A 141,040-nucleotide genomic window follows, 5' to 3' on the forward strand; every position below is an offset into this window, starting at 1 on the left:
GCCCAGGTAAGATAAAGCTGTGAATGGGGCCGGAATTGCCACCCCAGATACAGAATTTGAAGTTCAAATTCGGCCAACATCACTGCTTGCTAAAACACAAGAAACAGCACTCATGGGATAAAAATAACAAAATCTTTGAATCTTCAAAATTTAACATTCATTATATCCAGGTGTATTCATTTGCTATGATTTAACAAATTCCTGGGAATTCCCTGGTGGTCCAGTGGTTAGGACTCAGCACCTTCACTGCCAAGGGGGCAGGTTCGAACCCTGGTCAGGAAACTAAGATCCCTGTAAGCCTCGCAGCATGACCAAAAACAAACAAACAAAAAACAAATTCCCACAAACTTCGTGCCTTAAAAAACACACAGTTATTATCTCACAGTTCTCTAAGTCAGGAGTCTAAATTCGGTCAGCAGGGGCTGTGCTCCCGAAGGCTCTAAGGGGAGATCTGTTTTCTTCCCCTTTTCAGCTTCTAGGGGCTGCCTGAGTTCCTTGGTTCATGGCCAAGGTAAGTGAGGAATAACCCTTTGTCATATTAAATCACTGCAATTCTGGGATTGTTTGTTACCACAGCATAACCCAGCCTATTCTGACAGATACACCCTGATATGCATGTTAAATAGGTCATTCTGGATGCTGTTTGAAGAGAAGATTGAAAGGTGGCAGGACCTGTTAGGGGAATCTTACAGCCATTCAGGCAAGACCAGGGCAGAGGGAGTGTGGATCAAGAAAAGCGCACTGATTTGAGGGCTTTTTAGGAGGTAGGATGAGTGGGGTTGGGGGCTGGATTGCATGTGGGGTGCTTGGAGGAGGTCGATGACACCCAGGTCTCTAGCTCAAACACCATGAGGACATAGGAGAGGACCATTCACCACGAAAGGGAACACAGCAGACAGTACCGTGGGGGCTTAGATAAGGTAGCCAGCCGAATAATGGCCCCTTCAAAGATGCCTGCACCTTAATCCTCAGCCCCTGGACTATGTCAACTCACGTGGGAAAAGAGACCTTGCAGATGTGATGAAGGGCACAGACCACAGCTGGAGAGAGCAGCCTGCATCAGCTGGGTGGGCCCAGGCCAATCACAGGCACCTGAAAACCAGGGGACCTCTCTTAGCTGGGTCAGAAAGTTAAGATGATGGAAGAGGCCAACAGATGCAGCTTGAGAAGGGCCCCAGCCATCACTGCCAGCTTTGAAGATGGAGGAAGTGCCATGGGCCCAGTAGGGCAGTGGCCTCTACAAGCCGGAAAAGGCAAGAAATGGCTTCTCTCCTAAAGCCTCCAGAAAGAGATGCAGCCCTGCTGACACCTTGATTTTAACCCACTGAGGCCCTTGTGGGACTTCTGCCCTCCAGAGCTGTAAGATAATGAATGTGTGTTGTTTTAAGCCACCGAGTTTGTGGCAAGTTGTTACATCAGCCACAGAAAATGAACACAGAAGACGAGTTCACATTTGGACACGCTGAGCTTCAAGGGCGTGGGACCTCCGGTGAGGGATCAACTGTAGTTAAGTGAGGGATTTGTCAGTGCCCTGCTGACCCCTGGGGACACCTTGCGCCGCTTCTGTTACCTGTGGCATCTCTACAGCGCACTTCCCCTGGGCCACTGGAGCCAAAGTGCCTGGAAGTTATGGTCCCCTATGCAACAAATCATCACCAACGCCTGGCCAGTGCAGGGGGACAAAAGTCCAGCTCTGCGCCTCCAAACAGGACAAGCTCAGAGGCACGATTTACACGCCAGACCCCCAAGGATCAGGCCGCTGGTCCTCCCCTGGGGCTGCACCTTCTCGCCTTGCTTGGCGTCTTCTCCTGCCTGTCCTGCTGCCCCTACTCATCCCAGTGCCTCCTGGGAGCGCTTCCCTAATAAATCATCTTCACGTGTATCCTCACTGCTGGGGAGCCCCACGTAGGTCCAGGTACTTGAAAAGGAAGGTCAGGGACGCCACTCTGCAACACGGTCGCCACTAGGCACACGTGGCTGTTTACACTGACACGTAAATGACTTAACATTATATGAAACTAAAAATTCAGATTCTCAGCTGCAAGCTCTCAGTAGCCTCGCTGGCTGGTAGCTACGGTATCAGAGTAGAAAGAACGTTTTCATTGTCAAACAGTTCCATTGAGCAGTGTCGGTTTAGAACTTAGGAAAGATGTCAGGGCTGGGGGCGGGGAGGGGTGGTCATCGGGTCTGTAGATGGAGAAAGAAGCCGAAGAGACAGGTTGAGCTCCCAAATGCACACAGCGCAGCACTGGTTGTTCCTGGCCATTCTGGACGTGAAGTCCAGCCACAGCGCGCCTGTCTCTCTCTGTGAGCTTGGTACCCCTGCTTCTTGCCAAGATGAACTAGACCACTGGGTGCTCCATGGAAAACCGGGAGGAAAGACGTATCATTTCCCCCTTCGGCCTGTCAGTCACATCGTTAATATAGAGGCGGTGAACGAAGGCAACCTCTTTCTCGTTGCCTGTGAGCTGCTTGAATACGCATCCGCAAGCTGACAAGCAAGTGCTTTCCCGCTGCTCCCCGCTCATCTGCATCCTGCTAATGCTGTCAGTCGGCACCAAGTCACAGCTCCAGCTGATGGGTGACGAGGCCGCCTCGGGGATGACGGGCCACGAGCTGGAGTTGGCGTTTGTTGATCTGCAGTTAGAAGCATGGGGCTTGGGTCCAAGGCGACCTGGAGAGAAGTCAGTAGCTGCAATGCCGTGGGCTTATCACCTGATGCCTTTGAGACTCAGTTTCTCCTTCTCTGGCAGGGGCGGAGGTGGTTCTAGAAATCCCTACCTCCCTGGACCACTGCCGTGAGGACTAGATGAGATGATGCAGGAAGATGGTCTCACAGGACGTCGTACAACATAAGCCCTTAACAAACAGTAGTTGTGGTCAACATTGTTTAAATATGGAAGATGGTCCATGCGTGGCCTGTCCCCTCTCGACCCCCTGAAGTCAGAAATATAACAACACTACTTTGAATCAACAAGTTCAAATCTTCTAGGAGATTTTCCCCTAACCAAGAACTGATGTAAGAGGGAGGGCATGGGTTTAGTGTCACACAGACCAGGGGCCCCTGGGTGGGCCATCTCACCGGTGTTTCCCACTTTCTTTGGTAACAGTGACAATGCCTCCTCCGAATAGGGTGTGGGGATCAACGTGCAAATCACTGGGGAAGGGGAGGTGCTTCGTTAAAGGATTTCTCCAGTGCTTTCCTGCAAGCAAGAGTTCCCTACTGGAGAGGAGAGTTGGCCTTTTGGCGAACGTGCGTAAGGAACTCTCCTGGGGGACCCCATGGAGGGTCTAATTCAGCAGAGGTGAGATGTGGCAGAAAGCCCCTCAGCCCAGAGGAAGTGCTGGGCTTGTGTGAAGGCTGGATGTGTGTGCCAACACCAAGAACATGCAGGTCTGCTCCGTAGACTTCAGCGTGGAGAGAGTTGAGAGGTGAAGAGTCTTGTGGCTTTAAAGTATGTCCACAAGTTCTCCCTCCTTCAAGAGGTGGAGCTGCGTTCCTCTCCGTGGGGTGACAGCTGGATTTAGTGACTTGCTTCTAACAGCTGGAACATAGAGGAAGTTACCAGGGCATAAAAGTTACCAGCATCCTCCTTGCTCTTTCTCGGATGACTCAGTCTGGGATAAGATGCTGCCATGTCCTGAGGACACTGGAATAGTCCTACAAAGAGGTCCAGGTGGCAAGAACTGAGGCCTGTGCCCACCTCCGTTGTGTGAGCCAACCTGGAAGCAGGTACTGCGGCCCTGGTCAAGCCTTCAGATGGCACAGCCCCAGCCAGCATCCTGCGTGCAACCTCAGGAAGGACCCTGAACCAGACCTACCAGCTCAGGGTGACCATGGAAACTGTGAGATTAAAAAAATGGTCATTGTTTTAAGTCACTAAGTTTTGGGGAAATTCGTTGCATAGCATTAGATAACCAACACAGGCGTTCACTTGATTATTTGAATGAATGAATGAATGTTGGTTTTATTCTTACTTGGTAATGAGAGACAGGACAAAGAGTAATACAGTGATACTATTGGTTGCCTACAAATAACCATTGCCCCTTCCTTCTTTCCCCCCAAAATTTTAATTTTGTTCAGGTATCTGCCTTTCACAGGCACCTCTGTAACTGGGGAAAACCTGACTCCCTCCTAGAGGTAGTAATTGGCAGGTCCCTGATTAACCTACCTAAGCCAGTCATGGTAATCTCATCTCCCTTGCTAGGAGTTGGTTCAGTTTAGCCAGTCAGCTCATAGCAATGCCTAGGCAAATACTCCTGTTTAAATAAGGGGCATGAGATTTAAGTTAACCCAATGAGACCCAGGAAAAGGGAGGCTTATATGCCATAGGTTGTTATGAACAAGGAAGCCTGCTGCTGCTGGCAGCATCTTGTGATGTGAGGGAAGCCAGCCTGAGAACAAAGCAAACACATGGAGCAGGGCAGAGCCAAGAGACTTGCAGCACAATGGAAGCAGAGCCTTGATCACAACATGCCTGAAGCCCTCCCTCTGGACTTCCTATTATGTCAGATAATAAGTCTCAGTTTTTAAAGTCTTCTTTTTCAGAATTTCCATTTTTATGCACGTTGTTAACCTGTTTTTTTCCATCATTTAATGAAGATTTATTGAGCAACTACTCTGTGCAGGCATGGTGATATTCATCACTGAAGAAAACAGACTTAGGGCCTGACGTCAAGAACTTGTAGTCCATGGGGTCCTAGTTGACCTTCAACCTCTTCAGATATAATGGAGAGTGGGAGACCAGTGATGGTTATGAGGATGACCTAAGACCAGAAACACCCTTATTCATCTAACAAGCCCATACTGTGGTGGAGTTAGGGGCATAGACGTAGACAGCCCCTGAAAGCCCCAAAGGGAAGGATGACAGTGGAACTGTGAAGGCCCCAGATCCTAACATCTGTAAGATGAAGCTAATATTAGGATCGACCCCATAGGGATGTTTGGAGGATTAAATAAACAATTTAGTTGAAAGAGAGGGTGGAAAAGTGATCTGTAGAGCCTGAACGTGGGAAGTGGGCTTGGTCTCCCACCAAGATGTATAACAAAGGGGGTCCCTAAATGTAAGAGAGGGGTTCAGACTCCGGGTGGCCAAAAAATGACACATGCCTGCAGCCCAGGTGTCTGGGACAAAAGCTTGCACATTGAAACATACATGTGGCTCAGCCACCGAATGGCTAAAATGAAAAGGACAGACACTACCAAGTGTTGACAAGAACATGGGGTAACTGGAGCTCCATACAAGGGGTGAGGGTGCACGATGGCACGGCCACTTCGGAGAACTGCTTCGCAGGATCCACTGAAGCTAAGCCTTCACCTGCCAACAATTCCACTCCCGGGAACACGCCTGGGACAAATGCACCACAATGCACCAGAGATGTGTGTCAGGTACTCATAGCGGCACCATTTGTTAGAGGCGGAAATGACCCAAATGCCCATCAACAGCAGGGGGATAAATGAACCGTAATCTACTCATACGATGAAACACGGTAGAGCAGGGCTCCCAGCTTCGGCACCGCTGACATTTTGAGGTAGATCTTTCTTTATTACGGGGGCTGTCCTTTGTATTGTCCTCTACCCACTGGTTGCTAGTAGCGTGCTCTCCCCAGCTGTGATCATCAAAAATGTCTCCAGACATTGTCAAATGTCCCCTGGGGGCTAAATCACCTCCAGTTGAGAACCAGTGCTGTAGAACAATAAGAAGAAGAAGAAAGGAAGGATGGAAGGGAGGGAGGGAGGGAGGGAAGGAGGGAGGGAGGGAGGCGCAATCCCACGTGCAAACACAGGAACACATCTCCAAAACATTGTGTTGAGTAAAAGAAACTAGACACAAAAAAGTGCCCAGGGAGCATGCGGTCCCATGTACACAAAGTTCAAGAACAGGCAAAACTAACCAATGGTGATTCCATCAGAGCAGTGGTTATCTAGGGAGGGGTCGCTGCCAGATGGGCTTGAGGGAGTCTTCTGGGTTCTGGGAGAGGCTTATACAACGGACAGTCACGTACAATTTCATCAAGCTGTACAAATAAGAGTAATTAAGTTTACTCTAGGTTTGTTAGATCTCAGAAAGTACTTGAAAAATAGATGTGGCCACTCTAGCCATCTGTCTCCTAGGGCCCCCTCGTCATTCCCAAGCCCTCCCCCTGGCAGAGAACCCCGGCATCACCACCATCACTCCTTTCTCCAGCTCCTCCTCTCCCCCTTCCTCACTCCCGTCTCCCAGGGAGCCGCGCCCCCTACACACACACACACACACACACACACACACACACACAGCAGCTCAGGGCTCCCACCCGACAAGGGTGCCGCGGCAGGGGGTGGACCACATCTCGAGCTGCAATTCTCTCCCAGGAAGCCAACAAGCTCTGTAGAGCCCACCTTGGGCCTCCGGCTCCAGTCCGCCCTCCTGGGGGGGCGAGAGGAATTTCTCCCTCTTGTTTCACAGTCCCAGACCAACCCACAGCTGACCCCGACCCTGGTGGGATCCAGCAGCGTTGGAAGAGCCCCACGCTGTGGCCTAGGGGTTGGCAAGCAAAGCGGGCTCTCTGCGTTAACCGAAGTGCCCTCGCAGAGTCTGGGATCAAGGGCAGATGGCCCTGTAACAAGACTCGCCCACCCTGGAACGTGAGGGCGTCCAACTGCTTCACCGGACGCATGGAGCCGCAGGAAGATGCATATCCACAAGGAACCCAGCCTGGACAGAGGACCAAGAAGAGCCCTGGTTTACGCCCCCATCCTTCCAATTCAGCTGAGAGGCGTGGAGTCTGAGTCCGTACCAGTGTCTGTAGGAGGCACAGGGGATGCAAAATTAGTCACTTCTCCAAGGTAGGCATGCAAATAGCCAGTGAGCACATGAAAAGATGCTCCATGTCGTTAGTCATTAGGTTAATGCAAACCAAAACCACAGTGAGACACCACTGTACTCCCATAGGATGGCTGGAATCAGATAAACGGGCAAGAACAAATGTTGGTGAGGATGCGGAGAAACCAGAATTCATATGCTGCACTGGTGGGAATGTAAAATAATTCAACTGGCGTGAAAAACAGGGGTGGCGATTCCGCAAAAAGTGAAGCATAGAATCACCACAGGATCCAGTAACTCCACTCCTAAGGGTATACCCAAAAGAACTGAAACAGGGACTCAAATATAATGTGTACAGACGTTCACAACCACATTAGTCACGAGAGCCAAAAGGTGGAAACAACCTAAATGTCCATCGGGAGATGAATAGATAAGCAAAACGTGGTGTATCTATATGGTGGAATATTATTCAGCCTCAAAAAGTTATAAAGTACTGACCCAGGCTACAACATGGAAGACCCTCAAACACATTATACCAAGTCAAAGAAGCCAGCCACCAAAGACCACATATTGTATGATTCCACTGATGCGAGATGCCCAGAACTGGCAAATCCATAGTGACAGAAAGTAGATTGGTGGTCGCCAGGGGCTGGGGGAGGGGGGAGAGAGAAATGGGGAGGGAGTGTCTCATAGGCACGGCTTTCTTTTGGGGGTGATGAAAATGTTTTGCAACATGTTAGAGGTTGTGGTTGTACAACATTGTGAATGTATGAAACGCTGCTGAATTGTAGGATGAAAATGGTTCATTTTATATTATGTGAATGTTGCCTCTGTTTTTAAAAATCAATGAGATAATCCCTGTTCTGAGGAATCCCAGAGGAGGCCGACTATTTGGAAGGCAAGGACACATAAAAGCACATTGTTCTGATTATTTATTATTATTACATTATTCTGATTATGTATTATTATAATTTGAGTAAAAAATTACCCAAAATCCAGCGGCTTAAAACCATTTTACTTTGTTAACAATTTATGGGTCAGAAACTCAGACAGGACACAGCAGGGATTAGTTGTCTCTGCTCCACTATGTCCTGGGACTCAGCTGAGAAGACTCAAATAGCCAGAGCATCTTCTGGAGGCCTCTTTACTCCCATGTCCAGGCTGGAGTAATTCGCAGCCTGGGCTCAGAGAGGAGCCAGAGCACCTTCACTGGACCTCTCCACGTGGCTTGGGCTTCCTCAGAGCATGGCAGCCTCAGAGCCCAGGCAAACCAGGCAGAAGCACTATGGGCACTTCTAACCCACCATGTAGTCAGATAGCATCACTCCCACCATACTCTATTGGTCGAGGCAGTCACAAGGCCACCCGCCTTCAAGGGAGGGAACATAGACCTTACCTCTCAGTGGGAGGAATGTCAGAGCATTTAGTGATGTGTGTTGAAATCTCCATGCCCATCACTAGAGTGTTAGATAACTTATGCCCATCTATATAACGGAATACTATGCGCCTGTCAGAAAGAATGAGGCAGCTGTATGATGTACTGATAAGGAAGATCATTCGAGGTGCAGAGATAAGTGAAAATAAGCAAGGGGCAGAGCAGAGTACCAAGAAAAGAGGGATGTAGTTACAGTAACTGCTTCTACATGCACAGACTCTCTAGGAGGATGCATAGGAAATTAGTAATAGGCTTGCTTCTGGGGAAGGGAAATGGGGGCTGGGGGCATTGTCAGGAGATGGAGAGACACATCATTTTCACTTTCTATCATTTTGCACAATTTTTTTTTACTATGTGTCTGTATCATAGGTTCAAGGGAAATATTTATAAAAATTAAAAATAAAGGAATAAGTTAGATAAGCAGTGCCGTGGAAACACGCCAAGACATTGTTTTCAAATTTACTTGTTTTGCTTAATATGCATAGTACAATCACTTTAATAGACAAAACAAAATGATACATATACACACACTCACAATCACCCTCCTGAAGGTCAGGAAAGACACGCACCAAACTGTAAGGAGAGGTATAGGATTGGGTGAGGTAAGACTGCCGCATTTTACTCCTGATGCTTCTGGATTTTTTTTTTAATCTTTTATAATAAGAATGTTTGCAAAATACTTATGAAGATGTTTTAGGGAAAGTTTACAATTTTAAACAAGAGACATCACCATACAGGGATTTCCCTGGTAGCACAGGGGTTAAGACTGCACACTCCCAATGCAGGGGGCCTGGGCTCAGTCCCTGGTCAGGGAACTAGATCCCACATGCATGCCACAACTAAGAGTTCTCATGCTGCAACTAAGGAGCCCATGAGCCGTAGCTAAGGAGCCCACCTGCTGCAACTAAGACCAGGAACAACCAAATAAGTAAATAAATAAATAAATATCAAAAAAAGAGAGAGAGAGAGACATCACCATATGGCATGATGTGTGCTAAAAGGGGAGCCTGGGGCAGCAGAAGGATAGAGGAGGGCAGCTAAATGGAGCTGGCAGTCAGGGAAGTCTTCCTGGAAAAGGAGGCATCTGAATTCTCAGAGACTGTTGTCTCTCCCTGAGTCAATGGAGGAACGGTCCTAGAGGGAGCCCCTCTGCTTGGTCTCACCTGCTTCTCATCCAAGAGGACTAAGTCCCAGTAGGACCTGCCTCTCCTTCCTCCGTCCAATGCCATTGGGATTTGCTGGGCCAAGACCAAATGCCTATAGACATGGGAGCCCCTGCTTCTCTTTTCCCTCTTTTCCCTGCTCTTTATAATAATAATAAACTCAGATTAATTAATAATCACCACTTTGTGCCAGTTGTTGCTGAAACACTTTATTTGTCTTAACTTAAAGAGGAGTATTATTATGATCAGTGTTCCAATTTTACAGATAGGAAAATGGAGGCACAGAGAGGTTAAGTGACTTGCCAAGGTCACACAGCTGGAAAGTGGCAGAGCTGGGATTTTGAACCCTTGATGTCTGGCTCCTCAATCCAGACCCTTACCCTCTCACTGGGCTGCCTGGCCTTCTGGGTACTCACTCTGTCCCCCAGTGGTCCCCAAATCCCTCTTCCTCCCGTACGTTTCTCCCTCTCTCCTCTCGTCTCTTCCCACCTTTCCTCCCTCACGTCTGCTGCCAGGTTGGCCTTGAGGAAGGTCAGCTTCCTTCCACAGACACAGCGCATTTCAGCCAGCTTGGGTTCCTGAAGGCGACCCTCCTCCCAAACTCTTTCAAGTGTATTTATCTAATTAAAAATCTCTCAGCAGCCCAACGTGCCGGGAGATTTCATATTTAACCAACACACGTGGTCAACTCAACCTGTCCGGGCAGGGCAGGCCCATCCCAGGAGCATCACCCTGCCAGGCCTTGGGAGGCTGGGGACGCCCAGAGCAGCCATCCGACCCGCAGAGTCAGCGCCAGCCAGCTGCGTTTCTGGCCACTGAACCTGCCACTCAAAGCCCCCTTTTTAATTAACTCCAAATCTCAGGGGGCCGGAGCACGTGGGCAAACTTCTGTCTGACTTCACTGCAAAGCCCAAGCACATCCCAGTTTGCTTTCCAAGAATAGAAGTGGGAGATGGGGGAGGGAGGAGGCTGGGATCTAAAAATGAATTTGCAGCCCAGAGCAAAACAACCCAGCCGAGGAGAGGGGAGAGAAAGCAACACACATGCATGAGCCCAGCCCAGTGGGGGCTGTCTGCTGCCATCCCGGGTGTGAATCGCGGACCTGGCAGTCTGCCCAACTGTCTGGCAGGGACGGTGAGGGGGGGGGGTGGCGTGGCTCATGCCAGGAGCAGGCAGCTGGGGACGCCCATGGGAGTCTGGATGTTTTCTGGGCTCGTTGGTTTTCCCCAGTAGACAGAAGTGACTCACGGGCTTGCAGGCTGGGCTCGGGGGGTTCATGAGTGCCCCAGATGTCGGTCGCACGAGGTTTCAGGCATTCAGGAGCCAAATGCCTGAGGGGCAAGGAACGAGATTCCACCATCAGGGATACACTTACCCCCACCGGGCCCCACTTAGGAATTGATAGGGGTGGCATACTTACCTGCAAATTATAACAAAATCAATAACAACAACAAGAATAATAATAACAGCTTCTATTTATTGAGATTTCACTCTGCCCATCGCTGCTCCAAAACTTTGCCTGAAACATCTCATTTGAGCCTCACGACAACCATGTGGGGTATGAGCTATTCTTGCTCCCATTCTACTGATGAAGAAACTAAGGCCTGAGAGTTTGTCCCATGCCCAAGGTCACATGCTCAGGAAGGGATACCCTAGGATGGGAACCCAGGTGGGCCTCTTGCACGGCCCGGGCCCTTCACGTCTCAGCGGCAGCATCTCCCTGACAGCCCACCTGCCTCTGGTTGCCCACGGCCTATGGCAGTGCCGCCTAGGCACGGCCTGCATCCCTCAAGAGGCTCTAAGGGGTCCTCAGCATCAATTAACAAACTACACAGAAAGGGCTCTTGCCTTTCCATTCTCTTTCATCTTTTCCAGTGAGATCTGTCACAGAGAAAGTCTCTGTGGGGTACTAGCTTGTGGCTTGTCCTTAACACCCCCTAGCCCTTACTGGGCTCCCTTTGGGGCCAAGAGAGCAGGCTGGCACCACCTAGACGTTTATGACACTGATCTGTTCTCTTTGTGTTTATCTTTCCATCTTTATGGAGAGTGACCCAAATTTTCCTTTTAAGGTTGTGATACAAGAGTTCGCTTTTAAGATAAACTCAGTTTTAAAAGTCGAATGTTTTAGAGACAGGTACTGAAATATTTATGGATGAAATGACATGATGTCTAGGATTTGCTTCAAAATAATCTGGAGTGGGGGCAGACTCTGAGTCAAGGTATAGAAGAAACAAGATGGGCCATGAGCTGAAGTTTTTTGAAGCTAGCTAATGGGTAGTATATTGTAATAAGTATAATTCAAAATATGTTTATATATAATTTTATATAAAATTTATTTAAAATTTTAATATACCATCTAATATAGTATATTATAAATTATATATAATATATAAAAATATCAATTATATAATAAATAATTGTATAACTATATTCTATATTAATTATACATAATATATTATATTGCAATATAGTTTATATTTTATGTATTACATATTGTGGGTACCTTGTATTATTTTATTTAGGCTACTTTTGTATGTATTTAAAATTTTCCATAGATACAAATGTTTATCTAATTCTATATAAAAAATTCTATTAAAAAAACTTTTAAGTAAGTTGTTTTAAAGAAAAAGGTGAAGTAACAGTGTAAGCGGTACCCAGAGACGACAAAAACTATGACCAAAAAGAGCAAACAAGCAAGGCGTGCAGAACACTGGCACGCGACTTATTTTCAACATTTACAAGTTTATTTTCCTTCCCAGGAAATGGGGAGGGGGGTGTACTCCTCCCCCTCCCCCAGGACTTTCTTCCTCTGGCTGCAGGACGTGGGCCCCTGGTGAGGCCAGTGGTCTGATGTCATCCTTGCAGAGCTTGGGAGAAAGGGCAGGAAGGAAAGCACTGCCTTTTTATCTTTCCCCTCCAACGATATAAAAGTGCAATATTGCTAAAATGATCCCATCTGGAAATCCAAATGCATTAGGAGCAAACAGGCCTGGCTCGTGGAGGGGGGAGTGTTACAGGGCTCTGTGCTGAGGGCATCCGCAGGCCACGCTGCAGGCCCCACCCAGAGGACCTCGGCTCGGAGCCTGGGGGAGACAGGCCATCTGGTCTACCCAGAGCCCCGCCCCACGGAGACTGCAGCCCCTCGGTGGAGCCGAGCCAGACCCTGAGCGGAGCGGCTCTGGGCCCTGGGAGTCGGCCCAAAGGGACCTCACAGAGCAGAGACCATAAGCCCAACAGACAAAGGCAGGAGGGGCCTCAGAGTCCCCACCCAGAGTCCCAGATCTGCACCTTTCCCCCCTCGGGCCTCTCCCCCAAGCAGGGCTTCAACTGTAGCTTCAAACCCCAAACAACTACACAATGCCCCCCTTCTCATGGACATTCATGTATTCACGCATTAGTTCATTCAGTTATTTAACTAACACTTATTAAGCACCTACCGTCCACGGGGCGTGGGGCGTGTTCTAGAAGCTGAAAATGCAAGAGGGATATTGACACTTCCCAGGAGTCTTAACACCGCCAAGTCAGGAGAACACTTTCATCACATCCATTCTCAGATGGGGCCTCTGGGGCCCACACACAAGGTGGCAGGGCTGCAGACAAGGAAACAAAGACGCACAAGCAGCAGCCGTGGCTGACGTCCACTGAGCCCGCGCCGGGGCCGCTCCTCCCCACGCAGCGCCGGGAAGTGTGTGGTCAGCAGGTGCCCTCCTCACACTGAGCGGAGGGGTGGGAATGAGGCTGGCCCGAGGTCCCCCGGCTGCCACGTGGCCAGGCAGCGGTTCCATCGATGGCAGCGGTGGACCCCCGGCCACCGGGCCGCGCGCTCTGCATCGCCAACAGCCCCGCCAGACTCCTGTTGCGGTGACCACTCGGTGACCGAAGATACCGAGGCACAGGAAGAAATGAACCCTGGTCTGAAGTCGATGAGCACTTGCCTTGTTTCAGGAACCATGGGGGCCCCTTTGCCTGGATCTGCGTGGTCCGATGCTACAAGCCGTGTGAGATTTGAAACGTGGCTGGTCCAAAATGAGATGAACCATCAGTGTGAAATACTTGCTGGGTTTCCACTGGTTGATATGAAAAAGAAGTATAAAATATCTCAATGATAATTCTTTTATTTGCTAACATGTCAGAATGATAAGATTTTGGATATATCAGGTTATACATAATTTTAAGTATATCGTTAAAATTAATGTCACCTGTTTCTTTTTACTTTTCTAATGTGATTACTAGTAACTTTTAAATTACATATTTGTCTCAGGCCGTTGTATAGGTGGGGAGACTAAGGACACAGAGCGGGGAGCAGAGTCAGGGGAAAGAAATCCGCCCAGTCACACAGGCCCCCGGCTGGGGGAGGTTATTGCCGTCTTGAAATTCTTAAGAACATAGGAACGAGGGGTTGGGCGTTTGCATCTTGCACTCGTGCACACACAGAGGAAGGCCAGCTGCCCACACTGACCGCAACGCAAGTGTACAGCAGAGCCAGCTTCTAATGCAGCGGCCCAGGTGCTAACCCTCAGCACTCCAGTGCCGCCGTCTGGGTTTGGCGGCTGAGCGCAGCCCAATGGATGCAGCTCCATAGTGCAGCCATCCGAGAGGACGTGGCCTCTCGGACCCCAGAGCCCACACCCCCGCCCCCTTAACCATATTCTTGGTGTTTCCTTGACCAGATTCCTCTTCCTGAAAATCTCTCCCATGTCAGGTATGAATGTGCATGCATACCTCCCGGCCCTTGCTACTTATTTTTCCCAAACGGGCACACCTCCTCTCTGCCCCAGAAGGCCCAAGAAGGCTCCATCTAGCCCTCCAGCCAACTCCTCACTCATTCCTTGGGTAAAGAGAAGCAAAGAGACCTAATTGGGAGCAGTTTATGATAGGCGGGAATATTATCCAGGCACTTAAGAGGTTATTAACACCTTTTATGAACCTCATTGTTTAAAAGCCTGCCATGCTTAATCATTTTAGCACCATTAAATCAGTATTAACAACAACCCCACGACTTGTACTCCGAAATGTCACCATTTGATAGCACTCATGAAACGCAACGCCTTGGAAAATCTGAGCAGGACAGGTGAATGCTCAGCTTCCCTGCAAACATGTGTCCTCAGCTTGGTAGGCCCCAAACTAAAAGGGGGGGGGGCCCTGCTACCTGGGGTCTCAGGATCTGTCCCCTACCCAGCTGCTTCCCAGTCATTCCCCCTTCACTAGAGCAGGCCTGGGATCCTTCCAGGAGACCTTCCGAAAAAAATCACCCATGAGCCCCACTCAGAAGAACACCCTGGGAGGTAGGAGAGGGCCTGAGATCAAAAGGGTACGTGATTGGAATTGTGTAAACCCTATCACTTTTTTATTTTTTTCATGCTTGCCCAACGATATACACTTTTGTAAAGTAAAAAGTGTTTGCCCTTCTCCCCCGCACTCGAATCCCAGCTCTGCTACTCGAGAGCTGTGTGACCTTGGCCAAGTGACTTCACCTCTCTGTGCCTTCATTTTCTCATCTGTACAAAGGGCATCAGGATAGCACCTACCTCCTGGTCATGTTGTAAAATTAAGTGAGAGACCCTGTGGCTTCAGCACAGTGCTTAGTACCTAGTTAACGCTCAGTAAAGTACACGACCTCTTAAATTCCAGAGGTAACATTGTCAGCAGATTGGGGTGTACCCTTTCAGACTTTTGTGTACTTATAAAATACATCTGCATGCATATTTCTAGCATTTTTTTGTTTCATTGTTCTTTCACTATTCTTTACAGAACTGAAATCCTCCTATTTATGCTGTGGTACATCTCCACCCCTATTTAGGTATTTTTCTCATGTGACAGTAAGTCCTGGAGAGCCTTCCACCCTGATGTTTATTGATGTAGCAGTTTTTCTGAAAATGGTCAAATAGGAAATACTGTAGGCTTTGCAGGCCATCTGGTCTCCATGGCAACTACTCAACTCTGCCATTATAGCTTGAAAGTAGCCATAGAAAATATGTAAATAAATGGTGTGTTCCAATAAAACTTTATTTACAAAAACAAGCAGCGCACCATCCCTAGCCCTCAGGCTGCAGTTTGCAGAGCCCGACTCCAGCCCCGCCCTTGTGGATAGCTCCCCCGTATCCCCATGCAGTTGTACTGTTACGTACTCAGTTCCCTTTTGTAGGGCATTTAGGTCATTTCCAAGTTTGACTTTTCAAACGATGCTTCCAGGTCTCACACCCAGGTTCCTGGGCGTCTGTGGCAGGAGGATGCATGCCTCCCACTGGGATTGCTGGGTGATGCAGGAGGCGCCCCTTGAACGTTACCAAGGAGTATTTTAAATGCATGAAGCACACCCCTGGGCAAAGTGAAGGCTGAAAGCACATTGAGGGATCAATTGTTTCCACTCTTGTTTTCTGAACAAAAGCAGGGCTATTCTACAAACTTGACCTCTTCAAGGTCACTGACAAGGTGGTGGGGAGTAAGGTGATAGGGACCATATTTCATGAGTGGAAACTCAGCCTGGGCTGCAGGACACAGCCCCCTCCTGGAGCTCTCACTCCAATAACCGTGACCGACCTGTAACAATCCTACAAGGTAGGGACCAGTGTCGTCTGCACTGTTAGCTTAGAGGGCAGAGGTTCAGAGAGGGGATGGCAGAATACACTTGGTTTTGCCCCCAAATGTATTCGGATCTCTGTATAACTTATTTTAATTTTTTTTAAACTGGTTGCTAAAATGTACATATCAGGACATTTCCTATAAAAATCAGGATTTGGGCTTCTCTCGAGTATTCAGACAGGACTCGTTAAGGGCACAGACTCGGGCAGAGGACCATCTGTGTTGGAAGCCCAGCCCTGTGAACTTGGACAAGCCACTTATCTCCTTGTGCTTTGGTTTCCTCTGAGTTAAAACAATGATGCGAAGAGCACGTGTTCCCTCCCTCCTCTTGCTCCAGAACATGCCTCTCTAGTTTCTCAAACTCACCAAGGTCCTGTCCTTAACAGGCCGGACTGTTCCTTGCACCCCAGCCTCTTTCCAAAAAGAGCTCCTTCTCGTCTGGTCTTTCTGGCCTCAGCACAGAGGTCTCATCCCCAAGGAAGCCCTCCCAGACCTGCAAATCCAAAGCAGGTCCCTCCCCTCCTCCTGCTCCCTTCTCATCTCCCCAGGAGTGCCAGGATCTGCCATCACTTGGTGTCATTTGCTTGTTTGCTCCTTTGCTGTCTGTCTCCTCCCACCTCCATCACCCCCTCGATGAACGCTCATTCAGCCACTCAGCACTCAGCTCCCATAAAAAGGCAGAGTTGGAATCTGAACCCAGGCTCCTCTGACCACAGGGGTTCTTCCCTCTAACCCTCACGCCCCCCTCCAGCATCGTGATAAGAGATCCTCCACGGTGGACATCGAGGCTCCAGAACCACACCACTGCAGAGTCTGAGTCTCCCTCTCTGTCGTTCATCTTCCTCAGCTGTAAATGGGAACCGGTGCCCAGCTCCCGGGCTCGTCTGGGCATTAGGTGAGTCTGTAAGGGTTAGAACAGTGCCCTGTGTGGGGTATACACACAGCGTGAGCCATCACTATGTCATCATGATTCTCCACTTCTCAGCAGGTACCAAGGTCCCCAGAATCCCTTCCCAATAGCAAATCCAAGCTGTCCTGGCTTCCCCGAGGGGCCAGCCAACAGCAGTCCTAAGCACTTTCCAACTCATGCACCCCTCCCAGCAGCTCCAGGAGGTGCATTCAGTTCTAATTCCCATTTTAGAGATGAAGAGACAGAGGCAACGAGAGGTTAAGGAACGCGTCCCAGATAAAATGGTTGGTGAAGGGAAGAGCCCAGATTCGCCCTCATGCCCTTGATTCCAGGACCCACTGTTATAATTGTATACACACGAGGCACCGCCTCTTCGGAACACTCTTTCAGGTATCAGTTCCACTGATGGGAATTTATCCCAAGGCAAAAATCAGACAATTACACAGAGGACGGTGTGCAGGGGGGCTCTCTGCAGCATCACGTAATGATGCAACACTGTAACGAAAAACCAGAAACAACCTAAATGTCCATCCACTGGGGATTGCTCAAATCACAAATACTACACCCAAACCTGGGTGCTCTGCCACCATGAAAGGTGATGAGAAATCTATGTTCATTAGCATGGAAAGCTGTGACAGCTAAGTAGAAAAAAAGCAAGCCACTCAACAGCACTCGTAGTGCAAGTCTATTTTTGCTTCAATATATATTTAAATATATATATTAAATACATATATATCCCCATGTGTGCAAATATGCATAGAAATGAGATTGGAAGAAAATGCATCAAAATGTTAGAAGTAGTGTTTGTTTCTGGGCAGTAAGATTCTGGATTCTTTCCACTTTCTTTCTCCTTATAATTTTCTGTTTTCTCTATTTTTTGCCATGAGCATGTATTGCTTTTATAATTGGGGGCGGGTGGAGATGCAAAAACCGATTTAGCTCTTTTCATTTTGAAAAATGTACAACTTGCTTTCTGTACTTCAAGATAAATCGTGGGCACCTCTCTAGACCTACAGATAGAAATCAAAGCCTTCTCTATGATCGCTGCCCTTGTTCTAGAGTATGGAGGGATCACACTTATTCAACCAGTCCCCCAGTGACAGTCAAGGGTATGGGGTGTCACCCCTGTGATCACCTCACGGCACACGGCAAAGCTGATGGCGTGTCACTCCCACGCTTACATTATGCTGTAAGGACCGTCTTGTTGCCAGACTCCCTCTGGACGCTTGGCTTCCTCACGGTCTTTGAAGAAGCAAATGGCCGTGAGTCCCACAGCCACAAGGGAATCAATTCCACCAATAGCCTGAGGGAGTGTGGAAGCTGATTCTTTTCCAGCCTCACAACCTGATTTCAGGTGAGACCACAGCCCCAGTTAGTACCTTGATCTCAGCCAGGGGAGATCCTGAAGCCGAGGCCAGCTAAGCCATGCCTGGTGTCCTGACTCACAGCAACTGTGAGATGATGAATGTGGATTGTTTTTTTAAGTATAGTTGATTTACAATATTATATTAGTTTCAGGTATACAGCATTGTGATTCAGTATTTTTACAGATTATACTCCATTAAAAGTTATTACAAGCTAATGGCTGTCATTCCCTGTACTCTACAATATATCCTTGTTCGTTATCTATTTTATACATAACAGAGTGAATGTGGATTGTTTTACACTGTGAAGTTTATGGTGATTTGTTATGCAGTAATAGAGAACTAAAACATACTCGGTAATTCATTCACCCAACTCAGCTTTGCTAGATAGGGGTGTCTGATTTACGAAATAAAATACACGATGCCCAGTCAAGTTTGGATTTCAGTTGAACAATGAAGAATTTTTTAGTATAAGTATGTCCTCTGTAATATTTGGGGCATATTTATACTAATCAATTATCCATTGTTGAACGGAAATGCGAATTTACTGGATGTTCTTTCTTTTATTTGGTGCCCCTACCGCGGACATCATTGGTAGAGAGCTGGGCATACACCCGTACCTTCTGCTGGGAAGGCCTGCACAGCAAACCCAGGGACACCCTGCGAACAACCCTACAAGACCAGATAGGCGAAGACAAGGACCTAACCCCAAGTTCCTCTTTCGTAACCCCAGATGTTCAGCACCATATCTCTGTCCCTAAATCGAGGCGCCCTGCCCTGCATTTCGGCTCTCCTGGGTCAGAACACACCCAGGACCCACCTCCAGGACTCCTGGCCCCAACAGCGAGGGCTGGTCCCTTCACACGTGATGCTCTCCCGTCCAGTGGAGACAGCCCACCCTCCACATAGTGTGGCCCAGGGCCTGCAACTCTTGGCACCAAGCTACAAAGGTAAGTAAGATATAGTCTCATCCCTCAAGTGGGTCATGGCCTAAGAGGCAGAGAGAAAGAGAGGAAAAAAAGGAGGGAGGGAGGAGGAAGGGAGGGAGGGAGGGAGGGAGGGAGGAAAGAGATTCATACGTGCAAAACTGTCCGTAGATGCATTATTCATTATGGCCAAATACTGGAAACAGCTCCCGCGTGCCTCCACGGGAGAAGGGATAAACACACATCGGAGGGCTACTCAGCAACAGAAGGACAAACTGCCGACACAAGACAAGGACGACGTTTCAATCATAATGTCGAGTGAAGAAGCCAGATACACAGAAAAGAACATCTTGTATGATCCATTCACATGAAGCTCCAGAACCATCAGCTTAATCTATGTGTTAGAAACAGGCTGGGGGCGCCCTTTGATGGGAGGCTGGGACTCGAACGGGCACGGGGTTTCCGAGCTGCTGCTCTTGTCCTGCTTCTCCATCTGGATGTTAGTTGCAAGGGCGTGTCCACCATGAAAATTCACCCATCTGGTCACACAGGATTTGTGCACTTTTCTATATGTATATTATACGTCAGTAAATAATCTCATTGTAAAAAAGAGGTAGGTTGATCAGCAGGTGAATGGAGCTGGGGTCTATCCACACGATGGAATACTATGCAAAGATAAAAAGCAATGAACTATTGCTACACACTGCGACATGCCCAAATCTCAGGCTAATTATGTTGAGTGAAAAAAGCCAGACCCAAAAAAGCACATACTGTATGATTCCATTTATATAAAACTCTAGAAAATGCAAAGTAATCTATGGTGATAGAAGCAGATCAGTGGCTGCTTTGTGGGAGGGGGCGAGAGAGATGGCCAGGGGGCACAGGGAAACTTCTGGGTAGTGACAGAGATGTTCGGTATCATGATGGCGAGGATGGTTTCATGGGTGTGTCCCTAGGTCAGAACTGGTCAACTCGCACATTCCAAATACGTGTAGTTTATTGTTTGTCAACAATGCCTCAATAAAGCTATTGTTTAAAATAGAGGTAAAACCCTAGGATCTGCCAACAGATGGGACGTTGGGGGCAAGGGACAGAAGGGAGGTGCCAGAGGGATCCCAGACTCATGGATCAAGGAATGGGGGAGAGGTGGAGCGCCCCCCAGGACAGAGAGTTTTCTGCCCCCAAATGTCAATAGCGACAACTCTGAGAAATCCCAGTCTAGAGGTAGACCTCCAGGGGTTGAAATTCTGGATCTGCCGCTGTGGGGTGAGAAGAGGCAGCAGAGGGAGACCTAGGCCAGCTCACGCCTCCCTTGGGAAGCTCACAAACGAGGAACAGAGAGCACCAGCCCCCCCCACCCCAAAAGAATAGGCACATTGTCACATGCCCTGAACGCGTGTGTCTGACGGTCGAGTTTGTCAGGAGGGTGTGTAAAATGATACACAGGGGTCTAAAAATAAATAAATAACTGGAGAGGCCCGAATTAGCCGTCTGATGGTTTTAGCATGGAGATTTGGTACAGCTTGCTCCAAGCATCCTGGTTTCCCTGGATACGTTGGCCACGCATTAGCTGTCTCAGGCCAAAAATAAAAGAATTGCAAGAAAGAAGCCACGGGACATTGTCCCTGCCACCGCTGCTGTCAGGATCGCTCGTCATTTTAAAAACCAGACACCCCAGGCTCCTGGGACAGACGAGTGCCGCACTCTCTCTTCATCCTGACGGCAGGACAGTGCAGTGCCTGACGAGGTGGACCCTGGAGCCAGACTGGTCTGAATTCAAATCCTGACCCTAGGACAGCTTGTAAACGTATCATTTGACCTCCCCCAGCCCCTGAGAAGTTGCCTTCTCTGTTCAGCAAAAGGGAAGATGTTCCCACCTCATAAGGCGGTACGGGGCGTTGGCACAGAGTGAGGCCCTAAATCTAGAAGCCACTTTCATCACTTCCAGAACAGCCGGCACAGGCGGCCAGCATGCAGCACGCGGAGAGGGGGCACCATTAGACGTGCTCTTGGCCAGCCAAGGAGACGCATCCCTGAACCGGCATCCCCCACCCCTGTCCACCCTGGCTGGAGCCCAGGGAGATGGCCCTCAGACAGGCCTGCCCTGCCCCCTGCCCCAGGGCTCAGTCTCTCCCTGCGGAGCTGGCCCTGGTCTTGCCGCGGCGTTCTGATTCTCTACGCACGCTCTGCGCTGTATCGACAGCAAAAAAGAGGAGTCGTAATTAACGGCCAGCACCTAAAGCAGTGCTCTCGGCCCTGCCTGCCCATCAGAACCTTCTGGGAGCTCTTAAACATCCCTACGCCCAGGCCACTCCCTGGACCAGTCGGGATCTGAGGCTGGGCCCTGGGCCTCAGCGTTATTAAAGTTCCCCCAGTGTTCAGTGGAAGTTGAGACCCAATGTCCAGACCAGGGGTCGGCAGACTTTTTTCTTAAAGGGCCAGAGAGTAAATGTATTCGGTCGTGCAGGCCCTGAGGTTTGTCGCGACTACTTACCCCTGTCCTTGTAGCAGGAAAGCTGCCACGGATGACTCGTAAACGATGGGCATGTCTGGGTTCCAATAAAACTTTATCGACGGACACAGAGGCTTGAATTTCATTTTCATATGTCATAGAATATTTCTCTTTTTGTCTTTTAACCTTTTAAAAATGTAAATACCACTCTCAGTTCAAATACAGGCGGCAGGCTGGATTTGGCCACGGGCTGTGTAGTTTGCCGCCCCTGGTCTAGAGGAACCACAGTGAATTTTTAACTTGAGTTATTTCACTGAGCATCTACGCTGCGCCAGGCACTGAGCCAGACTCTGGGATACAGCGGGAAACACAACAAAGTCTCTTATTTACAAATCAGGGGCAAAGAGGGGACCACATTTTCACCTCTTAACACCCCCAGGAGGGGAGGCCCCGCAGCTGCCAATCAAAGCCTGAGTCTAGACCAGAACTCGGATTCTGTGAATTGACACTGGAAGCTGCCCTCCTCCTCCTCAGTGAGGGGCCCATGTGCCCCCTGACCCCTGTGCAGGGTGCCAGGAAGGGCCACACAGGAAATGCGGTCCACTCCTTCCCTCCAGGGGAGGGGAACCAGCACTGAATCTCAGCCTCACACCTCTATATCCCAGGGAATCATTTTTATTTTCCCATCCATTTTACAGATGAGCTAAATGAGCCCAGATAGGCGAAGCAATTTGCCCCAGGACCTTAGCCAGGCGGGTCCAGCTCTCAGGAAACCAGCCCCACAGAGGGGGTTGAGATAAGTGAAGATGTATCAGATAAGTGAAGTTTCAGATAAGCTGTGATGAGACCCAGGCACCCAGCAAGCTGCTCCCACCCCGGGGCTGGACTGACTACTTCAAACCGCCCCCCCCCACCCCATGGCTTCGCCAAGCCTGGCATTTCCCCAGAACCCACCATGGTGCTCTAAATAAGAATAAATACTTATTTATTTCCAGCATGGGGACATTTCACCAAGTTGTGCACGTATATCGATATTTTCTTAAGGGTTTTTGTTTGCTTTTTTTTTAAACTGGAAATGTAAGCTCTCTTCTTCCACATTTATCCCCGCAGTCTCCACCCCACAGGCGCTCCTTTAGGACAAACATACTTGCTTCTCCCCTCCCTCTGAGTTCCTCTTTGCTGGGTCAATTTCAGCATCTCTATACCTACCCTCAGGCACTGGGATCCTGAAATTGCACTAGCGTGAAGCCAGGAAATGGGATTTTTCCAAGCTCACCTCATCCCAGCTTCTCCATAACTTGCCAGGGTGGGTCCTTGCAATATCCCGTGCTCCTGATGAGGCCAAGAAAGGTGGGAAAGGTGTTTCTGGGCTAATGGGTGGCAGAGCCCTGTGGATCCACCCAGACCTGGGTACTTGGGTGGGGTGACCTGGAGAGGTGAGCTCCCCCATGGGCAGAACTCACGGGCTAGTATACTTTTTTAAAGGGCATGTGAGGAGACCACCATAGGTTAGTAAATTTTATCGTTTATTTATTTATTTGGGTGCAGGATCTTAGTTCCCCGACCAGGGATCAAACCCATACCCCTGCAATGGTAGTGCAGAGTCTTAACCATTGGACCGCCAGGGAAGTCCCTGGTTAGTAATTTTTAAATTGCCAGCAAAGAACATTTTGCAAGTTACTTTCTGCGATCAACATCATCTCACCGGAGAAAGAACTCGTGAATATAAACAAAATGGAAAGCAGACTTATCTCTGCAAAAAGTTCACACATCTCCCTGTTGGTCTCATTTCACAGTGGCCTGATGGAAATGTCATCCCGGACCAGAAGCAGTCCCTAGCCCTGAGAGGGACAGTCACGGGACAAATTCACTTCTCTGAGCCTCAGTTCTCTCGTCTGCAAAATGGAGATAAAAATAACCGCCGCCCAGGGCTGTTCAGCACACTGGCAGGCTTATCTCTAACAGCACCCTGCACCTTGCGCTGTGCTGCCCGCGGGAAACTGCTGGAAGGCTGTAGAAAGGAGCTGCAGGCGGCTCTTCACACAGGGCTCGGCTCAGAGCCAGGCTCGTCAGTGGCCGCTGCCCTGGCTGGGGCTGCAGCATCGTGGGCGTCACCATTACTGCTGGAGTCGTTGTTGCTGCCCTCGTCATCCTCCCCCCGAGCCCGGTCCTATCTTCTAATTCCAAATCTGAGTCCTTCCATTAATCAGATCCCGTGTCTATAAAACGGGGACCCTACGGAGGCCCACGTCGCAGGATTCTTGTAAGGATCTTGTGAAATAATTCAGGTAGAGACCTGAGAACGGTGCTTAGCACGTCGCAGGAACTCAGACTGAATTCACTGCCATTACTGCTGTGGCTGTTAAGCCAGCCCTCCCAACTGCAGACCCCATGCTCTCCACGACGCCATCTGCCCTTCTCTCTCGCTCCCTCCCGAGTCCATTTGACTAAAGATGTCAGGACCCACAGGCCTGAGTGCCAGGCTGTCCTTGGCCATGAACCCAGGAGCACTGAGGGGCCCTGCAGGCAGACGCAGTGTGGCTTCTATACTGACCAACTGAGACCTTCCCCAGAAGGAACCAGACCCTCCAGGAAAAGGAAGTCTGGGCCACTTGTCCTTGCAGAACCCAAAAAAGTCCCCCAAATGTCAAACCAAGAAAGCAGTTTGGCTGTTGTTGGTTGGCTCCTGAACTAACAGGTGAGGCTGGTCCCTGCCAGAGGGGCCCATGTGGTCCTGCTGACCTCAGATAGGTGTTTCCCATCCCCCCAATCAGGCTGCCTCGGTCGCCTTGAACCCTGATACCTCACAAAAGCAGCCAAAGCAAACGGCACCCTAAACGGGGCACCTGATGACCCACCCCACAGGAGAACGCAGCAGGCTCGGACATCTCCGAGGCCAGTTTGCCTCCTGGGGAGGCAGCCCGAGTTCATCTGACACACGTTCATTCAGCAGCTCTGCTGAGCTTTCTCTGTGCCAGGCAGGAAGCTGGGGTCACGCAGCAAACAAGCCAGACAGGCCCCTGTCTTCACAGCGCTTATAGTTTGTGAGGCAAAGACATGAACAGCAAACAAATACACACATTCGTACTCAGGGGTTCTTGCTAGGGGCCCAAGGGAAAGAAACAGGGTGATGGGGTAGGACACAGCAGGAGGCCGGGGGGAAGCTTCCAAGAGGAGGTGACACTTGAGCTGAGCCCTGAACGACAAGACGGAACTGGCCGTGAGAAGACCATTCTCAGCAGAGGGAACAGCAAGAGCAAAGGCCCTGGGCTGGGGTGGGTGGGGAGGTGTCATGTCTGAGGTCGTGCAGCTTTGGATACGGAGCAAGAAGCAGCGGGAGGAAACCAGGCAGGGCAGGTGACGGGGCAGGTCACGGGCAGCTTGAGTGCCACATGCAAGAATGTGAAAATACAAGAGGAAGCGTCCAAAGATTGCAGCTGCCCCTGCCAGGTGGCTCTCCTCAGCCAGAGCTCCTGAAGGCATGGCTGACAGAAGGCCTCATCTGTCTCAGAGATTCAACCTGAGGTGGGAGAAACGTGATCTTCTCATCCAGGGGCAGCACGTTTGGAATTGGATTGCTCTGTCAGGCTTTGGGTGAGGAGGAAAGGGGTAAGAGTTGAAATCTGGTCCAGAATGGGCATTTGTGGTTTTGCCTGTTTCCCTGACAACATCTGCCCTCAGAGGCATGAGCAGAGTGAGGGGACTCAGGTGTCCTTTCTGATCGCTGGACCACAGGCTGCATGAGGTCAGAGATTGCGCCTGTTCTGCTCCGAACCAAATCAGCAGAGGCCCGGACATGGATGAACAAATGAGAGAAGGAACAGGGAAATTCTGGTAGCTGTTTTGGCTGCACCTGAGTTCTTCGAAGCAAACTTACAGAGGCTTTCCTAGGGAGCAATCAACACGCCGTGGATCCGAGAACACCTTTTCCAGGAAAGGGAGCCCTGAATGAAACATGCCTATCCACTGCAACTTATGTTCCGCTTCAGAAACCGAGGACTGGACCTCCTGGAGAACAGGGTGGTACCGGGTTGAATGGCAGCCCCAAAATTCGTGTTCACCTGGAGTCTCAGAATGTGACCGTATTTGGAAATAAGGCGGTTTCAGATCTCATTAGCTACGATGAGGTCCTACTAGATTAGGGTGGGCCCTAAATCCAATGACTGGTGTCCTTATAAGAAGGACAGAAGAGATTGGCGTGGCATCTATAAACCAAGGATGCCAAGGGTTGCCGGCAGCCACCGGAAGCTGGAAGAGAGGCCCCTCAGAGCCCCTAGAAGGAACCAACACTACTGACACCCTGATTTTGGACTTCTGGCCTCCAAAACCATGAGAAAATAAATTTCGGTTGTTTGCAGCCCCCAAAAGACAAGGACCCTTTTGCATCTCCCTTACCATTGCCCACAGCTGCTGATTGGGGAGTCGTGTGGTCCAGACATTGGAAAAACAGCATTCCAGACCTTCCACATTCAGTTCCTGGGGCTGCCCAAACAAATTATCACAAACTTTGTAGCTTCAAACAACAGAAATTCTCACTCTCACAGTTCTGGAGGCCAGAAGTCTGCAATCAGTATCACAGGGCCGAAATCAAAGTGTCTCAGGGCCACGCTCCCTCCAGAGCCTCCGGGCGAATGCATTCCTGCCTCTTCCGGCTTCTGGTGGCCGTCGCTGTGCCATGGCTTGTGTCCGAATCACTCCGATCTCTGCCTCTGAGGTCACATGCCTTCTCTGTGTGTATCAACTCCCCCTCTGCCTCTTGTGATACCTGTGATTGCCTTGGGCCCACCTGAATAACCCTGGCTAATTGCCCCATCTCAAGATCTTTAATTCCATCACATCTGCAAAGAGTGGATGGTCAAGTGACATAATTTTCAACAAGGTGCATGGTTGGCTTTCCTAATCAAATGACCGTCCTGGAATCCCCCCCAGTCACATTCTAGAACAGATCTGTGAGAGGCCCTGCCTCGAAGGCCCAGAAAAGAAAGTGATTCCCAGGAGCTGGCAAAGGTCCACTCAGAATAAAGGTCACTTCCATTTTCCATCAGTAGACCCGACAGGCAGGCTGTGGTGATGTTCTCAGGCCAGGCTGGGAAAGTGGGGAGTGGGGAAAATGAGGCAAGCTAGGCCTGAGGTCCTCACCCCCAGGACACAGCACCTACTCAGCTCTCACCCCGTATGGTCTGATCTTTTGATTTATCAGGAACAGCCAGAAATGCAGATTTGTTAAGGTGAAATTTCCTCATTAAGTAAGCAACTAACTGTAAAAATTTGAAGTGCTCTGTAGATCAAGCAAGACACATCCAGTGGGTGGCCAGTTGCCAGTTGCACATCCAGTGGGTGGCCAGCTGCTGTTGACTGGGGTCTATCAGAACCCAGCCAGCGTTTAGGAAGGTCTTCTCTGGAGCAGTATGGGAGGAGGGTCCACAGCTGAGGCTCTGGGGACAGATGGACTCGGGTTCAAATCCATCCTTCACCAGCTGTGGAACCTCAGGCAAGCTACAACTTCCAAGCCTCAGTTTTCCTATCCGTAAAATGGGGTGATAAAATCAACCTGCCTGGGATTGGGATTGACATATACACACTACTATATATAAAATAGATAACTAATAAGGACCTACTGTATAGCACAGGAAACTCTACTCAATACTCTGTAATGGCCTATATGGGGAAAGAATCTAAAAAAAGAGTTGATATATGTATATGTACAACTGATTCACTTTGCCATACAGCAGAAACTAACACAACATTGTAAATCAACTATACTCCAATAAAAATTTTTTAAATTTAAAAAATAAAAATTAAAAAAAATAAAATCAACCTCCCTGGGAAGTTCACATTGAGATGCTCCAGGCCCCCAGCACAGGGCCTCCCATAGTGAATGTGCTATAAGGGCTGGGCGTTATTATTATTGTTATGTTTCTGAGATGCATTCTTTTGCGTATTTTAATCATTCATACATTTGGCTGCAACCTACAATCACTGTGTACATTTAACATCTGTTCTGCCCCCTCTTCTCCCTTCCAAAGATGTCCTTAAATAAATTGCGTGACTTTAAAAAGATCGGATACCTTCCCGCTCAAGGTGTGGAAATGAAGTGCACGATGATCACGTGGGAAGAGATCAAAGACTCGAGACCCAGGTGGGGAGGGAAGTGTCCAGGAGGAAGCCGGGGCTCTCCCTGCACTGCGGTCTGTCCTGTTCAGAGTTTCATCAGTCACTTACATGAAGTCCATGCTTGTGAAATTTGCAAGTGACCCCAAGGGGGAGGGGGAGCTCCAGGGCTGGTGTGTGAAAGTCCAGGGTTCAAGGTCTCGGCAGCGGTCAGGAAGGAATAGCAAGCGTGAGTCGCGACACTCGGCTTCCTTAGGTCAGTTCCGAAAGTCAAGAGTGACATCACCAGAATAGCTGCAATTAAAACAGTGGCAATGTTGAGTGTCGGTGAGGCTGCGAAAGACCAGCAAGGCTCACACGACTGCTGGCAGGAGTGCACACTGGTACCACCACCTCTGGAGACTTCGGCAATATCCACTAAAGCCAAACACAGGCCGACCTCTGACCCAAAGCCCCACTCCCGGCAGTGACCCCAGGATAATGAGTGCACATGCACGGTGAGCACGCCGAGACAGTTCCAGGATGCCCGCGGCAGCCCTGCCTGCAACGGCCAACAGCTGGAAACAACCAAAATGAACAGGAGGATCCACAGGAGAATCGTGGTGCATCACGACCGCTACAGAGCAACGAAAAGGAACAAACCACGATTATAGCGACGAGGATGAGCTCCCGGAGTTAATAGTGAGTGAAAAGGTCAGACACAAAACAGCACGTACTGTAGGATCCTGTTTATATAATGTTCAAGAACAGGAGAAGCAAATCCGCGGTGAAAGAAGGTAGAATGATGGCTACCTGCAACTGGGTGTGGTGGGTAGTAACCGGGAAGGGACTGGAGGGAACTTTCTAGACTGGTGGGTGGTGGTTACATAGGTGTATACAACGTAAAACGTCATCCAGCTATAGATTTTGGATCTGTGCACTTTACTCTAGATATATGTTCACAATGACAGACAAAAAGTCGACTGCAGAGAGCGCCAGCGGCTGTAGGGCAGGTGGCAGGGTAGGATCTGTGAACCAGGACTCCCGAGGAGGTGTAGACCATGCCAGCAGGTGCCTTTCCCTGGGCCCAGCTGGAAACCCTCCTCACTCCGTCCTGGTCCAGGCAGACCTCTTCCAGCAACGTGCGGATCTGGAGGACATTACAGGGCCAAAGACCACCCATGGGAGCAGGGCCCATCCATGGGGTGTGACATGGGCAGTCACGTGGGACTCTGCTCTCAGAAGGGGCTCTGAACTCTGCTGTCACCACCTTGACATTCTTACTAACTTTTGAACCAGGAGTCCTACATTTTTAGTTTGCACTGGGCTCCACAAATGATGCAGCCGGTCTTGAATGGGAAGCCGTGATGTGTAGCTGGGTCCTCAATTTCTGAAGGGCTATTCTATGGAAACAGAAGCACATTTCTGGTGGCAAGAGCATGAAGTTATGGAAGTTATAGAGCAACTGGACCTCAGCTTGATGTAAGGAAGAACTTCCTGCCGGTGACAGTGCCTCCCAAAGAAAGACCAGCAGCCCGTTTGATGAGCGCCTGCTGTGTGCCAAGCATCTTCCCTGCATCATCTGACTCTTCACAATAACCCTGAGAGGAGGGACTGTTGTTATCCCCATTCTGCGGAGGAGGAAATGGAAGCCAGTTTTTATGGTCGAGGATCACTCAGCTGGTTAGCAGTGAAGCTGGGATTTGAATCCAGGTGTAAATGAGTCAGAGTTGGCATCCACCAGCAGAGTTTTCAGATATTCCAGTGAGGGCTGCACAACATCAGGGGCCAGTGGACGGGCTTTCAGCTTTGGGAGGTGCAGGACTTCAGGGCTCAAGGTGAGATTCTGGGATTTTAAACTCAGACAGGAGGCAAGGTAAAGAATGCCAGAGCACTCACCTGAGTGCCAGCCCTGAGGAGGCTGGTCTTCAGGTGCCTGGCCCCACCTGGGGGCTTCCTTCATGGTTAAACCAGGGGACAGAGACACTCAGGTGCTGGCAGGGACACTTGAGTAAAGGTAGGCATGTGTGATACAACAGGGAGGGGGTGGAGACTGTGGCGACTTTTGCTAAAAAGTTTAGAAAAATTGTAAACATTAGGCAGGCAAAACCTAAAACACTTCCGCAGGCTGCCCACAGGTCACCAGTTAGTGGTTGCTGGTTTAGGCTGCCAGCCCCATGAGGGCAGGGATGGATCTGTCATGCCCATCAGTGTACTCCTGGCCCAGCCCAGCACAGGGCCTGGCACGCCCCAGTGGCAGCCCCTCTGTTCACCCCTCTTTGACCTCTGCTACCCAGCAGAGCTGGGCAATGTGGTGGGTGGCAGGACCCCAGCTCACCTGGCTGTGCCACACCGACCTGATTCCTCCCTTTTCTCTGGATTCCCAGGAGCACAGGGCTGATTTACGAGAATTTTCTTACAAAAGAAAAACAAGTACTGGATAAATATTGGGATAAGGCAGTGGTTAAGACCAAGGCCTCTTGAATCTAACCCCACCACCTCCTAGCTACAGGATCTTGTAAAAGTTACCTGGCCTCCCTCCGCCTCGGTTTCCACATCTGTGAAATGGGAATAATAATGGTACTTAACCTGCTTGTTGTAACTCTTAAGTTAGGGAAGACTTGAATCTTGTGACTATTAAGTTCGATATGTCATCTTGTGACTATTAAATGAGGTAATACATGGCAAGTGCCCAGACGCCTTGCACACAATAGGGCGTTTAATCAATACTAGCTATTGTTCTTTATTGCACAAACAGCTACCATTTATCAAACCTACTACCTGGCAAGCCCTGCGCTAAAAATCGGTCTTTGAAATAATTACCTCACAAGTACATGTTGAACACGAACTATGGGGCAGACCCTTCACAAGGCACACGGTATCCCCGTCACTTACTCCCCTGGGAAGCTCACATCTTGGCAGAGGAGCAGAGTTAGCGCTAGAGAGCAGAGCAGGGTGGAGGTAACGGTAAGACACTTGCTGGTCGTTACACACGAGCGTGGATTCTCAGGGTGCCTCCCGTGGGTTCTACCTTATCCCACCAGGCCCTTCTTGGCACACAGTAGAGGCTAGCAAACATCAGTCCGATGAACGAATGCCACTGGATACTCACAACACGCTATACGGTACCTGCTGATACAAACAGGTGCGGTGAGGCTGAGCACCTGGTCCAGGACGCAGGAGGCGTGGAGGATGGCACCGCCGCACACCCTCCAGGGCAGAGGACTCTCTCCCCAAAAGGCGCAGCCGCCGCCGCCGCCGCCCCGCCCTTCCGCCACCATGTGGATTTAAAACCCACGGTGCCGCCGGGCTCCTGCCCCTCTTCTGCCATTGGGCGAAGCCGCCCGCACTTGTGTCCAATCGAATGGCTGCTCCCAGAATGCGAACTTGGGATTGGCTCTTCCGCTGTGTCATTTTGGGCTGCTTCTGACGTCAGTGGTGTCTGGCACCCCCGCCTCTTCCGCGTCTTGACTGAAGTTAAAGGAGCCGCAGGGGGGAAGGCGCGCGAGTTGCTTCAGAGACACCTTTAAGTAGCCTTTAATTTTTGTTTTTTTTTAAATTAACGTTCATTGTAAAAGCTACAACAAACAGTAAAAGAGAAATATAAGTTTCATTTAATCCATTACACAAAAACTAACCACTGTTAACATTTTGGCAGTTATCATTTCATTTTTTTTTCTAATAATATAATTTTATTTGTACAAAATTCGGATCCGTTCTGAAGCCTATTTTAAAATTTACTTCATGAAGGACTTCTCTCTGTATCGTCAAATAATCTTTGAAAACATGTTTTTAAATAGTTGCATTATCTTTGACCTTCTTTATTCAACCAATCCCCTATATTTTTCTTAATTGCATTGAATTTTGCTTTTCCAAATGAAAATAAATATTCTTGTCCTTAAAAATCAGTTCTCTGATTATTTCCTTAAAATATGTTGTAGAAATGGAACCAGAGGGTGAGGACACTCATCCTTTAAGGCACATTGCAAAATTGTCTTGCATTCATTCATTCAGCAGGTACATACTGAGCAATTATACCTGCCCGTTGCTGCTAGGAGCTGTGGATACAGCAAAGAATGAGACATGTGTAGCCCACGCCTCTTTCAAAAATGCTGCTCCAGTTTCATCACCTCTGAAGCCAGCTCTGTGTTCCCAAACCCCTTATCTGAGCCCAGGGCTCTCTGTGCAGAGAGGAAGAGGTTGTATCTCCAGCTCCGGCACAGGGACCGCAGAGAGAAGGCATAGAGCATATGCTGGGTGCCACACCCCTGGGGGGACTGTTGGGGTACCATGATGCCCCATTCCTCTGGATTCCAACAGTTCCTGTCTGGCATTCTGGAGGCCCTGGGGACATCTGAGCATCTGTTCCTGGGACTAAACACTGGGGACATGCAGGGCACAGTCCAGCAAGAGACACTGAACAAAGCAACTCACAAATTTATTTAAAAATTACGGTTTGGGCTAACTTCTCCAAAGGAAAGGAGAGGATTTCTAGGGTTCATTTGTGTTTTGTATGGAACACGGAGCTCCTGCAGCACAGAGCATGCAGTAATAACAATAATGAACTTTTTGCAAGAGCTTCTTCCTAGCCAGCCCCTATGCTACCTGCCTTACAGGAGTATTCTTATTTAATCCTCCCAATAGCACTCTAAGTTCCTTGATGATCTCCATTTTAAAGATGATGAAACTGAGGCCTGGAGTCATTATGTAAGTTTCCCAATCAAGGCCATGCAGTTAGAAGTGGTGGCCTATACTTGTGTGAGGTTTTGGCATGCAGAATTCAGCGTTTGGGAAATGAATCACTGAATGATTGAGCCCCCAGAGGGTAAACTTTACAAAGGCAGAGGCTGGCTTGCCACGGCTGCAGTGTGGAACAGTCTGTGTGTGCCAGGTATGGTGCCCGTCGCTGGCCCAGCCCAGCCAGGCGGACGCAGCCCTCCCTGCACCCTCTGCGACTAGCCTGGCCTGTAACCTCATAGCCACCTCCTTCTTCACCAGCCCCCCTAATCCCAGCAGCAGAGTGCCACTGCCCAGCCTGGCACAAGTGCCTTTTATGCCACCAAGTATCACAGTTTTACATTATTACTCACTCCTGACAACAGTAAAATGTATCGTTCATGAGAACAGAGACACAGAACATTTCTGCCCCAGTATTTCTGGTCCATGAAATCAGCTTGAATGACAAATAGTTCTTTCTGGAAGTGTTTCAGACATGAGCTGAACATCTGGAATCTTCCAAACCCCTCTCAGGCTCAGCCTGTGGCAGGAAAGTCTGTATCCTAAGCTACTTAAGGTAACCAAAGAGCCTGCAGGGCCTGCGCCGGGAGTCAGGAGCAGGATGCTGGCTCAGCTTGGCCTTTCTCCAGCACCTTGACCTTGGCCAAGTCATGTCCCTGCCTGGGCCTCAGTTTACCCATCTGTCAGAAGACAGGATTTAGCTGAAATGCTTCCTTCCGTCCTTTCCTTCGGTCCACCCCTCATCTCCCTGCCTTGGTCTCAAAACCCCGTCTTCTCTGTAGAAACCACTTCCCTGATGGAAATGAGAAACTACACAGGAGAGAAGGAGGTGACTCCTCGGTGGCGTCTGTGACCAGTTTAGCAGGGCTCCTTTGCTTGTTGCTGGAGAGCTCAACCATGTGACACGTGTCCAGGAGCTGAGCTCCTGCGTCAGCACCTAAACACACACAACACAACCAGCAAAACACACAACACACACACCCCACACCCCCCCACAGCACGAGTGTGTCTCAGGATACAGCCCACACACGTGCAACACATATATGCACACATACACACACACACACACACACACACTCCTCGCATCTTTGTGGTTACGGCTTCTGGATCTGGTTCTGGTACGAGGCAAGCACTTGTTCTTGGTAGGCACTGCCCAGGTCTCTGGCTTCTGGACACTTAGAAGCTTGTCATTAGGTGGGCACAAGGAGACCGGAAGTGGAGCGAGTGAGCCAGCCAGGAAGACAGAACCGTCAGCCAGTCAGGAAGGTGGCCCCAAGTGTGACTTATCTGTTTACATGTGCAAGTGCCACTCATTTACTCCACGGAGGTTTGCCAAGTGCCCGCTGCATGCCAGGCCCTGCTCGGTGCACTCACCAGGGACGCGTGGGGGACAAGCCAGACTGTCCTGCCCCCGTGGGGTTACCACTCAAGTGGAGACAGACGGTGAACACGCAGACACGTGTCTGATGCTGCTGGTCACTGTGTCGAGGCCTTGAAACGCTCTCCCCACCCCACCCTATGAAATCCTGTTCCTGCCCCGCTGAGGGGCAGAGGACACGTGGCTTCCGCGAGGTGATGCCGCCTGCCAAGGTCATCTACGGGCAGCAGGCGCCCGGAGGTGCCTCTCCGAGTTTGGTCCTCACCCTCTCCCCTCCCTGCGGAGGTCAGCTACTCTTAGTCTTCGAAGGTGAGCTTTTACAGACGGAAATCACCAAGCAGCGGGGCAAATGGGGGAGCTGGGGAACCTCCATGGAGCCCAGGACCAGCGGGAAAGGCAAGGCGGACCCAGGCAGAGGTAGTGAGGATGGTGCAGGGGGGCAGAGACACCATTTGCGGAGGTCAAGCCCGCGGGCTCGGGGGCTCTGCATTCACATCCTGCACCGCCTCGTTCATGGGTTCCGGAGCCTCAGTGTCCCCATCTGTCCAATGGAAACGCTATTAGCTTGTACCTCACAGGGCTGACGTGGGGATCCAATGAGCTGAGCCCTGGCTCCTTATGGGATCCCGATGCATATGTGTTGAATGATTAAATGTACAAATATGAAGTGGCTAGAACAGGGCCTGGCACACAGGCAGTGTCCAATAAACATTAGCTCTTACTAGTGTTTAAAAAGCAAAACAAGACAAAAATAATAATAAAGACACAAAGTCCAAAGATGCTAACTTGGGCAGATCAACAGGCCCATGAAACCACCAGTAGCACTGCGGGGTGGAGGAGCCGGGGGAAAAAGTGACTCAGCCGGAAGGGGTTTCCAAAAGTGGTGAGTCGGGAGAAGAAGTGGTTAAACCACTTCAGGCCACCAGAGACTGTTTCTGAAAAGGCAGCTCTGTCCCGCAGGCCTGGGGATGGCATGAGGTGAGGGGGCAGGGCTGGACCTCAGAGGCCGGGGTCTGCTTTGTCCCCACTGGCCGCTGTCAAAGCAGGCCCCAGCGAGCACAGTCAGGACACGGCCAGCCATCCTCGACCACAACCAAAACCCACGCTGGTTTCCCTGGTCCCTGACTCGCTGCCGACGAGGGCCTGGAACCTGAGCGGGACCATCTGCAGGATTTGCAGGGCCCATGGTTCAAAAATTATTAATTATGAAGAATTTCAAGATGGTGACAATAGAACATCAAACCAAGCAAGGGGCCCTTCGGAGCCTGGGGCCTTGTCATCTGCCTGGGCTGCACACCCGTGAAGCCGGCCGGCAGTGCAGCCCAGACGGCAGGCCCTGGCAGGAGCAAGGCCTCCTTACGGGGCTGGACCGCAAGGTTTCTATCTAAAGATCCCCCTGTGGCAGATCCAACCCCTGCTCAGGGCAGACAGCCGCATGTGCTGTCTGGAGGCCCAGAAAGGCCTGTGCCAGCGGTCGTCTGGGGACACACACCCATTTCACAATCCCACGACCTGTAACCGGGTTGGGAAATGTATTCCAAGTCCCAGATTTCCTTTAGTTCCTCTTCCACCAAGGGCTCTGGCCTGGGCATGTGCTGCCCCCAGCCTGGGGCTCCCTCCCTGCCTGTCCCACCTCCCCAGAGAGGCCACCTGACCCCTTGGGCTCCAGCTGCATCCAGGCCGGGTCCCTTTGTTTCTTTCCAACTCTTGTCCCTCTGAAACCATCGCTTGGACTTACATGTTTACACATCTGTTGTCTGTCTCACCCGCAAGAATCCGAGCCCCAGGAGGGCCCTAGGAGGATGCTCAGTAAATACGAGTTGAATGAAACACCACCTCCTCGGAGTGGGCTGCCTTGATCAGCAACCCAACCTCTAGCTCATCATTACCGTGTCTGAAGTAACCCGTAGTTTAGCTACAGGTTTTCAGGCCTGTCTCTAGTCTCTCCTGACCCCCACGATGTCACAGGAGGGTGGGGAGTTTATTTTGGTTGCTGCCCTGTGTCTAGTACCCAGCACAGAGCCTGGCACTGAATAGAGGCACAACATTTACTGAGCGAAGGAAGGAAATGTCTTTCCCTGACTTTCGGTCTCCTTCCCACAGACTCAGGCTGGCCCAGCAGAGGTGGGCCGCCTCCCAGTACCCGCACTGCCAACAGAGTGAGCTCTCCCATCTCAGCCCACATCACCTCTTCCCGTGCCCAGCCTGACAGCGCGCTCTGTCCCCCATCACTGCGTTCCCAGCACCACATAGGGTCATGCCTGGCGCACATAGGGTTGCCAGATTTAGCAAATAAAACACAAGACATCAAGTTAAAATGAAATTTCAGGTAAGCAACACATAAATTTCCAGTATAAGTATGTCTCAAATACTGCACAAGATACACTTATACTAAAAACTGTTCATGGTTTATCTGACATTCACATTTATCTGGCAGCCCTAGGCACACGTGAAGCCTCCCATGAGTGTGTGTGTATGCTTCTTCCAAAGCATCTTTGTCCTTTCCTGCTACCCACTCAGCCAGGGGCCCTGTCATTGCGGGAAGGCTTTCCAGTTGTCAATATCCTCGTCTGCAAAAGAGAAAACAACATAAATGCCAGAGCCTCCCCACCTGGGGTTCCATGAGGATTAAATAGCATAACTGCTAACATATATTCAGCCCTCTTCTTATGCACTTCCAAGGCACTGCCCCCCTCACCCCCTCACAATCACCCCAGGCAAAGTCACCTTTACATCCCCACTTTGAAGAGGAGGAAACTGAGGTCAGAGAGGTGAAGATACTCAACAAGGTCACATGATTGTGTCCCACTCATCTTTGGAGATGCAGTTGCCACCACCATACTGAGACCCTGCATTAGGCCTCCAGGCAGAACTAACTTTGGAGCCAGGACGGAGACCACTAACTAGTCCCAGGTGTTACCATCAAAACAGTGGGGTCACATTGTAGGTGCTCATTAAATGTGACCAGTGCTGTCGTTCCAGACGGATGAACCAGAGGTCAATGTAGTGGGTTTGCTTTTTAATCCACTGAATTAACTGGTTATTTTTGCCTGCTGGCAGTTTAACCTGAATTGTGTAAAATGCTGCCTCATTTCCAAAACAATCAGCGGTGTGTGATTCTTGCTGCCAGACAGGCCAGATCAGCTGCAAGAGAATTCAGGAGCGCGGGGGCTGCCCCTGGCCTCACTGAATTCCTGACGCTCAGGGCTAGCTAGAGCTCAGTGAAAGTCTGTTGACTGAATGAATGAAGGAATGGCTGAAATGAGGGGCAAGGCTGGTGGTCTCCTTTGGGACATGAGTGGGATTCAAGGTCATCCCCAGGCCCTGATAACAATTTCAGGGACCCCCAAGGCATGTTCATGACTCTCCAGCTTTTCCTCCAAGCTGCTGAGGTCCAATTGCAGCCAGACCTCCCCTGTTCCTTCCTTGGACCTGCTGGTGAGACTGACCCCTCCTTAAGGTAGGGGCTGAGACTGTCCAGCCCATGGCAGGGGCGCCCTCCCCCGTAGGCCCTGAGTGCTTCCCCCCTTCCTGGCCCCTGGGCTTGGCTCCCTCACCAGTCAATCACTCCTGAGCTTGAACCCTCTAGAAAAAGTTCCTGGGCCTGCCCTCCTAAGAAAGCAAGAGGCATCACTGTGCCCCGTTGGGGAAGAGACCTCACCACTTCTTGGGCTGGCTTTCAGTGAGTTCTGCAAGATACAGCTCTGGTTCCAGTCTATTAAAAGGAAATGCCAATAACTTTTAAAACCTACCCCTCCCCAATGCAAAAGTAGTCTCTGCTCATTAGGAAAACTCCAGGCATTACAGGGATATGTGGATATTTAAAGAACTAAAAATATTTGGGCGGCGGACGGGGTGGGGAGCTGACCTGGGTTCAGCTTAGACTCCTCCATTGTGTGACCCTAAGCAAGTGACCCCCCCACCCCCGCCATCTTCCGTGTCTGTAAAATGGGGATAATAATATTCCTGCCCCTCAGAGTAGGTGTCAGATTGCGTTCATGTTGGTAAGTTTCTGGCGCACGGTAAATAAGTACTTGTTAAATAAATGGAGATTTCGGGCAGGGTCTAGGAGAGGACACACCGAATTGCTGAGAGGATGTGGAGATGGGCCAGGGAGGGGGCCTCTTACGTAATATTTTAATATCTTTTTAATTCCAGGAGAATGTGTTCTTGCAGCACTTCTGTAATTAAAACTTGAAATAAAAGTACACCCCCGCACTTCCTCCCCCGTCTTTAGAACTCCCGAGCCGTGCCCCTTCCCCGCCCCCCCCCCCCAGCCGGTGGCCCCTCGGGCAGCAGACGTTGGGTGTGGATTGCCCCGGGCCCCGCCGGCTGGGAAGTTGCGAGTCCCGGACACGTATTTACACGACAAGGGCTCCCGGGCGTTTCTCGGAGCTGTCCGGGGCGTGCCTACGCGAGTTCCAGTTTTCCCCAGTCTACCTCCTCTCGGTCGGGTTAAAGTGCGCGGGGGGCGCAGTGGGCTTGGGGCCTCCTGGGGCTGCAGATCTGGAGTCGGGGAGCTTACTGCAAAATCAGGTAATGGGTAACCTGGAGGGCTGCCCCCTTCCCTTAATTTCCCCTGCCCCGAGTCCCAGGGACATCGTGCTTCTCTGGGGGGGGGGGCAAGCTTCCCCCCCCCCCACAAAGCCTCGGTCGAGGACCCCGGGGGCCGGGTTGGGAGGAACGCACCCGCAATGGCTGGGACCCAATCCCGCTGCCCAGGGCCTGGTCTGCGCCGGGCAGAGCTTCCTAACTGACCCCCGTAGGGGAGGGGACGCTGTGCCCTTCCTCCGCCGCGCGGGTCCCGGGTCTACGCGGGCCGCCTTGCTCTGGCCCTTTAAGAGCCCGCCCCCTTCCCCGTCACCCCGCCCCGCGGCCCGGGGAAGGGGTGCGGGGGAACCTCGGCAGGGATTGGCGCAGCGCGCGCCCCCTCCCCGGCCCCCGCGCGGTGGGAACCGGCAGCCCCGTCTAGCGCTGACGTCAGACCGTCTGCCTGCCTCCGACCGCGGTCTCGGAGCGAAACCCGATCTCCTTGGACTTGAATGAGGAGGAGGCGGCGGCGGCGGCGGCGGAGGTGCTCGGCTGGGGGAAGCCAGCAGCGGAGGCTCAGCCCCGGCGGCAGCGCGCGCCCCGGCTGCCAGCCCATTTCCCGGACGCCACCCGCGGGCACTGCCGACGCCCCCGGGGCTGCGGAGGGGCAGCCGGGGGGCGCAGGGGAGCGCGGCCCCGAGCACTGAGTCCCGCGGCGCCCCGGGAACTTGGCGGCGCCCCGAGCCCGGCGAGCCGGGGCGCGCCTTCCCCGCCGCGCGCCTCCTGCATGCGGGGCCCGAGCGCCGGGCGCCGGCCGGACCCCCCCCCGGCCGCCCCCGAGCCCTCTGCGCCCCGCGCCGCGCCGCCGCGCCGTCCATGCACCGCTTGATGGGGGTCAACAGCACCGCCGCCGCCGCCGCCGCCGGGCAGCCCAATGTCTCCTGCACGTGCAACTGCAAACGCTCTTTGTTCCAGAGCATGGAGATCAGTGAGTGACCCCGCGCCCCCCTCCCCGGAGGCCCCGTCAGGCTCGGACCCCGAGTCGAGGCGCAAATGCGGGCGGGGGCCTGGGCCGTGCGCGCCCCCTCGGGCCGTGCGCCCCGCGCCCCGGCTGCGCCCGCCGCGCCCAGGGCGCGCCCTCCCGGCTCGCGGCAGCTGGCGGCCGGCCCGGCTTTGTCCCGCGGCGCTGCGAGCCTGGCACGGCCCCCGCTGCCCGTGCCCCGCCCGCCGGGACTCGGACCCGGGGCCGAGCTGCTCAGAGGGCGGCGGGGCGCCCGGCGCGGGAGGGCTGGGGCGGGTGGATCCGTGAAGTTTCCATTTTATTTCCCTGAAGGGCAGTCGCGATGGAGCAATTAGGCCGGCTCTTTATCAACTTTGGCTTGGGGGCAGGGGGGTGTCAGGCGTGTGAGACACTGTCTGGCCTGCGCGGTGCCTGGGGCTCCGGGTGTGTGTGGCTCTGTGACTCTCGGTCTGTGTGAGTGGGTTTCCGTACGTCTGTGGAGTGTGCGTGTCTGTGTGTCTCGGTCTAGGTCTCGGCGTCCCTCTCTGTATGTCTGTGTGTCTGGCTCGCGGGCTGCCCCGGGAATGTGTGCGCCCGAGTCTTCCTGGGTCTCTGGGTCTCTCTGTGTCCGGGTCTGGGTGCCCCTCTTGAGTGTGTGCATCTCCCTGGGGGTCTGGGGACCATTTGTGTCCAGGTGTCTGAATCCAGGGCTCAGCGCTGGCGGGTCTGGCGAACGTGGATCCTGAGTGTGTGTCATTGTGTGATTGTCTGTGTCCCCGACACACCTATAAATAGCCTCTGTCTGGACAGTTTGGCTCAGTCTGGCTGGGACGGTGGTTACAAATGAGTCAAAGTTTGGGGCTGTCTGTATTTGGGACTGCCTTGCTCTGAAAGGGGGAGGTGGACCAAGGGTGGGGAGGGGAGGGTTTGAAGCTTGGCGCTGACTCGCCCTGTGCTCGGAGAAGTTGAGACAAATAAGCCTGGACGTCCGTCACACGTAGCCCACCCAGGTGGACCTTGGGGTGGATGGGCATTTGACTGGCACCCCCCAGGGGACTGCCTTCTAGCCTATACCCCCTCCCCCCGCCCACCCTTTGGAGACCCCTTGTCTCTCTGAGCTTCAGTGTCCCCATGGTCTCCCCTAATCTCCCCAGGCGAGGGTGGCACACAGCCCTTCCCTGCTGGGGCCAGCCTTCTTCCATCTGGGACCAGGAGTCCAGAGACAGCCGCCACCGAGTGAGGGCAGTCACTGGGTGACTCATAAGCCAGTTTCCGCAGGCGGCTGCCACAGTTTTCGACCCCTGAGCCTGTACAGTGAGGCGCAAGAGGTAAAAATAACCCATGACCGGCCCTGCTGGGGCAGGCTGGCTGGCGTTGGTGGTGGGTCCTTCCATCTGCCGGTCCCCACTCCCTCCAGTCGTGGAATTGAAAGCCTTGGTCTCCCTCACCACCAACCCCCCCCCCCCCCCGCCCCCAGCTGCCTCTTGCCAGGCCAGCGAGATGCCAGGAGAACCTGCCCAGAGCCAGCGTTTGCGGAATTGAGTTGCATTAAACCAGATTGCTTCCCAAAGGCCCTTTGTGAACTCCGGAGGCTAATGAAATGCAGGAGGATATTATTAAAATATGTTCGCACATGTTTGGAGAGTCTCGCTGGTGCTAAGTGGATTGGTGCTCAAGTACTCTCTATGCCTTATTCTCCCCCTCCTGTAAAACTGCCTTAGGGAGCTCCCCGCACCCCACCCGGGTCCACATTGTCAGGTTGAACTTATCCATTATGAGGGCTGGGCATGGCCGGACGTTCTGCTCTTCCTCCTTTGTGTTCAGGACTTTTTTAAGAAATTCATTTTTATTTCTGTGCCTTCTTGGGCTAATCAGCCCTGACAATATTTTGACCGACACCAAGAGGCCGTTAAGTCCGATGCCTGTTTTGACCGGTGTGCTTCGGCATCTGAGTGGGGCCCTTGAGGTTATTAGTGCCTGGAACCCTGGCCTGCTCCAGCTGGCCCATTAGTCATCCTGCTCAGTGTATTTTTTACACACGGCCCTCTACTCCCTGGAAAAAAGCCCAGGGCAGGGAGGGAAGCGGTCTTTAAAGCGCAGGTATAATGTAACAGTTTGTGGCGAATGCTAATCAGATTTCCCAGAAACAGTCTGATGAGGACGCTTTAAAGGCCTGGAGTTTCTTTATACAAAAATAAGGACGGAAGGAGGGAAGGGAAAATGGAAGGAGGAAAAGAAACGGACAGTGGTCGCTGTGCATTTCTCATGATCTGAGCTGGGGGTTCAAGTAGAACGTTGAAGTTGGATTTGGAGTTGGGCTTCAGGGCAGTGTTCAGGGGGCTCCTCTTTTAGAAAAGAAGAGATTGCCCTTGGTAGGTCCGTTAAGCCCCCTGGGCCTCAGTTTCCTCATCTGAAAAACGAGACCATGATGGTTGAAATAAAAAACTCTACCGTCTTTCAAGATGAGACCTCGCTCTCTCCAAAGTCTGGCTGGAGGCATCAGTGCCGGAACTGGCTCCCTGCCCCTCGAATAGTGCTGGGTCCTTGGTGTGGTCTTCAGTGGCCCCAAATATCAGACCTGGGTGGACCCTTGGCAAACTCGGGGTTCACGCCCTCGATTTATAGATGAGGGGAAGTGGCAATGGAAAGCTTTGTCCCAGGTCCCCAAGCCATGCTAGACTCAGACCCAGGGTTATTTCTCATGGAACGCACACACCATCTTGAAAATGGACCAGGGGCCCCAGAGTAGGTCCACCTTGAACTTGGGGGCTGGAGGAAATCAGCAGCATTCTCCTTTGCACCCGGAAGAATGGGAACTGGGTTGGCCCTGAGGAAGCCAGATATCTGGGATGGTCTTGACTTTGATGAGACACTGCCAAGACTCTCCAGGGGCTCCCGTCTCTCCTGAGGGTCGAGGGGTGTGGGCTGCTGTCTGATGGGACTTTGCTGTTCTCAGAACTCACCCCACGGAAAAATACACCATTCTGGGAAAGAGCCAGGGTTCTTGGAATGGAAAACAACCAGCTCAAGTGACAGCCCACCGGAGATGACAGCCAGGGAGTTCGATGTGGCAACTTTTGAGGAAAGGATTCCTCTTGGCACACACATTTGCATTTTTCTTGGCATTCTGTGACCTCTTTTCAGTTCTGCTGCATCTCTTAGAAATTACCCCCTGTCTTTCTCCTCCAGCTTCTGCTTGAGACTTTTGGGGGCAGACAGATGCTAACTGTCTTTTCTGGACAGACCGAATTGTAGGGCCAGACAGCCGTTGGCCCTCGTGGCAGCATTTCTGGAGGGTCCTGGGAGATGCCCCTGCCCTGGCTGCGCCCTGCACCTCTGCAGACGGTGTCTATGGTGGTGGCTTTGTTTTTTAACACAACCGGAGCCATTGAGCCTCGGATTCCTCTTCTCCGACCTCTCCTCCGATTCCAAACAAATATCCCCAAGCACTAGAGACTCAGAAACTCATAGGAACCCAATTTTCTGGTGGTTTGTCTGGCACATGTGCTGTGCACGTGTAACACTGGAATCCAGGGTATGTCACCCTTGGCACTAGGACGCCTGGGCCAGATAAGTCCCTGTTGGGAGGGAAGGGAAGGTTGTCTTGCGTGTTGGCTATTCAGCAGCACCCCCGGCTCTACCCTCTAGGTGTCAGGAATAGGGTTGTACTCCCCCCAGCAAGTTGCAGCAACCAAAAATGTCTCCAGACTTTGCCAGATGCCCTCTGAGGGGCACATTGTCCCTGGCTGAGAACCACCGTTTTAATCAGTTACTGGTTTTTCCAAGGGGGCTGGAGGGGGCGGGAGGGCAGATCTCAGTGGAGAGAAGATGATCCTCTGTTCCTTTCCAAAATCAGTCCCTGTAAACGCCCAAGGTGGCACCTGCCACTCATCCACTTAGCCTTTATTGAGCGCCTCTTGTGTGCCACGCGCAGGGAGGATTGGGGCTCCTCCTTGATGAAATTTCCGGTTTTCGCCTTGGATTTGCATTTATTAGGAGGAAAGACTCGGGCACCCTTGAAAGCTGATATTTCAGGTTTCCCGTTAAACTATGGACGTCCAGCCGGCACCAGCTTTTACCCCTGTGGACCCTCTCAGCTGGGACTTTTAACCCACATGTTTTCTGACTGTCCGGGTTTTAGGTTGAGGTGTCGTAGGAGGCTGAGTTTTGACTGGATCTCAGGTCAGGCCGTTGGCCACAGCTTCCCAGGAAGTCTGGGTTAAGCCAGCTACACCACCCAGCACGTCCTGGGGTCAGGGGTGAGCTTAGTGTTTGTCAAGACACAGAAGAACTAATGGCTTTTGTGCACACACGCATACACAGGCACACACATGCGTGTGCACACACACCCATGCCAACACACACGCACACATATGGGCTCACACACTCAGCTGCTAACCCTTTCTGCCTTTCCGGCCAGCTTCTCTCGAGGATGGGAATGGTTACAGCTTCTTCTGGGCATGTGAGACAAATACAAAGGAAAAAAGTGCACACACACATACTTTCTCCCCTATAAGTTGTGCAAATGTATGCACTCTCCCTTTGAAAGAGAGGAAGGGAGATGGAGCTGTGCGTGAGGCTGCCTGGGAGAGGAGGCTGGCGGGGCGGGATGGGGGCGGCTGCTTACCTTCGGGACAGTGAGATGCACTTGAGCCCCAGTAACCCCAGAGCGGCCAGCTCAGCTGTGCCCAGGTGCCACCTCCACGTACCTGCCCCATCTCGTCTCAGGGTTTTTAAACGTCCATAGTTTGGTCAATTGTTAAAACATAAGAAAGTGTTGGAGAGGAGGGTACGGGTGGGGGGCCCCAAGCCAGAGGGCCCACGTGGACTTGTCTCCAGGTGTCATCACCCAGAGAGAAGTTGGCAGGCGGCTTGGCACCTGGGGTCCCGCGCAAAGAGAAAGAGCTCTGACACACTGAGTTTTGGAGACTGTACTCCTGCCAGCCTTGGGCTCTTGTATGGCGCACGTGCTGAGGAGGAGATCAAGGCCGAGGACACATTCTGTGCTTTTTAAAAGGTGGCACGTGCATGCCTGCGTGTGTGCGTGTGAGGATGCTTGGTTAGGGGTGGGGCTGGGTGCCATGGGTGCCACCTGCCCCCTCCTCTTTGTGTGCCTGAGTAGCAGAGAGGATGTACCCCACTGCTCCGGGCCTTCAGAGGCCTGCAGAGCACGGTTCAGGGTGGCAAACTCAGTGTCCTCTGTTCTGGAGGGGGGAGCTGCAGAGAACGGTGGACGGAAGTCCTGCCTAAAGGGACCACTGCCAGTGGGCTCACCGTTGTCACGTGGGCCCTGTGAGGCCAGATCTCTCAGTTTCAGGGACCTGGACAGCTAGATTTTGTTGTAAAACTCCTGGGATTTAAGTACTGACAATTCCTTCTTTTCTCACCTGCTCGCAGACCCTCTCTCCTGAGGGCTGAAGTGGGTTGAGAGCGTGACCCAGGGCCAGAGAGATGGAAGCTCTGCCCGCTCCCAGACTTGCTGGCTGTGTCACCTTTCACTGTCACTTGGCCCATCTGTAGGTCTAGGTGACAGCAGCTCCAGTGTGCTGGGGTGTCGGGAGGATTCAAAGATGATTTTCGGGGAGTGTGGTCATGGGAGCTGGCGGTGACAGTGGGGTGAACTAGGCCCAATGACCCGCTTGTCCTGTCCCCTAGCGGTCACACTCTGGCACTCTGCCTGTTGAGAAGGGCTTCAGAAGAGGGTTCCTCCAGCCTGGGGCTGGGGTGCCGGCACTGGTTGGGGATGTTGGAACGAACAGGCCCATGTGGGTACCATGACCTTGAAAGTGGAGGTAACTGAATATTTGTGTGGGTTTCCTTGTCCCTGGCTGGCAAACCTCCAGCATGTCCACCCTTGGCCCAGGAAGGCCCAGACATCTCTTAGGGTCCCCCGCTGGGTCACTGGAATCCAGAGCCTGCTTTGGAGGCAGAGACTGGGCTCTGGGGGTGGAGGGTATGCGGCCATGAAGAAGTCAGCACCACCCTGACACCAGATACCCCACTGGGTCCATTCCTAAGACGGTTGGGAGCACACAGCCCAGAAACTCCGAATGGTTTGAGGCTCTCACTTTGAAAATTCATTTCCATTTTTAACAAGTGAGGGTACAGGGGTGGAGAGTGAGCCATCAAAAACAGACCCTGATCTTTTTTCCCCCGGTGGGTTTCACTTCTCCACCTCTGAGCACCTGCGTCTTCGCTCCTGCCCTTCCACCTCCCCAGGTGGGCTGTACCCTCCATGAAGTCACGTCGACTTCACTTTCCTTTGGGTGGCACCACAGAACCAAACCCTGACATTGCAGGGTCTTGCCAGGGCCTTGTCAGGCACTGGTAGAGGTGTCTGTCACCAAGCCGGGAAAGGTCCCAGCATGGCTTGCCGAGAGGAGCAGGGGCTTCAGCACCCAGGGATGAGCTGAGAAAAGGTTTAGGGCATCCCCAGGCTTTCCAAGAGCCACAGAACAGCTTCTGTCTTCTGTTTCCAGGGTGACTGATGGGTTTTTGTTTCCACTCCCTTTTCTAGTTGGATATGAAGAGCTTATTATGTGCCAGGTACTAGTGACGCATTTTTCTCAATCTTCAAAACAACTCTGTGAGAGAGCTGTTGCTATCACCAATTTGTAGATGCAAAAACGGGATCAGAGAGGGTAAGACACTTGCTCTGGGTCACACAGCCAGGAACTGATGCTCTGTTGGGATTCAAACCTCAGCTTCCTGACCCCACAGCCCATGCTCCCGTGATTTCTTCCCCATGACACAACACCGACTCCCATTCATCAGGGAAAAGCACTAACAAATCTCAGAGCACACAGTTGGACAGCACACTGGCTGACTTTCATTGGAAAGGTCTCCCCCAAACATGTGTCCCGCATCAGGCTGTCTCTGTCTCTGGCTCCTTCCCGCACCCCCAAACCACCACCATCCGATCTTGTGGCAGGGGCTTGCTAAGTGGCCCAGGGCTGTTCCTGGAGGGACCATAGCTTAGCTTTCCTAGGATTTCCAGGCCGTCCGGGGTCTGAGCACTGCCAAACTTCTGGCCAGGGTGAGATGATGAAGATCTAGACTTTATGGGGGACCTACGTGGGGCAGAGCATCCCGTAGGTGCTGAGTAATTCAGCACTTCATCCTGCACCGAGGGTGCTGTTCCAAGTGCTGTTCTGGGCACTGCAGAACATCAGGGGACAACTACACAGATAAACCTACCTTCCGAGGGCCGCCGTTCTAGTCAGGACAGGGACAAGAAAATGAGTTCATTTTGGGGAGGAGGGCTGAGAGGAAACCGAAACAGGGGCAACCTCAAAGCCTCTTTCGGGGCGGGCCCCTGGGCTCCCTGACTGGTCATTGTGTTTGGGCTCGAAGAGCACCCCGTGGGTCTCCTTCCAGACCTGTCACGTGGTATTGAATATTGTGTAATGAGTTGTGTCATCTCTCTTCCCTCTGGTCGCTGAGAGGTTGGGGTCCATTTTGTTCATTATATCCAGGAGCCTGGTTGGTACCTTGTGTATGAGGGGAGAAGGGAGGGGGCAGGGCGGGCCAGCAGGCTCCTAGAAGATTCCAGGCAGGACAGGAGGTGGTCAGGATATAGACTTGGAAAACCATCCTTTTGGGGATCCCTCCTAAGCTTCCCTGCTTGCCCCTCTGCAAAACAGAGGGGAGATTAACACCTGCTTCATAGCTTGTCAAGACAATTGCCCAGCAATGAAAAGCACCTCGGCACAAAACATTTTGAATGCTCCAGGGACGTTTCCACTGTTTGGGGCAGGAAGCTGTGGCTCAGCCTCCTCCCCACCACCTCTCCCTCGGGGGCAGGTACCGAAACCCACGCAGAAAGGCCCCTGCCGCCGCCCCCGGAGGTCGGGGTCTCTCAGTGTCACTTTAGTGCCACTAAGAGCTTAGAAATGACAAAGGTGCATCGCCGGGCCTGCCCCATGCCCCCGAAAGGGGGATTTCTAGGGCGATTCTTATCTGCACACAGTTGTTTCAGACTTGGAGTGTTTTTTGATCGCTCTATCCATTTGTTACCCCAGTGGAGCTGGCGTCTGCTCGGATGTGACCGTGAGACCCACAGGCTGCAAGGAGTTAGCCAGCTACTGTGACTCACCTTCCGAGGTAACCAGGTGGTGATCGGATCTTCCTGACGTTCCCGCAAAGTCTGATATGTATTTGTTTTTCACTGGAGTGGGAGGGGGGAGGAAGGGGGTGGTCACTTGGCTTAAAATCGGTGCCTCTGCAATGCACTTGTAGGATGTTGAAAGCATTGGGAAATGTGGAGTCTGATCTTCCTTACCTTCAGATGTATTTTAACTATAGTCATTTATTATTGTATCCGGTGGGTTTGGGAAGTGGTTCTCCTGGCAGAAAAGAGAGTTTTAATTATTTGGTAACAAGTGTAAAATCCCAGGGGCTCTGGGATCTGAATGTTGGGTAAAGTTCGCTTCTGGCCTCCTTGAGCCAACTCTTAAAGTTACACTGTCCTCTGGAAATGTCTCCCGGTGCCCCATGCCTGGCACCAGCGCTGGGCTCCCCAGGGTCTGGACAGATACAACTTAAACCACTGAACAGTCATATGAGTTCAGGACACCAACTTGCCTTTGATGTTTGGAGAAACGGTCCCATATCTTCTATCCCTAATATGGACTTCGGTGGTGATGGGGATGGGGGCAGCTGTGCCAGGTTCTACTTAGGACGCATACAACTTTTGCATGATCTTGGCACAGAGCAGATGTTCAGTAAACAATGAAGCAGTGAGTGAAAGAGTGGATTTATAGTGCTCCTTCATCACCCCCGTGGCTGCTGGGAGCATGCACTGAGGTTCTGTAACTGCTGGCATTTGATCTGTCACCTTCTATCATCGCAGTCACGCTTCAGGGATAGGAGAGTCTCTGTAGGTCCTTAAGGTCTGCAGGAGCTGATGTTTCCATCCCTGGCTTTGCGGTTGCGGGCAAAAGTGACAGATCCAGCTGTGGATCTGTGTGGGTGTCAGTGGTTAAGAATACAGAAATATGTGCTTTAATACATTAAAACCACATATCATTGGGTATAAAAAATACATACGTATATAGACTTATATTTATAATATAAAATATGCAGAATATTTTAAGACGTGTGCATTCCACCCAAGGCTAGGAGGCTTCTCTGAGGTCCCCCGCTTGGAGGCCACAGCGGGAACCACATCCCCACCACCCCCGCAGGTGTGTTTTGCCCTGGGCTCCCCCAGGGAGGTGAAATCAGGGTTCCCAGGCTCTGTCCTCAGAAGCAATGGAAACGAGCAGCTGAGTCAGTTTTCCTGCACATTTTGGGCAAAGCAGACTGCCCTTTCCCAAAAGAGGTTTTTTTCAGCCCCGCTGGTCTTGGGTACCTAGTTGCTGACTGCTCATCTGGAGTAGGTTCCGCAAGACGGCCCCGCCGCCCCCCTTGCCTTGCTGTGCCCGAGAGGGTCCAGGCGGCTGCTGGTAAGTGGGGCTGCTGCCTGAGAGCGTCAGCCAGGCGTGAGCTCAGTTGTGTTCTCGCTTATGTCACTTTGCCCACCAGGGTCAGACATTCCTGACGGGGATGCTTTTAGACTGGCTAAAGCTGCCCTATAATGTTCAAATGCCTGGCCAACAAGCGTCAACCCAAGCCCTGTGGGGTGATTCGTCCCAGAGGCCACATTTCCACTGGGGAGGCTCAGAATTTGCACGTGGCCATAGCAAGCGCTATTTCTTCATCTGCCTAAGCTTTATAGCAGGCAGAGTAGCTTTGCTCTGATATCCCTCCAGTGGACGTCAGTTGAGAGATGGTGGAAGAGTCTGGCAGTTGTAGGTAATGTATTTCAAAATCCCGATCACAGGAGGGAGAATCTGTATGGTCTATTATGGTTGCTGCACTTCAGGAATAAAAAATAAAAAGTCAAGACCAAGACGTTTAGCAAAACTAAGTGCGTACATGCTTACTTCCTTTACATGGCTCATGTGGCTACACAGAAAGACTTCATCAAGGTCTTAAATAACCCTCTAAAAGAAAGTAGAAAGTGAAGGAGGCAGGGAGGGTCCATTCGGCTTGGGGAGCCCTGCAGGAATTTGGTATCTGCCCCTGGCCCACTTTGCGAATTCCCAAGTCTGAGAATTCAGGCTGAGGTGCTGTAGCTGGTCACGGGTCTAATTGCCTTCCTGAAAATAATTTAGTCGGTAATAATTCTGTAAACCTATGAATCAACTTTGCGCAAACACCCTGAGTGATTTCTTTGTTCTTTTCTTTCTACTTTGTAAATTGGTGTCTGTAAAAGCCAAAGGTTTGGTCTTGTGGAAGGCATGATTCATTTATTGGTGTCTGTGCTGCCCCGTTGCTGTCCAGTCATTTCAGAACCCGGTTGTGGTGAGCCAGGAATGATTCATACGGGGCTGAGTTGAGCAGCCGATGGGGGTCACGGCCACAGGGGAAACAATTTTTTCTAGTCTGTTTATGGTATGGGAGAAAGAGGTGGCTGTATCGAGATGATGGAAAGGGTGTCAGTTACATCGGTGAGTATAACCGATGAAATGACACCAGCCAGCCCTTTGAACACCCCTCCATTTGCTGCTGTTGATCGTCCTGATGGACCACAGCTAAATGCACTCCTATCTCGGGTGTATCTTTCCCGTGTTTGTGGATCCCAGTCTCTGAGCAGGCTGACATGTAGGGACACCCCCAATCAAACCTAGAGCCAGAGTTTCAACCCCAAAGCCACAAATGCAGAGAACGTTGCCTTTTTAAAAAGTCTATCCACTAGGTTCACCACGGGATAGTTCAAATATCCAGGCTTAAGGGTCAGGGGCCACTCCTGTCCCCTCTCATTTCTCTAACAAGGACAGTTATTAGATGTTTGCAGTTGTCAAGTCTCTGCATTAATCTGTAGTGTGTGGGGACTTACACGTGGAGCTGCTAATTTTGTCTAATTTTATTAGTTACTTTTGGCCCTAAATAAAATTGTCACCGTCCTCCCATCTAGAGGGTAATTAGACTCGCCTGCTACATGGCGCAGAGGTGTAATTATGAGTCCAACTTCCAATCATCCACATAAATCTAGGCTCTGCCTGCAAGTGCATAATCCAGAAGTTGCTTATGTTTAGTTAAGGAATATTTCTTCCCGTGGCCATTTCTCTTCTGAAGTCTCCTTGTCTGGTTGATTCTCCGTCTGTGTGACTTGCTCCACTGTATCCTGTCCTCTGCATCACTGAATGAGGTCCTGGCTCGGGTGGGTATCTGTGGATCCCCAGTTCCTATAACTCTTTAGTTAGAGGAGAATTTAGCCGGTACTTATGGAGCCCCTTTGTGACTTTCAAAGTGTGGATCAGGGATGAGTGCATGGCATTTGAGCCAGCACTCCCCTTGCTGCCCGTGACAGACATTGCTAATCGATCCCAGCATGGGAGAGTGGCAAGGGCTGCAGAGCTCCTGGAAGGGGAGGGACTGCTCCTGCATGCAGCCACCGGGACTCCCCATCTGCTCGTCATGTCACGTGGAGGCCCTTGGGCTGCCTGACAAGTCGGGGACAGTCCCTACTATGAGTTCTAAGGCTGTGCCACCACTTTGATATGACCCAGGCCCTGGCTTCAGATGTCAGGCCTGGGTCCCTCCCAATCCTCTGGGCTCATTCATGGTGAGATCTGGAGTAAGCCCCCTACCCATGTTACTCTCAGCCCCCCAATATTACTTCATTTGTCTTTCTTTAAAATCGGGGTCACCAACTCAAATGTCACAGAAGCCTCCATTTTTACCTGGGATGCATGTTGCGGCATTCTTTTGCACTCTAGTGAGAATGAGCTCTGAACCCTCTCCTGGAATAGACCCAAGTGAGTGGGGGTGGGCTTCAGGAAGAAGAGGAAGAAAGGAGAGAAGCTGGGCAGTCAGTATTTGGGCAGTGAGCCCCCAGTGTCCAGCAACTTTGTCTGTTTCCTTGATGATTGCCTTAGTCGCATTGTGGCTTTTCGAACCCCGGCCATTCCTGCCGACAGTCACAGATGCTCACCAAGCACCTTGTACGCCCTCGGGGCAACCCCATTGGCACAGGAGGAAGCGGAGCTAAGGCACGTGCCAGGGTGCGGAGATCACCAGCCAGGAGCAGAGCAGGATTTGAACTTGGGCTACGGGACTCCAAAGTCTGTGCTTTGCCCGCTGTCCCCCCAGCTTCAGAACCGCTTGTCACCCGTGTAAGGCTGTGGCCGACTCCAGGCCTCTCCGCCTTTGCTCTCGGGCTTTTGCAGATGAGCCTGCGTCCTGTTCATCCCTCCTCCACACGCTCCCCTTCTTGGAATGGTCACCGGCGACGATCCCGGGGCTCCGTGCCAGCGAGAGCAGGAATCTGTCCCGTGTCGGGTTGCAGCTGACGGGAGAAAAGGGTCATGGTGACCTATGGGGCGCTGGGCAGGGCCTGGGCTCCCCAAGAGGAGTGCCTCAGGAGAGGGAGCGAGGAGAGGGTCCAGAGAGCATTAAGACTGAGGTCCCTTTCCAGCCTCCTTCTCAACAGCCTTTCTCCATCCTGCCGACATGGAAGCCCCGGGGGGTCTGCAACCCTGACCCTCAGGCGCACCCCAAGGCAGGAGTGGAGCTTCTTAAAGCTCCCCGGCTAATTCCAGGGTGTTGCTGGGGTTAAGCCGTGTGGGGCTGGGCCCCCACCCCATGCTTACAGATGGAGAAACCGAGATTCAGTCGAGGGAAGGGAGGAAATCCAGGCCAGCTTTCAGCCTGAAGCCTTTCTGTGGCTAATCAGAGCGCTGCCACCAATAACGTCGTCATCGTAAGGACAGCAGGCTGGCGGGACTCTGTGCGAGCCAGGCCGCAGCTCACACTTGCACACGTCGCTGTGCGTTGGGCAGCAGGACCGCGGGGCCCGTGAGCCCTGGCATCGACCTCATCTTCCAGCGCCCGTCCTGTCCTTCCAGGGCAGGTGCTCGAGCAGCCGAGCGACCCCTGAGGCCTCTGCCAGCTGCGGTGCAGGGGGATGGCCTGGGGTCTGGTGGGTGGAGTGGCGGCCCGGGGCCCGGAAGTTACCGTCTAGTTCAGGGAATGGTAGGGGCACCTGGTTTCACCAGGATCAGGCTGGGCACCCAGGGCCCTGGCTTCCTCTTCTCCCTGTGGCTGCCGGACACGCCTTAAACCCACCCTTCAGCTTGAGCTGCCCCTACCTTTGCCTTCTGGGTTCTTGGCTACCAACGTGTGGCTTTCTGCTTCACCAGGGGTGGCACGTCTCTTCTTGAAGGGTATCTTTCCCAGGGGGTGGAAGGGAGAATCACACAGAGGCGGGAACAGGGCACTGGTGGGCTTGCAGTTGAAGGCGGAATGTTCCAGACACAAGATTTTCTCATCACTGAAGCCCCCGGTGAGCCCTGCTCATACCTCTTCCCCTACCATTTCTTGCCTTCTCCTCCCTTCTTAATTTTGTTCTCTGTAAAAGGGGCTTAATTGAACCCTGAGGCTCTTGTGAGAAGGAAGGCACTGCAGAGACCCAGTCGGACCTCACCAGCTGTCCCTTCCCTTCCCTTCAGTTGTTAAACTTCCTCTGCGAACCTGCACTTCCCCTGCTGTGACGTGTCTATTGAGGTATAATTCATAGACAGAAAGTGCACAGACGTACGTGTGCACTGTGTTGAGTTTTGGCCGGTGTCTGTGCATGTTACCAGCGTCCAGATGGAGACGAGGGACCTTCCGGCTCAGCACCAGGCCCCCTGCCCCTCCCAGTCTGTACCTGCCCCTCCCAGTCTGTACCTGCCCCACCCTGCCCCTCACCGAGGCAGTCACTGCAGATTCAATCACAGAATCTCGGAGATTTAAATTTAATCTCAGAGATTAAATTTTCTGAGTGGAGAACTTTGCATAAATACAGTCACACTGTATGTTCACTCTTTTTGTTTGGCTTCTTTCACTCAGCCTCCTGACTTTGAGATCCATCCATGTTGTGTGTCTCCGTAGTGATTCCTTTTGATTTCTGAGCAGCATTCAATTGTGTGGATGAACCACAGGGCTGCCATTCAAACAGGGAAAAGCCCCATAAAAGGGGCATGTGGACCCAGAGGAATGACTATCTAAGGGTGGAATTCCAGGCACCTTCGTGGGGAAGAGGTTTTTTTGTTTTTTTTTTTAAAGATTTATTTATTTATTTATTTATTTATTTATTTATTTAATTGGCTGCGTTGGGTCTTCCTTTGCTGTGCGCTGGCTTTCTCTAGTTGCAGCGAGCGGGGGCTACTCTTCATTGAGGTGCGAGGGCTTTTCATTGCAGTGGCTTCTCTTGTTGTGGAACACAGGCTCTAGGCACGCAGGCTTCAGTAGTTGTGGCTCACAGGCTCAAGAGCGCAGGCTCAGTAGTTGTGGCGCACGGGCTTAGTTGCTCTGCGGCATGTCGGATCTTCCCGGACCAGGGCTCGAACCCGTGTCCCCTGCATTGGCAGGTGGATTCTTAACCACTGCGCCACCAGGGAAGCCCAGGAAGAGGTTTTATAACCTGAATCTGTGCCCCATAAACGGCCACTTGGGGCCTGGGCATCTGTCCAGCCCTAGCCAGGGAGACTCAGGGTGGTGGCAGAGGCTTTGGAAACTCAGCAGGCTACACCTCTGCCGCCACCTGGCACGGCCCCGCCAGCCACTGATGCCAGCCCGCCAGCCCGCCTCACCTGGCCCGCATTCCTTTGCAGGGAATGAGGATGTGGGTGACCCCAGACAGGTATGAATCATGTCTGGGGGAGGTGGTTACTCAAGCAGAGAGCACCCAGGCTGAGTTCCTGCCGGCTGACGGACGGCTTGGACCTCGGGATGGAGCTGTATGTCCTGGGGGTTGGGGCATGCCTCACTGGAGAGTGTGGGGCTGGCAGACGAGGTCCCCGACACGGGGACTCGAGCATTCCCTGAGGAAGAAAAGGATACCCACAGAGTGGCTTCAGAGGCAGAGTGCCAGTTTAGAATCGTGGCTACGCCACTTACCAGCTTTGTGGCCCCCAGGCCTCAGTTCTTCGTCTGTAAAATGGGGATGTTAGTAAGTGTTCTGACTTTTTTGGGGCTGTGTGTGACAGACAACACATAGCTCACTACAGGTATTTAGTGAATGCCAGGCACCATGCTACACGCAGTTTTGCAGGAGCCACCGTTACTAGATCTGTTTTTCACACGGGCAGACTGAGGCTCAGAGGACAGAAGTCACTTGCCCAAGGGTACACGAAGATAATTGGCCGAGCTGGATCTGGAACCCCTTGACACCACTTGGGTCATAACCACCTGACCTTGTAAGTTCAAAGAAATCGGCAGACCCAAAGCAGACTGGCAGCCCATGAGAAAATTTTAGATGGCATGTGGACGGGTATTTCATATTTAATAGTTATATTCTTAGGTTAATGTATGTTAAATGTAAATAAGGAAGAACGGAACAAGCAACAAAAGCACATCATCGATTTCATGAGTATTGTTCAAAACAAGGCTAAGTAGTAAAAGTGAGTCGATTGAATATTTATTTTTTTAAAATATCAAGGAATTTAAATTCCTTTAACGGGGTATTTGGAAATGGCAAAGGTCAGGAAGGCTGGTTTACGTGATGTTTAAGATGCGCGCCCCAAGGAGTCCTCGGGGGTCTTTAATAAGCAATTACAGACTCACGGCACCTCCTGCAGAGTAGAAGCACTTTGCTCTTTGCCCCTCTAAGGTCACCCGGCCGTTTGAAGGTCGGGGTCAACTCAGTTCTAATGAGATCTAGGTCACGGGGTCGCGTCATGGGCGGGAACCCGAGGGGAAGGTTCATGGGTAGAGAGTTATGGATGGAGGGGAAACTCTCATCCTTCCCCCAGACAGACAGCTCTGAGCAGCTTCCGGCAGGTGACGGGCCCCAGCTTTATCCTCAGGAAGGTGCTAGTGGGGAGAAGCAAACCCATTGCCCCACCAGATCTCAGGGCCGCCACGTGGTTTGCAAAGGAGTGCCCTGGGACCGGGGTGTCCACGACCTGCCCTGCACAGCTGTGTGTCATCCGGATCTCGGTGTGTGTTTGAATCAAGATTTCTATGTTCCGTCTTTGTAATGGGAAAAATCTCCTTAACTTAATTGCCCTACGGTGCCTGAAATGATTTGATGTTTTGCAGAATAGATCTGTGATTTATTACGTAGCCTCCTAATGCACCTTTTTGGCTCTGGGGAGAGTGAGACACAGTGGGAAGAAAGGGAATCACAGGGCCCGGTGGGTTCAGCTCCGGCCGGGGCCTCGCAGGGGGTGTGGGCTCCTGATGGGCACCTGCCATCTGCTGGACACTGCCCTCTGGCTGAGATGCCCCCAACATCACCTGGTCACTGCTGGGACATGTCCCATCGTTGGGGGAAGTTCTGCCACCTGTCTGGCTTGGGGTTTGGCAGAGCTGTGCTTATTTCTACTATTTTCCAAACAGTTTGCATGTGGAAATCCCCTAGTGGTCCAGTGGTTAAGACTCCGCGCTTCCACTGCGGGAGGCGTGGGTTCCATCCCTGGTTGGGGAACTAAGATCCCGCCTTGCCACGTGTTGCGGCCAAAAAAATAGAAAAAAAATCAATCAATCAATCAGTGTTAAAAATAGAAAAAAAAACAGTTTGCATGTGACAGACGGTGGCGGGAGCTGTTTGAAGACCCCACGTGAGACTAGAATTGAGCCTCTTAGTGGTGTCACGGTCCCCTGGGGGCCTGACCCCGTGAGGCTGCTCTAGCTGGCGTGGGAGCTAGGCTTCTTCCCAAAGAGCCCCTGACTCAGAGACCTTCCCGCACCCGGACCCCAGGTCTCAGATCCTGGGCCTGGGTCTGGTCCTAAAGAACTGAGAGGAAAGGGAAAAGAGGTGGCTCCTTGAACCCACTGACCCTACTCGTGGGGCAGAGGAGAGCACACGGCCCTGGTCCCGGCCCTCCCTGCTCATCTGGGGCCCGCCTCGTCCCTGACTACCTGTCTAGGAATTTTTATTGCAGGCCACAGAGGCATTGCAGCTTGGCTGGAATGTGAAAGATCCTGGCTGTGCGGCGGGCATCCGTAGGTCCTGGCCCCTGGGCGGGAATGCAGGGGCGGAGGCACCTGGCTTGCTCACAGGTGAGCATGGCCGACGTGGTACCGCTGCTTCGGGCCCCGTCTGGCCTTGTGCTGCCTCTTTGGGCCCTGATACCCCTCTGGGTAGTTTTTGCTTTGACCATTTCCCCCAAGACCTCAAACCACAGCAAGGACTAAATCAACAGTTGATTATGACCAAGCGTGAAAGCCGGGAAACTAGTCCTAAGAGTTACAGCACTTAGGCAGCCCCACCGTGTCCCCAGGAACGCGGCCCGGGACTCTCCCTGCGATGTGGGATCCTCCCGACGCCCCTGGCAGGCAGGACGACGATCATTAGTCCCCGTGTATAGACGCACACGTGCTGAGGTTGAGAGGGCGCGGGGCTTCGGGCTTGTGGCTGCTGAGGGGCAGGGCCGGGACCTGCACCCCGGCAGCCTGGCTTCAGCTCCACTTATTTATGCGTGTGGGCTACGGGCTTGGCCAAGGGACAGTTATGGCCCCTTGTGGATCTCATCAGCCTTGCCGGTCAGCACTAGGAAGGAGGGATGGTGGCCTGGGGTTCCCAGAGCTCTGCCTTTTCCCTCCACCCTGGAGAGTGTCCAGGTGAGGCGGCAGTGGACAGAGGGGCCCCAGACTCCAGGCTTCCGCAGGCCACCCTGCCAGTGGGTGCCCAGCTAGCGGTGCCAGCCGGCGTGGGAGCGCCGTCCTGCCTCTTCTCCATCTGGCAGCCTCAGCCCTCGAGGAATTCCTCCTGCGGCCAGGAGTGGCCGTGTCATCCCCTGCCGGCCACAGACCAGGTGGAGACCGGGCTTCTCTGAAGGAGCAGAGGAGGGGGCTTCTGGGGGGCAGGACCAGGCCCTTTCTCCTGGCTGCCCCGTGGTTATCCGCCCCGCCCCCATGATTGCACGGGCACATCTGATCTGCCCTGAAGCGGCAGCGGCAGCATTGGGAGTCCTTGGTGAGGCCAGGCCCAGCGTGCAGGCAGTGAGTGGTCACTGAGGACCCAGACCCAAGGAGGAGAAGGCATGGGTCTGACCGCCGCAGCTTAGGAGAGGGTCCTTGGGGCCGCTCCCGCTCTCGGAGCTTCTGCTTCCTCCTCTGCACAATGGGGATGGTGAGAGTCACCCACGCTATGGGGTCCTAGTGAGGATTACAGGAGAGAAGTCATGCTTAGCTGAGCGATGGGCGCCTTGTAGATGCTTCGGAAATGCAGCCTCTTCTGTGGTTTAAGACGTGGCCAGTATTGAGGGAGAGATGGCTACACCAGCCCCCCAGGACCTGCCTGTGAGAAGGGAGGGGAGAGTGACGTGGAAGCCCTTGGCTCCGGTGGGTAAAGTTAGACAGGACCTTGAGGCATGAGTAGGAGTTCTACCCAGGGAGAGGTTTCTCCCGTGAGATTACAGGTACCAGCCCCTCCCAGGCGCACTCAGGGTTGTGTTCAGCCCATTCGCCAGAGGAAGTCGAGGCACAGGTGCCCACGGCCGTGCAGTCGGGGCGGCATTAGAACTGAGGCTACGGGCACCAGCGAGGTGAGTCTGGGCCCCTGTGTTGTATGTGTGTCAGGGACGAAACCTAGACCAGGAGACGTGGACCTGGCCCCAGCTTGCTCTACAGCCTCGGGCCGGTTTCTTCCCTGCTCTGGGAGGGTGGAGGGTGTGGGCATCTGCCCGTCTCCACTCTGACCTTTTAGTTTTCCACAGCAGAGGAGTGATTTCTTTGGGGGGGAAAGTTCACCCTTCCCCCTCCCATGAGGGACCAGGAGAGGAGTTCTGGGGAATGGGAGGAGATGCTGCCTCAAGGGGGCCTCTCCAGACCCTACCCGTGGGCCTGCCAGCCTGGGCTCCCCCAGCACCTCCTTCGCCTTCGCCTCTACTGGCCCAGAGATCCTTGATGACTCAGCCCTGCGGCACCGCTGGGGACCTTGACCCTCCTGAATCCGCCCCTTCCCCTTGAGAGCCTGCCCAGGGCTCCCGACCAGCGCCCCACTCAAGGCATCTGTGGGGCATCCATCTGTGGGTGCAAGAGCCCTTGGCCCATCCTAGGGGTGCTGGAAGGCTGGATGGGGTGGGTGTGTCATCTGTAATTTTGTGCTCATTTAGGAACCTTACTGACGGGTAGTTTGCCTGAATATTTCATTCCTTCATTCGTGAATTCATTTGACACATTTACTGAGCACCTACTATGTGTTGGGCCTAAGGCTCTGGAAGTTCACAGCCATGAAAAAGGCAGACTCACTTGAGTGGGGCAGACAGGAAGTAAGGAAACCAATGCAAGTGTAACAGCTTTTCCAAAGTCTCACAGGAAAAGGGAGAGGCGGGCCGGGGGGCCGGGACCGTCTTCCTCTGTTTCCTCTGCTTTTCCATCAGCCTTGTAAACTGGGGTTATCCCGTGGGACCAGTGCAGCCCGTTTTATCACATGCATTTGTTCTTAACTCAGATATGGAGCTGAAAAATAGGAACTTCACGACTTTCCCTCTGGGGCACTGATCCAGAAACCTGGGGTGGGCCAGGAATCAGCATTTTTGTAAGTTTTCTTGCAGGAGATACAGATTCAAGAACACAGAGTCCTGGATTCTGATCATCTGGGGCCCCAGCAATGCTGGCGTCCAGGGCCCATCCCCAGGGGTCCTAGTGGCTCAGGGCTGGCCTTGAAGCCTTTGTCCCCTCTCTGAGGTTTCCTAGAACAGATAGATGCCAGGCAGTGGAGTCACAGGGCTGACCCGTGTGCTTGTTTTTCAAGCTTCTGCTCGTATTTCCAAAAGGACCCCTCGGAACGCCCAGAGCAATGTATACCAGCCCTAAAGAGAGAATGCTGATTTCACAGTGAAAATAGCCTGGTTCTTCTGATAGGAAAAAGTGATATGTGCTCCTTATTTAAGAAAAATTCGAAGAATTTGATAAATGACAAAGACAGAAGTCTAAATGCCCACAGCCCCATCACGTGGAGATGAGTTTACTCCGCAGGTCTGTTTCGAGGCATCTGCACTGCAGGCTGATGAAGGGCAGGTAGCAGTGGTTGGAGGGATGGGTGCAGCCCCCTCCCCTGCAGCGGTTTTTGCGAGGGGGAGGAAGACGTCCCTTCCAGCTTGCCTATGCCTCGTCTCCTCCCCTGAGACACGGGGTCTGAGGCCCGCCTGGGGACCTCCTGCTGATGCTGGCTGCCTGGACAGCAGTCTGCGCCTTCACCTCTGTAAAATGGGCTGATGCCCATTGGAGGGGCCAGGCCAGCGCCCGGTGGCCCTCAAGTGCTATGGGAGATGCAGCCTCTCACCTCTGGGGCTCACATCAGCCGAGTAGCGCTGCTTCTGTATCCATTTGATATCGCAAAGCTCCTGAGTCAGACTTTCATTGAATTGAAGGTCCTTGCTGGTAAAACATGGTCTGAAAAACCACAGATCTTATTTGAGCCTCTTTTTACAGACAGTGTGTCTCAGAGGCACAGAGAGGGTGAGTAGGAACATGGAGTCACACAGCCAGTGTTCACCACCCAGCTGTCGAGAAACACGTCCCCTCCCCTACTCGGAGCAAGGCTTTCCAGATGCCGGAAGACGCCAGGGTCCCTGCTGGGGACTCTCCACCCTGGTCCCCTCAGCCCAGAATACACGTGAAGCGTCTAAACTGATCATGATAAACAGCTGACATTTATGGACACGCCTGGATTCAGGCGCTGCTCCGAGGCCTTCCTTTGAATTAGCTCCTTGAGTGAATTAATTTTTTAGTGACGGGCTAAGGAATTCCCTGCATTTCGTTTGGAGATGGCGTGTCCAGCCTTGGCAGCCACCCAGGCTGGGTCCTCGGGGCTGGGCTGTGGCCACATCTCCGTCCCAGGAGGGACAGGCAGCGAGCGTAGGGGACCCGAGAGGTGTCGGGCCTTCACCACGCCCCTCCCGCCCCCCCCCCCCCAACGCCCCAACCTTTCTGCCTGGTAGGCCAGGCCTCCGTCCTGGTCATACAATGCCCCCTTCTCACATTCAGACTGGCGGTCTAGACGCTCACTCTCCCTTTTGTTCTGGAGGGTCAGGGGTTGGGGAGAGGCCCCAGAGAGTGGGATTTGGGCCGAGGCAGGAAGAAATCTTCCCCGAAAGAAGAAAGGGGTGGGGGTGGGTGAAGAGACACCCATTTCAAAGGAGACAGCCCATTGTCTCCCCTGCTCGGCCAGTGACCAGCCTCCCAGCAAAACATGCGCCGATTTATAATGATGGGGGCAGCTCCCGGCAGAGACGCGCCGTGAAACCCGATGGAGCTACGCCCACTTGGGCCTGTGCTCCCGGAGCTGCCCAGCGGACGCTGTCTAAATAAAGCCCTGCGGCCCATGCCAGGAGATCTGGGCCAGGCTGCCAGCCAGATTCCAAGGGCAGTGCTTGGCCCGGCCCGAGCCCAAGAAACCCCGTGGGAAGAGACACAGCCATACCACGTCCCCCGGCCTCCAGCCGCCACCTTCTCGGGGTGCTCCCGATGTCTGGGTGCTTCGTCAAGGGTGGGGCCGACCAAAACATCACTAAGATGCGAGCCCAAAGCCACCTTGTCCTGTGGCCTTTGATGACAGGAAGCTCATTGCCTGGGAGCTGGCACTGCCTGAGGAGAGATGCAGAACCTCCAGTTTGAAGCTCAGGTTCCAGGCCTGGTTCTTGGCTAGCAAAGTCTGTAACCACTTAGAGCCTCGGTCGCCTCATCTGTAAAATGGGGACACACATAAGATTGTCCACATTCCCTGCCTGGCGCCAAGTGAGTGCCATCCCTCTTGCTGTTGGTGATTGTGACATTGTTCAGTCTTGGGATGAGCCCCCTCCCCTGGGGAATTCAGAGGCAGTAGGCAGCCTGGGAAGAGGCCATCGCGGTTAGGAAGAGAAGCATCTTCGAGTGGAGGATGGCACTGGGAGGTAGGGACAGCCGTGGAGGCCCGGGGCTGGGGTGGGGGGCACATGCCCAGGATGGGAGGAGTCCGGCCAGTGGTGCTCGGCTCGGCCCAGGACTTGGTGCTGTGTGATGTAGCCAGTCGCTTGCCCTTTCTGAATGGCGTGTTCTCACCGGGAGGCCCCTCCCAGCTCCGCTGTGCTGGGGAGAAGCCCCCAGAATCGGGGTGCCACGTGGCGCTCATCACCCACTCAGGCCACAGTACCTGTTGGCCCAGCCTTGGGGAAGGAGAAGCAGGATTTCATCTCAGGGATGAAGATTTCCTGCTGAAGCCAGAAAAAGTGTGCAGTGCCTTTGGGACCGTCAAAGCCGCCATGGTGGCTGGAGCTGATGGGTGAAGAGGGGGCCGTTAGAGCTGGGAGGATGGGGTCTGATCTCGCCTGGTTTCAGGGGAGTTCGGGGAGCCCTGCAAGGGTTTAGAGCAGGGGAGGGGGGCGGGTAACAGGGTCCAGTGGACGCCCATCTCCAGCTGCAGAGTGGAGAACGGGCTTGAGGCAGGGGGGGCAGCGAGGGGCGGTCTTGCCAAGGTCCGTGATACCAGGGATGACAGTCGGACCGGGTGTAAGGGGAGGGAGGATGGGCTCAAGGTTATGGTGAAGACAGAGGTTACAGAAGGACCTGGACCACTAGGCTGACCTCAAGGTGCTCAGAGCTGAGGGCAAGACAGAGGGACACAGGACCCGGGATGGTCAGGGACAGAGGCTGTCCCTGAGCCTGGTGAGGAGAACTTGGTCTCCGCCCCTGGGCACTTTCCTCCACTGGTGAAGAGAGCTGCTCCAGCCTCTCAGGGGCCTTCTGGGAGGCCCTGGGGGTCTGAGATGAGTTTGGGAAAGCAGGACAGGGTGGAGAGAGGCAGGCAGAGTAGGAGCCCATGTGGGCAAAGGTGTGGAGAGAGGCTGGACATTTCTGTGGGTGTTTGTGATGAACCCTGGGACCCAGCCCATCAGTGGTCCTCCCAGCTGCCCTGGACCTTGTCCTGCAGGACTTCCCCTAGTTCCTCCCCGTATTGTATCATTTCCTTTCAGGTCAAAGACTCGCCACGACTATGTTTGGAAAAGAGTTGGCAGAAAACATTTCACTGACTTCCTGGGACACTGGGGACAGGAGGCTCCCTGAGGCCTGCGCTGGGCTCGGGGAATGTGCAGTCATTGATTAGTAACGGCTGCTGTGGTTGCCAGATGAGAGTGGCAGCAGGTGTGTGTAGGAGGGACTCACCAGTGCACGAAGTATCTGGGTTCTTTCTAGTCCTGGCTGGGTCACCTGGGCAAGTTGCCTCCCCAGTGGCCCTGGCCTTGGGGTCCAGCTGTTAAATGGCACTGCTGACCCAGCTGGCCTCTGCCATCCTTCCAGAGCTTCAGCCGTGTCCCAGGCACAAGAGACCACGGGTTCCCGTTTCCCGTTGCCTCGGTTGAACCCCTTGACCTAAGACAACGCCTTTCTTTTTTTTTTTTTAATTTTTATTTATTTATTTATTTATTTATGGCTGTGTCGGGTCTTCGTTTTCTGTGTGAGGGCTTTCTCTAGTTGCGGCAAGCGGGGGCCACTCTGCATCGCGGTGCGCGGGCCTCTCACTATCGCGGCCTCTCTTGTTGCGGAGCACAGGCTCCAGACGCGCAGGCTCAGTAGTTGTGGCGCACGGGCCCAGCTGCTCCGCGGCATGTGGGATCTTCCCAGACCAGGGCTCGAACCCGTGTCCCCTGCATTGGCAGGCGGACTCTCAACCACTGCGCCACCAGGGAAGCCCGACAGCACCTTTCTACACCCCGGCGTCATGTCCCCCGCGGCAGTAGGTGCCTTGCAGAACCTCCACACCCGTGGGTCTGGGTGAAACCAGAGGTTCTGCCCACGGACGGCGGAGCCTGTGGGCTGTTCACTGTGGGAGAAGCAGCCTCTGGAAAAGCAGTTATTAAAAATGAGTCTGGAAACCAAAACCAAAAAAGGGAGGAAACACTCCATTCATTAGTCCTCTGACATATAGCCCACAATCAGTCCCCCCTTGATTTGAGTGGATCGGGGTCCCTGCAAGGACCAGCGTGGGAGGCTGCTGAGGCTTTATGTCACCGGCACGCTGACCTCCCTGGTGGACAGTGTAGACAGCTTTCACTGGTGAGCCTCCCAATCCTGGCGGTGTTTTGTTTACGGACCGTGTGCCTTGTGTCCTCACTTTCTCCTCCTCCCAGCGTGTGAAGGAGGCCGGTACCCACTTCACAGATGAGGGCAGCGAGGCCCGGACCTGGGACTGGGCCTGCGGGATGCTGGGCCAGTGGCGGGGGCATTTAATCCTCACGACAGCCCTTCAGGGCAGGTGGCCAGGACCCCGCTGCCCAGGTGGGGAAACAGAAGCTCAGAGGGGCAACCTGCTTTGGGCCACGTAGCCTGAAAGCGGTGGAGCTGGGGTTTGCTCTGTGTCCGTCTGGCTCCAGGGTCTGGACTCGGCACGTTTGAGAGAGAAGGGAGGACAGAAACCCAGCACCCTGGCAGAGAAGGCAGTGAGGGTTGATGGAAAGAACGACCCCGCGTTGGGCACCCAGTGGGCACCAGGCCTTCCTCTAGAAGTTGGCAAATCTGAATTGAAGAGACCGGAGACCCCACATCGGGGACCCGCCCCGTCTGGCCGCCCCAGGTCCTGCACACGCCCTGGGCTGGGGCCCACGAGCTTGGGTGCGGTTTCTCCTCCCTCTGACCTGACCTGGCCGAGTAGAGGCACATCCCTCTGGTTTTGGGGGCGTTTGGGGTACACTGAACGTGTCCAAAGGATGCACCCCTGAGGCCGGCCCACCCCCGACACCATCCTTGCCTGGGAAGGGAGGACATTTTGCCTGTTTTGCTGCGACTCTACAGCAGGGGCAAGGGCCGCTCCTGCAAAATGCACAGTTGGAGATGACACCGAATTCCTCCTCCCCATTTATTCTCGGTGTCCCGTCCCCCCCCCTCAAGAGGCAGGTGGAGACAAGTTCTCATCCCACCCACAGCCCCCGCCCATGCTTTTTAATGTAACCCTGCCCAGGCTGGGCCTTAGCAACATTTCAGCAGCCGGCTTCTTAAAACAAGAAGAGCGAGAATTATGTGCCGGTGGGCCACGTACAGTCCTCTTCTCCAGGCAACCTGGAGGGCGGCCCAATCAGAGATGATGTGTTTTCTATTTCTCCGGGGCGGCCCAGGCCCCTCCCCGCCCCGTCCACCCGCAGACCCCAAAGCAGACCGTTAACTTAGCATTTTCATTGAAGTCCATCTGACAAATGGTTTCAACGGAGAAAGCAATACTGCGTCTTTAAATGGCGACTTTGTCAGCGCGTCTCTGGGCGCCGTAAAAAGTCCTTTGTTATCTGTGTCTAGACAGCACGCCAGCGGGATATTTGGTCTGCGTGAGGGAGAGATCTGACAAGGTTGAATTCATTTACCGGCTTATTTAAAGCAGAATTTCCAAACACTTGCTCATAAACTGTTTTCGGCCCAGACTCCCCCGGCCTCCCCCTCGCCCACGCTGGCTTTTCTTGTTTTTATAATTTTTCGCCTGTTTGGGCGGTGAGCGGGTTGCAGCCGGGTGCCCTGGCGAGGAGGAGGTGAGGGGTGACCGGGGGCTTGCGGCTTTTTTCTTTCTTTAATTGTCCTCTTTATGACTGTCTAGACGCCCTGCAGATGTACGTTCGCAGGGAAATGGCTTTTCCCTCTGGTTACGGGACACTGAGTAGGAAGGTTGCAGAGCTCCCCACCCCCCACCATCTGACTGCCCTCCCCCTGCCCAGAACCTTCTCCCGCCATCTTCCCTCCCTTAACTTAAGGCACTTCGCCTTCTGGCAGCGTCTTTGTGTTTATAACACATTTACTTGACTGTGCTAATTTTATACCGTCACCAAAAAAAAAAAGAGAGAAAGTGACATCCAGGTTTTCTCCTCTCTGAAGGGTGGGCCGAGACCCCTCCCATCCCGTCCCCCAACTTCCCCCTCTTCTTATCACTCTTTGGCATTCCTTCCCCCAGCCCCTGGGGCATAGACTAATAAAACGAAACATATAGGCATAGACTAATAAAACGAAACACCAGAAGTTAGCTTTTTAAGGATGAAAATATCAGGGCAACTTGAATGGGGTCCTAGGTTTTAGTTACTCAAAATAGATGAATTCATTAACCTCGTTGCCATAGCGACTAGGTGATTGTTGCCTCAGTAAGAGGGAGCAGCCTTTGTGGCTAGAGGGTCTCCAGCCCCCAGACACCCATCGCCAGCCCTGCAGGACCTGAACCTGCAAACAGGCGTTGTCCTGCCAGGACGGGAGAGTGGGTGCTCTGGGCAGTTTCCAGACCCTGCAGTGCAAGTTGGGCGTGGAGGCGGGCCAGGGCGGTGGAGGGGGGGGGAGTCCTTCTCAAAGTCCCCTCCCCTTGGGGGCAGCCGCAAGGCCCTGGCGTTAGGAAATCGAGTTGCGTTGCAGTCCAGCTATACGTTAGGCTTAGGCCGGGAGGGAAGCAGACACCAGACCTCCCGTCTGGAGCGGGGGAATGTAGGACGGAGACAGGGCCGCGCTGCCTCCCTGCCCGCCCCCCCAAACCAAACGCCACAACTTGCCCCCCAGAAAACTATTGTCATCGCTGTTGACCTGGCTGCAAAGCCATAAATTTCCACCCTCCGCCCCGCGGTCATCAGTCGGCCCTCTGGGTTTTACATGGTAGGGGGCACAAAAGGTGGGGAGGGGGTTGGAGGCGTCTGGCTGACCAGATGTCTCCTGGGATCCCTGAACTGCATCTCATTTCTGCCAGGCCAAGCAAATCCAGCATATCCATCTACTTCCTTGAGTGGTGGGGGGATTGGACGTTTCATCCGCAGGAGATGGGAGATAAAGTACTCAAAACACTCTGGGCTTCTCGGCCCCATCCTTTCATTTCTTCCCCCAAACAGACAAAACCCACAGGCAGAGGGACCTGTGACACTGCTGCTCCCATTGTTCCCCGGCCCTGGTTTATTACCGGCTTTGTGCGGGCAGCTAAACGACGGCCGAAGGAGAACTGGAGCGCTCCAAGCCTGTCCTGGTCATCGTCTTAGCCTGAAAATCTGTTAAGTCCAGATCTATCAGTTCTGACTTGTGACTGAATTGTAATATTTTGAGTTCCACAGTCACTGGGGTCTCTCCCCGCTCCCACATTACTATAACGTATGTCTTGAAGGAGAAAAATCCAAAATGAAGGTCAGGGACCTTTTTTAAAACTAAACGAGAGCCCAAAACAGCATCACCAGGTCTGTACTACGTGCAGACGCACCGCTGACCCTGTTCCCTCCTCCAGGCTCCTGAGCAGGGACGGTCCTTAAGAAGGATGGGCTATTAAATACCAGATCCTCAGGCTGGCAGACGTGTCTGTGCTGTAATTGGGTCTGTCTTGGAGTAATTAAAGGAAAATGATTATATTAACCCAGTCACCAAGCCATCGTGGCATAGAGAAACGAGTGCCACCGGTATTGATGTTCACTCCAAAAGTTGGCCTTTTTCAGCACATCAAAAATGCACTCTTGGCTTGAGTTTGGGGGGACCTTTTTTTTTTTTTTGCATTTTTTTTTATACTTGATCATATGTCTCCTGGTCTTCTTTTTCCTTTTAAAGCGCAGCGGGATCCCCATTCCCTCTAAGACAAGCAGCTTCGGTTCACACAGGGAGATGTGAGCTTTGAAAGCCGAGCTTAAGGATGTGCGTGGCACAGATGCCCCAAGAGCCTGCAGCTTGAGAGATGAGATTGAAAAAAGTCTCGTGTCTAAGTCTCAAATCTGGGAGGCCTGGCCTTGTTTTTTTCTTCTTGGGGAAGCTGCAGTTTCAAGACGGCCTTGGTGTGCTGCCTTATTTAGGAGGCGAATTGCTGCTCATTTGTCAGGCAAAACAGATGTGGTAGGGAGACAACATCTATTTTCATAATTCGAAACAAATCTGGTGGCCGCCTTCCTTTTCAGTGGGGCCTGCTCATCTAGAGAGCCCAACTCCCCGGCAGCATTTAGCAGAAATATTTATAGCTCATCAATTGAACCTTTCTTCTTCCAGGAGAAGTTGGTTTCTGCTGGCGGCTGGGAACACTGACTCTTGCAGGCAGCGGGTGCTTGGCAGAGATTTGTTTTAATGGAGGATCGGGGGTACCAGCCAGCCAGAGCAGCTGTGCTTCACCCCATCAGCGGGTCTTCTCAGAGTGGGCTGTTCACTAAGGAGCCCTGCTTTCCCGTCACCGTTGGCACCTCTTTGTCAGGAGGGGCAGTTGGAGGCTGGTCTTGGGGGACCCCTCTGGGCAGGCAGCTGGCACCCCCGACACTCCAGGAAGACCCAGGACCTGGGCCTCTATCAGTGGGGAGTTCGTGCTTAGGTTTGCAGGGTAACTTGGGTGTCATTGCCCCATTTTATGGATGAGAACACTGAGGCTCACAAGAGAGAGACAGCTCGCCCAGGATCATGTGATGCGTTGATGGTGGAGCTGGTCTCCTGGCTCAGGGGCAGGGTACAGAAATGACCCGGTTTGTTCAGATTCTGCTCAAGCATTCATTCCCAACTGCAGCCTTCCGGATACCATAGCCCCCAGCTAAACATAGCCCGGTGTCTGCGTACATGCAGTTTATGGAGGGAAAGAGGGTGGCCCCAGGGTTTGGGGAATTGGCCGTTGTGTGTTCATCCACCAGATGGTTGAGCTCCTACTGTGTGCCACTGAGGCAGCTGGTGATGGACAGTGGTGACCGAAAAGGGTCTGTGCCAGTCCTCGCGGAGCTCAGGCGCTCACGGGGAGCAGACAGTACTTTCAGGCGCTGGTAATGCCAGGGTCACGTGACCGTGCCTGGGGGCGTGTGCTGGGCGGGAGCTGAGAGGCCTCTCAGAGGGGCTGACACACATGCTGACATTTGAGGGATGAGACCCAGCCAGCAATGGGAAGATGTGGGGCAGAGAACCTCAGGGAGAGGGGAGATGGTGAGGGCGTGGGGTCTGCTGGCCGTGGCACCTGGTGGAGGGAGAGATGGGGTTCAGTCCCCTCGCCTGAAAAACGAGCGTGGACCAAAAAGTAGGGGAGTTTCTGATTCACCTGGGAGAGCCACAGATGATGCAGTTCTGCAGGATGGTAACCACTGGGGACACCTGGACGAAGGGTGTAGGGAGATCTCTCTATAGTATGTGAATCTATAGTTATCTCAGAATAAAAATTGTGTTCTAAAAAGCGGAAGATCTGGCAGGACCCCTTCCCTTCTCGTTGCTGGGACCACCCTGGTGCGGGTCCCTTAGTATCCTTATCATTGTAGCCCAGGAAGAGAAAACATGGATAGCTTCTCTCTCGTGTTCACCTGCAAACTGTCGGGTGGAGGACTGGGGGCTCTGGGCAGCTTGCACACTGCCCCTTGTTGCCCTGGCAGGAAGGAGTCCCATGCAAGGGTCAGGGTGACTTCTGGGCCTCACACAGGCAGCTGGTTTGGAGGGCATGGTGGAACCCAGTGAGGCAGGGTTTCTCGTAACCACCAGAAGTTGGAAACACACACATCTCTTGTCTGTCCTGCCAGCACCTGGGGCAGACATCACTAATCACTCACAGCACCCTTTGCTGTGGGCCTGGACACAGCCTTACCCCTGTCGGTGGTAGAACCTGGGGTGGATGAGTAGGGTCTCGAGGCCCAGGAGGACTAGTCGTGAAGATGGCCATGCAGAGGGCCATCTTCCCAGCCAGTCAGAGGGCCCTGCTTTGCATCTGGAGGCTATCCCCCAGGCCACCCGGGACATTGCAGCTGCCTGTAAAGACTGAATGAAGACACTGTGTTTCTTTGAGGTCCCTGAGCTTATGGTCTTTGTGTTTGGGCTAAAGGTCCCTCAGATAGTGACTGCTGTTTGCACAAAACGCAGAAGCCAGAAGTTGTCATAGACCCCGGTTTTCCTGCAGATTGACATCCCGTTCCAGAAATCCCCTTTATCACTGACCTGGGCCCCGCCCATGGTTGGTTCCTTCTCCTTCCTGCAGAGAAGGGCCTGTAAACAACACTGGGGCTGCTTTCCCTCATTTTCACTCATTTACTCCTTTCACAAGCACTTACGAAGCACCTACTGTGCGCCTGGGACAGGAGATGCATCTGTGATCAGGAAGCTGCTGCAGCTCCAACCTTCAGAAATTTACAATCCAAGTGTTCAGTGAACAAGTGCTTTTCCCTCATTTGTCTGCGTTCACATCAGATGTTTAGACTGGGCTGTTGATACTCTTTAAACCAGCCGTGTGTAACTTAAGCCCTTGACACTGTCTCCATCCTGAGCCTAATGAGGACTCTCGTGTTGCCTGACTACTGTTTAGGGAGCAGGTTTTATGTACCAGGCACTGAGCTTGAGATATTACCTATCGTCCAGAGTTTCTCGACCTCAGCGCTAGGGGCACTGGAGCAGGATAATCGCTTTCTGTGGGCGCTGTCCTGTGTGCTGTAGGATGTTTAGCAACATCCCTGGTCCCTTTACCCACTAGATGCTAGCAGGACCCCCTTCCAGGTGGGACGACCACAATGTCTGCAGGCATTGCCAGATGTCCCCCGGTGGACAAAATCGTCCCCGGGGAGAACCGCTACCTATACCCTCAGGGCCTGCCCTTGAGGTGGCTGTGTGAGTGAGGGCAGGCTGGCAGTCTGTCTCTTCATCTGTCAGATTAGGCGCTGACAGGACATCCTGTCAGTGGCTGGTTGGGAGCCTTGAACGATAGAATGCACTTAAAGCTTGTAGCACAGCCCAGCCAAGCCATCGTAACTGGTGTGTCTGATGGGCAGAAGTCATGCCTCCCGTTCACTCATCCAGCCAGGTTCCCTGGGGCTTTCGGTGACCGTGAGGCAGTCTCCACGCCACCTGGAAAAGACAGGCAGCGTCATGGTACGTCGTGCTGACCCCCACCAGGTAATGCCGGTGTGGGCGGCTGGTATCCAAGGGACTGGGAGGCTGGCGCCGGCCCCTCCGGCCTTGCCCAGGTAGCTCTGTGACTCTGAGCAACTCTCTTCCCCTCTCTGGTCCACCCTTTTTGTTTCTGACCCATGTTGGGGGTTTCCAAGCTGCTGCCTTCCCCAGAGGCCCAGCATCTCACAGGCTTGTCTTCTGCCCAGCCTCGTTCCTGACCCCGGTCACTTCAGGGTTCTCTGAACCACTCAAGGTCCCAGGTGTCCACCCCTTCCTCTCCCTTTCACCTTAATTAGTTTAAATATTAGGCTCCGGCATTTGCTTTTACATCCGGGACTTGAGTGTAAGAGTTTATTTGAACAAGCGGATCCTCCACTAAAGGAGTGAAAAGCCTGATAGAAATCGACTGATCCACAGCAGCGTGATTGTAAAACACACCAAATCCTGCAGGTCCCTGAACGCAGCACCGGGGGAGGTCGACTCAGTCGTGGACGTGGGGGCCGTGTGCTGGTTTAAGGAGCTTCCACGGCGATTCTGATGTGTGGCTGTGTTCGGAAAATCAACGCTGGAAAGTGGATCGTTTCGAAACTCACACTTTCTGTGCTGCTTCTGCGTGCACGCACACACCCAGGCACCCCAGAGAGGCTCGTGTACTTTGCCCGGCCCCAGAGCAGCTCACTCCACTTCATGCCCTCACTCCGTGGCCCAGAGGCATCAGTCTTCTTTCTTCCCCTTGAATGTGGCAGACGTTCCTGCCTCAGGGCATTTGCACTGGACATTCATTCAGCCAGGAGTGTTCTTCCCCCAGCTCTCTTCATCTTTCAGGTATCGGCTTGAAGGCCACCTCCTCAGAGGTGGGCCCCTGACTCCCCATCCAAGGAGCGCCCCCCTTCCCAGGCGCTCCCCCCCATCACCCTCTGGTGCTGTCTTCCTAAACACCCTTAGCTGTTGGTGCTTATTTGCATATTTATAGCTCAGCTTTGGCCCCTCCCCAGTCGACTTGAGCCCCGTGGCAGCGTGGGAGCAGGCGTTGCTTCTCCTGAGCTAGCACAGGGCTGGCCTGGACCCCCAGACGCGGAGGGACCAGCGCTCATCACAGGTCAATTCCGGTTCCGGTCAGGTTCCCTGAGTAGACAGGTGAGCAGTATTTGAGAGGACACTCAGGTGTCTCCCAAGACGCCCGTGTTGTTTGAAGATCCCTGCAGCTCCTGACTCTTCTGTGCCCGAGATGGCGACTGGCAGCAGTTTGCAGTCACTTCGTCATCGGCGACACGTTGATACTTAACAATGATGCTTTACCTTGGGGATACCTGACGCTTTGACCTGTCGTATTGGGGTTATTGGGTTGTATTGGGGATGCGGTGATACTTTGGGGAACCCAAGCTGCTCTCTCTCCCTTTGGGACAGAAGTGGGATGTGCTTTGCTCTCTGCTGCGGGGGCGGGGGGAAGACAATGCTTAGAGGTTACTTAAAATCTTCTTTCTTCATTTCTAAATTTTAAACGGCATGTTTAGAATTTAATCTTCAAACCTGGGAGCCAGACCTGCAAGTTGAGAGATGACAGCCGAGAGATGGTTTCGTTTGGCTGGCTGCAGCAGCCAGATGGCAGATGCTGTGAGCGGGAGACGGAGCGAGGCCGGGGCAGGGGGGCGGGGGGGCTTCTGTTTCGGCTCTTACCCCTCCCCCCGAAGTAAGCCATCCTCCCAGCACCAGACCTGGGCCGTGCGTGCCCCAGGGATCGCTTGAAGCAGCTGGCATTGCCCTCTGCCAGGGTGATGTAGGGCCCCAAGAGACAGGGCCCCCCATACTCCTCACTTTTCTTTTTAAACTTTTAATTTTGAGATAATCGTAGATTCGCATGCAGTTGTAAGAAATGATACAGGGAGAGCTCTTACACACGTCCCCCGGCTTCCCCCAGTGCTAACATCTTCTATGGCGATGGCCCAGTATCCCAGCCAGGAATCGGCATTCAGTACCATCCATTGACCTTGCTCCCATTTTCCCCACTCTCATGCACTCATTTGAGTGTGCGTTTGTGTGTACCTGTGTGCATGCTTACTTCTATGCAGTTTTATCAGATGAACCACTGGCAACCAGCAATCTGTTCATCTCTATAATTTTGTCATTTTGAGGCTGTAATATAAATGGAATCATACAGTATGTAACCTTTTGAGATTGGCTTTTTTTCACTTGGCATGACTCTGAAGAGCCACCCAGGTCATTTTGTGTATCAGTAGTTCATTCCTTTCCGTTGTTTCCGTGCCACGGAGGTACCCCAGTTAGTTTGACCACTCACCTGCCGAAGAGCATCTGGGCTGCTTCCAGTTTGGGGCCGTTACGAATAAAGCCCCTGTGAACATTCACGCACAGGTTTTTGTGTGAACGTAAGTTTTCGTTTCTCTGGGCTAAAAGCCCAGGAGCGTAATTGCTGGGTCGTATGGTAGTTGCATATTTCGTTTTGTGAAAGACCCTCCACTTTTCAGCAACACGCATCCATCCTCTGGCCTGCGGGGAGAGATGTGAGTCCCGGCGAGTGGACCTTGGACGTGAATTCCTTCCTCCTTCAAATATTAATTGAGGGCAGCATATGGTGCCAAGCATGGTGTTACCCTCCAGGGATTCAGTGAGAGCAAGGTAAACAAGGGCCTTCGCGTGGAGCTTTCTTGCTGCTGAGGTGAAATCAGCAATAAACAGCCATCAAATCAGTAAAGAAGATAGTTACTCTTACACGGTGCTGTGCTACATGCCAGGTACATTACAGTCCTCAAGCAGGCCAGTGAGCGGGGGCTAGCCTTTGCAACGCCCCCTCACTGCAGATGCAGATAAAGAAACAGAGCCACAGAGAGCCATGGGACAGAGCGGATAATCCAGGCTCCTAACTGTGCACTATGTTGCCCCCCATGGCCAAGACAGGCCATGAGGAGATGCAGAGTGTGGTGGGAGGTGAGTGCATTTGGGATAGGATGACCGGGAGGCCTCCCTGAGGTGGGAACATGAAACCTCCCAGGACAGAATTGCACGTGCAAAGGTCCTGGGGTGAGAACAGGGAAAAGGCCAGCATGGCTGGAGTGCGGTGAGCACGGGAAGGAGACCAGAGGCACAGAAATGGGGTTGAGTGGGCGTTGCAGGGCTTTAATCTGAGCGTGAGTCAGGGATTCAACCGGTGTTTTTTTAAAGATTGCTCTGGCTGCTGGGCACAGAGTAGACTGGGGAGGGGTGTCAGCGTGCAGTGGAGGAAGCAGGGAGATGAGGGAGAACACGTAGGCAAACCTTCTGCTTTTGAGGGAGGACCCCTAAGTCTCCTCCAGCCTCAGCCTGGGAAGATCCCCGCAGGCTCCCCGTGAGGGTGCTGGGCTCCCTCTGGAGCTCAGCGTAGGGCAGAGTCTCCCCGTGGCTGGATCTGCATCTGATGAGCCGTGAGGGCAGGAAGAGGACCCCCGCCGGCCACCCCCTCGAGCATCTGGACCTGGACCTCGGACTCCCCTGTGGGTCTGTCTCCTGGTGACTTTCCTGGTTTCTCTGTCCTTCTTGCCTTTTTCTCTCCTCCCTCTGTCCACGCCAGTTGTTATCCCACAAATTGAACTTGCCTGCTCAGCATCAGTCACTCCGGATCGCTGACGAACATGTGCGGACGCTCTCGTGTCCCTCACACCTGGTCAGGTGGGGCTGCCTGCTTTTTAGTCTAATGACGGCCACCATTTATTATGCACTTGCTGTGTACCAGTTAGTGTTGGGAGAGCTAGGACACGTCTACTAGCTCAGTTAATCCTCAGCAATCCTGGGAGGTGATACTGTTACTGATCCATGCTTTACGATGGGGAAGCAGAGCAAAGGGGGCCAAGTAGCCGCCCAGGGTCACACATACGGGAAGTGGTAGCTCCTGGACTCAAATCCAGAGCCGGGCCGCTTGTCTCCCACGGCTTTGCTCTGTCCCCATCTCAGTCCCCATCATGAGCTCTGCTTCCTTCAGAGAACAGTTGTTCGGAACCTTGGTCTTTCCATTGTTTGGGATTTTCTGCTGCTGGAAGATGTTCAAAAGGAAATGATACCAAGTGCTGGAATAGCCTCGCCCGTGGGGTGGGGACCGGGAGAGGCAGCTGGCGTCTGGGAGGCTTGTAACTGCCCTCTGGGAATTTGTTTTGCTTGTCGCCTGAAAAGGAGAGAGGAAGGGACTCATAAGAGTCGCAGGGAAAGACTGGACAAATTTAGACCCCAGACAGTCACACACACACACACACACACACACACACACACACACACACACACACACGACACCCAGAAAGACAAACAGCCCGAGAGAAGGCCATATGAACGCAGACAGTCAACGATGCGAGACAGACACACAGACGCCCTCAGACAGACCCAGACTCGCAGGCCCTCGGAGAGAGGCAGAGACAGACGCTGGGGCTCCCACCTGCTGGGGGAAGGGGGGTCCTGCCGTGGTGACGTCACTTCCCCCATCCGAGCTCTTCCTGGCCGTGGGCCCTGCCCAGCCAGGGAATCTGTGCAGTGGCCGACTGTCAGTGTGTCCAGCCTTGTTTCCTAGAGCCCACGCCCCCGGCCCCTGAAACCTGTAAATAAACTCCTGGGCCAGGGCTCTTCCTCGGGACCCGAGGCCCACATCGAGGTGATGCACCACCTGCGTCCCCAGGCCAGCACGTTGGCACGCGTGTCACCTTGCAGCCCAGCCTGGCTCCTGACGGACTCGGCCTTTGCCGGCTGCCGCTCTCTCTACGAGATGAGAGGAGGTGAGAGAGAGTGAGGGACCACTTCAGCCTGGGGCTGCCGGGAGGCGGCGGTTTGTGGTGTGGCTTTGTGTTGAGTTTCTTGTCGGGAGAGGGTGGCGGTTAGGACACCCGGCCCCGCGTGGAAACCTGTGTGAGCGTGAGCGTGTCCCTCCCTGAGCCTCAGATTCCCTGTGCCTATAACAGGGGGCCCATAAGACTAAGCCCCCCGCCCAGCCCTGGAGCTGCTGGGAAAGCTCCATGAGATGAAAAGTCGGACCCGGGAAACACGGGGAGTGGGGGCCACACCTGTTGTTGTATGCGTGTGTTGTTAGAACGGCCTTGGGAGAGTCCAGACCATTGATTTCCTGTCCCAGAAATAAATCCACCCAGGTTTCTGAGGGCACATGTTCGAATCCTTTCGCCACAGAGAGCAGGATTTATTTACCGCCCTGGAAATCCTCAGCTCCCGGGGCCTGGCTCTGAATCCCCGGGGCCTGGTGCACAGTAGGTGCACAGTGAACGCGTGCCCCTGGAATGAACGAGTGGGACTGAAAAGTCCCTGAGGTTGGATGTAGATGACAGAAGAGAACGTCCCTCCTGGAAAATAAAATCACATGCGCCCTGGGAGATTGCGGGCAGGCTGCTGGCTGTGTTTCTGTCCCCGTGGGTGCACTTGTGTCTCCATAGGCCCATCCCCACCTCCCCACCCAGGGCAGGTTTCCTGCCTCCACGGCTTGTAGTTGATTTCCCTACATCAGCTCCTACTATGCAAGGTGCCAGTAAATTGGGTTCTGGTGAGGGCTTCCTTCCTTACTGGTAGACGGGCCACCTTCTTGCTGTGTCCTCACATGGCCTTTCCTTGGTGTGTGTGTGCGGAGAGAGAAGGTGAGCTCTCTGGTGTCTCTTTTTTTTTTGGCCACCCCGCACGGCTTGCAGGATCCTAGTTCCCTGGCCAGGGATTGAACCTGGGCCCCGGCAGGTTCCCAGTCCGAGTCCTAACCACTGGACCACCAGGGAATTCCCACTGGTGTGTCTCATAAGAACACTAATCCTACAGGACCAGGGCCCCACCCTTATGACCCCATTTATCCTTAATTGCTTTCTCGGAGGCCCCATCCCCAAATATAGCCACACTTGGGGGGTTAGGACTTTAACATACTATTTTTGGGGGACACACATTCAGTCTGTAACACAAGGTACCCTTCTGCTCCAAGCAGAGGATTTGGGAAGGCAGGTGAGAACTGCCACTCCTTGTAAGTTGATCTATTAGCACCAGCCCCCATAGTAGCTATCACTTTAGGGTTTGCTATGAGCCTGGCACATCCAGGTCTACACCTCAAGCCTCTGCACTGCTCTGGAGGTTCCAGGCTCCTTGCTTTTTGGCTGACTATGTATTGACCAATACAAGTTTCTTTGCTGCCTGAGCACCGTGGTGGACCAGACACCAGCGAGAGACCAGAAAAGGGGATTCCCTCTTCCTTGGAGCTGGGAATCCCACATGGCAATGGCCTGGGCTTGGCACCATAATAGGATGTAAAAGTTGCTCTGGGACAACCACAGGTGGGCTTTGAGGGTTGAAGAGGAGTGCGCCCTCCCCAAAGACTGGGCAGAAAGGCTCCTGCTTGCCAGTCTTATGCTGGCTGTGAGGAAGCTGCAGGACAAGGAGACAGCATCGTGATGGTGTGGACAGACTGACAGTGGCAATAAGACACAGACCAAGGGAAGGCTAAGTCATGACACATACATTTTCTTGGAAGTCATAGCAGATATCCTGGTTGGTATTTACAAAATTAACCACCAGTGATATGGGAGAGCTTAAAACTGCCAGAGAAAGCCAGAGAAGGAAGTGACCGCGGGGGCTGGGGCAGTGGGAACTGGGGTCAGAAGCCAGAACAGGAGGAGGAGGAGGAGGAGAGAGGGCATCCCAGGAAGGTGGACCACCCTGGGCAAAGGCCCGGCAGAAGGGAAGAGGAGATTCTGCTCATAGGGCAGCAGGGATGCCGTTGGCCGAGAGGATCGTTTAGCAATCAGGAGGCAATTAGCAATGAAAGTAGGAGGCCGGGGGCTCTGAGCCGAGCAAGTAGCCCTCGTGAATGGCAGCTGATGTTTATGGGCCACTTAACGTGCTCCGGGCACTTGATACGGATTCAGCCACCCCGTTCATCTGCATGACTTAAGCTGGCTGCTCCTGGTGCCCCGCTCCTCCAGATGAGGAAACTGAGGCGCAGAAGATGAAATAAGGTCCTCAGGTCACATGTTTGGCCATAGGTAGAGCTGGGGTTTGGATCTAGGCAGGCCAGCTCCAGGGCTCCCGCCGATGCCACGCTAGGTGTTCGCTGAATCAAATTCAGTTCCTGGGAGCCCGAGGGTGCAGGGGAGCCTGTCCTGCTCTTATAGCTTCTCCAGCCTCTCCTGACGTCTGACCTTGGCCGTCATCGCATCTCCTGCTGCTGCCCTGGGTGAGACCCAGAATGGCTGGGCCCTTCATGGTCCTAAAGGAAGGGGCACCCGCGGCCAGGGCTGAGATCCCTCCTGATGGAGCGGGTCTCGCCGACCCCGAAGCCTCCAGCACGCGGCCGGGTTGATGGAGGAGCTATTGAGAAGCGTCTCAATACCGGCCGCATTGTGGGCCGATTCAGAGCTGAGCTCTTTGTCCGAGAGGCTTGGAAACGGAGCTGCATTCACTTCCCCTCTCCTGGCGCTGCCCTCCAAGCCCCTCGGAGCTCATGTTGGGAAACACCAGGCTCTTGAAAATTGGTAATTGAGAGAAACATCTGCTGGTTTCCAAGGAGCACACGGTGACTCCTGAGTGGTGAGGGCAAGCGTGAGTCGTGTTGTCACCGCGTGCTGAAACTCCCACACACACACACACACACACACACAGGCACACACACGCCTGAGTCTCTTTGGTATGTTAATTAAGATGGATTAAATTAAAGTTGTCAATGCTTGTTATAAAGATACAAGCAATATAGGCATACAAAAAGTAAAAAGGATAGACTTCCTCTTTCAGAAGTAGCCATCACGAACAATTTGATTTTTACCCTCATTTTTGCTATAAAAATGGGTCCATATTATATATACTGTTCCAATTTCATTATTTCTGCTCAGCAGTAATTGCAAACAGCCAGCCATCATCTGACCTATAGATCACCCGTTCTCAGCCAGGGGTGATTCTGCCCCCCAGGGGACACTGGGCGATGTCTGCAGACGTTTTTGGTTGTCACAACTTGGCAGTTTTGGTGCTACTGGTATCTAGTGGGTAGAGGCCAGGGGTGTGGCTAAATATCCTACAATGCACAGACCACACCACAGACAGTTATCCAGCTCAAAACGTCAGTAGTATCAAGGTTGGGAAACCCCACAATAGATTTATGTATCTTTCCAGTGGCCCCATTGTATTCGATAATGAGATAGACACCAGGATTTGTCTAGTGGGATTTGGATGGTCTCTGGTTGTTCACGTTTACCAAAAACCCTGCAGAGGTGTCCTTATACGTATATGCTCTCAGGTCCTTCTGCGAATTTTTCTGTTGGATACAATCCTGGAAGCTAAAATTGCTGGGTGGAAAGGTAGTGTGCATTCCAGATGTTGGTAGGTACTGCCATGGTGTCCTCCGAAGTGATTATGGCCATTGACACTGCCACCTCACTCACCCATGCCTCCCCTCCTCAATTAACGAAACGCATTTCATTTATTTTAAATAACTTTCCATTGCACCTCCTCGTCCATTGACAGAAACGGCTCTCTCACCGCAAATTCACTCCATCCTGCCAATAACTCTCGAACGGTGATTGCTATTTTGCTGACAGTGGGTGTTTAAAGACGCTCGATATCAGTGACAATAGAAAAAAGAAAGTCCCATTAGTTCTTTCCATTTGGATAATAGCAAGAAAGATAAAAGGCACTGCTTTGTCTTTCCTTATTGAAGGAGCATTTAATCATGAGGTTCTAAAATGATTATACAGGTCTTCTGCTCTCCCTGGAGTTGATTTCACCACCCCGTTCCCACACGCACTTTGAGACCCGGGGCTCGCCCATTGCCCAGCTGCAACCCCTTCCCAGGCCACCTCCCAAAAGGTGACTTCGGGACGTGTGGGGTGAAGTCCCAGAAATGAGCGAGACTCCGCACGCTTCTGCCACTCGGGTACAAGAAGGCAGTTCGCCTGTAACCAGGACAAGGTATCTTACTAGTTAAAAGGAGACGCACACATAAGCAGGTTATGTGGGGCTAATGATTTACCATCAACACCCTTTAAACCTGGCCCTGTATTTATTGTCTAATTAATGAACCTTGACTGTAGGGTCCCCTGGGCTTCCGGATGCTTCCACCGCCACTGGGACAGACTAGAATGGACCTTCTCTGTTAGGCTGCAGCTGTGGGGGGGCTGTAGAGCTGCGTCCGGTGCTCCCATCCCGTGATGCTCTAGACTAGAGTAGATGAGTATAAGAGTTGAGAGACTGATGCCCACGTGCTTGGGAGCTCGGTGGGGGGGGGGGCGTGGGGGGCAAGCCCAGCAGGCAAGTGCATGTGTGTGTGTGTGTGTGTGTGTGTGTGTGCGTGTGTGTGTGTGTGTGTTCGTGTTCATGCATGCACGTGTGCGCGGGTGCAATCCGGGGGGGAGAGGGAAGTGGGGGAAGGGGTCAGCCGGGCAAGGAAAGGCTGGAAGTGGTCGGGCAGAGGTTGTGGCTCAGGTGTGAGCATGGACCATCCCCTGTCGTCCCATTCGCTCTACAGCACCACACACTTTCATCCCTGGAGAGGCCGTCAGTCCAGCCAGTGTTGGGGAGAGACAGGGAGCCACAGTCTCACAGGGCAAGCTGTGCATTCATCCACACACATCTCCCCTCTCCAGGCGAGGGGAGGCCAGGCCCGGGGACTAGATGACCATCTGACACCTGGGTATCACCTTGGGCTCCTCAGCCGGGGCCACCTGGAGGGGCCATCAGGCCCTTCCCTGCCCCACCAAGGGCAATCTCAGTGCAGCACCTAATCTCCCAGGGCCAGTCAGAGGCTACCCTATGCCTGGGCTCCACTGCCCTCAATCCCAGGCTGAAAGGCTTGACCCAGACCTGCTGCCAGACCCAGGATGACAGCACCTCTGCCAGGAGACACCTGGGAAGCCCCATTACGGGGAGCAGCTGCCTGTTTGGATACTGACAGATGCTTCTTACATCTTTGTTTTTCTCTTTTATTATGAATGTAATTACACATGCTGAGTGTGCAGGAGTGTGTGTTACAAGGAAGGGGCCGTCCCCTCTTGGCACCCACCAGGGTAACCACACCTGTCCCCTGATCTGTGTAGACGCATGTAGTCACGGGCATATGTATTTATCACAAGATTCGCTTTTGTTTTAAAATACACACGTTTGTGCTTTTCTAAACAAAGATGGGCTCGTCCTATCTGGTGGCTTCTCCTCTTTCTCATGGGGCATCTTTTTGTGTCAGTGCCCACAGATCTGCTGGCCGTGCCTTCCTGGTTGCGTCGGCCCCTTGGAGGGACGTTTAAGTGGTTCCCAGTGATTCTCCCTTTTCGTGCAAACCTGCAGCGGGTCTTCCTGACCCTCCTCTGTTTACCTGAGAGCACTGCGATCCTTTATTCCACACATTCATTGTGCGTCTGCTCTGGGAAAGGTGCTGCGGACACAGAATGCTCACAGAGTCACTGGACACTGGCATTCGAGGAGGGAGAGGCAGGAAATAAGCAGTTAGACAGGCCGCATGTGGCCTCTGATTAGAGCTGCAGAGGAGAGTGAAGCCGGCACGGGACACGGGGTCCTGGGGACTGGGGCAGACACTGGTTCAGACAGGATGCTCAGGGATGCTTCCTGAGGAAGTGACATTGGAACAGAGACCAGAAGGTAAGGAGGGAGCAAGCCCGTGGATGTGGGGAAAGATCATTCCAGGCAGAGGGAGAGGCACATGCAAAGGCCCTGAGGTGGGCTGTGTTGGGACCTTTTAGAGAACACAGAACAGAAAACTCTTATTAGAGCAGAGAGAGCCAAAGGGAGAGAGTCCCAGGAGAAATGCACGTGGAGATAAATACCCAGGAAGTGATTTGCCTGGTCAAAGGTTCTCTCTTGGAAGTTCTGAGAGATTGTTATTTTGCTCTGCAGAGATGCCCCCAGCTTGCACCGTCCATCAGCTACCGCACTGGCAGAGGGGCCCGCTTTGATGGACCTTCTCCAGCTACTGTGGATTCCACAGCTCAGGTCTGCGTAGGGGCAGGGGATAGGTGTGGCCCAGGGCCTGGAGTTCTTGGTTCCCCGTAATGAGGCTTCCCAGGTGGTCTCCTTGCAGAGGTGCTGTCTTCCTGAGTCTGTGGCTCCAAATTAACTCATGTAGTTCTCACCACAGCCATGTGAAGTGGGGACTGGGTGATCCCCTTTTTTTTTTTTCCCCAGATGAGGACACTAGTGATATACCGAAGGTCACAGTTTAAGTGGTAAAGTTGGGATGCGAACCCAGGAATCTTGGGGGCAGACCTCGTGTTCTGAGTCTGTACCCTAAATTCTTCCATGAGCAGCAATGCGGGAAGCCCCAGGCCCCTGTGCAAGGCCGGGTCCCCCCGCCCCAGCCAGCCTAGAACTTGTTTGCCCCTAACCCCCAACACCAGACAACAGTGGATAGTATCTCACGGTTATGTGTTCCGGTATCAGGTGCCCGGAGCCCAGCCGTGTGCTTGGCACAGAGTAGGTGCTGGGTAAGCGGTGCGGTCTGTCTTTTAAAAAGAGAAAACTGGCCTAGATTTGCTGCCCACCTCCCAAACCTTAAGAGAAAGATCCATTTTTTACTTACGAATGGTCTTACCCTAAGAAATAAATGTGCGTCAGGGGTGTTTGAAATGGCACCAGGAGCGATCAGAAAGTTATTCCTTTGACGTCTGGTTCAATTTTATTTGAAATTCCAGGGGGGGAAGGAGCTGGGTTCTTATTCAAATGCAGTGGTGGAGGAGGGGCAGCAAATGAAGTGGCAGGAACCCCAGGCAGGCTAGAGCTCCAGTGAATGACAAGGAGGCCTGCCCCGGCCCGTCGCATCCAGGCAGGCCTAACGAGATTAGATTTTCATAAATTTCAGACAGTGCCAATTCCTAATTCCTCGGTGTACGGCCGGGAGGCCAGACAGGGCTGCCTGCACGGGCTGTTTGTTAACCAGGAAGCACGCTGGCTGCCCCGCCGCCTGGAGCAGACGCGATGGGGGCAGGCGGCGGGGGAGGGGGGAGAGTCGTCTGGTCTGGAGACCTCCCGTGGGCTGGCAGGAGCTGGGTGGACTCTGGCCCAGCTCTCCAGCCAAGGAAGGAGAAAAGAGCTCCAGCACCGGGCTGCCGCTCCGATTATTAACTGAGAACCCAGTGACAGTCGTGCCCACACATCGCATGGTGAATTCTACACCAGCCCCATTTACAGCTGGGAAGTGGCCGGACAGGGGTTTGAACCAAGACTCCTGCGTTTGGTTCAGGTTGTGGCTCCATCACCAAGAACAGGGGACCATAAGCTTGGATGCAAAAGAATTGCATCTTTACCTTAAGCAGCCCGAACAGGAACATGGGCACCAAACCACAGGGCATCACAGCACCTGCGATGTGGTCGCCAGCGGAAACCACAGGCTGCCTATCGCATCGAAACCTGCCGGGTTATATTTAATGTGATAGTATCCCCGGGTCACACGTGTGATCCTGTATATTCTTCCTATGTCGCAAGTCTGGTTGAGAGTTTGAGAACTATTTTGATACAGTTGGCTTCCTTTCAAAGCCTGACTTGAATTTTTATTCGGTTTAATTTTATTTTAAAAAATCTCATTGTGAGAGCGCGTCCTGGCTCCCCCAGGTGCCGGAGGAGGAAGCCTCGGAGTCAGGACTGTTCTCTGACTCCTGGTCTGACCGACGATGCGGCCCCTCGGGGGTTTGTGGGAATTAAGAGGGAAGGTCCTGTTCTGGGCGGGTGCTTGGCACTCAGGTAGCAGCAGAGGAGAGCGCAGCTGTGAGTATCTTTATGCAGTTTCGTGGGAGGTGCCCAGAGCTGCCCTGAGTGCTTGGCACGAGGTCCTTCTCCCCATCCTGCGACTTTCCTCCATGCTGGTGGGGAGGCGGCGACCTCTGGCCACGATACTGGCTTCGAGGACCACATGACAAGTGATGCTGCAGCCAGTCCTGATGCGGCCTGGCGACCAGCCCCACCCCACACAAGTGCCTGGCTTGAACCCACACCGTTCCTGACATTCCGGGGCCACGGCACTCAGGACCGTTGGGTGTGGGGCATCAGCCTAACCTGGCCCTAAAAGTATGGGCTTGGGGGGTCTGGGCTCTCTTGGGCTGTGTGGCCTTTGGCCAGTCACCTCCCCTCTCCCAGCCTCAGTTTCCCCATCTGTAAAGTTGGTGGCGGGGGTCACGTTAGTATCTACTTCACAGAATGCTGGTGAGGGTTCAATAAGATGATGCCCATAGGGATTCGGGCTGTGCCTGGCCTTGAGGGGACTCTCGGCGACGCTGCCTCTGTCACTAGTGTCAGAGGGGCTGGGAGAGGATCGGAGATGCCCGTGCACACGTCTCGAAGTGACTGCGTCTGTCTCTGGAGGAGAAGACAAAAGGAGGGTCAGGCCGCTCCAATGAGGCGGACGAACCTGTTAATTTGAAATTATTCACGAGGAAAGAAGACACTCAAATTAGAATGACCTTACTTTGCATGTGGAAGATGGGCTTAGCCACCCCCAAGAGCCTGCCGCATCCATCACCCACCCCAAGGGGGAGATTATGAAGAAAAATGGCAGGATGTCTCCCCCACCCCCACCCCCACCCCCCAACAGCGAGAGGACTTGACGCCCAGAACACAATGAGGGAAATGTGATGTTTCCTCCCCAAAGGCTCCTGTCCTCGGCACAGGTCCTTGGAGCAGAGACCAGTGCCCAGAAGTCCAGCCGCCACCCTGGGTGACCTTTCTGGACTGACCCTGGGGCAGAGGCCCGTGAGGCGTGCTCAGCGTTTCCAGGGCATCGGCCTGGGTGAGGGGTGCCTGTTGTCCCCAAAGGCATGTTGGGAATTGTGACAGGATCACGTGCTGTTTCCTGCCCCGTCCTGAGCTCTTGACAGCTATTATTTCATCCCCCCGGGAGCTCACAGGGGTGCATATGCCCAGGGTCACACAGCTAGTAGCTGGCAGATGCAGGAAGACAGGACTGGGCATCCTCAGAGGTATTCCCAGCCTGGGAAGGGGAAACTAACAGGTACTTTGGGAAGGCTGGGAGAATTGAGCAGAGTTTCCCCTTCTCGCTCCCTGAGGGAGGCTCTGGGTTCGGGACCGGCCCCGCCCTTTGATCTAGAGCCATTTCTCCCTATGCCTCGGTTTGCCCATCTGCAAAATGGCAGTGGTGATGGCTGGCACCTCACAGCCTTGGGGGAGGCGGGCTCAGAGCAGCGCCGTGCTTGTGTCGTACATGTTAGTATGCTGACTGCTGTCCCAGTGAGTGGTCACCACGACAACGGGGAGCTTGGGCTGTGGACCAGCCCGCCATCTCCTCTCGCTCTAGTCTCCCTTTGTCTGTGCCCAGGCTTTGCTGTGAGTCCCATGGTCACAGGAGACTTGAGCTGAGTGGGGAGTGGTGGTTGGACCCACGCCTTCCGCCACTGTGCTGGGCACTTGGCCCCATGTCCAGCAGGGTCAGTGTGGCTCCCCATCTTGGGGGCTCCTCCCTTGGCTGGAACTCCCGAAGCCGCCCGTCCTGCAGGCTTTGGCCTGCTCGGTGCTTTCAGAACTCTTGAATGTGTTGCCGGCGTTAAGGGCCAGGCAGTTTCTAGGTTCTGGGGAGATGGGGAGGTGTGGCCGCGCTGGGCCAGCCTGCCTGGGGGCTGTCCTGTTTGGCCCGCTGGGCTTTCAACTAGCAGTGCCTGTCCGGAGTGCCCTGTGGACCTGGTGAGGAGGAGCTCCTGCTCGATTAGTGATGCCTGCTGTGGGAGCAGGACTGAGGAGTTGGGCACGAATGCTGAAACCCAGGCTGCCCACAGGGGCCAGGCAGATGATGTCAAGCAGGATGGGGGCCCCGGTGGAGCTTGGGGCCAAGTGGACAGCACAGCCTGTGTAGTGAGGGTGGCTGTCTGCAGCTCCGTTCCTTTGAGTGGGGGCAGGGGACTGTGCACGCACGTGCCCTCAGGTCCCCAGTTTGCCACCGTTCCCAGCAGGTCCTTTCCGATGCACTTCCGGGAGAGGTGGGTTCCTGTCGCCCGAGGCAGTGTCTCCTGGAAGGAGCACCCTGAAAGCGCAAGTTCACTGTGGTGCTGTCGGCGGAACCAGAGCCCCCTCACCCCGTGGCCAAGGTCAAAACACCCAGCCCAGGGTGTTCTCTGCCTCATGGGTTGGGGTGAATCACCTGCCGGCTGGGGGTGCCTCTCCTGCACCCCTCAGTGCCCCCCCCCCCCACAGCCCGTGTCTTTGCACGGCCCGGAATACCCAGCTCGGTCCTGCTCGACCCTCTCTATTCCGGCTTACGGGTCGGGCCGCCCTTGTTTTGCCTCGGCTGGAGTGCTGCAGAGCCCCCCACGAACCGTGCTCGCCTTGAAGGAGTGCTCCCCGCGTGCTGGGCACGTCACCCTCGCACCACCTCCTCCTTCCACACAGGGAAGCTGGGATGGATTCAGCGAGTCAGGGTCCCAGAGCCAGCCTGGGGGTCCCCTTGGGGACCTGCCGAAGGGTCTCGGGAACCCATGGGAGTCTCCCTCCTCCTCTGGCCAAGACCCCAGGCCTTTGGCTTCCAGAACAGAGCCTAGAAATGATTTGTGGTTTCTCTTTTTCTGAGCGTTTTCCCCTCTCTTCTCCCACGTTGATGTGCACAGGGCTGTGGCCCAGGGACCAGGGTGGTCACGTTGGCGCTTTCGGCACCCGTGGCTCCTTCCTGGGGGTGACGCTTCACTCTGGGCCCCGGCCCCCAGGAATCAGGTCCTCCTGCCCTTTTGGGGTCGGGAGAGCTGTGAGGCTTGTTCACACCCGCTCAGGCTGCTGGGGCCTCATCCACTGCCCTCTTTCGGGCCCTACCAGGCCTGCTGCCTCAGCCGCTGGACAGCACCGGGAGGAGGGCAGAGGCCTGGCCAGGGCCCCGCAGGCCGCCGGCGCCGGGGACAGAGACAGAGGCAGCGCACACCTCCTTTCCTGCAGGCCCGGGCGGGCAGGGCGCCTGGAGATGGCGGGGGGAGGGGCAGAGAGGTGCCCACCCCCAGGTCCCCGGCGGGGTGAAGAGTGCACGGCCTGGGGGGAGCGGGCGCAGGCCTCTCCGAGGGGGGCCGTGGGTGTTGCACAAAGCCAGCCTCTGTGTCTCCTGAATGGGCAGCTTTATCCCGGGCCCTAGCCGACAGGCCCTGGACCAGCCCGTCTGGGGAGGCGAGAGGTGTGGCCGCGGTGATTGGGGCTGAGGCCAGAGACCTGGGCTTTGCCCAACCCAGGCCCTGCCGTCCTCCTGGCGGGAAAGCGAAGGAGCCTCTCAGAGGGTTTGGGGCTTGTCCGATTCCCCGCTAGGCGGGGCACGGCCTTCTGGGGTTCGGGAAGGTCTCACCAAAGTCCCTGGCTACTTCCTCCTCCTGCCTGGGCCCCCCAAGGCGAGGGAGGAGTGCAGCTCTGCACAGGCCAGAGCCAGGGCCCAGGCTCCAGATCGAATTCCCGGGTGCAGAGGCGGACGTCCAGTGGGTGGTCGAGCGGGGGGAGCCACCAGCGCTGGGCCCTTGGGCTACGCGAGTCGGTCACTAGGCCTGAACCTGGCTCTCCTCACCTGCGAGACGGGATGATAAAAAGTACCCGTGTGTACGCTCAGCCCTGAACAGAGGTCCTCAGCCCCGGCACACTCTTTGTCGCGGGGTGCCCTGTGCCCTGTAGGATATTAAGCAGCACCCTGGCCCCGCCCTCTAGGTTCCAGGAGCGCCCCCAGTTGTGACAAGCCACTAGTGTCCCCAGACATTGCCACGTGTCCCCTGGGGGTTAGACTAACACGACTCACTGACGGCCCCAGGCAGACATTGGCACAGTTGGGCAAAGGCTTGACGTGGTGGAGGAAGGTGGGCGTCCTGCAGAGCCCGGGGGGGAAGAAGGGGTGGCCGGGGCTTCGGAGAGGACGTGCGGGCGGGCTGCGTGTGGAGGAGCTTCCGCGGCTGTACCAGCAGGGACGGCCACCGGGCCGCATCGATCTCCCGCGGGACACCGAGGCTGGCGGCAGGAGGGCTTGCCCTCACCGGGTTTGGCGGGGCCCCGCTTGAGCGACCCACGAGCGACTCGGCCCGCCGCGCTCCGCCCGCTTTCCAGGCCCCACCTGCGGTCCGCCCCCGCTCCCCCAGCTTCCTTGCGACTCTGTGGGGGGAGGAAAAGCTGAGTCAGTGGCCCTGAGCTTGAACCTGTGCCCCTGGGGAGCCCTCCGCTAATTGCTTGTTAGCGGGGCAGGGGGGCCTTCCTGCCTGCCCTCTGGGATGGTCCGTGGGCGGCCTCAGGCTGGGGGAGGCCGGCTGCGCCCCCTCTGCCGCCCTGGCCGTGCCCAGGTTCCCGGCGTCTCGCCCGCCGCTGCTGGGGACTCTGCTGGCACCAGGCACGGCCAGCTGCCGCGCCGCCCGACACGGACCCGCTCGAGTCAGCAGAAACCGCCCCGACTCCGGCAGGATCAAAATAACCTCCTTCCTTTTCCAGCACTTGAGGGTTTTTCCGCCTTCTGGGGAAAAACAAAACAAACCCGAAAAAAAGAAATGAGAGTTGCAGTGTTCGCAGCCGCCCGGAATGTGGTTTTTCTGAGGCCTCTTCCCGGCCGTGGCCCGCACACACTGTGTCCTGTGGAGGGTGGTGTGTCTTCGTGCGTCTCGTGCGTGTGACAGATGTGTCTGGACATGGGTGTGTGATCTGTGTTCGTTTGTGTTGGTGTGTGTGGGGGTGTGTGTAGGGGTGCTGGGCTTTTTGTGTATTAGGTGTGCATGTGTGTTGGGATGTGTGGACGCTCGGATGGCCTGAGCCTCCGCCTGCACCGGGGTCCCCGAGGTCTCACGTGTCCCCTTGGTCTTGCAGCGGAGCTGGAGTTCGTTGAGATCACCATCATCGTGGTGGTGGTTATGGTGATGGTGGTGGTGATCACGTGTTTGCTGAGCCATTACAAACTGTCCGCTCGCTCCTTCATTGGCCGGCACAGCCAGGGCAGGAGGAGGGAAGACGCCCTGTCCTCGGTGAGTGCCCGCCCTCCCTGAGCTTCCGGGGGGCCTGTGGACGCCCCTGCTCAAGTGCCCACGGTGTCAGCGTCGGGTGCTCACAGGAACTGACAGCAGGGAGACAGTCTGGGGTGGGAGGGTGTGAGGGGGAGGGCTTCTAGGTATAGGCAGTGACCCAGATGGAAGGGAGCCCGTGGACCAGTCCATGCCGTGGGGCTTTGGTCCCCAGACCCATCCATCCATCCATCCACTGGACAGACATCTACTGGGCACCCTCTGTGTGTCTAGAACCCTGCCAGGCATTGGGGGGAGATAGCTTTGAGCAAGTCGCAGTGGGTTGCTGCCTGATGGGCTGGATGTAGACAGACAGGAGCACCGGGTGCTCTGACGGAAGCTGAAAGGAATCACCGGGAATCCCAGAGTGGCTGCTTTACCCGGGACAGTCGAGGTGAGCCCCTGAGGCCGATCTCTGAAGGGAGAAACAAGGGTGGGGTGCAGAGGGGGTGAGTGCAGGAAGGGTGAGAAGGACAAAGGCGGCACGGTCCTTGCTGTCCCTACAAAACTGTAGTTTGATATGTTACTAGAATCGTGTGCCCTGTTGGGCATTCTGGAAACCCAGGAATATCCCCACAGAACTCCACAAACTGGGGCAGATGCAGCAGCTCCCAGCGGTTTGGGAACTCGCCCTCCTCCGGATCTGAGCACCCACGCTCCCCTCATTCACCTGCACCTTCGGTGCCACCCCTGCCCGCCGCTCCGTGTTCCTCAGCAGATGGGCCAGGGGGCGGTGCAGAGTCCGTCACTAAACAGTTCCCATCTCCACGCCTGTGAGGTGTAATTTAACAACCTGGACAGGAGTAGCTGTCTGAGGGACGGGCTGCAGATCACAGGGAGAAGGGGGCCCGGGGGCGGCCCCGGGGCTGTGCAGGGAGCACATCTCTGAGCCCGTGTTCACCGGGCGCTGGGGGGAAGCGGCAGCGGGCATGGCCTCCCGGCTCTGGGGGACGCCTGGGGCCGGTGCTGGTGCCCAGAGTCTGTGGGACTGAGCCGAGTCAGGCTGGCAGGCCTGTCCCTAGCAAATTTGGGCATCTCAGCTTGCGTCAGGCCTCAGTATGTCACCAGCTTGCCAGGGCAAGGAGCTTCCACTCTGGTCCCTCTGACGGGAACACTGGGTGCCCCAAACCCGAGGCCTGGTGTGTCCGGAGGGCACTTGGCAGCTTCCTGCAGGGCTTACCTGCGTGTTTATTTGCTGTCGCTGTTGCCTGAGTGACGGTGCCACCAGCTGCGCTGCCACGTCCACGCTCAGTAATCCCTCCCACATTTTACAGAGGAGAAACTGGGGCTCAGAGAGGTGGGAACATTTGCCTAGGGCCACACAGCTTCTAAGCGACAGCTTGAAGAGCCCATGACCCGTTTTGTCCCACCTCGGATGCTGGGGCAAGCTTTGGACAAATGAGAAGACATCAGCCTGGTAGCCGTGCTCCAGGGTGGGGCATCCTACCCCCTCTGAGCCTCAGTGTGTGCGTCTGTAAAATGGGTGGAGCGAGCCTTTCTCCTTCCTACTCTGCATGGTCACAGGGAGGGTGAAGTTAGCCGAGGGAGCTGGGGAGATGGCAGAGGTTCCGGCGTGAAGGACTCTTGCCACCGCAGGGGGGACAGCCCTGTGGGCAGCATTGGGACTTCGTGCCCAGATGGAGGTCAGGATTCGGGCTCTGGTTCCTGAACATCTGAAGTTAAAAGAAAGTCCCCCCTGCCCCCGCCCCCACCCCCGCCCCCGGCCGACTTCTACCAGCCACCTGCACGGGCCCCCGGGGATGCCCAGCTGGGTAAACATGGAGGCTTGTTAGACCTGAAGTACGTGTGGCGACTCCCCTGGGGCCCCTGCCAGACAGGGCGCGTCTGAGGAGTCTAGGGGGCCCATGACCTCCCAGAGAGACCCAAACGCAGCCGCCGTGTGCTTGGGGCTGGGCCCACCCCCTGGCCATGGCTGTCCTGCCGTGGCCCCTTTTCAGGGTGAACCTCTGGGAGTTCATTTCCTCATCTGTCAGAAGGTGGGGCTCAGGTGCAAGTAAAGCCCTGTGGCCCTGGGACCTCACTTGCCCGCCTGATGCTGCTCCCAGAGAAGCTAGAAAATACTGCAGGGGTACAGACTGTGGCTCGGCGTCTGCAGCTGAAGGCAGGCCGGGAGTCATCCAGGTCTAGACAGACCAGGGCCGGGTGCCCACTCTGTGAATCAGGTTTTCTGGGCTCATTCCCATGGTCTCTTCTGTGGCTGCAGTTGCCCTGCAGTAGCCTTCTTGGTGGTGTGACAGACCGTCTGGCCCTTCACGGAGCCAGTTTGCGGACCCCTGGTCTAGATGGGGAAGCCACGGGCAGCTGGACGAACTCGCCAAGGAAGTTTTTAGAAAGAGAAGGTGTCGGGGAGTGGAGTGGGGGTGAGAGAAGGAGCTGCCAGGAACAGCCCTGTGGGCACTGGCACCTGGAAAGGCATCAGGGCCATTCACTGAATTAGAGAACAAGGTGAGTTAAGACACGGCCTGTGGGCAGGTGCAGTGCAGCCAGCTGGACTCCGGGTTCCTCACAGCAGGGCCAGGCTGATCCAGGAGCTGAGATGCTGTGGGAGCCTGGGGAGGGGCATCTGGCAGGTGGGAGGTTCCTGGAGGCCTCCCTGGAGGAGGAGGCGACCTCCAGGTGCACAAGTTAGGGGTAGTCAGGTGACAAAGATGGCAGTGATTCTGGGGTCTACGGTGGGGCCTCCCAAGCAGTGACTGGTATTTTCCTAAGCACTGTGGGTGGAGACTCCCCAGGCTAGGGCTCGACGGAGGGCTGGGGGTGGGCAGTGGTGGGAAGACGTTGTGGGGACCTCGAACAGAGGGCCTCCTAGGGGGGTTTTAGGCAGGGGCCCGTCTGGGTCACATTTATCCAAGCTGACCTTGGCTGCTTGCACCCCTCCCCAGGACTCCCGACTTGAATGGGGAGCAGGTAGATGTCCCCCCATCTGCTTCCTGGTGCTCATTTGGACTGTGCCAGGGGCCCGACTGGGGGCCACAGAGCCTGCCGGGGTCGGCTTAAGCCCGAATGATTCTGGAGGCGGTGGGCGAGGTTTGGATCCCAGCACCGCCCCCTACCAGCTGGGCCAGCTCGGCCAGCTCGGCTGAACCACCTGACCTCAGCCTTGCAGGTTTTGCCAGGAGTTGAGTTAGTGCTTTAAAGAGCGTAGCACAGTGCTTGGCACCAAGGCGTTCCTAATATCAGGAACAGAATGGCCCTTGATGACCATATTAACAGTAATAGTGTATGTCTGCCCTCTGTATCCCCACGCCTGGAATAAACTGGACCCCAGTGAGTCTTTGTAAGGGTAAGTGCTTTCCTGATGGAACAGTTTTGAGAGACACAGAGCTCCCCTAGTGGCCATATAGGAAATTGCAGCCCTCCAGGCAATTCCTCCCCAGACTGCAGGTGAGAATCGTCTTACAAGGGAACCCTCAAGAAAACATGTTCCCAAAAAAACTTTGGGGTGATAGATATGTTCATTATCTTGATTGTGGTGATGGGCTCCTGGTATATACCTATGCCAGAACTTAACCAAATTGTATGCTTTGAATATGTGCAGTTGATTATATGTCAGTTACATCTCAATAAAACTATAAAGTTAAAGGAAGAAAGGCATCCCTCCCCATAGGCCCGGGCCTATCCATGCATATCACCGGAACAGAAGTGGTGCTGCATGATTGCATGATTAACTCTCCTGTATTTCTTCATCTATAAACTGGGCTCACAATAACAGGGGGCAAGACAGACTATAGTAAGTGCTAAATAAATACACGGACAAGGTGATTACAGATATGACAGATGCTTTGAAGGAAATAAGCAGATGACAGGATGTTTAATGGGAGAAGGCTCTTTAGATAATGGTGCTAGAGAAAGCCTGCAGCGGGCACTGGAATTGAAAAGCGAGAAGGAGCCAGCTGTGCAGTGGGGCAGCCAGTGCAAAGGTCCTGTGGTGCACACTTAGCACTTCCATGCACTAAATAGGTCAGCGTGACAGGAGGGAGAGTGGTGGTGGCACCCAGCACTGTCACAGGCTCACTGCAGGTCGCGTGCACCCCAGGGGCTTTGCATGTTCGCCTCCTTCAGTTCTTCGACAGATACTGCAGTTATGCGCGTTTTCAGATGCAGTAACTTGCCCGAGGTCGCACAGCAAGTACCTAGGCTTTCTTAGGAGCCGGTTCACCAGTTCATTTGGATGTGTTCTAAGGCCCACGGAAGCTGCTGGAGGGTTTTGAGAAGGAGGGACCCACGAATCAGATGTATGTTTTGGAAAGTGTGAGTTCGGAGGATGCATTTTCGGGGGGCAGCCTTGGGAGCCGGGAGATCAGTGACAAGGCGATTGTCTCGTGTCCGAGAGAAACGTCCAGGCCCGGGCTGGGGTCACTGCAGTGGGGCTGGAGAGGGGGATGGGTGCAGCATCCCACGCCGAGTGGAGGCTCTCAGAGTCCACGTCAGGCCGCCCCTTTGCTCTGCCATCTCTGCCCGTCCCGCTGACCCTGTCCTCTTCCTCCCCATACAGGAAGGATGCCTCTGGCCCTCGGAGAGCACGGTGTCAGGCAGTGGAATCCCGGAGGTGAGACCCAGTGCCGCCTCCCCTCCACCACTACCCTCCCCACCCCTGCCCGCCCGCCCCCCGCCCCAAGGCTGCTGTAATGGACGCCGAAGGCCCCCTGCCCAGTAGCTCCTCTAATCCGGACCGGAGGCACCTCCCCTGCTAGTAGAGTGGCTACAGGAGGCCCACACCTGCCCTTCTCTGAAGAATCCCCCTTGGTTGCCGGGATCGTCCCTACTGGGACATCATACGCTCCCCACCCCCAGGGAGCAGCCCTCAGTATCTGCGACACCGAAGGACAAAGGCTGCCCTCTTCCAACTGTGTGACGATGCTCACAGGCCAGGGCTCGCCAGTCATCAGGGGGCTGGACCCGGGGCTTGGCTCCTTCCCCCCGCCACCCGGCGGCCATCTCCCCCTTTCCCCAGAGAGCGGAGTCACAGGGGCCCTGCTGCTGGGGGACCCTCACTCTGCTCTTCCCCTCCAGCCGCAGGTCTACGCCCCGCCCCGGCCCACCGACCGCCTGGCCGTGCCCGCCTTCGCCCAGCGGGACCGCTTCCACCGCTTCCAGCCCACCTACCCGTACCTGCAGCACGAGATCGACCTGCCGCCCACCATCTCGCTGTCGGACGGGGAGGAGCCCCCGCCCTACCAGGGCCCCTGCACGCTCCAGCTGCGGGACCCCGAGCAGCAGCTGGAACTGAACCGGGAGTCGGTGCGCGCGCCCCCAAACAGAACCATCTTCCACAGCGACCTGATGGGCAGCGCCGCGCTGGGCGGCCCCTGCCCTCCCAGCAGTAACTCGGGCATCAGCGCCACGTGCTACGGGGGCGGCGGGCGCATGGAGGGGCCGCCCCCCACCTACAGCGAGGTCATCGGCCACTACCCCGGGGCCTCCACCTTCCAGCACCAGCAGAGCAGCGGGCCGGCCTCCTTGCTGGAGGGGACCCGGCTGCACCCCGCACACATCGCCCCCCTGGAGAGCACAGCGGCCTGGAGCAAAGAGAAGGATAAACAGAAGGGACACCCCCTCTAGGAGTCCCGGGGGGGCCAGGGCCGGGGCCGCAGTAGGTAAAACAGCAAAACACTCCGCACTTCTTGAAAGAAAAGAGAGAGGAGGACGGGGCGACACACAGGAGACTGCACCGCATGAGCATATTCTCCCCACCTCTCTGTGTATAAATATTTACATGTTCTGTCTGGTCTGAATGCACAAGCTAAGAAAGCTTGCAAAAAAAAAAAAAAAACCATGTTTCTTTGTTGAGCTGTGTCTTGAAGGCAAAAGAGGAAAAAAAAAATTCTACACTAGTCTTTTCTGTTTCTAGTTGAGCTGCGTGCGTGAATGCTTACTTTCTTTTGTTTGTTTATGATGATTTCACTTAACTTTAAAGACATATTTGCACAAAACCTTTGTTTAAAGATCTGCAATATTATATAAATATAAATATATATAAAATAAGAGAAACTGTATGTGCGAGGGCAGGAGTATTTTTGTATTAGAAGAGGCCTATTACAAAAAAAAAGTTTTCTGAACTAGAAGAGAAAAAAAAAAAATGGCCATTTTTGAGTGCCAACTCAGAAAGTGTGTATTACCTTGTAAAGAAAAAAAAACTACAAAGCAGGGGTTTAGAGTTATTTATATAAATGTTGAGCTTTTGCACTATTTTTTAATATAAATATGTCAGTGCTTGTTTGATGGAAACTTCTATCAACGTCTGTCGAGACTTTTAAGGGAGAAATGTTGGAATTTCACGGTGGACGTCAGGCAGAGGGTGGGCTCCACGCTGAGTCTGGAGAGAGGCTCCCAGAGGGGCTGATTTCCTGCAGAGTGGAAGCTTCTGTCTAGTGATAGGTTATTACCTCGTTATACATTCCCTCCCGAAGGAGACGCATTTTTTTCCCCTCTGGGCCAGGACAGCCTTTGGATCGCAAAGAAAATAGGAAAGTTACTCGAGGCCCCAAGTGCCAGGAGGTGGGCTTTGCTCTTCCCAAAATGAAGATAAACTGTTACTGAAGGAATCTTAGTTTTTTCTCCTCTTTTCTGAACCACGAAGGTCCCTGTAGGAAGGGGCTCGCTAAGGTGCTCCCTGCCCCCTGCCTGCCTTGCCAGGGCCACGCCAGAGGCGGTTAGGTGGCTCGTGCGTGCAGGATGCTTTGGCGATTCAGCTGGCTCCAGACTCTACCGGCTGAGGTGGGTGCAGCCCACTGGCGCATAGGAAAGGCCCAAAGGAATAGCAATGTGACCTCATCCCTGTCTTTATGTATTGATTCTCACGTAACAGGCCCATAACCAGAAGACCAGAGATGAAAAAGTGACATGCCCAGGTTTCTCCCAGGACACTGCAAAAGGGTTAAAACGAGAAAGACAGTCAAACCAACGCAAACTCGAGCTTTAGGATGTAGAAGCAGAATTCTTTCCCTTCTCCTCTCTTTCGCATTTCATTCCCTTCCCCGTGGAAACCATCGTTTTTGATGTGTTTATGTATCTGTGTTTTCATAAGCGTCTTCATCAGACACAACTCTTGTTTACCAGGGTTTTACGGAGTAGATGTCGGCGGGACCCCCTTGCTGGTGGCGTGCGCGTGTGCGGGTAGAGAAGGCGGGGAGAGAGTGGAGTCGGGGTCCTCCCTCCCACCAGGGGTGGGCTAATACTCCATGGGGTGACGCCCTTAGCAGGAGAGCAGGCCACCCTGCCCCCTGCCCCCTGCCCCCTGCATCCCACGGAGGTGTCTTTTCATCTTCGGCAGAGTGCCAACTAGCCGGTTAACATAAGAGAAAGGTCTAAGAGGCAATAAGTACTGATTTTAAACAACTTTTTTATTACTTGAAAAACAAAAACTCGAGAACAGTTTTGAAGTTCTGACCATTTGAACTCTATTTCTATACGTACCTTTTAAGACCATGGTGACCAATAATAGATGACCGAGGTGTCTGAGTGCCCGCTCACCAGCCTGGCAGAAAGTTCTGGTACCTTGACAATAAAACCTGCCTCTCCGTGGGGTCTTCAGCCTAACCTTTGCCTAACCTTTGCTTCTCTCGCAAAGATTCTTTGAAAAGGTCATTTCGTGCAGAGACATCCATAGAGTTTGTCCTGAAAGGTACAGGGACACATTTATAGATGAAGCTTTTTTAAAAAAAAACAAAAACGTATCGTTCCTTTATGTGAAGCGTCTCCCTAGTGCCTTACTGAGAAAGCGGTTGACCCCTTTTGTCCCCCGGCAGCGGCGTTCCTGGACGGCGCCCTGCTCACTGGGGCCCGGCCTTCCCGCTTGTGGTGGACAGAGGGCTGCTGCTTCTTTGAAAACATCCCCATGGCCTCGTGCCGTGTCCCACCCACCCGCCCTCCACCCTGGCTGTGCCTCCCTTGGGTCAGGCCACCCCCCTTGCCCCTCCAGCCTCTTGTCAGTACTCGTTTATCTCCCACCCGGGTCAAAAACCTAGACGTGGACCTTGTTTGTGTGAGTAGCGTAGCAGCAGACGAAAGCCAGGCCGAAGTGTTCCCGAGGTCCTCGAACCAAACCTTGACTCGCTGCTGGGTGGTGCGGTCTGCCATTGCCGTATGAGTAGCGAGGTAGAAGAAGGAAGCAGGGGAGGGGGTTACTGACCTCAGCTGGCTTGAGGGAAGAGCACCCTCCCCACACCCCCGTTACGCCCCAGGATGGCAGTCCAGGCCTCAAGGCCGCCGCATTGTCCCTGGGCTGCGTGCCTAGCGGATGACAGTTGCAGAAGTTCACGGTGGAGCAGCTTGTCAAGGCCAGGGCACCTCCCAAGAAAGCCATGGGGTGTGCTTCTGCAAAGCTCTTGGTTTCTCTGCTGGACCCAGAGCCCTGAGGGTACACTCCTTCCTCTAGGTGTTGGCTGTTGTGTCCTTACCTTTGAAAAGCCTTTGAGCATCCCTCGGGAGGCCCCCTTTTTTCAGTAGAAAGTTGGGGGGGGGTCGGCCCTTGGCAGTGGCTGGTTGCAGGGGGACCAGGCTGGGCTCAGAGAAGGTGGCAAAGCTTGGCTTTCTCTAAGCCTCTCATTGTTTCCCTGCTTGTCAATCATCACATTTCCTCCGGAGGAAAACTCTTTCCCCCGCCAAGCCCAGGTCTACACGGACGGACTTAGCAAAGTGCCCTAAGAGCCGTCCACGTCCCCGTGTTTTTGCCAGGAGCTGAGAGCGACACCTCCCCACGGCTAGCAAACCCCGGGCCAGGGCGAGGACCGAACCATCCCCAGTCCTTGGCTGTCTGCTCTGTGAATTGTACTTTTCAGAGAATTTTCTTTTCTACGTGCAACACCAAGCTTCCAGATCCATAAAACATCCTGATGACAAAGGAGAGAAAATGTTTCGTTTTGTTTGGTTTTCCGGAAACTGCGCTTCAAATTCCGCTGTACTATAGAGCTCAGAAGGACCTGCTGCGTTCTCGTTTGCCTGCCTGTTTCCATGGTGGTTGTGCTGATGGTGACGCTTTCACGTTGCTCCCTTGGCGTTGGAACCGCTCTCTTTCGCAGCCCTGTTTCCCAAGTTTTGTTCAAGTTACACGTATGTAAACTCTCCGTGGCACGCTGGGTGCGGCGCCCGCGTTGCTGCTGCGTAAGACTCTGTATTTGGATGCCAATCCACAGGCCTGATGAAATCGCTTGTTGTGTATCAATAATCATTAGTGGCAATGACGACATTCTGAAAAGCTGCAATACTTATACAATAAATTTTACAATTCTTTGGAACGAGGCTCTTTCGCTTTCTTGGGCTGCATTGCTTTCCCCCCTACCACCGCACCGCCCTCAGCACCAACCCTTGGATGCCTTTAGTGGGAAGGAAGCAATCCCTCGGAGCTGCTGTGTGGCCTTGAGCAATTCCATCAACCTCTCTGTTTTAATTCAGGCAGCATTCAGGGAGCCCAGTGAAAACACTTGCACAGGCAGGGGGTGCATTGGGTGACATTGGGGTAAAAGAGTTTGCAAAACACCGCGTACTTTTCCCGCCTCTTGGGATATCATCCGCCGTGGCATGATGAAAGCTCTGGTAAGGGCTGCAAGAAAGAAACTGTCTTAAATGGGGCTCTTCCAGAGACGTGGACTTGTGTGAAGGGATGTATCCAAGTTCTGCTCCCAGGGGAGACAGCGAAGGGAGCTGGGAAAAGGACAGAGGGAGGAGAAGTGCGAGGGGGACTGTTTTACGCCAAGTCCCAGCCTCAGGCTGATCCGCAGGGAGACTGTGGGAAGCTCTGGGATGCAGATTGCACCCGGGAGAGGCAGGCTCTCAGATGTTCCTGGCTCTTCCTGCCTGAGAGTGGGGCAGAGAGGGGTCCCCCAGGCCCCAGGGTGGCCCTCTGAAAACATCCCCAGATGCCACCCCTTAGCAGCGACCCACATGGAAGCAGGGAACGGGATCCCGAGGGTCTGGGTGGGACACTCGCAGTGCCCACTACAGAAATTCTTGTTTATTTCTCTAAATTGAACCATTTTTCATGTCTGGTCAAGGATTTTTTTTTTTTTTTCCAAATCAGCCAAAACTGAGCTGATCCCCAGAGATGAACACTGTTTGGCCTCATTCCCCGAGTCTTGTAAGCTTCTGGGCCATAGAGCCCTGTGATTGGGGCAGAACCCGACACACGTCTGCCTTACCTGTTCCCCTCTCTGGTGAAGAGATTACAGAGAATTGGGGAGACACCAGAAGAGCTCATTGCTCTTGGCTGGTGAGAGTAGGGACCGTGGTGCTCTGCCCTGGCCTGGCTCCAGAACCCGAGTGCCTCTTACTGGCGGTCACTCCCCTTGCTGACCCTCAGTCACCTGGTCTGTAGAATGGGTTGACAGCAGTACCTGTGAGGTGGTGTCTGATTCAATAATGCCAAAGGGTGCCTGGCAGACACAAATATTAGCCACTCTCATTAATAACAGGCTCCCTGGGACAGTTTCCATATAATTGAATGTCCCTCGAAGATTCTGGATGAGTTTGCAGGTCCTGGGCTGAGCACACAGACAACACCACCTCCCCAGGTGGTGGGGTCGGTCGGAACAGAGCTTTTCCCCGGTGGAGAGGGGAGTTGCGGGTTCTAACCAAAAAGATGACACCCCTGCCCCATTTTGAGTTTAGCTCAAGCAGATATCGCCGTATGGGTCCAGAATAACAACTGAAATCACTACAGCTGATACTTATTGAGCATCTACTAGGTTCCAAGCACAATGCTAAGTTCTGAGTGAAGGTGGCAGCTCCTTTCGGGAGGCCTCGCTTTGCACTCACTCCCCCCACGTTTTCTGAGCCCTGCTGGGGGATGCTGGCGCATCAGACCCAACCCTGACCTCAAAGAACTCACCTTCTGGTTCTAGAGACAGACTCGCAGCCTGGGACCACAGCCCAGTATGGTGAGGGCAAGGAGAGTGTGCTGTCAGGAGCTAGGAGAGGTTTGTGAAGGCTGGATTTGGAGCTCAAGGATGTGAGGAAGGAAGACGAGGACAGCAGAGACCGAACCAGGTGCTTGCGTGAGCAGAGGCCGCGAGGGCACTCGGCAGGGCACCTGTGCAGCCTGGCAAAGCCATGCCCTGGAGGGGAGGCTGAGCCCCTGGCAGGGTGGGAGTGGGGGCACGGAGAAGCCCAGCACGGTTAGGAACACCAGGAAGATAATCATGTGACCAAGAGAAGGGCGTAAGTTTCCTTTAGAGCCGATCTGATAAGCAGGTATTTCACATCCTCTGTACGCCCGTGCCAGGGACACAGGATGACAGGAAAGACCCCGTCCTCCCTCCGCAGCCTCCAGGCTGGTGTGTGCTGCAGGTGTTGGGAAGAGCCCCTAACTGGCCTCCCGCAGGTCTGACGTTGAGATGGAGTAGTGGGGGACAGCCTTAGGTAGCTCTTTGTGAGCCCAGGGCCTCAGCAGTTACCTAAAAATCAACAGGCCAACTGGTCTCCCCCATCACCCACCATCCCCATCACCCAGAGCCAGTGCCTTCTCTACTCTCCTATGACCCATGGACCAAATCCCCAGCTGTCTGGTTTTGTAAATAAAGTTTTATTGGCACAGAGCCCCACCAGCTTAGTTACACATCATCTATGGCTGCTTTTGTGCAATAACGATAAAGTTGAGCAGTTGCGACAGAGACCAAATGGTCCACAAAGCCTAAAATATTTGCTATTTGGCCCATTACAGAAAAGTTTTCTGATCTCTGCTTTAGAACCCCACGTGGCTGCAAGATGGCTGCTGCAGCTCCAGGCATCACACTCAAAGATAAAAAAGAATTCCATTCTTTTTATCTTTTTTTAAAAAAAAATAAACCTTAAAAAATAAGCTTTATTTTTAGAACACTTTTATGTTTATGGAAAAATTGAGAAAATAGTGGGCTTACCATACACCCAGTTTCACCCATTATTAACATCTTATACCAGTGTGGTATATTTGTTACAATTAATTAATCAATGTTGATATATTATCATTAACTAAAGTCTAAACTTTATTCAGATTTCCTTAGCTTTTCCCTAACATCCTTCTCCTGGTCCAGGACCCCACCCAGAACACCACATGACATTTAGTCATCACAACTCCTGAGGCTTCTCTGGGCTCTGACAGTTCCTCAGACTTTCCTTGTTTTTGATGACCTTGACAGTTGGGAGTCCTGGTCAGGTATTTATTTTGTAGGATGTCCCTGTATTGGAATTTGTCTGAGGTTTTTCTCATAGTTTAGACTGGGGTGATGGGTTTTGGGGAGGAAGAACCCAGAGGTAAAATGCCCTTCTCATCACATCACATCAAGGGTCATACATTTCCAAAGATATTTAGGTCAGCACCCTTTCCCCTAACCCCTTTCCCTGAGGCAGTGACACACATTTGTAAGACAGTTACAGTGTCTTGTCACATTCTGCCTTCCATCCTGGGATCCTCTGACCTTCTAAATGTTTTTTAATTTACATACACCAAGGTTCATCCTTTGTGTTGTAAAGTTTTGACAAATGCTTAGTGTCGTGTATCCACCATTACAGTATCATACACAAGAGATTCACTGTCCTGAAAAACTCCCCTGGACTTCACCTGTTCCACCTCCCCTCCCTTCAAGGTCCTGCAAACATGGATTGTTTTACCAAACTGAGTCCTGGTTTCTCCCGGGAAACAGGCCTGGGAGGTGAGTCCTGCCCCATGGTTCTTACTGAGAGCCCCACTGAGATAAGCAGGACGCTGTCCCTTATAGTCTGTAACAGGCAGGGATGTGTGTTTTTTTGTTTTTTGTTTTTTTTATTGTGTGTATTTTACATTCTTATCAAAGTAAAACAGCAAGTCCAAAGCGACAGCCCCCTGCCCTGTCTTTTCCAAACCCACAGCCCAGCCCTTGGAGGCAATAACAGTTCTTATACCTCTTCCTTCTGAGAATGACCACTTCATCTCCAAAACAATAATCTTCTACCTCTAGCCTGCCGTTTCCCAAAGTCGAGACGTTACCTACTGACTTCCTGCTTTGACCGACAAGGATTTAGCACATTGACACGCCTCCCTACTTCCCAATAAAGAAATGTTCTTACTTGGGTTCCTTTTATGATTGTCTTTATGACTTCAAGTACTGTTATCTACACCTCTGTTTTGTGTTCCCTCTACGGGAACAGTGTTTCTGGACTCCCCACCTGGCAAGTTGAGGAGACTGTACCCCTGGCCTGGCTGGTCTTCAGCTCACCCCCTCTTCCCAACCTCCTTTCACTTCCTTTCTACCTGTGTTCTCTCCATTTTTACTTCCAACTTATCAAGATGAGTGACATTTCTATTCTGCCCATAGTATAATTCAGTCCTTTGTGCTTTATCTGTGAGTTGATCCTAAAACTGAAATTCAATAAATGCTGTTTACATTGTTGTGACTATGTGGATATTGTTCATTGCATGCAAAGTCCCATTCAATATAAAGAACTGAGTTTTGTTATTATTTTTTATTACACTGTGCTATGGACTGAATTGTGTCCCCCAAATTCATATGTTGACTCTCTAACCCCCAATGTGTTGGTATTTGGAGATGGGGCCTTTGAGAGGTAATTAGGTTTAGGTGAGATCATGAGGGTGGGGCCCCATGATGGGATTAGTGCCCTTAGAAGAAGAGATACCAGAGAACTCTCCCAACCCCCCACCCCGTGCTCTCTCTCCCTCTTTCTCTCTCTCTCTCTCAACCATCAGAGGACACAGTTGGAAATCAGCCATGTGTAAGTCAAGAAGAGAGTTCCCACCAGAACCCAACCAGGCTGGTATACTGATCTCAGACTTCCAGCCTCCAGAACTGTGACAAAATTAGTTTCTGTTCTTTAAGTCCCCGGCCCCCTGTCTTCTGTGGTATTTTGTTATGGCAGCCCCAGCAGACAAGATACACAGGTAATCCACATTTATTGTAGAAAATGTAGAAAATTATAGAATACAAATTATACACATTATATTGCAGAAAATATAGAATACAAATCACCTATGTATTGCTAAGAGATAATCCATACTCTCTCTAGGCATTTTTCTATGTTATATGTAATCACATACATTTAAAAATGGAATCATCCTCTAGCTTTATAAACATCTTTCCTTAATATACTATAAACACTTTTCTTTATCCATAAATACAGTTCTATATGGCATTTTTTTCATAGCTTCAGAGAATTCTATTGTACAGATTTCCTAATTTACTTAACTGGTCCCCTTTAGTTGGACATCTAGGTTGTTTATAATTCCTTCACCTTTATAAACTATCTTGTGATGAACAGCTCAGGCATACGTCTCAGTACACAGGTGATATTATTTCATCAGGATAAAAGAAAGAAAGAAACTCCTAATATTAATGTTTTTACAGAACACAGTGGTTCAAACTGAGGGTGAAAAAGCCGAGGCCACATGCCAAGCACATGGCAAAAGGATTCTCTCCCTCTCTATCCTCCCTCAAAAATGCTTTCCATTCCTAGATGTCCACCAAGTAGCCTAGAATCAGTTCATCCAGTATTTTAGTCTTCTGTCTGATAAAAGTGTATGTTCTTGTTAATTCTTTATATAATAATTGACCCAAACCAACTGAGACTGGCTTCAGCAGAAGAGGGAATCATTGACTCTTGTAACTGGTTGGGAGCTGGGCTAGATCACATGCCCTCCAGGTCCAGATGTGCACACCATGATTTTAGGAAGGTGTCTGTCTCCATCAAACTGCTCATCTCGACTTCCCTTTCAAGCAGATTCTCCTCTCCCGCCACCTTTTCTCCAGGTTCATTTCCCGACAGCTCTAAGTCAAGTGGGAAGAAATAAGCTCTCAATCTTCTATCACAAGTCTCAGAATAGAATCCCATTGGCTGGCTCAGGTCATGTGCCCATCCCTGAGCCAATCACCACAGCCAAAAGAAGAGAGTGCTCTGATTGGCCTGGTTAGAGTCTCATGCCCTGCTCTGGACCTAGAGGTGGGGTCATCTTCCTCCCATCCATGTGGATTGAGAAGGGGGTGAGGTGGCTCACCAAAGGAAAATTGGAGTGATTGTGCCAGAAGAACGGGGCTGGGTGCTGGACAGCCAAAACCAGCAGGTGCCATTACACTGGACTAGTAAAGGCATTAATAATGAAAACAGAAAGCTTTTTATAAACACGGCAACACTTTTGCCATGTGTAGTCCGTGCTGCCTCCTTTGCACCGAGCTGGGGAAGGCTGCGGTGCCTGAACCAGCCCTGCCATTTTGACTACTTCAAGTTGGTTTAAAGTTGATATTTGTTGAAATTATTTCAGCATGTGTGTCTGGCTTCCTGTCTCAGTCGCGGGCATAGATGGAACGTTCAGAGTGAGGAAGGATGTGTGAGCCAAACGGGGGAGACAGAACACACAGGAAGTCTGTGCCAAATCAGCATCGCATTTTCTTTAACACGTTGTACAGTTGTCTCGAAGTAAAAGAACTGTTTCTAAAAATAAAACAAAATATTATAAAAGCTTCACAATTAAACGATTTGGAACAAATGATGGGTTTAAATGTGCAAATAAAAGTTTAAAATAAATATCCACCCGTGCATGTGTGTGTGTGAGTATGTGTGTGTTCACGCCCGTGTGTGTGGGCTGGCATGATTTGCCCCTCCCCCTGCCCCACGTCCCCCCCCCCCAACTCTCCCCTCCCCTTTGTGGCCCCTCCTTGCCATGACTGATAACCCTGAAAGCAAAACACTGAGACCATGATGTTCAGCTTATTAAAAGGCTTTTATTGAGCTCAAAATAATTAAATTTGCCTTTAAAAGCATCTAACTTGATTGAGTGAGCAAATGTAAAAATGAATTTTTAAAATTCATGGAGTTAGACTCCTGCCTGCTCTTTACAGGTGTGGGCAAATGCAGGGGAAGCTGCAAAGGATGGACTCAGGGCCCGGCTCTGTGATCATTTGATCTGGATTCAAAGCCACCCCTTGTCCCTCTCCAGCTAATTAATCCCTGGGGCCTCAGTCCCAAGAGGAGTTACTTGTGCAGAGAACTGTAGCAAATGCCATCGGTATCCCCATCATATCTCCTTGGCCTTTTCCATTTCTTTCATGTGAGTCCAACTGCCCACCATGCTGCAGGCCAGACAGGCTGGGGGATTGACACGGTTGGGAGCAGCCTCCTTCAGTGATGGGAGCGGAGGGTAAGCACCCCATCTCCCTCGACCTCAGCGGGGAGCCCTGAGAAGATGTTCCCCATGCTCCAGCATTCCTAGCGCTCCCTGCGGCACTGAACCCCAGGTGCCCCCAGGGGGCTTGCTTGATGGCAAAGCCCTCCATTAGCTCATCATTCCCCTGTCCCAGGTCCCCACCACCCTCCCAGGGTTTCCTAGCTTCACCTCCCAAATAACTACTTGCACTCAACTCTGGGGCACCCAGCCTCAGACAACAAACTCTAAAGTGGTGGTGGGTGAAGTGAGAGATCAGAGCATCTTGGAGAGAAGAGCTCCCTGTGAGGAAGGGACGGGGGGGGCTCCTGTGTGTCTGCTCAGGTGTGGACATACAGTCACCAAGTCTTGTTTTTAACCCAATATAGCCAAAATATCATTTCAATCAATCAATATAAAAATTGTTAATGAGAACAAAAATCTTAAATATTGGACTCTTTTCTACTAACTTAGGTTTCTGTGTCTCGGAGGACTTAGGACAGGGCTCTGCTCATATGGACACTGTTAAGAACTGAATATTTGGGTCCCCCCACCAGCAAATTCAGTGTTGAAACCCTACCCCACAATGAGATGGTGTTAGGAGGTGGGGCCTTTGGGAGGTGATTAGGATTAAATGAGGTCGTGAGGGTGGAGCTTCCATGATGGGATTAGTGCCCTTATAAGAGTCATGAGAGAGCTTGCTCCCCCTCACCCCCACCATCTGAGGACACAGAGAGAAGACAGGCATCTAAGAACCAGGAGGTGGATCTCACCAGACACAAAATCTGCTGACGACCTTGGACTTCCAGCCTCCAGAACTGAGAGATACATATTTGTTGTTTAAGCCACTTGGTCTATGGTATTTTGTTACAGCAGCTAAGCTGACTAAGACAGGTACACTCAGTCAAAGAAACTTTAGAAAAAAGAATAAAATATCAACTTTTTTCCTGCTAGATCTGATAAGTCACACCAGGCAGCACTAAGTTGTCCAGCATAGAAAGCACTGCTCCTTATCCTGTGGCAGGATGACAACATACCTGTTCAAAACAATAGAAATAATTGCTAAGAGCTTGGCTTCTAGAGCCTGATAGCCTGGGTTTCAACTCCATCGATTTCACCCACTGGCTCCATGATCTTGCCCAGGTTACTTAGTAATCTTTCTGTACCTCAGTTTTCTTATCTGTAAAATGCAGATTTAATACTACTTGTCAGATTGCTGGAAGAATTGAATAAAATAATGTAAAGCACTGGAAATAAGGTCCATAGTAAGCTCTAAATAAATCAGTTGCTATCCAGTTGCTATCCAGCTCTAAATAAATCAGTTGCTATAAGTCTTCTAAGAAACATCTTCGGGTCAAATTTTAGAGTACGTTACCCATTTAAAATTAAAAGAAGTTACGAATTAATACATAAAAGTATTCTGTTGGTGCCCATCTTCCATCCCATACTCGACAACACCCTGGCCACAGCTCACCTTGGGCCACGATCCCCAAAAGACCAGGAATCCTGGCCCTCGCAATCTGTCTCTCTGCCTTTCCCCATTTTATCTTCCAGGTGTAGAAGTCTTAGCACCTCAGGCCTACAGATGCTTCAAGAGCTTTTGAAAATGTTTGAACTCCAAAATATGGGGGGAAAACCTTGCAAAATCAGAATCAATAAATGTTTAATTAAACATCTAGAAGACATAACATTATGTCAAGTTCATTAACTGTTCCATTTAGTCGTCAAAAAATTTTCGTTATACTTCATTATATTTGAAACAAATTTATAGGTGAGATCTCTTCATTGTGCAAGAATTCCCAAGAGTGCTGGACCCTCGGTGGAGGAATTGTGGCCAATTGTAATTAAATGAATTTCTTGTAGGCAAAGAATTTTGGAAGCAGCATTATCAAAAAATCTTTTGATTATAAAAATAAAAGTTAGTTGTGAATTCATTTCAATCTATTTTGGGGGATGTGGGGAAGGACTTCTAAAAAGAGTTAGTGCGGGAAGGAAGGGTGTGAAAGCAGCCTGATGCTGGCCACAGGTCCCTCCCCTGGGCTCCACACTGCCTCCTTGTGGCCACAGGTCCCTCCCCTGGGCTCCACACTGCCTCCTTGTGGCCACAGCCCCTCTCCCCCGTCAACCTCCTGCCAACGCTCTCTGGCACCCCTGGTGGCCTCTCCCAATCCCCAACCCACCTTGGGTGAAAATCTTCCAGGAACTCTTCCTTTGCCCCGAGGGAAGATCACAAATTTCAATCACGGCCTTCGATGCCCTGGCCCCTGCCCAACTCCCTGACTCATGAGACCCCTGCCCAGCTCCCCTTTACCAGCCAGCACTTCTGGGAGTTGAGGGAGGGGACCCAGGACTTGGCCTGAGTCACCCGTCAATCCCTCGATTGGGTAGTGTGGCCTTTTCTGCAGCCAACATGGGAAGTAGAGCCAGGAACTAGCAGGGGGTTGGGGCTTTCTCCCCGCCGCGCCCTCACCCCGCCCCCCCCCGCCCCCCCCCACCCCCCACTGGCTCCAGCACTTAGCCTGGGCACAAGGAATGAGTTGGTGCAAGACCAGATGAGTAAATGGGACTGCTCGTCACTCAGAGAGGGATAGGTGGGTCATACCATGAAGATACGATAGCTCCTGTTTATTGAGCACGTGCGTGCTACGTGCGCGGTGTTCTGCTGGGACCTTCCGGAGCAAGATCTCAGGTTAGTTTTGCCACAAGCCCAGGGTAGAGCTGCTGTGATCCCCTTTTACAAAAGGAGAAATGGAGGCTCAGAAAGAGTAGTGACTGGCTCGAGGCACAGAGGTACGAGATCAGGGCCCGGGGATCAGAACCCCAGGCCTATCTGACGTGATGACCCAAGGAGGCTCACTGAGCTCTGCCTTGAAGGTCAGTGAACGGAGCCCGGGCAGATGCCTTTGGGGGCTGCACTGAGAATCCGCTGCCCCCTGCAGCCCCTGGTTGGGTCTTTGCCCCTCGCCCTCCGCTGGTAGCTCTTGTGATCTTGTGCAGTCCCTGTCTCTGGCCACCTCTGGTTCTCTGCCCTTTGCCCCTGGCCAAAGACACATTATTGTCCCCAATTGATGCCTTCAGACCTTTCCACTCCCTCCCCCCGAGGTGAATTCACAGAGGAACCGTGATCATAACATCCAGGCTGCCGGGTAGAAAGGAGACTGGGTTTTGCCAACACAATGTGCAGTAAAAATATCTCTCTTTTAAAAGAGAGAGAGAGAGAAATTTAAAGACTAGAGATCAGTAACGTGTAATTATCATCTGGTTTGGGCGGAGAGTTCTAATAGTTTCCAGAAAAACACAAGCCATGAAAAAGGAGTGTGCTTTCCAAGGCAAAAAGGGATCTGGGCCCCAGCACGCAGTAGCGCCATCTTGGAACTCCTGTGGGCTTTGAGGTCCTTCCCAGGCAGAGTCGGGTGTCACCAGAGTCCCTGTCTCCCTTCCTCTCCCCTTTTGTCTTCCATGCTGGACGGGAGTCTCTGAGAGTGTGGGAACTACCTTTGAACTCAGCCTCGGGCCTGCTCAATACATAAGCTCCAGCGAACAGATATCCTTCAAGGCATAGAAGAGGTTTCCTCGTTCCTTTCTTGGGGGGAAAACAGAGCCTCGTAATGGCAGGGACAGCTAAGTATCCTCTGATATCTGTTGTCCCCTATTTGGAAGTTAATCGATCTCCTAATTTTAGCTAGGTGCATGGCGGCCCAGAATAAAGATCTTTCCTAGCCTCCCTTGCTGGGCCATGGGACTGATGGATGTCAGGGGAATGTCTGTGTAACTTGTGAGTATTCTTAAAGGAGAGGTACTTACTCTTCTTCCCTTGCATCCTTCCTGCTGTAAGGAATGCAATTGTGATGGCTGGAGCTTGAGCAGCCATCTTAGAACGTAAGGCCACAAATGGCAGAGCAACAAGATAGAAGGGGCCTGGATCTCAACACTATGGTGTGCCACACCACACCTGGACTGCCTACCAGACTGTTTTAGGAGAGAGACACAAGTTTCTGTATCGTTTAAGCCACTGATATTGCAGTTAAAGCAATATCATGGTCAAAATTACCTTGAAAGTCTCTTAAATTGAGACGAGGAAATACAAGCTAATTAAAACTTTAAAAGTGAGAATCCCACTCAGTGTGGTGAGATGCTCACAGCAGGTTCATGACGTCCATGAATTCCAAATGTGCCACAGAATGCTATGGAAGATGGAGCCCACCCACATTAAATTGTTTTTTCTTTCTCTTTCTCTCTTGCTTCTTTTTTTTTTTTTCCCCTAATGTCTAAAAGTTATATTATGGAGTTATGGAGACCCATCACATCACATTTTCTAAATGATGCAAATTTTGTGAACACCAACTAAAGGGCAGATAAACATGCTTTTTCTTATCTATTATCTTTGTTTTATAATTAAAGAAACCAAGGCTCAGGGAGGTAGCGACACACAGCTAGGGAGGGGATGATGGGAACACAGGGGCACCGGAAAGGGCCATCCAAACATGTCCAGACAGACACGGGCCAGAAGCAAAGTTGACCCTCAGATCAAGCTTGAGTTCCTCAGCCGGACCTGCAGGCCCACCAGGCACCCAAGTCAAGGCCTCGGTCGGGGTGTCCATACTGAGAGGTCAGCAGCACGCAGGGAAGGAGCCAAGGAGCCTGTGTAGGAGAGGCATGGGGAATGGGGAGACGCTGGGGTACGGCCAGATGGAGGTGGGGTTTTTCTAGGGTAGGGGACAGGTGAGAGGCCCCTTAAATCAGAGGGACCGGACGAGGGAAGCCGGACGCAGGCTGGTGAGCGGGCGCCACCTAGTGGCTAGTCCAGGCACGGCGCCTCCCTTCCTCCCGCAGGGGCTCAGCAAGAGCCCGGAGGGCGCCCCACAATCTCCCCCAACACCCCAAATTACTTCGTATTTAAAATTAAGACTGTCAGTTTACATAAAGGTACACGTTTCTTTGGTTTTACATTTAAAAAGGAACAAAAGCATCGTCGTGGCTTCCTGTTTTTATCAAGTTGTCCAACACTCCACATTTGGTTGGAATGAAATCACCTGGGGCTCTCGGCCCTGCCTACCGAGATTGGGATTTAAGTGGTCTGCGTGTGGATGGGGCATCAGGATTTTTCCTGCTTGCTCTGCAAGGACAGCTTTGAGTCAAGTCTCCAGGGCCCTTTCCATGGCTATACTTGTTCCTGAGCTCCTCCCTTTGCAGAAATGCTAGGGATGGGGTCCCCCTGGGAGCCTGGGCCTGGCACCCCCTCCCCAACTTCTGCAGCTGGGACCCCAGGCCCAGGGGTTTCCAGGGCTGAGTTCTTGACCCTCTGGGCTGCCTCACACAAAGCCGTTCACCTCTGTAGGCCTCAGCTTCCCGTTCTGTTACCTGGACCAGAACAGTGGCTCTGAACTGCTTGGGGCAGGGGGGGAGTGTCAATGGCCCCTTTGAGAATTTACAAAAGCGATACATCCTTCTTCCAGAAATAGGTAAGTGGGTGTCCAGCTGTGTTCATGACTGTAGAAGGCATGAATTAACCCTTTTAGTCCTCACCACCACCTCCTGAGGTTGCTACTTTATTAGCCCATTTCACAGACGAGAAAACTGAGGCATAAATAGGTTAAATAACTTGCTCAAGGCGCCACAGACAGTAAATGGTGGGGCCGAGTTAGAACCCAAGCATCTCTGTGGCCTTGGACAAGTGGCCTCACTGACCCAAGCTTCAGTTTCCTAAGAAAAGAGGCCAGTACTGGCCCCTACCCTGTAGATGATTCAGGGGCACACGAGATTGGAAAGCACATAGTAAGTACTCATTAAAGAGGGTTGTTGTTTTGATATGCACAAACGCAGGCACCCACCCATCCACCCACCCAGGTGTCTTGGCCTGAGTGTGGGGCTCAGGGTGGGCAGCGGTGGGAAGTCCCCTGGCCCCAGAGGAAGCTCTGGTCTTGCCCAGCTCAGCTGCTCCTTACTAACATCTAGTTGGAGGCCTAACTGTGTCTTGCTTATCAGTTCCGGTTTCGATTTTGTTTCCTTCAAAAGCCACACAGAGAAGTTTCATTTTCTTTTTCTCCAGAATCTGATCAGCTAGAGCTGACTAGACATCTGTTTCTGGGATGTGTGCACAGCTGACAGCTGGCTGGGTGAAGCTGGAATCTCTCCACAGCTGCCAGAAGCACCGCCAGGACCACAAAAGCATACCCAGCCTCGACCGGGCCCACCTTCTCCAGGCCACGGGGTCGGGGTCGGGGTCTGGGAGCCTGCCGCTGCCCTCAAGTCCCCTGGGCTCCCAGCAGCTGCTGCCAGCATGGCTGAGGCCCCTGCCAACCCAGGAGATGCAGGTACGTTCTTCCTTCTAAGGAACAGTGGGAGTGCCCGGGTGGGACTTGCACCTTTTTTCCGGTTCCTTTTCTTGGTCCAGATTACAGCCACGAGAGGACAGTATCTGAAAGCACAACAGTAGTAAGAAAGAGGGAGAGAGGGCGTCGCATCAGGTTCAGAGCCTTGCTCTGCCCAGGCATCTTGCAACATACTTTGTGTGCATTTTGCAATAACTCACAGGGGCAAGCCCGATGAGGTTTCCATCTTACGTGTGAGATCACTGAGGCTTGCAGGTGAAATGACTCAGGGGACCACGGCTGAGCCTGGGGCCTTAACACCCATCTTCACGCTCATTTTGAGGAAGAACAGAAGTTGTCTGCTAGGAGGGGCAAGTGCATGTATGTGGTTTTCCTCCTGTTGCATTCTTTCCTCGGAGAGCACTTTATTCCTGGAAACACATGATGCAAGTTAACTGTTATTGAGCAGTGCTCTTTTCTAGGGTCCCCACTGAAAGCATGAGGGTTGTGGGCTGGGACGCTTTTTGTTTGTCTTTGTATTGTGATTGTTAGCTATTTAATCCTCACCACTATCTCTGAAGTAGCTGCTATCACCACCATTTCACAGATGGAGAAACTGAGGCCCAGGGAGGTCACATAGCTGGTAGGTGGCAGAGCTGGGGCTCAAGACCAGGAAAATAGGGTGTGCTGGGGAGGGGTGCGACTGGGTGTGACCCAGGACCCCAGGCTGGTTCCCAAGCTCCTGTTGTACTTCCCCAAGGAGACATGTCGGGGGCACTCGGTAACTGAATTTAACTTGCCCCCCGGCAGATTCTCCTTTTAACCGACGTGTCACTTACACCTCATCCGTTTCACAACTTCCAGTTCACCAGCCTGAAGACTCAGCAGGTGACGCCAGCCCCGCCTTCACTGCACGGACCCCATTTCCCCTTTGGGGTCAGGGCACTGGAGGAGGGGGAAGAGGCTCACCCAGGGGCAGGTTTTTTGTTTTTTTTTTTAATTTTTATTTTTATTTATTTATTTATTTATTTATTTATTTATTTATTTATGGCTGCGTTGGGTCCTCGTTTCTGTGCGAGGGCTTTCTCTAGTTGCGGCAAGCGGGGGCCACTCTTCATCGCGGTGCGCGGGCCTCTCACTGTCGCAGCCTCTCTTGTTGCGGAGCACAAGCTCCAGACGCGCAGGCTCAGTTGTTGTGGCTCACGGGCCCAGTTGCTCCGCGGCACGTGGGATCTTCCCAGGCCAGGGCTCGAACCCGTGTCCCCTGCATTGGCAGGCAGATTCTCAACCACTGCGCCACCAGGGAAGCCCAGGGGCAGGTTTTTTAAGAATCAAAACTCTTTTTAAAACTAGGCAAAGCCACAGTGGGTTGGACGGGTATCCCGGTTGAGGGGTAGTTTGGTGGGTGAAGGGGTGGGTGACCCCACGTGTTCTAATTGCACATCACCTGCGCCCAGAAGGATGCAAACATTCCGACCACAAGGGCAAGGCCACGGTGCCCAGCGCAGAGTTGGCAAATGGGTTGTCCCTTCCCCCACTAGGAATCCAGGAAAAACCCAGAAGGTAAAGGATTGGGTTGCTGCCCTGGAAGGGGACCTAGGTCTTTCCAAGAAGGGCCCTGCTTTGCATTTCCCTCAGGGTTCTCAGGACAGGCATTTCCTCTCCCCAGCTCGTGGCGCTGCAGGCCCTGTGTCTGACCAGTTCTCTCACTCCCCGCAGGGCAGCTGGCTTGGGTTTATGGGAGCCTGTCTGGGAGGAGTAGGGGCCGTTTGGAAAGTTCCTCGTTGAGGCTCGAGGCATCTTGCTTAGGACCATTAACTCAGGTGGGGAAACAGGCCCCGCAGGAGCTACTCATCCCTTGCCCAGGTCATCTGGGCAAACACCTACCCAGTAGGGTACACTCACTTTTGCACTCAGTCACTCCTTCATTCAAATGCTATTTCCTGAGACCCTACTGTGTGCCCGGCCCCATGCTAGACACTGAACCACTACAGTGAAGCTGGCCATCACAGCAGGGGATCCTTGGGGACACTCTGCAGGGGACCCACACACAACCAGCACCCCACCCGCTCAGGTCATCCAGGACAGCCTCCCAACGATGGAGTCTGAGCAAGACCTGAGGTGGAGTATCCGTTGGACGGGTGGAGGGAGGGAATAGTGCTCCTAACAGAGGGAAGAGCATGTGCAAAGGCCCAGGGGTGAGTGCATCTGAAGGGAATGCAGACAGGTTGGCCCTTGAAGGGAAGCTGAGGGTGGGTGAAGACGAGGCTGGCAGAACCAGGAGTTGGTGGCGTTGCTGTCATCCGGGAGATGGTGGTGACAAGGAGTAGGAGGTAGAGGCAGCGAAAGGAGAAGAGAGGATTCGAGACAGCCAGGGACAGTGTTGCTAGGACTCCAGGACTGGGCATCAGGGTGAAAGATCCGTTTCTGAATGGCTGTTGGGTTTCTGGTGGGGATGAATAGTGACATCGCCCGAGTGGATTGTGAGCCCAAGAGGAGGGGCAGATGCCACTGGGAGGAGGAGGATGGGGGACGGAGAACACCGGGGTGGGCCTCCCCCCTCCCCCCTCCCCTCCTTCCTGTGCTCTGCCCCCGCCTCCAGCATCCTGCCGCCTCCACTCCCCTCTCTCGGAGGACGCCTGAGAGCTGAGTGCTCCCACCTGCCCTCCGGCGCTCACTCGGGGGTTGGGGGGACGCTCGGAAGGCCTGGCGCCGCCTCTGGCCACCAGGCTGTCCAGCCAAGGTCACTTCTGAGCAGCCCATGTGCCCCTCCCTGAACAGAGATGCTGGTGGATGTCTGCTCAGACCTCCGTCCCTGCCTATGCCCTGGATCCCTCTCCTGGGGGGCCGCCAGCCCAGGCTGGGTAGCTGGGGGACTCAGTCCTGTCTCTGCCCCTGTATCCCTCCCCCAGACCTTGAGCAGAGGATTTTGGAGGTGCTGAGGGACTCTGACTCCCCTGTGAAGACGGCCCAGCTGGTGAAGAAATGCCAGGTGCCCAAGAAGAAGCTCAGCCAGGTCCTCCACAAGATGAAGAAGGAGTCAAAGGGAGTCCTGCTCGTAGGCCCCGCGATGTGGTGCTTGGCCGATGGTGGGACCAAAGAAGTGGTTCCCGCAGAGCTGGGTAACCTGCCATCCCGGGACAGGGGCAGTTGGAGGGGGCGGGTGTTGGACCCAGCACGAGCAGTCCTGGCAACAGCCTAGCCCAGATTTGGGCCTGGGTTCAAATACAGGCTCTGCCCTCGGGGACACATGATGTACCCTCACTGCATCTTGATTTCTTTTTCTGGCCAATGGAGGTCACAGTAGGGCTGCTTTGTAGGGTTGCGAGAGGATTTGATGCAGAGGGCTGAGCCTAGTGCCAGCACGTAGTAGGTGCTCAGCAAAACATTAATAATGATGATGATGGCAGTAACGATATGATAATAAAAGAAGAGCCGTAGCATCGCACGAGATCCGCTTTTCTAGTTCTGGTGCGGTGCCCGGGGGTCCCCTAGCCCGCACACAACCCCGGAGGGAGTAGATGGTCTTCCCCCCAACCCCAAGCCACACAGCTGGAAGGGGGCGGGGCGGGTTTTGAAGCTAAGTTCCTTTAACTGTAGAATCCGAGTTTGGAGCGTCCATGCGCTAGGGCCTTCTACAGAGCAGCCCACCTCTGTCCGGTAGGGTCCCCATCCCCACTCCCGCTCCGCTGACCCCTGACCGTCTTTCTTCCCAGCAGAGAGGCCCCAGGAAGATGCAGTTGCAGTTCCCCGGAAGCCTGGCCCTGAGCTCAGTCAGCGGCGTAAGTATCTCGTTCCCTTTCAGCCCCTGTTCCCTCTGACCCCAAACTCTCCTTGGCCACTCGAGAAGTTACAAGTGTTCAGGGGCCATGCCCACCCACTAACAGGTCCCCACAAAGTGTTCGGAGTCAAGACTCTGTCTTTCGGTGAAAGAAGCTAAATGGCTGAGAAACCATTTGATGGGTAGTTGGCAATTACTGTGCACCTAGCATGTGCCAGACACTGTTCAGAGCCCTTGACGAACATCCCCAACCCCCAGAACAACCTCTGTGGTCCATTATAATTATGCCCATTTTACAGATGAGGAAAATGGGCACAGAGGCTGCGTCTGTCCCAGGTCACACAGCTGGTAAGCAGGGGAGCAGATTCAGCCTCCGGGGTCCTCCTTAACCACTTGCTGTCCTGCCTCCCAGAGGAAGAGATCTTCCGGTTTCTGGAAGCCCATGGGCCCCAAAGAGCCCTGATCATTGCCCAGGGCCTGGGAATGAAGACAGCGAAGGAAGTCAACCCAGACTTGTACGCAATGAGGAACAAGCACCTCCTGGACTTAGACCAGAAATCAAACTCTTGGGCTATTTATCAACCAGGTAGGCCTTTTACCTGCTGCCCACACCTGGACGGGGCAGAGGGCAGAGCTGTGAAGAGAAAGAATAACACCCAACACCCGGTCCTTGCTGGGCTCCCGGTAAGCTCTTTGCCTGCCCCACCTTGTCAGAAGCTTGCTGTGGTCTTGCTGACCCGTCCCTGGAAGAGGGTTCCAGGAGGGAGGGGCATGCTGGCAGGAGTAACCAGGGAGGGCTTCCTAGAGGTGTGGCCCACCCCTGACTGTATCAGTCCTGGGGCGCAGGTCTCAGTCTGAGTTTGCTAACAGTCTTCTGTAAGCACTTTGCCCAACTTGGAGTTTTAAGGCTGCTGAAGGAGTAGGCCAGGCTGGGCTCAGATACCCACAGGGTAGAGTCCCAGAACCGACTTATCCATTACATGCAGCAGGTACCGGGCCTAGAGCCCACGGTGCTTTTAGGGGGTCACAAAAATGCTCTAGTTTCTCTTAAAATCAGAAGAAAAAATGAGTATTATAGTAACAATGAATAACTAATAATGACTCTAGCCGAGACTATATTTTTCTTTATCCCAACGCAGTCATAAAATGTAATTTTAAATATTTTTTATGGATGTAGGGACTCACAAAGGCACAAGAGCCAAGGGCTCACGAAGGTGGGAATGTGGCCCCGTGTGTGGAGCCCACGTGGGGCTGACACCCCTGCTTATGGTACCCAAGGGGGGGGGGGTCTCAGCATCCTAGGCTGGATGTTAAACACTGGTGACAAATCCAAATTCTTAAAAATGCCTTGTGAGTCAAGCAAAGCTTATCCCATGGCCAGAAACAGCCTATGGACGGCCGCCTTGCATCCTTCCCTAAAGGAAGAGAGGACCCTGGAAGCAATGGTTAGGGCTGTGGGTTCCTCGCAGTGAGAGATACAGAGGGTGGGCAAGCAGCAAGGCACCTGCCATCCTCCCAGGGTGGCAGAGGACACAGGGGTAGGGTGGCCTGCGGGACAAAGTCCAAGCAAGGCTCGTCTGTGATACCTGCAGTGTTTGGTAAACACTCCACTTCCTGGAGCCCACCTTGGACCTACTGACTCAGAACCCCAGGGTGGGCCCCTGGGAATCTGTGTTTTAACCAGCTCCCCGGGGGATTTTGATGCTGCCAACTAGTATTTGGAACTTCTGACTCCTAGAGGGATACAAAGGGATTGAGTGGAATGTTATTTTGCAGAAGGTTCTAGAAATCAGTCTACCCCAGTTATTTACCAGCAAAATCCAATCAACATGATCAGTCAGAATGGACCAAGCAGCCACATTTCCATTGAGAACTCCAAAGGCATCCAGATTGGACACAGGAATGTCATAGTGAGAAAAATGGCCTCTGGGGAAAATGGTGAGTCCTCTGAAATGTCCAGGAGAAGGGACCTGTCGGGGAATCTGCTCCATCTGGGTGGGGGCAGGGAGTGGGGGGCATTCAACCTTCCAGGGAGAAAGGGCAGCTTTCAGATCTCCAAGGTCCCTTCTGGCTTTCTCAGGAATAAGGATGTCCCTCCTTGTGCCTGGATCAAACCTCTCCTGCTTTCCCTTCCTGCCGACATCTTTTGCCTCATTTTCATTGGGACCCAATATTTTCCCACAAGAAACAACTCAATTCACTCTTCCTCACTAGGATGTCCCAAGGGGTCGTTGTAGCATTCTGTTTGTCCCAAGACACTATTTTTCCCCATGTGTTAACATCTCAGAAACTGGGATACATCGTACGGGTGCATCCGAGCTTTGGTGAAATACAGTAAGCAAATGGGTGCCTGCTCCGTGGTGGGCACTGCGGGGAGAGGAGACAGGGCCACCCATCAGTCCAGCCATGGGACATGAGAGTGAGAGCACTGACCCCAAAGGGGGAGCGCTACCTGTGACCTCGAGAGAGCCCTTCCCTGCTCCAGGTCTCAGTTCTCCCAACTGTGAAATGAGGAACTTTATTCTAGAATCTAGATCAACCTTTCCCCAGCTTTAGTCCTCTGAGCTCCACCTCCCTAATTTTGGCCACGCCCATGGCTGATTATTTACTCCATGTTGTTAAATGGTTTACTTTTTATTCGACTCAAATTAATTTTAAAGTAAACTTTTACAACATTACCTTGAAAACTACGAAGGTTACCGTAAAAATAAATGCTGAGAAAATAAAACACTGTCAGAAGCTCTGAGGGCTCCATGTCAACAGCAAGTTAACCCCAAAGGAGACTTTCTCCTGATGGGCCCAGAGGATTGAGGACAGCTAGGAAGCAGAGGATGTGTTCATTGCCGGGGTTTTCAATGCCCCAGTGACACCCCAGGCACCAGTGGTAAAAACCCCGGAACCCCAGGCTAACTGTTCTGCCAGCCCACCTGCTCTCCAATCCAGACCCTGAAGTAATCACTCCCCATCTGATGGTGTCCAGAAAGAATCCAGAAGCCTGTCTCCTCTGTCCGGCCATGACTTAATGTGTGTGGGGGGTGGGGGATGGGGGGTCAGAGGGTGGGGGTCAAGGGTCACGTTTCTGTGTCCCCTGCCAGGCTCCACGGCTCCCCTCTACCTCCCTCCAATGGCGCCCACTGATCCCTCAACTCAGGGTCCCCTGGCTGGATCCTGGGGGCCCCAGGACATCCGGATGGAGAAGTCTGTGCTCAGACACGTACAGATGGGACACGGCAACGAGATGAGTCTTCACGGCAGCCCCGCCAAGGGCCCTGCCCACAGCGCCTGTGGCAGCCCCCCAGGTAACTGGAGAACAGGCTGCCATCCCACCCCCACCCCACTGCATTCGGCTCCTCGCTAGATGGAACTTGAGCCAATCTTTGTGGGGAGAGAGGCATGATGGGAAATTCTTTCCCTTCCGCCAGGAGGCTGTAGAGCAGGGGGCTCTTTTAGAGTTAGCACGTGGGTTCCCATTCCCTACTACCCCCGTCAGGAAACCTCAGTTTCCTCATCTGTACAATGGGCAGGGGTCATTTCCTGGGCCAGCTGAAGCGGGAACAAAGGAGATGGCTGGGCTGGAACTGAACAGGCATCTAGGGAGCCACCTAGGCGCTGTCACCAGTGACCAGAGCGCCCAGGCCACGTCCTCCCTGGCACCGGTCATCGAGAGACAGGCTGGCGGGTAGGAGCACAGCAGAGAGGCCTGAGAGAGAGGAGGAGAACCAGGGACGCCAGGGGACGGGTTTCCAGAAGAGGCGAGGCCGGTGAGGTCAAGGGAGGGCTGCAGGGTCCAGCAACAAGGGGTCAGTGGTGACTTGAGGGGACAGAAGTGGAAGGAGGGGAGGCGGAGCGTGGACAGCTCTTTTCTGACACTTGGCCAGGAGAGGCAGGAGTGAGACAGCTGGGGCTGGGGACCGGGCTGGGGGCCACATGAAGATTCTAACCAAAGATGGAGAGGGTATTCCAGAGCTGCCAGGAAGCAGGCAGCAGAGAGACGGGGAGCAGGAGGTAGCGGGGGGCGGGGTTGAGTCCCAGGGGAGGCACAGAGGACCAGGTCAGCTGGGCTGGGCTGCAGGAGGAGGGGGACCCAAGCTGGCAGAGCCAGGGGCCGAGGGAGCCGGAGGCCCCAGCAGGTGAAAGGCATGTGCAGAGATGCCGCGTGAGGCCACGTGTCCGCCGGCGACAGAGCACGGTGTGGGCCGCTGAGGGGAGGTTCCAGGAGGACAGTCAGCCATGGAGGACCTGAGAACCAGGCTCGGGGTCAGGCCCACCGTCCAGCTGCTCTCACCGTCCACCTCCCCACCCGCCCCCCCCGGCATCTCTCTCTTTGGCTGACCTGCAGTCTCTGTCCTGGGTACCGGCCCGGAAGCTTCCATCGAAATTCAAATCCCCGAACCAGGACCTCACTCCGAAGGGGGCATGGCCCAGAGAGTCCACATTCGCTCGTGCTTCCTGGAGGACACCACCGTAGGCAACAACAACAAGATGACCATCAACCCAGGGGCGGCTCATCCCGGAGGAGTCGCGAGGGCTAGTGAGCCAGGAGGGAGCGCAGGTGAGCCTGGGACACCCCTGTGCGTCCTCTTTCCCTCTCTCATTCATTCATTTATCCAACAGTCACGAGCCTCCCATTTCTGGAGTCTGGGAGACAGGAGAGGGTCGTAGCAGGAGTGGGGGCTCTAGGGTAGAACGTGTGGGGTCCACCTAACCCATCACTCAGCTTGGAGCCTCTGTTTCCCCATCTGTAAAATGAGGGTGATTAGATTAGCCTGTGGCTCCCGAGTTGTGGTGAGGACTGGATGCGTTCCCCTCACTGCTGGGACACCTGAACCGGACCGGTGACATGTCTTGTGGTGCCCAGTGCAACCAGAAAAAGCAAGGCTCCTTGTTCAAAACTTAGAAAGAATTTCAAGACAAAGACAGCAGAGCAGTAAACTGAGCACAGGCCCCTCTGAACGGGCCTGTGTGACTGCCCAGGCCACATGCCCGTGAAGCTGGGCCTCCCTGGAAACTTCTGGAACATGATCCCTCCTCGATTCTTAGTCACCCACTTCACTGATTCTTCCCCCCAAATAATGCTGTAGCCACCTTACGCTTCTTCCCCGTTTCAATTATTAGGGAGAAGTCGTTCATTCATTCATGCACCCACTCAGGCCCCACTCCCGCCCTCAAACGCTCCGTCCCCCAGAGATACAGCTAAGAGCACAGACAGACAAATACTCCCCGCTCACAGGGGCCAGAGTCCAGTAGGCACTAGAGACAGTCACAAACCAAGCCTTTCGAGGCTTTTAAGACCAACACTATAAAAATCTATAAAACCTGGGGCGGTGGGTGGGCAATGCCGGGACGGGGAGGAGCTGCCTTAGCCAGGCCATCAGAGAAGCTCCAAGAGGAGGTGACATCTAAGCCCAGGCCTGTGGGGAAGGAGGAGCCGGCCAAGCACAGATGTGGGAACAGCATTGCCAGTGGAGGGAACAGCAAGTGCAAAGGCCCCGCGGTGGGAAGAAGGGTGACATCCAGAATCACACACACGAGCCTAGGGAGAGGAAGGGAATAGATCCGGTGGGCAAGGCCGGGTCTCTCTGTGCCAGGAAGCCCAGAAGAAAGGTCCGGATCTTATCTGAAGTGACCCGGCGAGGCCTGGAGGGTTCAAGCAGGGGCAACTTGATGTGGGGCACAATTTAAAAGTCTGGCTGAACACCATCGGGGGAAAGCAAAGGGGGCTGAGGAAGCGGGAGCAACGGTCCAGGGGAGAAAGGACGGGGCCTCGGAGATGGGGACACAAGGTCACCCACCGGGGAAGCCTGTGTCCAGGTCAGCAGCCTCAGTCCCGGTGAAGCAAATCGCCTTGGCTATTCGGTAATTCGAGGGGAGGCGGCTCACGTGTTCCTGGGGCCCCATCTCTTCCCTAGACCCTCCCTCCGGAGCGGCACGATCCAGAAGCGAGGTCCCTCCCGGCGGCAGTCAGGCTGCCCCCGTCAACGTTGAGACGCTCATCTCAGAAGAGCTAGCGGCTATGACGCTCCAAGAGCCGCGGTCCCAGAAGCGCAGAAGACGCCTGCTGAGCGACAGAGCCGCAGAACCAGTGTCCCCGGAGGGTGGGACTCAGAGCAAGCAGCCTGCAGGCAGACTCGCGCAGGAAGGGCCTGGGAGCCAGTGAGCTCTCTGCTGCCTTCAGTGTCGTTTTTGACCTCCTCGCCTCCTGACACGTGGCCGGCGTGCACCCGCATTTGGGCTGGGCCCGGCGTGGGGCAAGGGCAGGGCTGCTGGTGGCAGGGGCAGCCTGCCAGGGGGGTCACCTTCCCAGGCCCGCCGTCCATCAGGGCCACCCATTCTCTGCCCTTCACTCAAGACCTGACTTCCTCAAGGCCCATCTTGGCCACCTGACCACTTTACCACCTGACCTTTCTAGAACCTTCCTACCTCGGCCTTGAGGGCTAGGGATGGACCACTCTCTAAAGCTGCCAGAAAAGGGATGCCACCAGACAGGTAAGAACCTCAGAAGTCGGCTGTATCTCCCCAAGCACTGGCCAGTGAATTCACTAGGCACAGAGACCCTGTCTTTTCACTCTTGAACCTCCAGTGTACGCTGGACCGGCCCCTCCACTGGCCACCTCCTGAGTACCATGCCCTCGGGCTACAGAGAGAGGAAGACCAAGCCCTGCCCTCGGGGAGCAGTTCACAGTCAGCGGGAGAGGCGGCCTGGGACATGGGCAGTGAGTCCTGAGCAGGAACGATCACGGGGAATTGAAGGAGTGCAGAACAGCAACGCAGACACCGTCCGGAGGGCCCAGGAGGCTCCCCGGGGAAGGAGAGAGCTCTAGAGCTCATTCTTCAACATCTGGCAGAGGGAGGAGGTTGGACTGGGAATGGTGTTCTAGGCAGGGGCTCGGCCTGGCCAAAGCCATGATGGTCAGAACAAGAGGACTTATAGCAGCACAGCAGTTTGGGTGTTGCTAGAAAGCCCAATGCAAAGAAAATGCAAGTGGGAGTTTGGCTGGAGAGGAGTTTGGACTTGATGCTGAGCTCTGGACAAGCACGGCTCCACCTGCGCAAATATTCCAGGAGGAACTGGGCAAGTCCATGCAACAAGGAAGTTGGGTTCATTACAGGGAAGGAAGGGTTTTGTCCGATGGGCTGGAATGGCCCAGCCTACAGGGGGCAAAGTTATCTCGGCCACCAACGTGACCTGGGGCCCCCAAATCCCTCCTGCCTGGGATATCCAGGTCGCAGACATGGCCACACGGTGTAAGGGGCTTGAAATCAGGTTTGAGTCCTTGCTTCTGGCATTGTCTGCCCTCTGGGGTGAGCTGAAAACTAACTGCTTGCCTCGAAGTTTGCCCGAGGTCTGTGGTTAACCAGGCCCGTATCAGTGGGCCATCAAAATGCATCTCAGAACTCAGCCTCAGCTCCCACCTGCAGCCCAAGCCAGAACATTCAGTTTTCCTGTGAGATTTCCCCTCTCTGTATAATTAATTTGTCATAAACACGCTGACAAAGCATTGCTGGCAGTTAATAGGGGCTGGAGGTGAAGGTCAAAGCTGGTCTCTTCAGGAAGGAAATTAACTAGCTACATTAAAAGCAAAGAATGATTAGGTCCATCCACCCCCCCAATATTTTGCTCTCACTAGCTCATCCACCGTCCCCCCTTTCTGCAATGATACCTGTGCACACAGAACTTGCCACCCCTGGAGTTGGATGGGGTCAGGGTGGGGATGGGGGAGGAGGAATTTGCTACATGAGTTGGAAGTGATTTTCCAAAGCCACCATGACCTGCTCACAAATGCAATTCTATTTTCTTTTTCTTGTTGAAAAAATTTTTATTGGAGTATAGTTGATTTACAATGTTGTGTTAGTTTCAGGTATACAGCAAAATGAATCAGTTTATATATATACATATATATCTCCACTCTTTTTTAGATTCTTTTCCCATATAGGCCATTAAAGAATATTGAGTAGAGTTCCCTGTGCTGTACAGTAGGTCCTTATTAGTTATGTATTTTATATATAGTAGTGTGTATATGTCAATCCCAATCTCCCAATTTATCCATTCCCCCCTCTTACTCCCTGGTAACCACAAGTTTGTTTTCTACATCTGTAACTCTATTTCTGTTTTGTAGATAAGTTCATTTGTACCCTTTTTTTAGATTCCACATATAAGCAATATCATATATTTGTCTTTCTCTGTCTGACTTACTTCATTCTATGACAATCTCTAGATCCATCCATGTTGCTGTAAATGGCGTTATTTCAGTTTTTTTTAAATGGCTGAGTAATATTCCATTGTATATATGTACCACATCTTCTTTATCCATTCGTCTGTCGATGGGCATTTAGGTTGCTTCCATGACCTGGCTATTGTAAATAGTGCTGCATTGAACATTGGGGTGCATGTATCTTTTTGAATTATGGTTTTTTCCAGGTATATACCCAGGAGTGGGTTTGCTGGATCATATGGTGGCTCTATTTTTAGTTTCTTAAGGAACCTCCATACTGTTCTCCATAGTGGCTGTACCAATTTACATTCCCACCAACAGTGCAAGAGGGTTCCCTTTTCTCCACACCCTGCAATTCTATTTTCTTATCCCAGCTTCTCTACTCCTCTCAGAGTAAGCTTAGACAGGACTCCTCACCTGTGGGGATTTAGCAGACAGCCAAGATTAGAGGCTTAGAGCAAGAAAAAGAGTCTAGGGAGAAATCCAGGAGCATTTGGGCTGCAAATGACAGAAACCTAAAAGGGGAATCTATTTACTCAAGCAACTGGGAAATCAAGAGATAACTAGCTTCAGGAATGGCTGGATCCAGGGGCTCAAGCATTATTTTCAGGCCTTTTCTCTCCATCTCTCTGAGAGACTCTCTCCAGGTGGCTGCCAGCCACCCAAGACTTGCAGCCTGTCAGCTTAGCAACCCCAGCAGAAAGAGAATTCTTCAAGCCAAACACAAGAGGTAGAATGTCCCAGGGAGGATTCTGATTGGTTGAGCATGGATCACATGCTGATCCTTGAACCAATCAGGGAGAATGGAGTGCTCTGATTGGCTAATGTGGAGTCAAATGTGCTCACCTCCATGGTGGGGGAGGTGAAGGCATCCTGGCTCTCACTGCCTGGCCCACGTTTTTTGACCCACTCGCACATTCTCTTTCCCACCCCAACCTGAGACCCTATGGCCTTTGCCTCCTTCAGCTGAGTCTCCACCAGCTGCTGGAGAAGCGGCCCAGCTGGGAAAAGGCTGCAAAGCCCAGAGATCAGGGGTGTCAGACAGTGGGCGTGAGGGCCGGGCTGCCCCTTACCTGGGCTGCAGAGCCCCCGAAAGGCCTGGCATCGCCTCAGGGCGGCAGACCCAGCTCCTCCCACTGGTGGGAGGCATGAGGGTGCAGGGACGCAGAGTCTGGGACGGAGGCTGCGAGATTCTAGAGGGGAATCCGTTTCACTCTCCTATCTGTGTGACCCCCATCCCTCACTGCCCATTTAAAGGCTCTGAGCCTCAGCCTTTTCATCTGCAGAACGGGCCAGGGAGGCAATTAAGGGCACACAGCTCAGGTGTGCGAGAGTGCTAGACGGTATGGGGGCCTCCGAAGGCTGGACCACACGTGGGAAGAACTCAGTAAAGAATAAGGAGTTCAGTGGTTCCCCACTGGGGCCCATTCTACCCACATCCTCCCATCCTGGGGACAAGCGGCATGTCTGGAGACTTGGTTGTCACGGGGCAGGGGGAGTAGTCTCCTGTTGCTGTGGTAACAAATTGCTACCCGTGAGTGGTTTAAAATAACATAAACTTAGCATCTTCCTGTCCTGGAGGTCAGAAGTCCCACACGGCCTCAACAGGCTAAAATCAAGGTGTGGGCAGAGCTGGTTCCTCCGGAGGTTCAGTGGAGAATTGCTCCCTTGCCTTTTCCAGCTTCCAGAGGCGCCTGATTTCCCAGCTCGTGGCCCCTTCCTCTGTCCCCAGATTGAGCAGAATCACATCTTCCAATCTCCCCTCCACCCGCTCCTCTTTCCTCCCTCTTCTAAGAACCCTTGTGACGACTCTCCGCCTACCCCGCCAATCTAGGATAATCTCCCCTCAAATCCGTAATCACATCCACAAAGCCTGGTTCACTATGTAAGGTGACATACTCATAGCTTCTGGGGATTAGGGCTTGGACATCATTGTGGGGTGGGGGTGGGACTGTATTCCGCCTCCCCCTCCGCTAGGCAGCACCGCCCCACAGCAAAGAATTGTCAGGACCCCAATGTCAGCGGTGCCAGGTTGAGAAAGCCTGCATCGGTGATGTTATTATTATTAATATCCTGGAGATAAAAGAATGAGTGGGGCTTAGCATTGCAACCCTAGGCGTAACCTGAGCGTAACCTCAGGTAAGTCCCATCACCCCTGGGCCTCAGTTTTCTCCTCTGTGAGATGGGCAGAGATAAGGACAGCACCCTCCCCATGGAGTTCCTCGGGAGAATGAAAGGGTGTCTCACACAGTGATTCTCAGCCCTCAGAGCGTCTAACAAATGCTGAGTCCCGGTCCAGCCCAGATCGATTGGTGACAGTCTCTGGGAGAGGGGCCTGGGCAGCGGTATTTTTTAAAGCTCCTCCATGATCCCAAGGATCCCCTTGGGGGCTGAGATGTCCCTGCCTGGCTCCAGGTGGACACACCCAGGACACCAATGGACCACAGCCGTAGCTGGGACCCCAGAAACCCCCCACCCAGCACCACTTTCTGGCTGGTCTCTGTGGCAGGAGAGCGTCTGTGGGGAGAGGAGCCCCAAGCCAGGTCCCAGCCAGGTCCCAGGTCCCAGGTCCCAGCCGACCTCAGCCTGAGAGCCTGCAGTGGAGGATTCGGGGCTCAACCTGTCACGGCTTTGGTCCGAGCGCCACCTGCTGGCTGGATATAGCCCCTCACCAGGCAGGGCTTGTGAACTTCCAGGGTCCCAGTCTGGGGCCAGGCAGGATGGGACCATTCCCTCCCAGCAAAGTGGCCAGACCTACGGCATTTCCCCTAGGGTTCTGGGGCTCTTCACTGCACCCTAAGCCTGTCCACAGACCCCAGGTCAAGTCCCTGTACTGCCTTCCCTTCCCACGGATGCCAGCACCCCAAAGTCAGAAACCCAGTGCCCACAAGAGCCGATTTTCTTCCCTCAAGAGGAACGCCCCCTGTAAGCTGGGACCTGCCCCCGTAAGACCCCAGATCAGCTCCTCCAGGAGTCCCAGGGACCTTGCCTGCAGCATTGTAGCCCTGAACCCTGATGTTTGTGGAACTCCCACTTGTACTAAGTCACTCCATCCTTCCATCCAGCCTGTGAAGAAAGGGATTCTCAACCCATTTCACATGGCGATAATACTGAGGCACAGAAAGGTTAAGCTACTTGCCTAAGGTCACACAGCCAGGGTTGAATCCAGGGGACAAAGTGGGATAAGATAACCCCTTTGGATGTAAAAGAAAACCTTCGTGCGTGGAAGGCCCACATCATGTTTGGGCAATGCCTTGGTCTGGGAGGGCGTGTGGGGTTGGGGGCCCCCGCTGGTGAGTGGAACAGGACCCCATCTGAGCGCAGTCAGGCCCCCTGTCCTCACGCAGGCCCACCACGCAGGTGGATGCCCCCGGGTCCCTGCGACAGTGTAGGGCTGAAGAGAACAAGCTCAGGGCCACCCCAGTTCGAAGTTCAGTCCCACCACTTCCTGCTGTGTGACCTTGGGCAGATACCTAGTCTGCCTGTGCCTCAGTTTCCACACGTGTAAAATGGAATAATTGTAGTTCCTCCCTCTCAAGACGGTTTGCAGGATGAAATCAGTGTCTGGCTCATAGGAACCAGGAGTCCCTGTGTCAGTGCTGTTGGTAACTGTGCCCTTCACCACACGGCCTCCCAAGCTGCCCACGTCTCAAAGGCCGCCCCCCTGCCATGTTGCCCCCCCAGACCCCATCTTCCCCCTCTGACTCCCTAGTTTTAATCTGACATCAGTTTGGATAAGATGGTCAGAAGCTGAACCGCCCCTAGTGAGCCCTGCCCAGGCCCAGCAGGCAGCGGCTTCACCCTCTGGGCTGTGACCTCAGCAGCCTGACCCCGCAGTGCACACACAGCTCAGTGCCCAGGGCAGAGGGGGGGCCTCCTGACAGGGCAGCCCCCTCCCACCATCTCACACACACACACACACACACACTCACTCACACACACATCACACACATCACACTCACACACACACACACACACATCACACACACTCACATCACCGTCACACACACACACACATCACACACACGTCACTCACACACACGTCACTCACACACATGTCACACACACACATCACACACACACATCACTCACACACAAGTCACACTCACACACACACACATCACTCACACACACGTCACTCACACACACGTCACTCACACACACGTCACACACATGTCACACACACATCACACACACGTCACACTCACATCACACACACATCACTCACACACACGTCACACACACACATCGCTCACACACACGTCACACACACGTCACTCACACACACGTCACTCACACACACGTCACACACACACACCACTCACACACACGTCACACTCACACACACACACATCACTCACACACACGTCACACACACACATCGCTCACACACACGTCACACACACGTCACTCACACACACATCACTCACACACACGTCACACACACACATCACTCACACACACGTCACACTCACACACACACATCACTCACACACACACACATCACACACACACATCACACACACACATCACTCACGTCACACACACACATACACACACACACACACACACACACACACACATCACACCTCGGGGCCACTGGGCAGCATCACCTCCTCCTGCCCAGCGAGGGGCAGCCAGGCCTGGGCCCCGCCAGGGCTCAGACTCTTACCAGAGGCTTGGCCCTGGAACTGTCGTGCAGTCTCCCTGAGCCTCGGCTCCCCGTCTGCAAAGCGGGGGTAACAGAGAATCCGTGGCAGCGCCTAGCACGAGCGAGCACTCCGTGGACGTCCGCGGAGCGGCTGCTGTCATCCCTGTGCTCACGGTTCCCCACAAGGCCACGGCCACAGTGGCAGCAAACAGCGGGTCTAGCCTGCTGTGACTTAATGACATCTGTCACTCAGGCCCCTCCTAGGAGGTATCCGACCCCTCTGCAGTGGAAGAGGACATGCCGGGCCGTTCCAGAGTTTGCCCGACCCACAGCCCATGAATCTACATATGAACACAGGCCCAGGAACTGTCCCTCCACACAGACGAAGGCTGTTTAACCCTCACCACAGCTCTATGAAGTGGACAAACTGGGATTTTGCCCATTGCACAGATGAGGAAACTGAGGCCCAGGAAAGCAAGATCAAATCCAGGTCTGACTGGCCCAGACCAGTCCCATTGTGTGTCAGGACCCTCCAACTCTGCGAGGAGCCTGGGGTGGGTCGTGAGGTAACTCGGAGTGCCGCTGGGAGGCCGGGTGGGCCTGGTCCCCAGAGCCATGAGGTTTGTATCTGAATGTGGATTTGTCAAAACCCCTTTCTCATCACAGAGCCGAGGGCTTTGAAGTTTCAATCTTCCTCAAGGGAAGCAACGACAAAACCAAAAAACTCTGGAAAACTCACTTTGCTCCAATAAATCCAACCTACAGTGCTCAGCCAGCCTGAGTCACCCCCTGGCCCCACCCAGAGGGCGTGTGCAGCTGCTCAAGTTATGTTTTGAAAGAACCTTCAGTGACACGGAAAGAGATCCAGCATCTAGCGGTGCATAGGGACAATCCCAGTAGGTCCCAGAGCTCTGTGTGGGGTGTGATGCACTTTTTGGGTTAAAAAATGTCTGGATGCATGGAAAAGAGGTTGAAGGAAGTCAGTGAACGTGTGAAGAAAGGCTCTCTCTGGCTGAAATCCCAGGCGGTCAGTTTCTTTTGACTTTGTCTGGGTCTTCGACTTTACCTGCAGGGCACGTGCATTAATTGCGTAACTATAAACATCTGTCATAGAGACTCCTGGGCCCCCCCGGACACTGTGGGCCCTGACGCGGGCCATGGCCACAGCTCTGGCCACCAGGTGGCACCCCCGATCTTTTTTCTGCAAAATGAGCCCAAGTTTGGAATTAACTGGGCAGTGAGACAGGGGGTCATGGGATCCACTTCTCTGCCTCAACTAAGCCGGGATGCCTAGGGTGAGGACTGGTTCCTGAGGTCCAGAGCTCAGACCCTAAGATCCCCACCTCATCTCTGTGGACCCGCCACCCCCAAGTTGGGCAGTTCTTCTGCAGAGCAAAGGTGACAACCCTGCCCATCTATCCCGTCCGCCCAGAGGTGTGTGTCCTCAGAGTGACCTTCGGGTGCCTTTGTGTTCAGTTCCTGCAGGGGCCCCACCTGCTCTGGCCCCTTCCCAGCCCTCTCTGACCCCCTCATTCTCGTAGGTATCATATCCTATGCGCGCCTAGAGCCCTAAGAGCTCTTGTCTCTTTCTGCATCCTTCTGTCTGATTTCCTCTCTCTGTCTCCGTGTCTCTGTCTGTCTCCCGCTCACCATCCCCTCCTACCACATGACATCTTATGGTCCAGCAAAGTCCATGTGTCTGCACAGGTAGCCTCCCAGCCCCCCACCTATGCGAATTCCGGCCAGCAGGTCTGGGTGGGGCCCCGGAATCTGCATTTCATGTAAATCTCATCAGCCTCTTCTCTGCTGAAAACCCTGTGTGGTGAGCTCACTGCTCAGAATCCCTCCCAACCTGGGGTGGAGGACAGACCTGGCCCTGCCTGCCCCTTGGATTCATCTCCTGACGTCCTCCTGTCTCCCTCCCTAGCCCCAACCTCACCAGCCTCGAATTTACTGCAATCCTCCTGCCTCAGGGACTTTGCACACACACTGCCTCTGGCTTCCTTTCTCTGTCTCTTCTGGCTGGCTCATCTTCCAGGTCTTAGAGGGTCCCCTCTTCAGAGAGGCCCCCTCCCTGTCACCCAGGCCCTCTCTGTCACACCCACTGAGCAATTTCCATTTAAGCACCCAGAGTAATCGGCCATCATTCTACTTCCCTGTTCCTTTCATTTCAGTCTCTCTCCCTGGACAACACTTTCACCCCACCGGGGCAGAGATCTCGTCTGTTAGTTTGTCCGCTGTCCTCTCATTTTCAAGAACTATGTCTGGCTTTCGAGTAGGGACACAGTGTGTATGTATTTCATAAATGAATGAATGAACTCCCGCAGGTGACTGATGTCCAGTGCGGCTGGAAACCGGGACGATTAGCCTGCCCTTCAGGACCTTTCAAGATATGGCCTCACCACTAGGCTTCACTCCCTACACTGTCTCCCTCATGTGCTCCCCAGACCTGATTACTCCAGTGTAGGGTCACCCTTTCCAGCCGCCAAGGCTTTGCCTGGGCAGCGCCCTCCACCTGGATGCCCTCCTTCAACGCTGCCCACTAAACTCAACTCTTAAGGTCCCACCCAACCTCCAACTCCACCAGGAAGCCTTCCTGGGTTGTTCCCTGAGTCAATATTTATTTCTCTGTCCTATAAACTCCACCCCACACTTTATGGGTTTCTAGGGGTTCTGCCCAAGGCATTTGCTGTTTTCTCCAGGGGCAGCCCCACCCGGGGCCCGGCCTGTATCGACCATCCTCAGACCCCAGTGTGGACTACATAGAAGTGCTGGCTCTGGAGCTCCCAACCAAGAGGTGTAGGGTGAGTGCGGCCCCGGGAATCAGCATTCAGCAGCCTCCTCCCTGGGAGCTGATGCGAGCTGTTGTTGGCTGGACTCGGTGACTCACGTCTTACTAAGCCAGGGGCCCAGAACCCAGAATAAGCAGCTCCTGCCCTCTGCCCTCTGCCTTCTGCAGGACCCAGGGCAGCAGGGTAAATTGAGGCCTCCTTCTCCACCTTGACCCAAGGGCAGGGGCTTTGCCCCGGAGCTGCCTCGGCAGTTCAAACCCTCTCCCAGGCTGGGCAGCTGTGGGCAAGCGCACAGCCTCTCTGTGCCTGGTTTCCCGCCTGCACCAACCTCGCAGGCTGCTGTGTGGGTCCAGGGATCCCAGACACCTGACGTGCCCGAACAGGCCTGACACCGAGAAGTGAGAGCTGTTTGTTTATTGAAGAAGGAAAAGTCAGTCCAGAAGCAGAGGGCGGGCTCCTCCTCGAGGCCCCGTATGACGCGTAAGGCAGAGGGGCGAGCGTGCTGGTGGCCCTCCGAGGCGCTTCCCTCGCCTGTAACAGGGCCCCTCATCCTTCCGACCGCCCCCCTGGATGGAAGAGAGGGACTCAGCTCAGCACGTGTTCCCTCCACTGAACAGTGAGCTCCTAAAGACCTCGGCCCGTCACTGTGCGTGGCCCCAGACGGCCCTGCCCCCTCCCGCATCCCTGTCCGTGGTCCCAGACGGCCCTGCCCCCTCCCGCATCCCTGTCTGTGGTCCCAGACGGTCCTGCCCCCTCGCCCCTGTGAAGGGAGTCTGTGACCCCCCGATGAGGCCATCACAGCGGGGCTGCACCTCGGATTCCTTGGGGGCCCCGGTCAGGCTCCAGGAAGATCGGGTGCCCTGGGAACCCCGCAGTCTCTGCGCCCACTTCCCTTCGGGCTCCGGCTGCCAAGCGCCCACACGCAGAGTCAGGCGTGTGGGGTTGAATCCCATGGCGGGCTGGGACTTCGCTCCAGGCTGGGGTAGTTACGGAGACCCAGGGCTCGCTCCCAGCACTGACAACGTGGCCGATGTCCCCGTCGGAGTCCCCGGCTTAGGCATTGATGTTTCTGGCTGATTCTGGCTTTGGACGGGGGACATCTAAGGGAACTGCCAGGGGCTGGACATGGTGGAAACGGTCCAGAGATTTTCCACCTGAGGCGGGGGCCACCCCTCCCACTCCTAACCCAGCCTCTCCGTTGCTGACATTCAAGGCCCAGACCAAATCCCTCCTCTCTGCCCTCGGCCCCAAACTGCCATCCCAGCCCCCCACCTGCACCGTGAGTATGCCTCCACTCCTCTGCCCAACTGTGTCCCCCCTCCAGCCTGCCCTCCCTGTGTGAGGGATGGGGAAGGGTGGGGCTGAGCCACGCCTTCCTGGCCCTTCCGGCCGCTCTGAGGTAGTTCCACCTCCTCCTGGGTGAGACAGAAGTCCTCTGAGGGAAAGGCCCCGGCACCCTGGGTCTCGGCCCTCCCAGCACCCCAGGAGCAGGCAAGAGCCTGGCCAGGGGGCTCTGGGCGTCCCCAACCCTGCGCATCACGTGCCCCCCAGGACCCCGCAGATCTTCTCCCTTGAGAAGTCTCCCCAGGGAGGGTCCTGACAACACTCACTCGTTAGAGCCCTCAAACCCACCAGAATCCCCACTTCCAAAGCCACTCTGGCTGGGACCGTCTTTCTAGGGACGCTGCAGGAGCCTCCCCACTGACCTCCCCTCTCACCCCTCCGCCCATTCTCCACGCAGCATCCGGAAGACTTGGAAAATGCCACTCTGGTTCTGCTGCCCCCCCGCTGCAACCCTCAATGGCTCCCCATTGCCCCCTTGAACTTGACCCTTGGGCCGGCCAGACCTGGTCCTCCACCCCCTCCGCCTCTTCTCCCAGCTCCCCGACCCTCCCCCAGCTCAGCCCGCCACCCCCAGCTGCTGCGTCTGGCTCCCCACGCGTGTCGGCCTCACCCTGGCCTCCGAGCCTCCGCACAAGACCATTCCCTCTCATGGGACGCCCTTCCTCCTTCTTCACGCGGCTCAACTTAGGCGTCCCTCTTCCAGGCAGGAGGTTCCTGCCACTGTCCCCACAGAGGTGCCGTCTTGGTGCCGCGGGTGGCCCTGGGATTGGCACTCAGCCGCGGGTCTCCATTGGAGACAGCTGCGTTGGGCCGACGTGGGCCTGGGGTGACAGAGGCTGTGGGTGTTCCCAGACACAGCAGAGTGGGGAGGGAGGTCCAGCTCCCTGCCCGGCCCGCGTGGGACACATTCCACCTGCTGCTCAGGTCCCCTCCCAGCGGAGCCCCTCACTCTTCCCTCCAGCTGATGTTAGCGGGTCTCGGTCCTGCCCTCAGGATCTGTGTGAGTCCCCAGCTGCGCCTCCCACCGGACCACCTCACGGGGAACTGGCCACTGGCCTGGGGTCCCCCAGGGGGAAGTGTCTCTCTCTCCATCTCCATCCCAGGCCTGTCCCACACCTGGCTCACAGGTGGCCAAGGGGCTCAGAGCTCACCTGCTCTACCGTTTCCCACGCGGGACCCTGGGTAGGGGCCTGACCCCGCTGAGCCTCAGCGGCGCCCCCCTTCCCCCATGTGGAGCTAAGGATAATTTCCCCACCCAGCGGGGCCGGTGTGAGTCAGGCAGATGTTGAGCGCCCAGAGCCATGCCTGATGTGTAGTAAAAGCTCAGTAAATGTGAGCGTTTCCTTTTCCAACGCATCATCCTTTTACCAAGATTTTATTTTCATATTCATGTCCGCAACTGGAGTTTCACGCCACCAGGTGCTCCATCGGTGTTTAGTGAATAAACAGTGGTCCCCAGGGCTCCAAGAAGACCCCGCCCCTCTTTATAGGCTGTGGCGGGAAGGGGGCGTCTCTGGGGCTGCCCAGCTCCTGTGCACCAGCCCCCGTTTCTCATCTGATCTCATCCCACCGCATCTTGGCTCTGGAAGGAGCGTGAGGTGGTGTGACCCCAGCCACGGAAGCTCAGGCCTTCGCCACAGACCCCAAACCTCCCCCTTTCTCGGGTGCTCACAAAACACCCCACTGGAATGATCGTGGCCGGGCGTGCTGCTGGGGCCTGGAAAATCCATCCAGGCGGGCTCTCTGATGGACCGGGAATGCTTCACAGAGCCGGCTCGGGCCGGATCTCTGGCTGGAAACTTCTGAGCTCTCAGAGACATTGGCTTGGGTTCACTGCCCCCACTGCTCAGGACTTTGGTAACGAAAAGCCAGGCCCTGCCAAGCCCTGTCCTAGCAGGACAGAGGGCAGTGCAGGGGACACCAGCTGGACTTCCCCCACCTGCCAGGAAAGCAGAACTCCCCAGAGCTGGTGGCATCCAAGGGGGCAGGAGGGAGACTGGTGACCTCAAGTGCACGATGCAGCTCTGTCCTGGTTTGCTCCTTGACTGGTTTTGAACTTGGAGGCATTCCTGGGGAGGGGGCCGCTCACGCGCAGGCTGGAGCCCAGGCCCCCGCGGGCCGGCCGGGGACTCATGCAGGACAGCTCCCCCAGCTCAGCCCTCTGCCCTGGACAGCCCTCGTCTGAGCTGCAGCTCTCCCCCCAGGGCCACAGTCCCAGCCCAGAACGCAGCCGTGCAGGGTCAGGATGGGCCAGGCCTGTTGTGTGCCAAGCTGGGCGAGGAACGGTGTGAGAGTTGCCCCAATTCCTCCTCCCAACAGCCCCAGGGGTAGGACAGGGCGGTGGGGAGGCGCCAGGGCAGACTGGGAGCCTCACTGGCTGGGCTCAACCCCAGCTGTGCCATGGTTTTGTTCTCTGCAAAATGGGCACAGTAATCCAACTCAGAGAGCCGAGCTCAGAGTGGGTAGGCCACTGACCACGGGTCACACAGCTGGAGAGCAGCCTTGCGGGGTTTGAGTCCATGACTCCCCCGGCCACCACCGGCAGCCCTGCCCCTCCTGCAGCTGCTGCCTGAACTGCAGCCAACTCCAGGCACGTCACAGGGTGTCAGCGTGAAGGGTGCTGACTTAGGGTGGAGCCAGCCTCTGCTGCCCACGGGGAGGAAGCAGTAGGGGAGTACTGTGTGGTTGTTAATTACTGGCGCTCTGCTCTTTGAGAGACTTGAGTTCAAATCCTGCCTCCCTGTGTGGCCTCAGGCAGGTCTAGTCTCCCCGGTCATAGTGTCCCCATCCGTAATGAGGACAATGATAGCCCCTCTTAATGGGGGGTGCTCAGAAAGCACCTCTGGGGCCAGCCCCCAGAATCACCCTCATTTTCATCATTCATGTCCTTGACCTGATTCCTCGAAATGTCTGGGTTAGGGCCCAGGGCTAATATCCAGGGTTCAGCCCAGGGCTCGGGAGGATTGATCATAAATCACTTATGCTTTCTGGCCTCAGTGTCCTCATCTGTTAAATGGGACTAATAGCAGTCTGCACTTCTCAAGCACTTAGAAGGTACCAGGCCCCGTGAGTACAGGTGTGGGGAGGGTGGCCCACACCTCTCCAGGCTGCTAAGAAGAGCACATGGGTTAGTCCTTCTACGAGGCTGGAACACTCCTGGCACACAGGGAGTGCCGAGCATGGGCGGCTTTGTCACTATTCCCAGGTGGAACCATATGTTTCGCTTAACTGCTCCCCAACCCCGGCACCCCCCAGGATATACCAGCATCCGTAGAGCCAGCCCAAGGGTCCAAGCCCACTGGGATAGGTGCCCTTCTCTCCTTCTTGCTTCTTCTTACTCCCTGCGGATGTGGAGTGACACCAGGGATGCTGCAGGCTAAACCCCAGAAGCCTCCTTGGAAGACCAGGTCTGTTTCAGGCACCGGGTTAGGTAAACAAGGGCAGAGCCACCCACATCAGGATAGCAGGATATAAGGAGGAACATCTGGGCTCATTAAGGGTTGTTTTTAATCACTGGAGTGTTTTCTGGGACGTAGACTCGAAGCCCTTGAGGACCCAGAGGGGACTCGTGGCTGCTGGCACTGTTGGACATAGCTATTCTGCAGCTGCTTGGGTGAGAGGAGGGAGTTCCCCATCCCGGGAAGAAACCAAGCTGGGATGTGCGTCCTGTTGTCCGTGGTCCTGAGGTGGCTTGCCTGGGTGGGAGGGTGAACTGGACAGTTCCCTAAGGCAGCAGTATGACAATGAGGGGCGGGTGGGTAAATGAGTTAAGACCTGGTCGAGCATTTAGCACAGTGTCTGGCTCACAGCGCCTTCCATGTGCTGGTTATTCGTTAAAGGTCCCTTCCCGTCCTAAATTGCATGAGTCTGTGGCTTTGTGTATATGCCCCAGTGCATAGCATGAAGAAGGGACACCAGGCGAGAAAATGCTGCAGGATTAAGGATTAAGTTAGAAACCAATTAAGGAGTGAGCGAGTCTAGAAGCATCTCTGAGCCCCGGCTGCCTGAGTGCTAGAACATCCGTGGAAATGTGACCAATTGGAGAAATTCATATTTATTAGAGCCCCTCTCAGAGAGAGCGTGTTTGTGATTGCAGGAAATCTCAGGACAGACTAACTGGTCTGGGGATGAAACCTCTTTTCCAAAGATGTGCTTGGACCATAGAAGCGCCCCTACAGCTCCTTCTAAGGAGGTGCAGCTGTGCTCCAAAGGCCTCGTGTTCAGCGGAGCACATGGGGGCTGGAGCAGAACTGCTTGGGCCAAAAATGGAGGTTAAATCCTGACTGTCACCTTCTACACTCTGAACCCAGGACACAGGCACGAGGATATCCAAGGGGGAGGTGGCCTGGGGGCCTTCTGTCCTCTGTCTGTCCAAGAGTCAGTCCCAAATTGAGAAGCCTCTTTCTGGATGGAGAAAGATGGGAGACAAACAGGTTCCTTATGGCCGCAAGAAGGTGTCTCCTCCTTCCAGAAGAAACCACAAGGTGGACCGTTCAGTCCCCTTTGCTTGAGATGCACCCCAGCTGCCCTAGAGGACAGAAGAGGCCCCTGATGCGCCCTCAGCCCGCTCCCAGGGAGTCATTTCTCAAGGATGACCTTGTACGATGACCCCTGGGCCGCCCCACCAGAGCATGTGCTCCATGGGGACAGGGCCACATCTGTCTGGTTCTCCACTGTGTCTTCACATGTGCAAAGTTCCTGCACATGGTGAGTGCTCAATTAATATGTGTTGGATCAGATTACATACAATCAAAGCCTCTTCCAGAGATAAGCATCTGTTTTCATTCTCTACTTGCCATTCCTGAGCTCCTACGTTCAGTGAACCCATATGTCCCTCCCCAGCCTGACAGGCTTCTCCCCGGCCCATCCCCGGGGCATCTTCTCCTGAGCTCAGGGAGCCGGCTGGCCAGCTGGTCCCCAAACACGGTCCTTCCCACCTCTGCTCCTTCCTCTGCCATCGGTCTGTGCTCACAGCTCTGCACTTCATTCCAGATTTCTGTAAGTCCTAAACACGTTCCTTTCTCCCCACCTCTCCATCCTGCACGAGTATCCTTGGGCCATATCAAACATTGTTTTCCTGGGCATCCGAATACCATGTGCAACAAACGGAGTTATTTTTCAATGCTTTTTAAAAGTGATCATCTGGTTTTTAAGTTGGTTCTGGTGTGGGGATAGCTCTGTTCTCCGACGTGGAAATTCACGGTGAGCCCATTGGTGTCCCAGCCAAAGCCCCCTTCGTACCTTAGTACTGTCAGGGTGTGGCCGTCCTTGGAGGGGTCCATGTTTGGCTGGACAACCCTTCTTTTAAAGCTTTGAATGCAATTGTGGAACACGGCTATTGATTTTTTCTTTCCTGCGTGGGGCACAGCCAGTTTCACCCCCGGTGTTCTCCACCCTGGCACCTATACCCACTCCCTAGCTGAAGCCAGAAACCTAAGGGGTATCCTTGGCTCTTCTTGCCTGCACCCCCACCAGCCCATCCATCTCCAGGTCTGTGGCTCAACCCTAAATGTAGCCTGACTCCGACACGTTTTTTCCACCCTCCTCTCTCCCCTGAAGACTCTCCTCCCTAGGACGGAAACCCCTCTGCTGCTTCCCACCTTTCTCCCACATGGCAGCCAGAGGAAACTTTTCAAACTGTATGTCAGGGCACATCTACACCACTGTCTACACTGGTGGTTCTCCAGCGTGAGTGAGTGTGGGCCAGAGTCTCCTGGGGGGAGATCCTGGGCCCACCCCGAGTTTCTGATTCAGCAGATCAGGAGTGGGGCTCCCAAGGCAGCCTCGGTAATGAGTTCCCGAGGGCCACTGCTGCTGCTGCGGGAGCTGGGAGACCCCAGGAGCAGAACGGTGGTCGGCTCGGGGCCTTATCCTGCCTTCAAACCAAAATCAGAACTACACGTTAACTACGCCACAGGGTAGGGTGTTAACACACAGACTGTCTGGTTTCAAGTCCTGGCTCTGCCGCTTCCTATGTGTCCTTGATCAAACGACTTAATTTCTCTGTGCTTCGGTTCAGTTTTCTTCTCTGCAAAATGGAAGCAATAACAGTATCTTCTTTCCAGGGTTGTTGTGAGGATTGAATGAGCTAATACTGTGTCTGGGTCGGGTTCTCCCAAGGGCAGACTGGAGACAAGGATGAGAGTGATCCCGGAAGCCCTGAGGGAGCGGTGGGGAAGGGACACCCGGAAGCGGGAGGCAGGCAGTGTAGGCGCCTGGACAGGGTGTGTTATCCCCGTGGGCAGCTTGGACCCGGCCCTACAGGGGAGCGCTGGGAGCCAGTGCAGGACACGCCGCTGGTAACCTTGAGATCGAGGCTGTTCCCTCCGGGAGGTGAGGGAGATGGGGCGTTTATCCAACAACGGGAGCAGCCGCGAGTTGACAGCTGCCCCCAGTGTGGGTGTGAGGCAGTGTGAGCAGCTTGCCCCGCAGCTGGAAGAGCAACTCCAGTGGTCCCAGAAAGCCCCCCGCCCAGTGAGTCATGGTCACCACTGGGAGAGAACCAGGGGCACATGGGGACCTCCCGAAAATACCAGCAAGGCAGGCAGAGCACTGGGGAAGAGCTGGTGTGGTGGAGTTCCAGCTCCTTTCCTAACTGCCCCCGTGACCGGAGCCCCATCCGAATCACCTTCAAGGCTGGCTGGCCCACGCCAGCCCCCCGGCCGGCTTCCTGCTCCCCTGACACGCCCGGTCCGAGAGCCCCTGCGCTGGCTGTGTGCCCTCTGCCCAGAGCATCGTTCCCAGCTCTCACAGGCCTCTCTTCCCGCTTCCTCGTGTGTCAACACCATCCCTGCTCGGGGAGCGCTTTCCTATCTCTCCTGTAAAGCCAGCCCCCCCCCCCCAATCCCTCTCAATTCCTCCTCCCCTTTCGCTCCCAGCCTAGCACACCTACTCCAAAATCTCCTCGTCCAGTTCCCTGCTCACTGGTTCACAGTCTGTTGCCCCCAGCTAGTCTATTTCACCCTGGATTCCAGAAGCAGTAGTGTTTACCATCCTGTTCCCAGACTCTAGCAAACACAGAGTGGCCTTCACTGAACAAGTGAATGAATGAATGAATGAATGACTAGAAGTACTTGGCTGAGAGTCAGAGAACCAGCAATGTCATCTAAGGAACATGGGTTCCTGAGCTGGCACTGCAAGGCTTGAATCCCAGCACATTTCTCACTCCTGCATCTTCCCTCTGACCCTCCGTGCTTCACTTCTCTTGTGGGGCCACTAACACCCCTCTCACCTTGGCAGCTGCGAGCACTGACCTTGACAGTGTAGGTGGGACTCCTTCTAGCTGAAGGGGCCCATGAGCCCCATAGATCTGAGAACAACCTGGACAGAATGAACAATATCTGCTTCCTCCTCCATCCTAGGCACTCCCAAAAGCCCGGAGCGTGGGTTAGGATTCAGTGTGGTACATAGAACAAAGAAACCAAGGTAAGAGTAACTTAAATGCAACAGATTATTTACCCTCATGTAGGAGAAGCTCAGAGGAAGAACGTCTGGAGTGGGTAAGGTACCTTGCAGAAGTCAACAAAGCCCAGGTCCTTTCTGCCTTGTTGCCCCTCCATCCTCAACACAGAGCTTCTACCTCATAGTCCAAGATGGCTGCTTGTGCTCCAGCCATCATGTCTGCATTCTAGCCATCAGTTAAAAGAAAGAGGTGAGGAAGATCTTGCTCCTAATACAGACACCTCCCAGAATGCCACACAGAAGACTTCCACTTATAACTCATTGGCCAGCACTTGGTTGCACAAGCAAGTGCCCAGCAGTTCTGCCATTCTGTTATTCTTTGATTCATCTAGTATGTGTTGATGAAACAGCAGGGGACAACATGAAGAAAGCCCTGCTTGCTGACTGATGGGACCCACATTCCAGAGCGGGGGGACAGAAGAGAATCAGGTCAACACACACATGAACTGGTGGCTATGGGCAAAGCCCTATGAAGAGAATGGGGAATGGGGAGAGAGGAGGTGAAAGAAAGAGAGCAGTGGGGAGAGAGAGGGTGAAAACCTGCCAGAGCCGAGGGACACAGAGTGAGCCTTTCTGGGGAGGAGACATTTGGATGGAGCTACTGACCATTCCAAGAAGCAGGAGAGATGGCTTACATGCCTCCGCTCGGCCCCGTGCCCACTGTGCACCCCTGGGCAAGTCCCAGTACCTCTCTGAGCCCGTTTTCTCTCCTCTGCAAAGTGAACAGTAGCCACTCTCTCACTGGTTTGTGGGGTGGAATCTTGCTCACACAATGGGGGTCTCCATGAAGAAATGGAGGCTTACAGAGACTGAAGAACCTGGCTCTAGACCAGTAGTTCTCAGCTGGGTGGGAGGCTGGATTTTGCACCCCAGGGGACATGTGTCAATGTCTGGAGACGTTTCTGATGTTCACAACGGGGGAGGGGGCTGCTGCGAGTGGCATCCAGTGGATGGAGGCCAGAGGTGCTGCCAGAAACATCCTGCAATGACAGAGAATCATCGACCCCAAAAGTCAACAGTGCCGAGCCTGAGAAACCCCTCCCTCTGCAGTCGCCCAGCCGGAAGGAGCAGAGTCAGGGTCTAACCGCAGGGTCACTTCACCCAAAGCCCACTCTCTGTCTTCTCCAAATGCGTTTCAGAATCCCCACCCCAGACCCCTTCCGTGTCACCCAGACAACGGGGTTCAGACGTCTGCTTTCTTACAAACGCCCACGACGACTCCGATATTCACGGAAGTTTAAGGAGAGCTCAACTTTGTGCTTATAAAGTGCCAGGCACGTAGTTGCCACCCCCATACGCACCAAAATCCATTACAAGTTTAAAGTACAGCTATTATTTTTACAGCATTGCTTAGAAATGGCTTGCAATCTCTAATTTGCTAAATTGATGTGTATATTGACTAAATAAATATTCGGCACGAAGCCCGAGTCCCCCTCCACACTTATTAATCCTCAGGAAATGGAAACACAAGACACGAAATGAGCTTTTGCTCAGAGCTGCCGACAGGAATACATTATGTTGTTTTTCAAGCGTTTGGGGACTTGACGCGCTGCAGCAGGGGCGGCCGAATCGGCAGCCTCCAAGTTTTCCATGACGCACATGTCTGCCAGCAGACGTGACTGTGCTGCTATGCCTCTGTCTCGGACTCTGAGAGCCTAGGACAAGAAACCTTTATCTCCATGGGGGAAATCTGGGGTGACTGCCTTTTGGGGGAGTTGATGTGAGGGGTTGATGGATGGCACCGATAACGGTAAATAGAAATCACAGCTGCTGCAGGATCCTCGAGAGATAACCTGGGGACTGATTCCTTCCTTTCTTTTTTTATTTTTTGGTGTTTGTTTATTTGTTTTGGCCACACCGCGAAACGTGCGGAACTTCCCCAACCAGGGATGGAACCCGTGCCCTCTGCATTGGAAGTGCGCAGTCTTAACCACGGGACCGCCGGGGATGTCCCAGTTCCCTTTCTTTAAGGACTAGGGCTGTTAGTGCTCTCAGCTCTGGGGAGACAAGACAGAGCTAACTGGGGCGGGGCAGTTTCCGTGGACAAAGCTTGCTTTGAGTTTCCCCACCCCTGGAGGCTCTCATCCGGGGTGTTGATGAGTCCTGGGAGCTGGCCTTGTACCGGGGTGACCAGGGGGGCCCCAGACACGTGGGGGTGAGCCTGGGTGTGGAGGAGGTCTTTCAGGCGTTAACATGTAAAGGTTCCCAATCCATGGAACATTCACCTATGGTGCTGGCTGATACCAGTGAAGCAGTAGAGCCCAGAGTTAGGAGAGAAGTTCATCTCATGAGA

The 141,040-nt window shown here is 53.7% G+C and overlaps 2 protein-coding genes and 1 long non-coding RNA gene across 8 annotated transcripts; 2 read left to right on the forward strand and 1 right to left on the reverse strand.

Annotated features, from left to right (window-relative positions):
- Nucleotides 1-35,945: 35,945 nt before the first annotated feature.
- On the reverse strand, nt 35,946-38,614 carry LOC309612986. Its single transcript, XR_014235455.1, has 2 exons — nt 38,530-38,614; nt 35,946-36,410 (listed from the first exon to the last, which is right to left on the reverse strand). It is a non-coding gene; the product is annotated as an uncharacterized lncRNA (long non-coding RNA).
- PMEPA1 (prostate transmembrane protein, androgen induced 1) lies at nt 38,260-97,331 on the forward strand. 2 transcript variants are annotated; one of them, XM_082359336.1, is made up of 4 exons: nt 38,260-38,376; nt 87,884-88,038; nt 92,591-92,644; nt 93,109-97,331. In XM_082359336.1, exons 2-4 carry the CDS (start codon nt 87,928-87,930, stop codon nt 93,655-93,657), a joined length of 714 nt encoding a protein of 237 aa, XP_082215462.1. In that variant the 5' UTR covers nt 38,260-38,376; nt 87,884-87,927; the 3' UTR covers nt 93,658-97,331. The 2 variants fall into 2 exon arrangements, with proteins under 2 accessions (XP_082215462.1, XP_082215461.1); XM_082359335.1 differs by lacking the exon at nt 38,260-38,376 and adding an exon at nt 38,873-39,358.
- A 9,647-nt stretch (nt 97,332-106,978) lies between these two features.
- ZBP1 (Z-DNA binding protein 1) lies at nt 106,979-122,571 on the forward strand. Of its 5 annotated transcripts, none has more exons than XM_082359315.1 (8): nt 106,979-110,508; nt 113,418-113,627; nt 114,222-114,287; nt 114,699-114,872; nt 116,063-116,224; nt 117,382-117,585; nt 118,626-118,838; nt 120,196-122,571. In XM_082359315.1, the coding sequence occupies exons 1-8, from the start codon at nt 110,475-110,477 to the stop codon at nt 120,441-120,443; spliced, it is 1,311 nt and encodes a 436-aa protein (XP_082215441.1). In that variant the 5' UTR covers nt 106,979-110,474; the 3' UTR covers nt 120,444-122,571. The 5 variants fall into 5 exon arrangements, with proteins under 5 accessions (XP_082215441.1, XP_082215444.1, XP_082215443.1 ...); XM_082359318.1 differs by having other exon boundaries at nt 118,653-118,838; XM_082359317.1 differs by having other exon boundaries at nt 116,066-116,224.
- The last annotated feature ends 18,469 nt before the right edge of the window (nt 122,572-141,040 follow it).

Source organism: Balaenoptera borealis, assembly GCF_965194805.1.
Source record: "Balaenoptera borealis genome assembly, chromosome: 16".
Lineage (NCBI taxonomy): Eukaryota > Metazoa > Chordata > Mammalia > Artiodactyla > Balaenopteridae > Balaenoptera > Balaenoptera borealis.

Coding starts and splice junctions, on each gene's coding strand:
- PMEPA1 (XM_082359335.1), top strand. CDS start 39,247: ATGCACCGCTTGATGGGGGTCAACAGCACCGCCGCCGCCGCCGCCGCC. Junction 39,359..87,883: donor GTTCCAGAGCATGGAGATCA/GTGAGTGACCCC, acceptor TTGGTCTTGCAG/CGGAGCTGGAGTTCGTTGAG. Junction 92,645..93,108: donor CAGGCAGTGGAATCCCGGAG/GTGAGACCCAGT, acceptor CTTCCCCTCCAG/CCGCAGGTCTACGCCCCGCC.
- ZBP1 (XM_082359315.1), top strand. CDS start 110,475: ATGGCTGAGGCCCCTGCCAACCCAGGAGATGCAG. Junction 116,225..117,381: donor AATGGCCTCTGGGGAAAATG/GTGAGTCCTCTG, acceptor GTCCCCTGCCAG/GCTCCACGGCTCCCCTCTAC. Junction 117,586..118,625: donor CGCCTGTGGCAGCCCCCCAG/GTAACTGGAGAA, acceptor GCTGACCTGCAG/TCTCTGTCCTGGGTACCGGC.